Here is a 144,179-nt window from a genome sequence, read left to right as displayed (position 1 = left end):
AGGTAGTGGTTGTAGTTTCCCTGGATTTGCCACAGTTTCACCCTTGTGCTTTTGACATACATCACATTGTGCCACATATTCAGCAATAATTTTTTTCATCCCTCTCCAATAAAAATTTTGCTTCACTCTTTTGTAGGTTCTTAGGAATCCAGAGTGCCCTGCTGAAGGTATGGAGTGCATTTCATGCAGGATGATTGTGATACAAGGGGAGTCAGGTATAAGCACAATACGACCTTTGTAGCGTAGATCCCTCGAATCCCAAGTGTAGTAGGCTATTGCACTTGGATCCTCCTCCAATTTTTTTATAATGTTGCTGATCTCTGGATCCTTCTTCCATTCTTCCCTAATGTCCACGAGGAGACTAGTGGTAGGAAGGGAGATGGCTAAAACCATAGCTTGCTCAGGTAGCCGTGAGAGTGCATCTACAACAACGTTTTCTTTCCCCTTTTTGTAAATAATTTCATAATCAAATCCAAGAAATTTGGTTACCCAATTTTGTTGCTCAGGGGATGACATCTTTTGCTCCAAAAAATACTTGAGGCTTCTATGGTCGGTTTTAATTTAAAATCGCCGGTCGATCAGGTAGGGTCTCCACCTCATTACTGCGTGTACAATGGCGAGCATCTCCTTATCATATACTGACATGTTTTGATGGGAGGGAGATAATGTCTTGCTAGTGTAAGCGAGTGGTCGACCATCTTGCATAAGAACGACTCCAATTCCAACTCCAGATGCGTCGGTCTCAATGATGAATGGTCGGTTGAAATCTGGTAGCGCTAGCACCGGCATCGTTGTCATGGCTACCTTAAGTTTATCGAAGGCAGCAGAGGCTTTGTCCGACCATTGGAAAGCATCTTTTTTCAGTAGAGAAGTGAGTGGTGCACTGATCTTCCCATAGTCCTTAACAAATTTTCGGTAGTAGGCTGTTAATCCAAGGAACCCGTGTAGTAATTTCACGTTTGTAGATTTCGGCCAGCCTTGCATTGTCTCAATTTTCGTTGGGTCTACCGCCACTCCTTCTTCTAATATTATGTGCCCAAGGTACTCTACTTTTTGTTGAGGAAAGCTGCACTTTGGTTGCTTAACAAAAAGAGTATTCTCCCGAAGGATCGTCAAAACAATCCGTAAGTGCTAAAAGTGAGTCTCAAGAGAAGTGCTGTAAATGAGAATTTCATCGAAAAATACCAGCACAAATTTACGAAGAAAGCTCTGAAAAATATCATTCATGAGACTTTGAAAGGTTGAAGGAGCATTAGTCAGTCCAAAAGGCATTACCAAGAATTCATAATGACCATCATGTGTGCGGAATGCAGTTTTTGGAATATCATCTTCACATACCCGAATTTGGTGGTAACCGGATCGGAGGTCCAACTTCGTGAAGACTCGAGCTCCTTTTAATTCATCAAGAAGTTCATCCACCACTGGTATTGGGTACTTGTCCTTAACGGTGATGCCATTTAAAGCTCGGTAGTCGATGCACATCCGCCAAGTTCCCTCCTTCTTGCGTACAAGTAGCACTAGTGAGGAATAGGGGCTGCAACTTGGCCGAATCACCCTTGTTTCAAGCATCTCCTTTACGATCCTTTCAATTTCATCTTTTTGGAGGTGAGGATATCGGTACGGTCGAGTGTTCACTGGTGGCTTGCCCGGAAGGATTGGAATTCGATGGTCATGTTGTCGAGAAGGAGGAAGACCGCATGGTTCAGCAAAAATATCGACAAATTCAGTAAGCAATTAGGCAAGATTTTGATCTTCGATTTCTATTTTCTTCCCCTCTGGTTGCTGCTGGAGGTGCATCAAAAAGCCACCATTTACCTTGTGTAAAACTTTCTCCATTCGTTGGGTCGAAATAGTGGTAACGTTGCTTCCACGCTTCCCGCATAGGATGATCTGTTTGCCCTTACAGTAGAATTTCATAATTAATTTAGAAAAGTTTCAAGAGACATCACCTAGTGTAGTCAGCCATTCTATGTCAAGCATTGCCTCATAGTCATCAAGTGGTAGAAAGAAGAAATCGGTGATAATTTCTTGGTCTTGCAGTAATAGTTTCACCTGCGGGCATCTTTGGTCGCACTTTAGGATTCTGCCGTCGGCCACCTTTTTTTTTTTGATAAGTAAAAGTAAATTGATTTTGTGTAAAGTTTCTACCAATAGCTTTGTCTATACAAGTTATAGACAAAGCTAGGTAACTCATAGAGTACTCATGCGGTAGTTATGACTACATATGCTGTAGACTATAACTCTTAACTATGGCTAACAAATAAAATTTAAAGTCCAGATATGCCAAGATTTCCTGTGGGTATAGCTTTTGACATCACGCCCAAGATCTTTAGCTAATAGCAAAATTGAATTTGATAAAAATATCTTTTTCTCTCTATGTCAAGTGCTCCATTTTGAGATCGTTCTCCATACATGATCTTGAGTCTCTAATAATCTCTGTCAAGAGCTGAGCATTGTTTGTGTTTTGACACTCAAAGATTCTGCTACATCTTTCCTTCCACATCCACCAAATAGCACATCTGAATATAGCCTTTGTCAATTTTGTAAGAGGCCCTTTTCTTGAAAAACATTGCATGAGGTCACCTAATTCTTGATGCAAGTTTGGTTGTGGAATTCTATTGAGTTCGAATCGCTGGAGAATCTCCTTCCATATCCATTTTGTATAATCACAAGCAAAATAGAGATGGTCAACAGTTTCGTCTTGTTACATGCAAAGGGAGCATCGGTTAACATGATGGATACCTCTTCTTTTCATATTGTCTATTGTAGGTAGTTTATTCAGAAGGGCCTGCCATGTACATAAGGAATGTCTCTATGATCCCGGTTGATCCCATGTCCAACTGCTTGGGAGCCACTTGTTATTTCTTTGCCTAATTTGATTCCATGCGGATGTGACACTAAATTTACCATTGTCATGAAGCCAAATAAGTACATCTGAAGGGTTGTGGCACAGTTGGTTAGCGCGTAGGTCTCATAGCTTCTGAGAAGTAAAACATGCTAACTTGCACATCTAGCAAACTTTCATATTTCAAGAAGCAAGGGATGCTTTCTTGAATATCTCAAAACTTCTAGTTTGCATGTTCTAAAAATATAGTAAAATTTGCTATCTTATATGTTGTAGAAATTGCTATCATACTACCTTGCATATCTATGATGATAGCAAAATTGCATGATGATAAAACTAGAAGATTATATTAATTATGCAATGTGTTGAACTTGGATATTTCAAAAACTTGCAACTTGCACATTGCAATAGGAAGCAAGAATCATGAGCTTACACAAGAAAGCTATCATACATTTGCTTTCGAAATTTTTTGCTAGCTTATATGTAGCAAAACTTGCATATCGTAAAAACTGCTAGTTTGTAGTCTAAAGAGAAGCAAATGGTTGCTATATCAAGAAAAGCAAACATGCTAAACTTGCACATCTTTAATTGCTAAATTGCATGATGATAAAATTTGATACTATGTTTATTATGCAATGATTAGAACTCATATCTCAAACATATAGAAAGTGACACTTCTCCTTTTTGTTGATGACAAAGGGGGAGAAGTATGATCATGTTAAGCATGATGAATATTTATAATAACTTGAATTCGACTTGAATTCAAGGTTCTATCAATATGGCATATTGATAGGGGGGAGTTTGTTTAAACACTCGGAGTTAAGGTTAACTCTGTCATCAAGTGGTTGTCATCATAAAAAAGGGGGAGATTATTGAATCTCGTATTTTGATGATGAAACCACTTGATATGTGTTTATGATTTAATCTATGTTTTGAGTGACGCAGGATGCTTCGATCAGGATGAGATAATTAAAGCAGGAAAATCATGTTGTGCCGGAGGAACATGTAAGAAGATTGGACATCGGGCCGGTGGATCGATCGATGTATCGATAGAAGACTTCAGGCCGTGGATTCGAGCATCGGGCTAAGAAGAGCTGGTATTGCACCAAGGATATCGGAGTTGCGGAGTCAACTGGCCGATTGGGCAATAGGCCGCAAGAGAGGACGATGCGTCGAAGAATCGGACAAAGCGTCGTAGGACCAATGACATGCCAGACAACTTAATTATTGCTTTGTATTAATTGTCTCGATCGAAGTTTTGTTTTAAGTATGCAGGATTAACTACGAAAGCTTGAAGACATAAAGCAAGTCTACCGGAGTCAAATTCGATGGGTGTTCGAGAGTTCGAAGATTTGTTGGAGATGCTGCCATAACCAACCGAGAAGGAATCAGGGACTTGTCGAAGTTTTCGAAAGACCGCCAGAGAGATCAACGGAGGTTCGCAGAGATCATTGAGAAGGTTCGGCTACTCGCAGAACTCGCCACAAGACCGAGAGCCTACTGGGAGTCTACTAGAAGAAATCCGATGGTGTATCGGAAGTCTGCCAGAAGTTCACCAAAAAGCTCATTGGAAGGAAACTCAACATTGCCGGTTAAAAACTTGCTTAGGACTATCTCTTAAGCTCATAATTAGCATGTAATTAGGGTTAGGATTAAGGGTTAATCCTATATTCCGGTTAAGGGCCAATTGGGCCCGAATTCGGACTAGTTTGGGCCAAGTTTGGAGCCCAACCAGTGAGCTGAAATAGTGTAGGCGGTGGCACCGCCAAATTAGGTGGTGGCACCGCCCAGAACCCAAGAACTGAGTGGTGGCACCGCCCAGAACCCGAGAGGTCGGGCGGTGGCACCGCTAGTACACTGTCAGTGTCAAACACTGACAGGCGGTGGCACCGCCAGCCTCGGAAACCCAAGAGAATTCAAAATTTGGAGCCCAAATTTGAATCCTCTTGGGGCCTATAAATTCCCCTCAATTCTTAGTAGAAAAAACAACCTTTGAGAAGTTAGAGATTGAGAGAAAGCCTTAGCAAAGTCTTTAGTAAGTTTTGTTTTCAATAGCTTGAGTGTTCACCTCCCTCTTTCTCTTTGAAAATCTGTAAGAGTATGAACCACTTGTAAAAGTTTGTAAGAGGGGTATTTGTCCTTCCCTTTCAAAGTGATTTGCTAGTGAAAGTTGGGAGCCTCATTGAAGAAGGCTTCGCAAGTGGATGTAGGTCATTTTAACCGAACCACTTTAAATTGATGTGTTCCTTGAATGTGTGAGTATTTACTTTTCTGAAACCGTTATTTACATTATAGCAAGCTTTTGGTTTTCATCTACTCAAGAAAGAGAAGCCAGTTCTCTATACTGGTGAGACCAAAAGGAAAAGGAAAGCAGAAAAGTCCCTTAAGAAGGGCAAGGGCAAGGGTAGACCTTGTAAAGCAAAGGTTGCTAAGAAAGACCCAACAAAGGACAAAGGCTAGTGCTTCCACTATGAAAAAGATGGGCACTAGAAGAGGAACTGCAAAGAGTACTTGCAGAGAGGGTGAAACAAAAGCTTGGAGAAGCTTCAGATACATTTATGATCAGTCTCCATTTGTTAGACTCTTATGATAACACATGGGTATTGGATACCAGTAGTGCTTATCATATTTGTAATTTATTGCAGGTTCTGATAAGGCCTAGGAGACTAGCAAGAGGCAAGATGTACCTCAAGATGTGCTTATCATAAGTTGCTGCAACAGCTATTGGCGAGGTCGCCCTACATCTGCCTGGTGGAGCTTAGCATTGGATGTATGTTTTATTTTGTTCCTTCTATTATCAAAAATATTATTTCTATTTTATATTTGATAGTTAGTGGATATAAATTAGTTTTTGAGAATAATTATTATTTAATATTATTAGATGACCTCAAATGTGTGATTGGATCCTAGATTGTTTGTTGAATTAAATATTATTAATCTTGAATTAGGTTCACACCTCCTAAATGAGAATTAAATTTGGGAGGGGCGTGACAAGTCACCCATGGCAGGTTATTACAGGAGATTTGTGGAGAGATTTTCTCGAATTGCTCAACTTCTCACCAAACTCACTAAGAAGAATATGAAATTTGTATGGGGTGATGATTGTGAGCAAAGTTTTCAAGAGTTAAAAAGAAGATTGACATGTGCCCCTATTCTCACTATTCCAAGTGGTAGTGATGAGTTTGTAGTTTATACTGATGCTTCAAGAAAGGGCCTAGGATGTGTTTTGATGCAGGATGGGAGAGTAATTGCGTATGCTTCTAGGTAACTTAAAGGTTATGAATTGAATTATCCAACTCATGATTTGGAATTGGCAGCAATTATTTTTGCTCTAAAGATTTGGAGACATTATTTGTATGGTCGACAGTTTGAAATCTTTACTGATCACAAGAGTTTAAAATATATTTTCACTCAGAAAGAGTTAAACATGAGGCAGCGAAGATGGATAGAACTTCTGAAGGATTATGATTGTGCCATCCGTTATCACCCGGGCAAGGCCAATGTTGTAGCTGATGCACTTAGTAGGAAATCTACAAGTTTTATGGCTAGTCTGGTCGTGAAGCAATGGAAGTTATTAGAAGAAAATTTTGATTTGAAAGCTTTGAGGAAAGAGCAAGACTCGATGATATTGATGGCCTCCATTCAAGTGCAATCTGATCTTATTCAACAAATTAAGGAAGGACAATTACGAGATCCATATTTAATCTACTTGAGGAATGAAGTAGAAAAGGAATTGAAGCCACAATTTCAAGTTTCAAAGGATGGCCTATTGAGATTTGGGGAGAGAGTATGTGTACCAAATGAACCGGATATCAAGAATCAAATCCTAAAGGAAAGTCATACTTCGAAGTACACCATACATCCTGGGAGCACTAAGATGTATAGAGATCTTCAAAGTCATTATTGGTGGGAAGGCATGAAGAAGGAAATTGCAATGTATGTTTCAAAATGTTTGACTTGTTAGCAAATTAAAGTAGAACACCAAAGACCTGGAGGGTTGTTGCAACCTTTAGATATTCCTGAATGGAAATGGGAATGTATTACTATGGATTTTGTTTCAGGACTACCCAGAACCTCTAGAAAGCATGATGCTATTTGGGTTATCATCGATAGGTTAACAAAATCTGCACACTTCCTACCGATTAATATGACTTATTCGCTTGATAGACTTGCAGATTTATATGTTAATGAAATAGTAAGACTTCATGGTATTCCAAAGGAGATCATCTCTGATAGAGACTCCAGATTTCTCTCTAGATTCCGGAGAAGATTACAGGAATCTATGGGTACTAAAGTTAAGTTTAGTACTGCATATCATCCTCAGACTGATGGTCAGTCAGAAAGAACAATTCAAACACTTGAGAATCTGCTTAGAGCCTATGTTATGGATTGGAAAGGTGAATGGGATAAGGATATTTCACTTGTTGAGTTCACTTATATTAATAGTTATCATTCAAGTATTCAGATGGCTCCTTATGAAGCTTTATATGGGCGAAAGTGCATAACACCTGTATGTTGGGAGGAAGTTGGTGACAGAAAGCTGTTAGCACCAGACAAGGTACAAGAAACTACAGAGAAAATTCAAGTAATAAGGAAAAGGTTAAAAACTACTCAGAGTCGTCAAAAGAGTTATGCCGACAATAGAAGACGAGATATTGAGTTTGAAATCAGAGATTTTGTATTCTTAAAAGTCTCCCCTTCCAAAGGCATTATAAGGTTTGGGAAGAAAGGAAAATTAAGCCCAAGATTTATTTGACCTTTTGAGGTTCTTGAGAGGGTTGGTTCTATCGCTTACAGGATTGCCTTGCCACCAGCATTGTGCCATGTCCATGATATATTTCATGTCTCAATGATTAGGAAGTATATATATGACCCTTCTCACATCATTAAGTATGAGCTGGTGGAGATCGATAAAGATTTATCTTATGTGGAAGAGCCTATTCAGATTGTTGATAAGAAAGAAAGAGTCGGAATCGGGTCATCCCACTGGTTCAAGTTATTTGGAGACATCATTCTGGAGAGGAGACAACTTGGGAGCTAGAGGAGGAAATGAAAAAGGTGTACCCCCATCTTTTCATCGATAGAGGTACGATAAATTTAGAGGACTAAATTTTTCTTTTAAGGGGGGGAGAGTGTAACATCCCTCATTTCTGAATTTTCGTATAAATTTCTGGTGATAATGTAAGCATCTATTTTAAATTGATAAAAGAAATAGAGTATGAATCAGAGGTAACTTATTTTTAAGATTTGAGAGATCTGTTCAAAAAAAAAAGAAAGAATCTGAGGACCTATATGTAAACCCTAACGACCTAATCGTGAATATGATAAAAACAAGGACTAAACTGCAAAATGCACAAAATGACAAATCCCACTGCTTAAGCCTCTCTGCCTTCGTTCTTAAGGAAGCAGAGAAGGCAGCTGCATGGATGATCAGGGAAAGAAAGAAAGAAGAAGAAGAAGAAGAAGGAGAAGAAGAAGAAGAAGAAGAAGAAAAAAAAATTTGGGGCTTCAAGGGTTCTTGCCCAAATCCTTTCACTTAGGGTCAAAATTCCCAAAGGCAAGTGTTTCTAACCCCATCCTACAGAAAATTAGTCTCTGTTTTTATGTTATTTCAAAATAAACTGAAGGATTTCTATATAGAAACTGATATGTCTCTCTTTGGACATAGAACCATGGATTCTGAAATTTTTTTCGGTAAACTGACCCCTATACACTGTTTCAGCTATAATTTTTAGTACAAAATGTGTATTCTGGCAGGAACTATTTTGTTTGAAATTATACTTTTATAACTTTCTTTTGACACTGATTTTGTTGATTTTGGACACCGAATACTTACCCAATCATCTGTTTCAAATGAGCCTATAGATGCTACAAAACAGGGGTCAAGATTTCTGACCTTTCGATACTAAAATGCCTATAACTCTCTGTTGAAAATTCTGATTTGTACCAAACTGACTTGTCCGAAACTATACTTGAGGCCTTTCTTTTGACATATAGTTTGAAAATTTTGGAATTCAAATGCCTACCCTAGTATCTGTTGAATCCGACCCTATGTATTCTGCAAAACAGTGCTTGTGTCCTTGACCTTGTGTTACCAAATCAAAGGTAACTCCTTGTGGGAAACCCTGATTCATACGAAACTTGTTTCGACAGAAAACAGATTGATATATCTTTCGACAGTAGTTTTCTTATGGGTATTGGAGCATAATTGATAATCTGAAATATTTGTTCTATGTACCATTGGAATTCTGTCAGAAATCGAGCTTTGGTCGATTTCGCGTATTCTGTTTCGTTCCTTTGGATATTGAATTCATCTAATCTTCTTATTTGAATTGAGCCAAATATGATTGCTTGGAATCCCTATATACTCTGGCTTTCATTTCATTTCAAATCTGAATACATTTGTGAGAGCTTTGTTCCTTGCATCGTATTGTCTCGAAAAGGCACATGTATGTTTTTGTTGTTCCGCGTGTGCTTCCGATATATGCTACTTATTGTTAAACTGTCCTTTTGTACTCTTGTGATTGTGGGACTGTTTGAACCTTTGCCTGAAATGGTAAAGGGTATGTGCTTAGAGCCTGTGATGCTCTGCCGGCCCCTTCTGACTTCACCTAGACGTGGGTGGATGGAGCTCCCAGACGTGGGAGACTTCTGTCTAGTGGTCATTCAGAAATGGATGTATCACGTTCTGTTTGAGGTCCCACTACACCCTCTGTATGTTTGATATGATATACAAAGCTTTGGTTATGTGTTTTTGTACATGCTTTGGATAAGAATGATATGAATGCAACGTCAAAGACGACGTTTGAGCTTCTGTTTGGTATGTGATATTGATAAGCTCCGAAATGTTTCATTCATTGTTGATATGCTTCGAAATGTTCCATACGCCATTGATATGCTCCGAATCATTTCATATGCCATTGATAAGCTCCGATATGTTTCATTTGTTATTGTTTTGCTCCAAAATGTTTCATTCGTTTCTGATATGCTCCAATTACCCTATGCCCCGTATGTTATGAACCAAATATGTATGATTGAAAGGACAATTGTGATTCTTCACCTAATGATATTATGTCTACGAATTCGTATATTCTGCCTCGTATTATGAAACTTTATCTCTTTGGAAATTGTCCTATTTTGATATGGATATGTTAGTCACTTGCTGAGCTCTATATGCTCACCCCGTTTGTTGATAAATTTTTCAGGATAGCGTATCGCTTGCTTAAATGTTAAGATTGGGTTGAGGCAGTGGAAAGTTAGAAGATTTTGGGCATCTAATGAAATGTTGACGATGAATCTAAACCTGTGGATTTTGTGTAAGTTAATGGATCCCTCATGTTTAGGATTTTGGAATGCTAAGTTAAATTCATGTAATGATACGAACTTATGGTAATCGTTGGTTTGGTGACTGCATAGACTTCCCCACTTGTGAAATTATGTTGTGGTTATTATTTTGATGAGTTAAGTTCAGTTTGTTTGAATTGTCGAGTGATGTGTGGGATGTTTATGAACTGCATAGGGTTATGAATTTGTAGACTATAGAGGTGAAATTTTTAATCTGAATGTTTTCTTAGTAACCTCAAATGTGTGTTTGGATCCTGGATTAGTTGTGATGAAAATTTTAAATATTGTCGATATTTTGTGGGGCATGACAAAGGTCCCACAATTGCTTTACCAAACATGCTTTATTCCAATCTCTAGTATTTCTCAGGTTTAGGCCCCCTTCATCTTTCGGTTTGCAGATGCTGTCCCAATTTATCATATGCATTGTCTTATCATTTGTGTCATTCCAGAAGAAGTTTATTAATAACCATTCAATATCTTGAAGAAGTCCAATAGGCAGAAGAAATGCATTAGACCAATATATAGAGTAAGAGTACAACACCGAACGGATGAGTTCAAGTCGTCCTGCTTTTGAAAGAAGCCTATTTTTCAGGAGGAAATTCTATTCTTTATTTTTTGCAGGATAGGCTGACAGTGGGTTTTGTGAATGCCAGTGGATATGAGTGGGAGACCAAGATATGTAACTGGCAGATTTCCCTCGCTAACCCCTAGGGTATGTGCAATAATATTTTTGTCCTCAATGCAAGGGCTCATGTAGACTTTACTTTTCGCATGATTTAACTGAAGGCTAGAAACTATACCAAAATCATTCAGAATAGTAGCCAGATTTCTTACTGAAGTTAAATCATTCTGAAGAAAGATAAGAAGATCATCTACAAAGATTATATGTGATATATGAATAGGGCCAGCATGGGGTACCTTAATACTGCCATCAGAGACCGCATATTCCAACACATAGCCAAGTTCTTTCATTGCAATTGTAAAGAGATATGGAGAGAGTGGATCGCCTTGTCGGATGCCATTCTTGCTCCCAAAAAAACCAATAGGTGAGCCGTTGAAGAGTATTGAAAACTTTGGAGTTTCTAAGCAACATTGAATCCAATTAACCCATTGCTGAGTGAAGTTCATACCGTGGAGCATCTTATAGATAAAGTTCTTATTAACTGAGTCAAAGGCTTTTCGTAGATCAGCTTTAAAACAGATTTTTGTCCCTTTTGCTTTTGAGTGCAAATCCTTGACCAAGTCATTAGCAAGCAGAATATTATGATGTATACTTCTCCCTTTAATGAAAGCAGCCTGATTTGGGCTAATTATCTTGTGTATTACTTTTTGCAATCTATCTGTTAACAGTTTGGAGATGATCTTGTAAATAAAGTTGCATAAAGATATGGGTCGATAGTTCTCTAGTGAATCAGCCCCTACATTCTTGGGAATTAAAGAAATAAAAGTGCAATTCATCTCTCTAAGAATATGACCTGAAGAGAAAAAATATTGGCAAGCTTTAATCACATCATTACCAATAATAGACCATGTAATTTGTAAAATTCAGTAGGAAATCCGTCTGGACCAGGGCTTTTGTGCTTTGGTGACTTAAAGACAACTCTTACTATTTCGTCACCTGTAATTGGGGCATTGAGGATAGAAATGGCACTCGAATAAAGCTTTCTAGTTAGCTCCACATGAATATTATTAGGTTGCCCCGCTTGGTTGAGTAAGGAATAAAAAATTGCTCAGTGTATACTTTAACCTCATCTAAATTCTCAATAAGATTGTTATCTTTATCTCTGCATTTCCTGATGCGGTTAACGGCTCTTCGAGTAGCAATGGAAGCATAAAAAAACTTAGTATTGGAATCACGTAAAGTAAGCCAATGTTGTCGAGACTTCTGTTTTGCAAAACTTTCTTCCTGCTTTAAGGCTTGCATGAAGTTATTTCTAGCTTCTGTCTCTTTTTCGATAAGATTCTCATCATGGGGCTGAAGTTGCAGCTCATGTTGCATTGCTATTAGTTCTTTTCTGCAAAATTGAACTCGGGTGGAAATATTGTCAAAGGTATTTGTATTCCACTCCTTAAGTGCTGCTTTGCAGGCTTTGAGTTTTTGACATAAGATGTAAGGGGGGGATCCATGCACATTAACATTCCAAGCTGATCTGATAACATCAAGGAACTGAGGATGAGTACTCCACATGTTGAAGAATCTAAACGGTTTCTTGCCTTTTGGTGTTGCTTTATCTGCGTGTATGTACATTAAAGAATGATCAGAAAACAATGGAGCATCATACTCAAGAAGTGAATCAGGGTAAACTATTAACCATTCTTGATTAATCAGACATCTATCGAGTCGAGCCATTATTTTTCTATTAGCAGCACCTTGATTACTCCAGGAGAGCCAATTACCCACTGATTTCATGCCAGTCAATGCAGCAGTATCTATGTAATCATTAAAACTCTGAAGCTGACTTTTTGAAAGCTGTCTACCCCCCACTTTTTCATTTGTGTACGGAACAGTATTAAAGTCACCAAGAACAATCCAAGGTACATTAAGACAGCCATCTGCAATGTTAGTTAGATCAGACCACAGTGTATTTCTTTCTTGCATACTGTTTGAAGCACATATACCAGTGAAATTGAATTGACAGCCATTCTTTTTGTCCTCTACCTTACGATGGATGAATTGATCAGTAGCACAAATAAACCAAGCATTAATAGAGTTAGGATGCCATAAGACCCATATTCTACCAAAAGTTTCATTTGAGTTATTCGTAAACAGTTCTGCGTCCGACCATATTAAATTCTTTTGAGCTTGAATGCGCGATTGTTTAATTTTCGTTTCCACTAGAATAACAATATCACATGCGGCAGACTTGATTATTCTGTTGAGCTCCCAACATTTCTCAGTCTTATTAAGTCCATGAACATTCCAGCATGTTATCTTCATCAGTAATAAACAAATGAAAAAGGTGGTAAGGTATTCATCCTACGACTTTAGATGGATTGTACCATCCTTTTTCTTATCCTTTGGTTTTGTATTTTTCTCCCGCACAATATCTTTACCTTTTATAGCTTTATTCATATATTTATCCACTTCATCTACAACTTGCAGATGTTTAAACTTTAAAATACCTTGAATCATATGGTCTTGATTGGCAGGGTTTGTTGAAGCATGATAAGATTGTTGAGGCACAATATCCTGGTTAGTACTTGTTGGAGCAGCTTGGCTAGAGAGGTTTATTAGGGCATGAGTTTGTTGAGATAGAATATCCTTGTTGGCGATGTTTGTTGCGGCTTGAGTTTGTTGAGGAAGAATATCCTTGCTGGCGAGATTTGCTTTGGCCTGAGTTCGTTGAGCTATTGTGGACGGATCCGAAGATATTGGAAGAGTTGAAGTTCCTGACTTATGCTTCTCCTATCCACTAGTACCATGGGAAACTTCTATTGTGGAAGGCTCAGACATTATAGGAAGAGATAAAGTTTTGGATTTGTCTTTCTGTCCGCGGTGCTGACCTTGCGATTCGAAATGCTCAATAGTCTTCGCCACCATTGGTGCTACTGCCATTAGAGAAGACTCGCTTTGTTGCTAAGGCGCTTGACGTGGTCGATAGACCTTTGTGATCGGTTTTGGAGTTTGCTGACAAGCTCCATTTCCATGACCAAAAGATAAGCAATGCTGACATCATTGGGGCTTCCAGGAATATGAGACATGTACCTTCCGAGTGTTCCCGTCAAGATCACGATAGAAAACCTCATTTGAAAGATCTTCGTCGGAAGAAACCCGTACACATGCTCGTGCAAATGCTAATCTCGTCTGAGCTGCTATTGCTTTGTCGATGTAGAGTGGCTGTCCTAGAGTGCTGCATAACTTTTCAATAAAGCGTTGACTCCAAAGATGTAGAGGAAGACCTTGAAAGGATACTAAATCAATGAGTTCTGCAAAATAGTGATTTTGTTTTTGACCTTTGGTTACTAAATCAATGGTAACTCCTTGTTGGAAACCTTAATTCATACAAAACTTATTTCATCAGAAACTAGATTGAAATATCTTTCCAATGATATATTTTTTGAGTAAATTAGAGTATGATTGATAGTTTAAATCATTTGTTCAATGTGCCTCTCGAATTCTGTCAAAAATCGAGCTTTGGTCGATTTCGCATAATCTGTTTTTATTCATTTGGAAATAAATTTCATTCAGTTCCCTTCACCTAATTGAGACTTATATTAATGCTTGAATTCTAGTTTGCTCTTGTCTATAAATTATTTACATTCTTGAAACATATTGTGTAACGTTTATGCTATATCACATTAACTCATATAGGCACATGTATATCCCATTGTTCCACATTTACTTTCGATATATGCCTATTCCAGTTTCATTCCTTTGGATATCAAATTTATCTAACCTTCTTATTTGAATTGAGCTGTATATGATTGCCTGGAATCCGTGTGTGCTCTTGCTTTCAGTTTCTTTCAAATCTGAATACAATTGTGAAAGATTATTGCTTACTTCATATTGACTCGTAAAGGCACATATACGTTTTGTTGTTTAGCGTGTGCTTCCGATATATGCTATTTATTGTTTATACTATCCTTTTGTACTCTAGTGTTTATGGGATATTGTGAACCATTGCCATAAATAGTGAAGGGAGTTATGCATAGAGCTTGTGATGCTCTGCCGGCCCTTATAACTTCACTCAGACGTGGGTGGATGGAGCTCCCAGATGTGGGAGACTTATGTTTGGTGGTCATTCAGAAATGGATGTACCATATTATGTTATGGTCCCACTTTACTTTCTGTATGTTTGATATGATATCCAGAGCTTTAGTTTTTTTTTTTTTTTTTGGTAAGTAAAAGTAAATTGATTATGTGTAAAGTTTCTACAAATAGCTTTATCTATACAAGTCATAGACAAAGCCAAGTAACTTATAGAGTGCGAATGCGATAGTTATGACTACACATGCTGTAGACTATAACTCATAATTATAATCAATATAGAAAATGTTTATCCAGATATATCAAAACTACCTGTGGGTACATAATTTGGCATCATTCCCAAGATCTTTAGCTAATAGCAAAATTAAATTTGATAAAAATATCATTTTCTCTTTGGGTAAAGTGCTCCGTTTTGAGATCTTGCTCCATACAGGATCTTGAGTCTCTAATAATCTCTTTCAATAATTGAGCATTGTTTGTGTGTTGGCATTCAAATATTCTGTTACATCTCTCCTTCCACATTCACCAAATAGCGCATCTGAAAGTAACCTTTGCCAGTTGTGTTAGAGGCCCTTTTCTTGAGAAACATTGCATGAGGTCGCTTAGTTCTTGGTGCAAGTTTGGTTGTGGCAGTCTATTGAGTTCAAATCGCTGGAGAATCTCCTTCCATATCCATTTTGTATAATCACAAGCAAAATAGAGGTGGTCAACAGTTTCTTCTTGTTGCATACAAAGGGAGCATCGGTTAACATGATAGATACCTCTTCTTTTCATATTGTCTATTGTCGGTAGTTTATTGAGAAGAGCCTGCCATGTACATAAGGAATGTCTTTGTGATCCCGGTCGATCCCATGTCCAACTGCTTGGAACCCACTTGTTATTTCTTTGCCTAATTTGATTCCATGCGGATGTGGCACTAAATTTGCCATTGTCATGAGGCCAAATAAGTATATCTGAAGAGTTGTTCCTGATTGGAATAGCTATAATAGTCGGCCAAAGTGATAACATTTCGGGAGAAATAGGATTAGGGAGACACCAAGCACCGTTAGCAATGAACTCAGAAACCTTCCAATCTTTGGGAGCCCCAAGATCTTTTCGTATTCTGTCACCATATAATTGAAATATACTCTTCCCATTTACCCAAGGATCAAACCACATATTTGTACTAGTACCAGAAGAGATTGCATAGGAAATGTGTTTGATTAGTCAATTCCTTGCCTTTAAAATTCCTTTCCAAGCTGCTGAGTGGTATGTTCTTGTTGAAATTTCCCAGATTGATTCCTTTGAAAGATACCTAGCAGAAACCCAATGTGACCATAAGGAACATTTGTTTTGCAAAAGATCCCACAATTGCTGTACCAGACAAGCTTGATTCCAAACTCTAATATTTCTCAAGTTTAGCCCCCCTTCATCTTTCGGTTTGCAAATGCTATCCCAATTTACCATATGCATTGCCTTATCATTTGTGCCATTCCAGAAGAAGTTCATTAATAACCGTTCAATATCATGGAGAAGTCCAACAGGTAGAAGAAATGCATTACACCAATATATAGAGTAGGAGTGCAATACCGAACGGATGAGTTCGAGTCGTCCTGCTTTTGATAGAAACCTATTTTTCCAAGAAGAAATTCTATTCTTTATTTTTTGCAAGATAGGCTGACAATAGGTTTTGTGAATGCCTGTGGATATGAGCGGGAGACCCAAATAAGGAACTGGCAAGCTTCCCTCACTAACCCCCAAAGTTTGCACAATAAAGACCTTATCCACAACGTAAGGGCTCATATATACTTTACTTTTCGAATGATTTAACTGAAGTCCAGAAATCATACCAAAGTCATTCATAATAGTAGCCAGGTTCTTTACTGAAGTTGGTTCATTTTGGAGAAAGATAAGTAAGTCATCTGCAAATGTAATATGTGATATATGAACAGAACCAGCAATGGGTACCTTAATGCTGCCATTTAAGACTGCGTGTTCTAACATACAGCTAAGTCCTTCCATCGCAATAGTAAAAAGATACGGAGATAGTGGATCACCTTGTCGGATGCCATTCGTGCTCCCAAAAAAACCAATAGGTGAGCCATTAAAGAGTATCGAAAACTTTGGAGTTTCCAGGCAAGATTGAATCCAATTAACCCATTGTTGTGGGAAGTTCATATCGAGGAGCATCTTATAGATAAACTTCCTATTAACTGAATCAAAGGCTTTCCGTAAATCAGCTTTAAAACAGATTTTTGTCCCTCTTGCTTTTGAATGCAAATCTTTGACCAAGTCATTAGCAAGCAAAATGTTATGATGTATACTTCTCCCTTTGATGAAAGCAGCTTGATTTGGGCTAATAATCTTGTGTATTACTTTTTGCATTCTATTTGACAATACTTTGGAGATGATCTTGTAAACAAAGTTGCATAATGATATGGGTCGATAGTTCTCTAGTGAATCAGCCCCTGCATTCTTCGGAATTAAAGAAATAAAAGTGCAATTCATCTCTCTAAGAATATGACCTGAAGAGAAGAAATGTTGGCAAGCCTTGATCACATCATTTCCAATAATAGACCAAGCAGTTTGGTAAAATTCAGCTGGAAATCCAACACGTACAATTTCGTCATCTGTAATTGGGGCATTGAGGATTGAAATAGCTTCCGAATCAAGTTTTCTAGTCGGCTCCACATGAATGTTATTAGGTTTCCCAGCTTGATTGAGTAAGGAATAAAAAAATTGCTCTGTGTGTGCTTTAACCTCATCTAAATTCTCAATAAGATTATCATCTTTGTCTCTGCATTTGCTAATACGGTTAACAGCCCTTCGAGTAGCAATTGAAGCATAGAAAAATTTAGTATTGGAATCCCCTAGTGTAAGCCAATTCTGTCGAGACTTCTGCTTTGCAAAACTTTCCTCCTGTTTTAAGGCTTGCATGAAGTTATTTCTGGCTTCTGTCTCTTTGTAGATAATATTTTCATCATTTGGCTGAAGTTGCAGCTCATGTTGCAATGACATTAGTTCATTTCTGCAAAATTGAACTCTTGTGTTAATATTGCCAAAGGTATTTGTATTCCACTCCTTTAGTGCTGCTTTACAGGCTTTGAGCTTTTGACATAAGATGTAAGGGGGGGATCCATGCACATTAACATTCCAAGCAGATCTGATAATATCAAGAAATTGAGGATGAGTACTCCACATGTTAAAGAATCTAAACGGTTTCTTGCCTCTTGGTGTCGATTTTTCTGCGTGTATATACATTAAAGAATGGTCAGAAAACAAAGGAGCACCATACTCAAGAAGTGAATCTGGGTAAACTGTTAACCATTCATGATTAATCAAACACCTATCAAGTCGAACCATTATTTTTCTGTTAGCAGCACCTTGATTACTCCAGGAGAGCCAATTACCCACAGATTTCATATCAAACAATGCTGCAGTGTCAATGTAATCATTAAAACTTTGAAGCTGGCTTTCTGAAAGTTGTCTACCCCCCTCTTTTTCATTTGTGTACCGAACAGTATTAAAGTCTCCAAGAACAATCCAAGGTACATTGAGACAACCATTTACAATATTAGTCAGGTCAGACCAAAGAGTATTTCTTTCTTGCATACTGTTTGAAGCATATATACTAGTGAGATTGAATTGACAGCCATTCTTTTTATCCTCTACCTTAAGATGAATGAATTGATCAGTAGCAGAAATAAACCAAGCATTAATAGAATTAGGATGCCATAAGACCCATATTCTACCAAAAGTTTCATTTGAGTCATTGGTAAACAATTCTGCGTCCGGCCATATTAAATTCTTTTGAGCTTGAACGCGCGATTGTTTAATTTTCGTATCCACTAGAATAACAATATCACATGCGGCAGACTTGATTATTCTGTTGAGCTCCCGACATTTCTCCGGCTTATTAAGTCCGCGAACATTCCAGCATGTTATCTTCATTAGTAATAAACAAATGAAAAGGTAGTAAGGAATACATCCTACGACTTTGGATGGATTGTACCATCCTTTTTCTTATCCTTCGGTTTTGTATTTTCCTCCCGCACAATATCCTTACCTTTTATGGCTTTATTCCTATATTTATCCACTTCATCTATAGCTTGCAGATTTTTAAACTTTAAAGTACCTTGAATCATGTGGTCTTGATTGGCAGGGTTTGTTGAAGCTCGATAAGATTGTTGCAGCACAATATCCTGGATAGTACTTATTAGAGCAGCCTGGCTAGAGAGGTTTGTTGGGGCATGAGTTTGTTGAGACAGAATATCCTTGTTGGCGATGTTTGTTGAGGCCTGAGTTTGTTGAGGAAGAATATCCTTGCTGACGAGATTTGCTTGGACCTGAGTTCGTTGAGCGATTGTAGATGGATCAGATGGTATTGGAAGAGATGAAGTTCCTGACTTATGCTTCTCCTGTCCACTAGTAACATGGGAAACCTCTGTTGTGGAAGGCTCTGACATTATAGGAAGAGATAAAGTTTTAGAATTGTCCTTCTGTCCGCGGTGCTTTCCTTGCGAGTCGGAGTGCTCAATAGTTTTTGCCACCATCGGTGCTACTGCCATTAGAGAAGAATCACTTTGTTGCTGAGGCACTTGACGTGGTCGATAGACCTTTGTGGTTAGTTTTGGGGTTTGTTGACAAGCTCCATTTGCATGACCAAAAGATAAGCAACGCTGACATCGTTGTGGCTTCCAGGAATATGAGATATGTACCTTCCGAGTGTTCCCGTCAAGATCATGATAGAAAACCTCGTTAGGAAGATCTTCATCGGAAGAAACCAGCACACATGCTCGTGCAAATGCTAATCTCGTCTGAGCTGCTGTTGCTTTGTCGATGTAGAGTGGCTGTCCCAGAGTGCTGCATAACTTTGCAATAAAACGTCGACTCCAAAGATGTAGAGGCAGTCCTTGAAAGGATACCCATAATGGAATAGACTGTAGGCTATCTAACTCCAAACGGACATCAGGAGACCAACGTCGTAGAATCATTGGATGACCGCGGATAGTCCAGAATCCTTCGAGGATTCGTTGCAGATCTTCTTCAGAGTATAGCTTGCAAACAAAGAATCCGTTCTCCAGCATATGAAGATCAAATGATGATAATCCCCATCGAGTTTTGATAAATGCTTTAGTTATGTGTTTCTATACATGCTTTGGATAAGAATGATATGAATGCAATGTCAAATTCGACGTTTGAGCTTCTGTTTCGTATTTGTTCTTTGATATTCTCCGAAATGATCAATATGCCATTGATATGTTCCAAAATATCTCATTTGTCATTGATATGCTCTACAACATTGTTACGCCATTGATAAGCTCCGAAATATTTTATTTGTTATTGATATGCTTCAAAATATTTCATATGTTATTAGGATGCTCCGAAATATTCCATATATTGTTGATATGCTCCAGAACATTTCCTATGCTATTGATATGCTCCAATTACTTTATGCTCTATTTGTTTTAGAATCGAATATGTTTCGATTGAAATGACATATATGATTTGTACCTAATGAGATGGTATCCTTGAGAATTCTTGTATTCTGTCTTGCATTATGATACCTTACTTGTTTGAAATTGTTTCCTTTGTTCTGAATATGCTTTGTCACTTGCTGAGTTGTTTTTAGCTCACTCCGTTGATGTCTAAAATTTTCAGGATAGCTTGTCACTTGCTTAAATGAAAAAAAAATTGGGCTGAGGCAGTGGAAAGCTAGAAGATTTTGGGCAGATCTTTATTAGTATATATGTTTTTGTTTTATAAGCACACTCTGCATCTAATGAAATGTTGACGGTGAATCTAAACTTGTGGATCTTATATAAGTTTAAAGGACCTCTCATGTATAGGATTCTGGAATGTTAAGTTTAATTCGTGTAATGATATGAATTTATGGTAAACATTGGTTTGGTGACCGTATAGACTCCCACCCTATGAATTTACGTTGTGGTTATTATTTTGGAGAGTTGGGTTCAGATTTTATGAATCATCGTGCGATGTGTTGTATGTTTATGAACTGCATAGGGTTTATGAATTTGTGGATTATAAAGGTGAAATTTTGATTTGAATGTTTTTTTAGTGACCTTAAATGTGTGTTTGGATCCTGGATTGGTTTGTGATGAAAATTTTAATATTATTGATCTATTTTTTGAGGGGCGTGATAATTCTCTACACTGGTGAGATCAGAAAGAAAAGGAAAGTAGAAAAGTCCCTTAAGAAGGGAAAGGCCAAGGGCAAACTAAGTAAAGCAAAAGTTGTTAAGAAAGACCCAACAAAAGACAAAGACCAGTGCTTCCACTTTGGCAAAGATGGGCACTGGAAGAGGAATTACAAAGAGTACCTTGTAGAGAGGGTGAAATAGAAGTTTAGAGAAGCTTCAGGTATATTCATGATCAGTCGCCTAGTTCTTGGTGCAAGTTTGGTTGCGGCAGTCTATTGAGTTCAAATCGCTGGAGAATCTCCTTACATATCCATTTTGTATAATCACAAGCAAAATAGAGGTGGTCAACAGTTTCTTCTTGTTGCAAACAAAGGGAGCATCGGTTAACATAATAGATACCTCTTCTTTTCATATTGTTTATTGTAGGTAGTTTATTGAGAAGGGCCTGCCATGTACATGAGTGTCTTTGTGATCCCGGTCGATCCCATGTCCAACTGCTTGAGACCCACTTGTTATTTCTTTGCCTAATTTGATTTCATGCGGATGTGGCACTAAATTTGTCATTGTCATGAGGCCAAATAAGTACATCTGAAGAGTTGTTCCTGATTGGAATAGCTATGATAGTCGGCCTTATGCAATGTTTCTCAAGAAAAGGACCTCTTACACAACTGGCAAAGGTTACTATCAGATGCGCTATTTGGTGGATGTGGAAGGAGAGATGTAATAGAATCTTTGAATGTCAACACACAAACAATGCTCAGCTCTTGAAAGAGATTATTAGAGACTCAAGATCCTGTATGGAGCATGATCTCAAAACCGAGCACTTCACCCGAAGAGAAAAAGATATTTTTATCAAATTTAATTTTGTTATTAGCTAAAGATCTTAGGAATGATGCCAAATAATGTACCCACAGGTAGTTATAGTCTACAGCATGTGTAGTCATAACTATCGCATTCGCACTCTATGAGTTACTTGGCTTTGTCTATGACTTGTATAGATAAAGCTATTTGTAGAAACTTTACACATAATCAATTTACTTTTACTTACCAAAAAAAAAATATTCATGATCAGTCTCCATTTGTCAGACTCTTATAATAACACATGAGTATTGGATACCGGTAGTGCTTATCATATATGCAATTCATTGTAGGTTCTAGTAAGGCCTAGGAGACTAGAGAGAGGCGAGATGGACCAAAGATGGGCAATGGAGCAAAAGTTGTTGTAGTAGCTATTGGTGAGGTCGCCCTACATCTGCTTGGTAGAGCTTTTATTACATTAGATGCATGTTATTTTGTTCCTTCTATTATCAAAAATATTATCTCCATTTCATGTTTGATAGTCAATGGATATAAATTAGTTTTTGAGAATAATGGTTGTTCGATATTATTAGATGATGAGATCATCACGAAAGGAACATTGTATAATGATTTATTTATGCTAGACACTACTCCACATATCATGAATGTAAGTGTGTCCAAGAGGAAATAAGATGAGATGAACAGTACATATCTGTGGCATTGTAGGCTAGGTCACATCCATGAAGAAAGGATTCAAAAGTTGCTAAATGATGGATATCTAGATCCATTCGATTATGAGTCATATGCAACTTGCGAGCCTTACCTTCGTGGAAAACTGACAAACTCTCCGTTTAGTGGAACTGGAGAGAGAGCCACTGAACTATTGGAACTCATACATAGTGATGTATGTGGACTCATGTCAACTCATGCCATTGGTGGTTACTCCTACTTCATTACCTTTACCGATGATTTCTCAAGGTATGGATATGTGTACTTAATGAAGTACAAGTCCGAGGCCTTTGAGAAATTCAGAGAGTATAAGAATGAAGTAGAGAACCAGACTGGAAAGAGTATCAAGACTCTTCGATCAGATCGAGAAGGTGAGTACTTAAGTACAAAGTTTACTCAGTTCCTTAAGAACCATGGGATATTATCCCAATGGACACCTCCTTATATATCTCAACTCAATGGTTTGTCTGAAAGGAGAAATCATATGCTATTAGACATGGTATAGTCCATGCTGAGTTTTGCTAACCTACCCATCTCATTATGGGGATATGCCTTGGAGACTGCAGCTTACCTTCTGAACAGAGTTTCAACTAAGTCAGTAGTATCTACACCATATGAGATATGGAAAGGGAAGAAGCCCGATCTTAAGATTGTTAAGATTTGGGGTTGCCCTGCCCACGTTAAAAGAAACAACCCCGATAAATTAGAATCGAGGACAGAGCGGTGAAAGTTTGTGGGATACCCCAAGGAAACTTGTAGGTATTATTTATATCATCTCGAGGACCAAAAGGTCTTTGTAGCTAAGAGACCAGTGTTCCTTAAGAAGGAACACATTCTTGGCGGAGACAATGGGAGGATAATAGAGTTGAGCGAGGTTGGAGAACCTAGCTCAAGCACCACTCTATAGCCCGAGTCTGTTTAGGTACCTAACACACAAGTTCCAACTTTACTAAAGTCCGATAGAATATCTCATACTCCTGAGAGATATATGAGACATATTAGAGGAGAAGATATTAAAGATATTGATCCTCATACCTACGAGGAAGCTATTATGAGTATAGACTCTGAGAAGTGGCAAGAAGCCACGAATTCTAAGATAGATTCTATGTACTCCAATAAGGTTTGGAACCTAGTTGATGCTCCCGAAGGTATTATACCCATCGGTTGCAAGTGGATCTTTAAGAAAAAGATCAGAGTAGATGGAAAGGTAGAGACCTATAAAGCAAAGCTAGTGGCTAAGGGGTATCGTCAAAGGCAATGTGTTAACTATGATGAAACCGTCTCACCCATAGCAATGCTAAAATCCATCCGAATTCTATTGGCTATTGCAGCATACTATGATTATGAGATCTGGCAGATGAATGTGAAAACTATATTCCTCAATAGGAATCTCGAGGAGGAGGTGTATATGATACAACCTGAGAGATTCGTGTCCAAGAACTTCCCAGATAAGGTGTGCAGGTTGCTTAGATCAATTTATGGACTAAAGCAAGCTTCCCGAAGTTGGAATATAAGATTTGATGAGGCAATCAGATCTTATGACTTCGTTAAGAACGAAGATTAGCCTTGTGTGTACATGAAGGTAAGTGGGAGTGCTATCACCTTTTTGGTATTATATGTGGATGACTAGAAAGCAATAAAGTGTATCCTTAAGTACTGGAGAAGGACTAAGGATCTTTTAATAGTATATGAAGATAGTAACCTCATTAAAAACAACATGAATAGACTCTTCTATAATCAATGTTCTTTTGTTAAAAATACGAAAGGCCTTAGAAATAGAAGAATAGCCAAGAAAAATTTCTTCATTAGATTTTGTATCAAACTTTTCTAAGGCATCTTTTTCATTCAAGATAGAACATTTTCAACCAAAAACTTTAAAATATGAAATATTGAGTTTTTTGTTGTTCCACAACTCATAAGGAGTTTTGGAAAGTAATGGTTTTACTATAACCCTATTTATGATATAGCATGTCGTATTTACGGATTCGGCCTAAAAATATTTCGGTAGGCTATGTTCGTTTAACATAGTTCTTATCATTTCTTGTAAGTTTCTATTCTTTCTTTCTACTACTCTATTTTGTTGAAGATTTCTTGGAGTAGAGAAATTATGGTTGTATCCATTGGATTCACAAAATTCTTGGAAATCACGGTTTGAAATTTACCACCATGATCACTTTGAATTGATATAATCATAAAACCCTTTTCATTTTGAATAAGTTTATAAAACATAGAAAAAATACTTAAAGCAATCATTTTTATATGCCAAAAAGTAAGTCCATGTGTATCTACTGTAATCATCCACATTGACAAATGCGTATTTGCTATTGATGTAGCAATTGGTCCGAATAAGTTCATATGGTTCAAATGCAATGGTCTAGAGGTGCTTAATTGGTTCTTTCGTTTGAAACTACTTTTTATTTGTTTTCTTAGTTGACATGCATCACACACATTGTGTTTTACAAACTTAATGTGAGAAATCCCTCTTACAAGTTCTTTGGATGAGATTTGAGAGATTAGTTTTATGCTAGCATGACCTAATCTCCCATGCCAAAGCCAAGTATCATCATTAAAAATGAAAAAATATATTTTATTACAAAGATCATCAATATCGATAGTGTATACATTATTTTATTTTAGAGCAATCATAGATGTGTTTTTATGTGGTTTTTTAATAATGCAACCATTGGATTCAAATCTAATAATGTATCCTTTATCATATATTTGACTAATGCTCAAGAGGTTATGCTTTAAGCCATCAACTAATAATATGTCTTCAATAAAAAAGTTGGATGTATTACTTATGGTTCCTTTGCCAATGATTTTACCCTTGTTGTTGTCTCCGAATGTGACATATCCTTCGTTTAGGCTAGTGAGCTTAGAGAATTAAGATGGATCCTAGGTCATATGCCTTGAGCATCTACTATCAAGCTACCACCTCTTGCTCCTAGCTTGTGATGGTAACCGTTTCTCATCTCTAATAGCCATTAATGAGTAGTTAGCAACTTGCTCGGTGTTGATTGGCTCCTCTTCTTCGGATGCACTTGAGTTATCCCATGTTGCTGTAAAAGTCTTCTTCTTCTTTGGTTGCTTCCTCTTTGCTTGGGGACATTCACTCTTGAAGTGTCCCGACTTCTTACATTCATAGTATATCACTTGTTCTTTCATGAGTTCAATTTTATTTTTAGTATCATTTTTAAATATTTTTTTTTTTATGAATTTTTTGAACTTTCTTGTCAAGAGTGCCAAATCTTCATCAAAGTCTTCATCACTTCAATTTTCTTTCAAGTGGTCTTCTTGAATTCTTAGTGTCATATCCTTCCTATTCTTTGGAAGGTTGTTTTCAAGCTCTTCATGAGCATTACAAGTCATCTCATAGGTCATTAGTGACCCGATTAGTTCTTCAAGAAGAAAGTTATTTAAATCATTGGCCTCTTGAATGGTTATGACTTTAGGGTCCCAATTTTTTGGAAGGGATCTTAAAATTTTATAAACAAGTTCAAAATCCAAGAAACCTTGACCAAGTCCTTTTAGACCATTGACAACATCCGTAAATCAAGTGTATATGTCTCCAATGGTCTCACTTGGTTTCATCTGAAACAACTCATAAGTGTGCACTAAAAGATTAATTTTCGACTCCTTCACTCTACTAGTGCCTTCATGAGTCACTTCGAGTGTGTACCAAATATCAAAAGTCATTTCACAAATAGACACACGATTGAACTCGTTTTTATCTAAAGCACAAAACATGGCATTCATAGCCTTGGCATTTAAAGTGAAAGTCTTATTCTCCAACTCATTCCAATCATTCATTGGAAGAGAAGACTTTTGAAACCCATTTTTTAAATATTCTATAATTTGAAATCCATTAAAATTAGGAAGATCCTCATTCTAGTCTTCCAATATATGCAATCTGTCCCATTGAACATGGACTAACGTGAGATTGAATGACCCTCACGGTTGCCAGCAAATGCCATCTCTCTTGGATTTCAAACTCAATGAGAGTAAATCTTACTCTGATACCAATTGTTAGGATCAAGAGTGCACTAAGAGGGAGAGGTGAATTAGTATAGTAGAAAGCTTTCCCAATTTAAACCCAATTCTGAAAAATATTCATTTCGATTCAATCTATTTTGAAGAGAGATTGAATTTGAAAGCTTTCGTAAAAGTGCAAAGAGAAGATTAAGGAGGTTTGCATTAATGTAAATTGCACAAATGAAAAGCAAACCAGAATTTAGAGTGGCTCGATCATTGTGACCTACATCCACTTTCGGATTCCTCCTCTGTCGAGGTCCCCAACATCCACTAAAGGCCTTCTTTTAATAGGCGAAGACTAACCACCTTTTACAGCGCTTTCTCCTTTTCACGGGCTTAGGAGACAACCTCCTAAGCCCTTTCTTACAAGTCTCACACCTCTCTTGGATGATCTCAACACTTAGAAAGGGAGGAGGACTCTAGCACTTTTACAACTCTTTAACACTTCAAAGACTCAAGATTATGCCAATACTTTTCGCATGATTTAACTGAAGTCCAGAAACCATACCAAAGTCATTCATAATAGTAGCCAGGTTCTTTACTGAAGTTTGATCATTTTGGAGAAAGATAAGTAAATCATCTGCAAATGTTATATGTGATATATGAATAGAGCCAGCGTTGGGTACCTTAATGCTGCCATTTAAGACTGCATGTTCCAACATACAGCTAAGTCCTTCCATCGCAATAGTAAAGAGATACGGAGAGAGTGGATCACCTTGTCGGATGCCATTCGTGCTCCCAAAAAAACCAATAGGTGAGCCATTAAAGAGTATCGAAAACTTTGGAGTTTCTAGGCAAGATTGAATCCAATTAACCCATTGCTGTGGGAAGTTCATATCGAGGAGCATCTTATAGATAAATTTCCTATTAACTGAATCAAAGGCTTTCCGTAAATCAGCTTTAAAACATATTTTTGTTCCTCTTGCTTTTGAATGCAAATCTTTGACCAAGTCATTAGCAAGCAAAATGTTATGATGTATACTTCTCCCTTTGATGAAGACAGCTTGATTTGGGCTAATGATCTTGTGTATTACCTTTTGCATTCTATTTGCCAATACTTTGGAGATGATCTTGTAAATAAAGTTGCATAATGATATGGGTCGATAGTTCTCTAGTGAATCAGCCCCTGCATTCTTCGGAATTAAAGAAATAAAAGTACAATTCATCTCTCTAAGAATATGACTTGAAGAGAAAAAATGTTGGCAAGCCTTGATCACATCATTTCCAATAATAGACCAAGCAGTTTGGTAAAATTCAGCTGGAAATCCATCTGGACCTGGGCTTTTGTGCTTTGGTGACTTAAAGACAACACATACAATTTCGTCGTCTGTAATTGGGGCATTTAGGATTGAAATAGCTTCCGAATCAAGTTTTCTAGTCGGCTCCACATGAATGTTATTAGTTTTCCCAACTTGATTGAGTAAGGAATAAAAAAATTACTCTGTGTGCTTTAACCTCATCTAAATTCTCAATAAGATTATCATCTTTGTCTCTGCATTTGCTGATACGGTTAACAGCCCTTCGAGTAGCAATTGAAGCATAGAAAAATTTAGTATTAGAATATCCTAATGTAAGCCAATGCTGTCGAGACTTCTGCTTTGCAAAACTTTCCTCCTGTTTTAAGGCTTGCATGAAGTTATTTCTAGCTTCTGTCTCTTTGTAGATAATATTCTCATCATTTGGCTGAAGTTGCAGCTCATGTTGCAATGACATTAGTTCCTTCCTGTAAAATTGAACTGTGGTGGTAATATTGCCAAAGGTATTTGTATTCCACTCCTTTAGTGCTGCTTTACAGGCTTTGAGCTTTTGACATAAGATGTAAGGGGGGGATCCATGCACGTTAACATTCCAAGCAGATCTGATAACATCAAGAAATTGAAGCTGAGTACTCCACATGTTAAAGAAATTGGCTTCTGAATTAGAGCCAAAATGTATTAAATCTCTGTTGCCCGGCACATCATTGGTTGGCGCTTCGTCCGATTCTTCGGTGCATCGTCCTCTCTTGCGGCTTGTTGCCCAATCGGTGGTTGACCTCCGCAACCCCGATATCCTTGGTGCAATTTCGCTCTCCTTGGCCCGATGCCCGACGTTCGAAGCATTCAGCCATCCAATATCCTGACATGATCTCTTCCGGCGCAATGTCAATTCCTCCTGCATCAACTGTCTAAACCTGATCGAGTAGACCTGCATCGCTCAAAATGCAGTTTAAATCATAAACACATATCAAGTGGTTTCATCATCAAAATACGAGATTCAACAATCTCCCCCTTTTTGATGATGACAACCACTTGATGACGGATTTAACCTTAACTCCGGGAGCTTAAACAAACTCCCCCTATCAATATGCCATATTGATAGAACCTTGAATTCAAACTGAATTCAAGTCATTGCAATATTCATCATAAATACTTGCAACACATCATCATGAACATATGCATAAACTTATGCATATCATGTCATCAACATACTTCTCCCCCTTTGTCATCAACAAAAAGGAGAAGTACAATTATTCTTTGTGTTTTTAATATAAGTTCAACTCATTGCATGAAAAACATAATATCAAGTTTTATCATCATGCAGTTTTGAAGCTAGAAAATTTAGCAAGTATTGCATCATGCTTAGGACATTCAAGCTATCAAGTTTTAGATATGCAAGTTTTATAGCATACAAGATAGCACTTTTGGTAATGTTCAAGATAGCAAGTTCTACAACATGCAAGCTAGCAAAATGTTTGAAAAAGTGATCAAGTTTTGCAACATACAAGCTAGCAAAAATGTCAAACTAGCAAGAGATAATGTTTTACATGAGGCAAGCAAACAATTTGGCAAATGTTACATTTGCATCTTCTCTTTTGAGAAGTGCAATTTTTGTTTTCATCTTGAATTGTGCAAGCTAGTTAGTTTGCCTCTTTTCATGATGTCCACGCTAGAAATTCTTGCTCCCCTTTGTCATTGTCAAAAAGAAGGGAAGACCCTTATATCAATTTTCATATTATGACAAAGGTAAATATCATTCTTATTTGTGCATCATTATATATTCAAATTAAAACATACACAATTTCAATAACCTTATTTTTCATGCACGATACCGAAAAATAAATCAATCATCATTAATAAGCATATCATACATGATACTCAAACATTAAAATTTTCAAGCATTTATCAACATGTTGATCATGATACCAAACATTCATCATTTAAAGCATTCATGATACACATCATATGCAATACATCACATAAAAAGTATAAGTGTTGCATGCATCATTTTAGCAACAATTCGTAGCATTTCATCATATGACAAGATATCAGCAAGTAAAATTACAATGCTAGTTCTTGATATCTTAATATGATGCAAACATGGCATATGGCAATCATAGCATTTCGATTATCAATTTTCCATATATTTCAATGCAAGCTTCTTTTGATATCTCAACATAATTCAAATTTAAATATGGCACTTATTAATTCATATATTTATCATTCAAATATGGCACTCATAGTATCAATTCATATATTTCTCCCCCTTTGTCATTACCGAAAAGAAGGGAGAAATCGATAGCCAAAAGATTTTAATCATTATACAAGCCAACTTACAAAATCATGTCATGATATCAAGAAAATTCAAGAAGGACATGATTCATTCAATAAATCCTTTTAATAGAGCAAAAGAATTATATAACCAAGGATCATGATTAAAATATATCAATATCATAGATCAAGTCATGATTCGTGATTCATCATAAAGCAAATTAATTTTCAATCATCTCATAAGGCTTTTAAGGAATTTTTGAAACATAGGAGAATGATTAATTTAAGCATGCAATGTTTCAATTAAATTCAAGTCATGAATACCAATACTTTCATATTGTGAGTATCAATTCATGAATACCAAAAGATATTATTTGTAATTCCAATTTTACAAGATCAAGATTATGATTTAAATAAAACTTATTCAAATCAAATCGGTAACTTGAAACTCATAATCAAGTCATCAAAATCAATTTCGAGATTCACAAAATATCATGAAATAATTAATCTTGATCCGATGGGAAAAGCATTTTTGAAGTGATTCTTTTTTATCTAAGCATGCCTTAGTTATTATATGCCAAATCAAGATAAGCATGAAAGTTCAAGACATAAAGGCAAAATCTTATAAAATAGCTAATCAAAAGATTTTAAACATCTATTTTCAAGCTAGAGTAAGTCAAGGATTCAATTATCTTATGTCATGAATTCACATAGGCATCTCAAATTATCAACATCACATTAAAAAGATATTTCAAAAAGACATATCGATAAGTGTTTCATTTGCATCATTTTATTTTTGGAAGATTCTCCTCTTTCGTAAATAAATCTAGGAGAACAAAATGAATTAAGGGAGATATAATATGATTGAAGCATCTAACATGATTCATATTTAAAATGTGTCTCATGTCATAAGTATGAATCAAGCATTTGTGAAATCCGAAATCATCCTCAAAATCACATTCAATAAATTCATACATGACAAGCATAGATTTATTGAAAAATTGATAAGATAGAGGATCGTATTTCATTTTTATAAATTTCTATTCATGTGATTTGCTTCTTATAAGCATTCCTTTACCTTTAATAAAACAAGTGTTAATATTTAAGACGGAAAGGTAAATTTCATAGAACAAATCATCAAGTATGATTGCATGATAACATCCTTTTAATATCTTGATATTCATCATCAAGTATGATTTCAAAAAAATATGTTTAAGAGAAATCATTAAGACCAAATACATGATACACTCATTTATTTTTAAAATATTCATCATGTTTATTTTCATGAGATTCACAAGATTGGTAAACTAAATTCATTAATCTCAATAGGATATAAAATTTATTTCCATTTCAGATAATTGATTTCATGTGAGGGTGTTCAAATCTTTTTGTGAAAACATGTATCATCATTTAAAATCAAAACAAAAGTTTCGTCATAAAACCGTCAAGACCAAACACATCAAAAATAAAACATCATGATATCACATCTATCATCAAAAGACTATCAAAAAATTCATACATAGATGTACATACACTTTGTCATCTTAATATGTCATGAGAATGTCATCTTAATTCATCATAAAAATGATTAAACCAAAAACATGTTAATCCAAAATGAGAGTATCAAATCAATATTCACTTCAAAAACTCATGCATGACATAAAATCATCAAAATACACATGCATGAATTAATCCTAAGTATTATATATAACTATCATCCATAATGTTGCATACATCATTCAACATTTCAAAACATAACATGTATGAAAACTTAGCAATATACTTTTCATGATCAAATTTTTAATTTTTTCAAAGATGCTAAAAAGAAAAATATGATATAATTTTTGAAAAACAATTTTTTTTTTATTTCCTATTCCTACTATCTAAATTAAGAACTCATTAAAAACTTTAAGTAATTTCAAAATAATTCAAGAGAGTTGAGTTACTTACCTTGTAGTTGAAGCTCGTCAAAGCCCTCGTCGTTTCACCTTTGGAAGTTCTTGATTCATCCTTGGTTGCCTTCCTCTTCTTTGGCTTCCGTTCAAGTTTATTGTTTATTTTAGATTTTTGTTTAATGAACTTATTAAGAGTTAGTGTTCGAAGTTCAAGTTCATCATTGTCCTCATCACTTGAGTCATCGCTCAAGTGGTATTTATTTGTCCGGAGTTCCAAATCCTTCCTGTTCTTTGGAAGGTGGTCCAAGTGTTCATTGTGTTCATCATGTGCATTGCGCACCATTTCATATGTCATGAATGAGTCGATAAGTTCTTCAAGTGGAAAAATATTTAAATCTTTTGTTTCTTGTATTGCCGTTACTTTTGATTCCCAAGCTTTAGAAAGTGATCGTAAAACTTTACTAACAAGTTCAAAATTCGAGAAACATTTGCCAAGAGCTTGTAAACCATTGACGACATCCGTAAAACGGGTGTACATATCAACAATGGTTTCGCTTGGCTTCATTCGAAAAAGATCGAAATCATGTATTGAAATGTTAACTTTCGAGTCTTTGACTCTACTAGTTCCCTCGTGCGTGATTTCAAGTGTTCGCCAAATATCAAAAGCCATTTCGCACGTTGAAATCCGATTGAACTCATTTTTGTCCAAAGCACAAAACAAGGCATTCATAGCCTTTGCATTTAAGGCAAAAACCTTCTTCTCTGATTCATTCCATTCGTTCATCGGAAGAGAAGATTTTTGAAATCCGTTTTCGACAATAGTCCAAAGCTCGAAATCCATAGAAATGAGGAAGATCCTCATACGGGTCTTCCAATATGTATAATCCGACCCATTAAACATAGATGGACGTGTGATAGAGTGACCCTCTTGCATGCCGGAGTAAGCCATCTCTCTTGGGTATTAAACCGAATATGAGAGTGAGCCTTGCTCTGATACCAATTGTTAGGATCGGAGGAGCACTAAGAGGGGGGGGGTGAATTAGTGCAGCGGATTAAAACTTCGGTTTTAGAAAATCTTTCGTACGATAAAAGCAACGTATTCGTTTGAAACCATTTCAATTGCGTTGAAAGCGTACGTAATAAGATGAGGGCAGTGAACTTAGCAAAGTAAAGGTTTGCAGAAAGATAAATGCATAAACATAAACGCAAACCGGAGATTACGCCGATTTTAAAGTGGTTCGGTCAAATGACATACATCCACTTGCGAGGCCCCTCTTCGATGAGGCTCCCACCTTCCACTAGCAAATCTCTTGAAAGGGAAGGGTAAATACCCCTCTTACAACTCTTTACAAGCGGTTCACTCTCTTACAAATTTTCAGCAAGAAAGAAGGAGGTGAACACTAGCAAAATGAAAACAAGATTAGCTAGGACTTTTCTAAGACCTTTCTCTCAAACACTTGCTGCTCAAAAAGTTGTATTCTCATCTGAGACTTGAGGGGTATTTATAGGCCTCAAGAGGATTCAAATTTGGGCTCCAAAAATTTGAATTCTCTTATGTTCCCGATGCTAGCGGTGCCACCGCCCAGCGCTCGGGTGCTGGACGGTGCAACCGCCCAGCCCAGGAGGTGTCACCGCCCAGCTCTCGGGTGCTGGGCGGTGCCACCGCCTAGCGGCACCGCCTAGGCCAAATCAGCTCACTGGTTGGGCTCCAAATTTGGCCCAAACCAGTCCGAACTCGGGCCCAATTGGCCCCTACTTGGGTTATAGGATTAATACCTAATCTTAACCCTAATTAACGTGCTAACTACGAATTTAAAGACATTTTCTAAGCTATTACAAAGTCCGTAAGTCAAGACTTCTTCCGGCGAGCTTCCGGCGAACTTCCGACGGTCTTCCGATAAACTCTCGAAAACCATTCTGCGGACTCCCGACAAGCTCCTAGACTTCACGATTTGATCTTGGCGAGTTCCAATGAGCTTCTTCGGCAAGCTCCGATCTTTCTCGGTGAGCTCCGCGAACTTCCAACGAACCTTCCGGCGAGCTTCCGAAAAACCCTTCGGCAAGCTCCCTACTCATTCTCGGCTAGTTCCGGCAACATTCCCGATGAACCTTCGGACTTCCGTCGAACTCTCGAACTCCCAACGAATCCTTCGCGCTTGACTCCGACACTTTGTTTTGCTTTATGTCTTCGTCGTTATCGTAGTTAATCCTGCACACAAAAGCTAAAACTCTACTCCGATCTAGACAATTATTACAACGCGAATTGACATTCTGTTGCCCAGCACGTCATTGGTTGGCGCTTCGTCCGATTCTTCGGTGCATCATCCTCTCTTGCGGCTTGTTGCCCAATCGGCGGTTGACCTCCGCAACCCCGATATCCTTGGCGTAATTTCACTCTCCTTGGCCCGATGCCCGACGTTCGAAGCATTCAGCCATCCAATATCCTGACGTGATCTCTTCCGGCGCAACGTCAATTCCTCCTACGTCAACTGTCTAAACCTGATCGAGTAGACCTGCATCGCTCAAAATGCAGTTTAAATCATAAACACATATCAAGTAGTTTCATCATCAAAATACGAGATTCAACACTTGTAGCGACGAACTCTCGGTGATCTTCCGATTAACTCTCGGTGAGCTCCCAGTACATCGTCTGAATATTCTATTCTGGCTCAACATTTGCTTTATGCCTTACTGTTATCACAGTTAATCCTACGCACTTATCTCAACACATAGATTAGGTCAAACAATTTACCAATTGATTTCATCATCAAAATCTAAGATTCAACAGTAGCCTCAGGGTTAAATGCCACATGGACTCAAGTTTTCAATCCGATGTCGATGATAGCAAGTCGAATTCGGGGTATGTGTACAACTTGAATAGAGGAGCAGTGTACTGGAAGAGTTCCAAGCAAGGTACTACTATTGACTCGACCATAGAGGCGGAGTACATTGCTGCAACAAAGGCAGCAAAAGAGGCTGTCTGGATTAAGAAGTTCTTCATAGATCTAGGATGAAACCTAGACTTATGGACTTATTTAGCTTAGTAAATATTTTAAAATTTATAGTTAGCACATAATTGGGTTAGAATTGGGTCAACTCAATTAGGGGCCAATTGGGCCAATTTGGGCTATGTGGGGCCAAGTGCAAGGCCCAAACAATGACCCAACATTTGGTACCGTCGTGGCACAGTCTTCGAGACTATGTCAGGTGATGGTACCATCCAGTGGCAGTGTTAGGCGGTGGTACCGCCAGTCTTGGCGGTGGTACCACCCAGACACAGTCTTCCAAGCGGTGGTACCGCCCAATGTCAGTGTTGTAGATGGTGGTACCGCCAGGACCCGGGAAACCCAGGATGAGACTCTTTTAGGCTCCAAGTTTGAATTCACTTGAGGCCTATAAATACCCCTCTCATCCTTGGTTAACATACACACAACTGAGAGTAGAAAAGAAAAGAAAATGCTATTGTAATTATGTGTGAGCTCCTCTCAAAACTTAAATGTTAGTCTTGTGTAAGAGAGGAGTGAAGGGGGTTGTAAAGGTTCTCTCCTGAACCTGGCAAAAGGAGAATCAAGTTGTAAGGGTAGTTGATCTCTGCCCACTGAACGAAGATCATTAGTGGATGCCGATAGCCTCGACAGAGGAGGAATCGACGGAGTGGATGTAGGTCATTACGATCGAACTACTATAAAATCTGGTTTGCATCTATGCTTTGCTATTTACATTTATTGCAAACTGCCTTACTTGCTTAACTTTCACATTACACTCTTTTGTTCGCTTTCAAAATTAATATCTTTCCGAAATGGGTTTAATCGAAATGAAAGATTTTGGAATTAATGTTTTTATCTACTGCACTAATTCACCCCTCTCTTTTATTGCCGACTTGTTCCTAACAGTTGGTATCAGAGCCACATTATTTCTCATTTGGTTTAACACCCAAGAGAAGTGACTTTTTTCGGCTTTTAAGAGGGATTTTCTATCGTTCGTCCTCCCAAGTTCAATGGGATAGACTACACTTATTGGAAAATTCGAATGAGAATTTTCTTTCTTTCCTTGGATTTAAATTTATGGAATATTATTAAAAATGGCTTTCAAAAATCTTCTACTCCAATGAACGAATGGAATAATTTGGAGAAGCAAACACTTTCTTTAAATGCTAGAGCTATGAATGCTCTATTTTGCACCTTAGACAAAACTGAATTCAATCGAGTTTCTGTTGAATCTCGGATTTTGATGGTGAAATCAATTGTCATTTGTTATCTAATCCATATGTTGAGATAAGTGTGCAGAATTAACTACGATGGAAGTAAGACATGCAGCAGGAGTTGCGCCGGAGTCAAGATTATGATCACGTTGGGAGTTCGACGGAAGTCTGAACGGTCGTCGGAGGTTCTATAGGAACAAATATGAGAAGTCCAGGAGCTTGCCAAAGAAGCTCATCGGAACTCACCAAGTGGATCGTCGCAAGTCTAGGAGTTTGCCGGAAGTCCGCCGGAGCATCGTCGAAGGTTCGTCGGATGTTCGTCGGAAGTTCGTCGGAAACTCACCGGAAAAAGCGATTGATGCACCGGAGCAAGTTGCAGTAAATGTCTTAAGAAATATTATAGTTAGCATGTAGATTAAGTTAGAAATGGGAGGTGATCCCATTAACTTAATCTGGGGGCAATTGGGCCATTGACAGACCCAAATTGGACTTAATAGATTAGCCCATTTGGACCCAGATTTCCTGGCCGGCGGTGGCACCGCTTGGGTCAGCGGTGGCATCGCCTAGGAGCTCAGTCCCAAGAAAGCTGGGCGGTGCAACTGCCTAGGTCAGGCGGTGCCACCGCCTGACCTAGGCAGTTGCACCGCTTGGGCTCAGTCTCCGAGCGAGACTGGGCAGTGCAACTGCCCTAGTCAGGTGGTGGCACCGCCTAGAGGCTCAGTCTCCGAGCTGCCAGGCGGTTGTATAGTCTAGTCAGGTGGTAGTACCGTCAGGACCATGGAAATCCGAAAAATGACATTCTTGAGCTCCAATTTCAAACCAGTTTGGAGCCTATATATACCCCACCCTTTCCTGCATGAAAGGGCACCGAAAATCCAATCTTACTCTGTGATTTTTAGAGCTCAAAAGTGTTGTAAAGGCTAGAAGTTCTCCCCCCTCTTTTCTTCCAAGTTTTGATCTTTCAAGAAAGGAGAGAAAATTCTGTAAGGGTTGTCTCCAAAGCCCATCAAAAGGAGTGAAACTATAAAAGGGTGGTTGGCCTTCGCCTATTGAAGGAAGGCCTCTAGTGGACGTCGATGACCTCATCGGAGGAGGAAGCCAAAAGTGGATGTAGGTCAAGATTGACCGAACCATTCTAAATCTCAGTTTGCATTTACTTTCTGTTCTCTATCTTAATTGCAAACTGCCTCCATAGCTTTACTTTAACTATACTTCGTCTAATCTAAGTTAAAGCAATTTCTGAATCAGCTTTCATACCAAATCGCTTTTATCGTACGAACGTAATTTTAAATAGTCGAAAGTTTTATGCTGCACTAATTCACCCCCCCCCCCCCCTCTTAGTGCTCTTGATCCTAACAATTGGTATCAGAGCGGGGTTAACTCTCAAATGGATTAAAATCCAAGAAAGATGGCATACGCCAGAAACCAAAAGGGCCACTCTATTACACGTCCACCCATGTTCAATAGGACGGACTACACCTATTGGAAGACCTGAATGAGGATCTTCCTTATTTCAATGGATTTTAAACTTTAGAATCTTGCCAAAAATGGATTTTCAAAGTCTTCTCTTTCAATGATCGATTGGAATGAATTGGAGAAAAAGACTTTTGCTCACAATGCAAAGGCTATGAGTGCCTTATTTTGTGCACTTGATAAAAATGAGTTCAATCATGTTTTGGTTTGTGAAACCGCGTTTGATATTTGGCATACACTCAAAGTGACTCACGAAGGCACAAGTAGAGTGAAAGAGTCAAAACAATCTTTTGATACATTCTTTTGAACTTTTCCGAATGAAACCGAGCGAGACTATTGGCGACATATACACCCATTTCACGGATGTCGTCAATAGTCTAAAAGGACTCGGTAAAAGTTTTTTGGATTTTGAGCTCGTAAATAAGATTCTAAGATCCCTTCCTAAGAGTTGGGACACTAAAGTCACTGCTATTCAAGAGGCTAAAGATTTAAACAACTTCCCCCTTGAAGAACTAATCGAGTCATTAATGACCCATAAAATGACTTGCAAGGCTCATGAAGAGCAAGAAGACATCCTTCCAAAGAATAGGAAGGATATGGCACTTAGAACTTTAGATGACCACTTGAGAGAAAACTGAAGTGATGAGAACTGTGACGATGACTTGGCACTTCTAACAAGAAAATTCAAAAAATTCATTAAGAGAAACAAGTTTAAAAATGACACAAAAAATAAATTTAAACCCAAAAAGGACCAAGTTATTTGCTACGAGTGCAAAAAGCCGGGACACTACAAAAGTGATTGTCCCCAAGCCAAGAAGAGAACATCAAAGAAGAAGGTGCTCAAAGCAACGTGGGATGACGTGAGCGCGTTTGAAGAAGAGGAGTCCAATACCGAGCAAGTTGTTCATTACGCCTTAATGGCCATCGGAGAGGAGAGACACGTTGGGAAATCTTGGGGCGACATCACATGTGCAGCGGAAGAACAAGAAAACAAAATCCCCGATTCCCAAAGAGATGTTTGTCGTCGTGCGAAGATTGGTGCGCAAAATCCGCAAAACTGAAAAATTGCATATATAGTAGATTGTGTTACCTAGGGAGATCGTATATCCCTGTTTCCTTGCAGATCTTTAGGAGAGGGTGAAGGAGGTCAAGCGTCCTCCTCTCTAGTGGTGATCCACACAACAGGGCTGCGACGACGCTCCTCAAAACTCTAGGCCTGCTCTGAGGTGGAGAAGGGAGGGAGAATAGGAGAGGTAAGCAAAGGCTCTAGCCCATGAGGCTCTGAATCCCTCCTATTTATAGAGGTCCCCTATCAAACCCTAATAGATCCTTCCCTAGTGGGTATTGGATCTGCATCCAATAACCCAAGCCTTTTTTATTAGTAGATCTCTATCCAATAATCTCTCATGGGCTTTTATTGGATCGCGTCCATGGGATCCAATAATTCAGGGGCTTATTGGATATCCAATAAGACAAGGGCTCCGTCGGATATCTCACATCCGAACCTCTACTCAACGCAATGCTTACCATGTGTGTGACCCTCTAGGCCCAATATCGAGTTGTCCGTGAGTCATACATATCAGAACTCCTTCTAACTCAGTGAATAATTATCTCTGTAATAATTCACTCGACTCATCGACTACGGACGTACTAGGCCACTACGCCGTAGTCCCCAGATGATATAGGGGAATCCAATCCATTAGACCTATCTGTCCTCAGTTACTATGTACCTATAATCCCTCATCCATCTAATATCCCAAAGACCGTATATTGAGCATGGTGCTGTCATACCCATACGGTTTATACTCGAGTCTCGCTCTAATCGGATTCTCCCGGAGAACTCTTTCTCTCTCAACCCAAATGACCCTAGCTAGGGATTTGTCTGAGCAAGAACACATGGGATATTCCTCTTATGAAGCCGAGAGAGGATGATCCTCTATCGACACTCAATAGCCCTCGTAAGGTCAACTACCACTCCCAATGACCAACTGTACTATATTTGGGACAACTAAACCTATAAGTCTAGTATCAAAGAGAGGAGCACTCATACAGGACATCCTTGGTGTCTCAAGTCTAAGGATCAGATATACCACTAGGACTTCGGAATCGTTGTCTGATAATAAGGCATCATCAACCATCCAGCATTCCGTAAGCGGATCAATCAGTGAACTCATTCTCCAATTAGCACCTGTACTATATCCCTAGTGTCCCTACATGAGCAGCTATGAGACCAGCTGAATCCATCATATGGATGGGTATATAGCACACCAGTCTGTCCGGTTATCACGATGTTCCTCTCAAGTAAACTATGACTAGGATTATTTAGGATATGTGTTTAAAGGTGAATCCATATCATTTTCGTGATCTCATCACGATCGGATTCCCATTGCACAAATCCAAGGGCATCACAATATATATATACATATATGCAATAGTTATAAAGTGATATATGTTAGGATCAAGAGCACTAAGAGGAGGGGGGTGAATTAGTGCAGCGGAAAACCTTATGCGATTAAAATCAAAAACTGCTTTCATTCAATAGAAGTGATTTTGGTAAGAAGGCCGATTCGTAAATCACTTCAACTTTTGACTAGGAGAGATGCAGCAAAGATATGAACGCAGTTTGCAGTTATGATGGAAATCAGAATATAAGCGCAAACTGAAATACGACGTTCGCACGATAAAAGCGATTTCGGAATAAAAGCTAATTCGTAAACCACTTTAACTTGAGATAAGGCGAGATGCAGTTAAAGCAAAGATATAAAGGTAGTTTGCAGTTATAATGGAAATCAGAACGTAAGCGCAAACTGAAATACGACGTTCATATGATAAAACTGATTTGCATTTTAAATCCCGATTCGGAAAGCATTGAACTTTGAAACACGTTCGTAAAAACACAGAAGGCAGTAAGCTATTAAGGAGGTTTGCAGTAAAGATAAGATGCTCAAAGTAAATGCAAACTGAGATTTAGAGTGGTTCGGTCAATCTTGACCTGCTCCACTTTTGGCTTCCTCCACCGACGAGGTCACCGACGTCAACTAGAGGCCTTCCTTCAATAGGCGAAGGCCAACCACCCTTTACAGATTCACTCCTTTTGACAGGCTTAGGAGACAACCCTTACATAATTTTCTCTCCTCTCTTTACAACTCAGAACTTGGAAGAACAGAGGGAGAAGAACTTTTGGCCTTTACAACAATTTTGAGCTCTAAGAATCACAGAAAAGGATCAAGATTTCGGTGTTCATTGCTCTTTTAGTGCTGAATGGGTGGGGTATTTATAGGCCCCAACCCAGTTCAAATTTGGAGCTCAAAACTATCAATTCCCAGGATTCCAGGATCAGGCGGTTGCACCTCCTGACTGGAGCGGTTACACCGCCTGGCAGAGCTCGAAGACTGAGCCTCTTGGCGGTGCCACCTCCTATCAGGGGCGGTTGCATCTCCTGCCAGAGCTCGAAGACCGAGCTCAAGCGATGCAACCTCCTGACCGAGGCGGTTGCACCGCTTGGCAGAGCTCGAAGACTGAGCTCAAGCGGTGCCATCTCCTGTCAAGGGAGGTTGCACCGCCCAGTCTCGCTCGGAGACGGAGCCCCAGGCGGTGCCACCGCCTGGTGGGAGCGGTTGTACCTCCCAGTCTCGCTCGAAGACTGAGCCCAGGCGGTGCAACCTCCTGCCTTGGGCGGTTCAACCGCCTGGCAGAAATCAGGGTCCGAATGGGTTGATCCATTCGGCCCAATTCGGGTTTTTCAAGGGCCCAATTGCCCCAAGATTAAGTTAATGGGATCACCTCCCATTTCCAACTTAATCAAAGTGCTAACTATGATTTTTCCTAAGACATTTACTGAAACTTGCTCCGGTGCGTCAATCGCTTCTTCCAGTGAGCTTCCGGCGAACTTCCATCGATCATCCGATGAACCCTCGGTGATGCTCCTACGGACTTCCGACAAACTCCTGGACTTGCGATGATTCACTTGGCGAGTTCCGACGAGCTTCTTTGGCAAGCTTATGGACTTCTCGGATTTGTTCCCGCAGAACCTCCGACGATTGTCCGAACTTTCGTCGAACTCTCGAACTCCCAACGTGATCATTGTCTTGACTCCGGTGCAACTCCTACTGCATGTCTTTCCTCCATCGTAGTTAATCCTGCACACTTAAAACAAAACTTCGATCGAGACAATTAATCCTAAGCAATTAACCAAGTTGTCCGGCATGTCATTGGTCCCTCGACGCTTCGTCCGATTCTTCGGCGCATCGTTCTCTCCTGTAGCCTATTGCCCAATCAGCCAGTTGACTCCACAACTCCAATATCCTTGGCACAATACCCGCTCTTCTTGGCCCGATGCCCGAGTCCACGGCTCGAAGCCTTCTGTCGATACGTCGACCGATCCACCGGCTCGACGTCCAATCTTTTGACATGTTCCTCCGGCACAACATGATTTTCCTGCTTTAATTGTCTTATCCTGATCGAAGCATCCTGCATTACTCAAAACACAGATTAAATCATAAACATATATCAAGTAGTTTAATCATCAAAATACGAGATTCAACAATCTCCCCCTTTTTGATGATGACAACTACTTGATAACGGAGTTAACCTTAACTCCCGGAGTTTAAACAAACTCCCCCTATCAATATGCCATATTGATAGAAACTCTTGGATTCAAAAGTCCAAGCAACATGTCATCATAAACTTATGCATAAATTTATGCATAACATGTCATGTCATCAACATACTTCTCCCCCTTTATCATCAACAAAATGGAGAAGTACCACAATCAAGTGTTTGTGATATTAGTTCAACTCATTGCATGAAAAACATAATATCAAGTTTTATCATCATGCAAGTTTGCTATTATCAAATATCAACATGTAAAATTGCGATGTAAGCTTTTGATATCATTACGCAAACATTCAAGTGTTTATCAATTGTAGCATTTCATCACATGGCAAGATATCAATAAGTAAAGTTGTGATGCTAGTTCTTGATAATGCAACCTTGACATAGAGCAAATATGGCAATCATAGCATCAATTCATATATTTCTCCCCCTTTGTTGTCAACAAAAAGGAGAACGATATAAGCAAATTTCAAATATAAGTGCGATGCCATAAGCAGGTTCATGTCATTTTTCAACAAAGAGTGATAAGATACCAAATATTCAAACATCTCAAGGAAAACATGACATGGAGATAGCTTTGAAAACTTCTTCCATTTTATTTGTTATTTTCTTTTTACATGAAGGAGGAAAGCTATTTTTGAGCTTACTCGAATGAAGTTAAAATTGATAAGATATTAAAGCACGCTTCATTTTTACAAGTATCAAGATATGTATGTGAATCAAATCCTTGTACGTAAAAATGACTTCCTTTTTCAAGAAGGAATTTATAAGTAGGAATCATTTCATCAAATCCATTTCTCAAAATAAAATATTGTTCACATAATAAGTGTATGAGAGATGTATTTGCTAGTTGATTCCATATGCCAAAAATCAATGATACGAATTAAACTTGATATGACATATGCTTATTAAGTCTGGAAGAGGATAATTCGAAAATCCAATTGTTAAGATACCAATAGTTAAGAGAATCCGAAAATGAAATTAACACTTTCATGCATTCGGACAAGGTTGTGCTATTGATTTTCAAATACAATAATGAGGACAAAACATGCTTATTATCATGGAAATTTTTGTATCCAAAGCACATAATTTTTAACCTATTATTAGGGCATGTAATTGTGTAAAATCATCATGGTAATCGAGTGATTTGATCATTCAATCAAGAAAGTCCGAAAATTAATTTTAACAAGTTCAATCATTCGGACATATTTTTTCCATAGTTTTTCAAATACAATCATGAAGATAAGGCATGCTCATCATTATGGTAGTACAATGGCAAGTTTACAATTTTAAGACACGCAAGCTAGTAATTTTGAGATGTTCAAGAAAGCAACTTTTGCTTCTTAAAATATAAGTTTTGCTAGATGTGCAAATTAACTTTTTGTTTCTACTAGATATCATTCCTTGGTGATGTTCAAGATAGCAATTCCTTTTCTTTTGAGAAGTGTAATTATTTTCTTTCTCCTTTTTTTTTGAATTATATGAGCTAGCAAATTAGCTTTCAAGCATGTTTTGCTCCCCCTTTGTCATTGTCAAAAAGAAGGGAAGACCCTTTACGTTAATTTCTAAATTATGACAAAGGTAAATAGTATTGATGAAAATTCAAGTCTAGAATGTCAAAACAATTATTTTATCATGAATATTTCATCATTGCATGCATCATTATCATCATATATATTTTTAAAACATATAAACTCATTATTATATGATTCCAAATCATCATTCCTATTATTTCAATCATTGTTTCAATCATCTTTATAGCTTATCATGCACAAAATGTCAAACCATCTAACATGATACAAACATTTATTTTCAAAGTATTTATCACTATTTTCATGTATGATAATAAAGTGTTCATGATACCAAACATTAAATCAATATTTTTAAGTATTTATCACTTCATTTTGATCATGATACCAAACATTCATCATTTAGAGCATTCATAGCATTTAACATTTATAATACTTCATTTTAGAAACAACTCATAGCATTTTAAATCATGATTTACATCATATGCAATACATCACATCATAATTAAAAAGCTCAAGTATTGCATGCATCATTCATTGCAAATCATAAATGCTTCATATCATGATGGTATCAATTTTGTCAAATTATATCCTACCATGCATGATCATAACTTTTCATTTGTATACATCAAAATAAATTAATGAATATTTCATGTATTCATATCATCACATAAGGAATATCAAGAAGAATTGGTAATGAGATTTACGAGTTATGTAGACAAATTATGAATATTAAGAGACATATTATGATTCTTTTTAGATAACTCAAATAGCAAAAAGAAAGAATCATTGTAAGTTATTTTGATTTATAAAAAGAATTCTCAAGTTATAATTCCAAGAAATCAAGATTCATTTCAATAAATTTCAATAAGAACACAAAGTAGGTGATCTTGATTCATAAATGATTTCAAGTTATAATTCCAAGAAATCATGATTCATTTCAATAAATTTCAATAAGAACACAAAGTAGGTGATCTTGATTCATAAATGATTTCAAGTTATAAATCATGGGAAATTAAGATCATGATTTCGATAAAACCCATTAAATTCAAATCATCAAAATCTCAACATTACTTTCAAGAGATTCAAAATGGCATATATAATTTTATTAATCTCTTATTGAAATAGTCAATAAGGTAGAGAAAAATAAATTTTCAAGAAAAATACTTTTCTCTTTTTAGTTGTTTTAATTCATATGATTTTATTTCATCTATGCCAAACATGTAGCATGTTTTAAAATCGAAAGTGCAAGTTTTATTATGACAAATATCAATAAGGCACTTTCATTACTGTGAAAATCGCAAGATTCATCATCCATAATTATAAAACCAATAAACACGATTTTTAAAATCTCATGCATAGAATAAAATCATGGTATCAAAACATCATTATATCATCAAGCATGATTTCATATTTTCAGTCAAAATCATTTTGTTTGTTTATCATAAAATATGTATTTGTTGAATCTCGGATTTTGATGATGAAATCAATTGATGGGTTAATTGATCTAATCCATATTATTGAGTTAAGTGTGTAGGATTAACTACGATAACCAGAAAACACAAAGCAAGAATACCGGAGTCAAGATCGATGGACGTTTAAGAGTCCGAAGAATCATCGGAGATGCTACCGGAACCAACCGAGAAGAAATCGGGAACCTATCGGAATTTTCGGAAGTTCGCCGAAGAGATCGTCGGAGGTTCATGGAGATCACCGAGAAGGCTCGGCTACTCGTTAAAGTCATCACAAGATCGGGAGCTTGATGGGAGTCCGTCGGAAGAAGCTCGTCGGAAAGCTCGCCGAAACAAGACTCGACGTTCGCGGTTGAAAGCTTGCTTAGGATGTGTTTTTGTTATGTAGTTCACTTGTAATTAGGATTAGGATTAAGAGATAATCCTATATCCTGGTTAGGGGCCAATTGGGCCCAAAGTCAGATATGGTTTGGGCTTAAATTAAGCCAAACCAGTGAAATCGGAGTGCCAGGCGGTGGCACTGCCCAGCACCCGAGAGCTGGGCGGTGACACCTCCTTGGCTGGGCGGTTGCACCGTCCAGCACCCGAGCGCTGGGCGGTGGCACTGCCTGGCTAGGCGGTGGCACCTCCAGCACCGGGAACCCTAAGAGAATTCAAATTTTGGAGCCCAAAATTTGAATCCTCTTGAGGCCTATAAATACCCCTCAAATCTCAGCTGAGGTTACAACTTTTGAGAAGCATTTTGATTGAGAGAAAAGTCTTAGAAAGTCTTAGCAAGTCTTGTTTTCAATTTGCTAGAGAGTTCTCCTCCTTCTTTCTTATTGAAAATTTGTAAGAGGTTGAGCTACTTGTAAAAGGTTGTAAGAGGGGTGTTTACCCTTCCATTTCAAGAGACTTGCTAGTGGAAGGTGGGAGCCTCATCGAAGAGGGGCCTCGCAAGTGGAGTAGGTCATTTGACCGAACCACTCTAAAAATCGGCGTAATCTCTGGTTTGCATTTTATTATTGCCATTTACATTACTGCAAATCTTCTTACTGCTTTAGTTCCTTATTACCCTTGCTGTGCAACTTTAAGAATACGCTTTCAAGTTAAACTTTTCAAGTTCCGTTCTTATCGTACGAAAGATTTTGATAAAATCAAAGTTTTAATCCGCTGCACTAATTCACCCCCCCCTCTTAGTGTCGCTCCGATCCTAACAAGTGGTATCAGAGCAAGGTTATCTCTCATATTTGGTTTAATACCCAAGAGAGATGGCTTACTCCGGCATGCAAGAGGGCCATTCTATTGCACGACCACCTTTGTTTAATGGGTCGGATTACACATATTGGAAGACTCGCATGAGAATCTTCCTCATTTCTATGGACTTTGAGCTTTGGTCTATTGTCGAGAATGGATTTCAAAAATCTTCTCTTCCGATGAGCGAATAGGATGAATCGGAGAAGAAGGTTTTTGCTTTAAATGCAAAGGCTATGAATGCCTTGTTTTGTGCACTAGACAAAAACGAATTTAATCGTGTTTCAATGTGTGATTCGGCTTTTGATATTTGGAGAACTATTGAGGTCACTCATGAAGGCACTAGCCGAGTGAAAGAGTCCAAAATCAACATCCTTGTGCACTCTTACGAACTTTTCCGAATGAAACCAAGTGAGTCCATCGGAGACATGTACACCCGGTTTACGGATGTCATCAATGGACTCAAAGCTCTTGGTAAAGATTTTACTAACTTTGAACTAGTAACTAAAATCTTAAGATCCCTCCCTAAAAGTTGGGATCCAAAAGTTACGGCCATTCAAGAGGCCAAAGACCTTAAAGCATTCCCTCTTGAAGAACTCATTGGGTCTCTAATGACCTACGAAATGACATGTCAAGCTCATGACGAGCTCGAGAACCCCCTTCCAAAGAATAGGAAGGATATGGCACTCAAATCACAAGAAGACCACTTGAAAGGAACATCAAGTGATGAGGACAGTGACAATGACATTGCACTTTTGACTCAAAAATTTAAAAAATATTTAAGAAAGAACAAATTTAAAAATAATACAAAAAATAAATTTGAACAAAAGGACCAAGTGATTTGCTATGAATGCAAAAAACCGGGACACTATAAGAACGATTGTCCTCAAGCCAAAAAGAGAACATCAAAGAAGAAGGCGTTCAAGGCAACGTGGGATAATTCAAGCGCATCCGAAGAAGAGGAGTCCAACACCGAGCAAGTTGCTCATTACGCGCTAATGGCGTTAGGAGAAGAGGTATGTGATTTATTTAATGAAGATTTATCTTTTGAAGAACTATCTATCGCTTTTCATGAATTATTTGATGAATGTAGAACTGTTAGCAAGAAGTTAAGTATCTTAAAGAAAGAGCATGCTTTGCTACAAGATAAGTTTGATAGTCTTCAAACTCCTCCATGCTCTAAGTGTGAGCACTTAGAAGCAATAAAAAATAAAAATTTTCTTCTTAAACAAGTTTAAGGTTGGTAGCAAAGGATTAGATATGATCCTTGCACACAAGGGTCACATCGCAAATAGAAATGGAATTGGATTTGTAAAAGGATTACATCAAAATCCTACCACTTTCATTTCCTCTTATATGAAATGCAACTTTTGTTACAAATCCGGACATATTGCCTACAAATGCCCATTTAGGAAAATTAGTTCACAAAAATTAATATGGGTTCCTAAAGGAACTATAAAGAATTCAATAATAAATAACAAAGTTAGTGGGTCAATTTTTGAGACACCCAAAATCAAATGGGTACCTAAAAATCATCCTCTTTTGTAGACAAACCCACAAGCTAGGAGCAAGAGATGGTATCTCGATAGTGGATGCTCAAGACATATGACTGGAGATCCATCTCATTTCTCTATGCTCACTAGCAAAGAAGAAGGGTACGTTACCTTCGGAGACAACAACAAGGGCAAAATCATTGGCAAGAGAACTATTGGTAACAAATTTAATTTTTCCATTGATGATGTCTTACTAGTTGATGGATTGAAACATAATCTCTTGAGTATTAGTCAACTATGCGATAAAGGTTACATCGTTAGATTTGAATCAAATATGTGCATTATTGAAAAACCAAATCATAACATGACTATGATTGCTTTAAAACAAAATAATGTCTATACCATCAATCTTGATGAACTAAGTAATGAAATGTGTTTCTCCGCCGTAAATGATGATGGTTGGCTTTGGCATAGGAGATTAGGCCATGCAAGCATGAAAACAATATCTAAGATCTCATCTCAAGAATTAGTACAAGGAATTCCAAATATAAAGTTTATTAAGGACAAAGTATGCGATGCATGTTAACTAGGCAAACAAATAAAAACAAGCTTCAAACCAAAAAATCAAATTAGCACCACTAGACCATTACAATTGATCTATTTGGACTTATTTGGACCAATTGATACAACAAGTCTAGGTGGAAGCAAATATGCTTTTGTGATTGTGGATGACTACTCTAGATACACTTGGACCTATTTCTTAGCTCACAAAAGTGATTGCTTCAAGTGTTTCTCTAAATTTTGTAAACTCACTCAAAACGAAAAAGGCTTCATGATTTCATCAATTCGGAGTGATCACGGTGGTGAATTCCAAAACCGTGACTTTCAAAATTTTTGCGAAAGTAATGGGTACAATCACAACTTCTTAACTCTAAGAAATCCTCGACAAAATGGAGTAGTTGAAAGGAAAAATAGAAACCTACAAGAAATGGCAAGAACTATGTTGAATGAACATAGTTTACCTAAGTACTTTTGGGCCGAAGCCGTAAATATGGCTTGCTACATCATGAATAGAGTCCTAATAAGACCATCCTTATCCAAAACTCCCTATGAATTATGGAATAACAAAAAACCAAACATCTCCTATTTTAAATTTTTTGGTTGTAAATGCTTTATTTTAAATGAAAGGGATGCCTTAGGAAAATTTGATGCTAAATCCGATGAAGGCATCTTTCTTGGTTACTCTTCCGTTTCTAAAGCTTTTCGGGTTTTTAATAAAAGAACTTTAGTAATTGAAGAGTCTATTCATGTAGTTTTTAATGAAGTTTCAAATTTAAAGAAAAATGATTTTGATGATGATCTTGGTTTTGATAATTTGAATTTGAATGAACCCCCTCCTCAAAATAGCAACTTGGATGCACCTTCTTCCGAAATTTCCTTACCTAAGGAATGGAAGTATATAGATGATCATCCAAAGGAACTAATTATAGGGGATACATCTAAAGGGGTTCAAACTCGTTCCTCTTTCAAGAATTTTTGTGCTAATGCCGCCTTCCTTTCTCAAATCGAACCTAAATGCATTGACGAGGCCATAAAAGATGATTTTTGGGTTATTGCAATGCAAGAGGAATTGAATCAATTTGAGAGGAATAAGGTATGAGAGCTTGTTCCTAGACCTAGTGACCATTTAGTCATTGGTACTAAATGGGTCTTTAGAAACAAGCAAGACGAAAATGGTATCGTGGTTAGAAACAAGGCTAGATTAGTGGCCAAAGGTTTCAACCAAGAAGAAGGTATCGATTACGAAGAAACCTTCACTCCCGTGGCTCGATTAGAAGCCATAAGGATGCTCCTTGCCTATGCTAGTAGTAATAATTTTAAACTATTTCAAATGGATGTCAAAAGTGCTTTCTTGAATGGTTTTATTTCCGAAGAAATATATGTCGAACAACCTCCCGGATTTGAAAATTCTCTTCTTCCTAATCATGTATTCAAATTGACTAAAGCTCTCTATGGCTTAAAACAAGCTCCTAGAGCTTGGTATGAAAGGCTTAGTTCCTTTCTTATTTTAAATAATTTTACCAAAGGCAAGGTTGATACTACATTGTTTATTAAACATTTTAAAAATAATTTTCTTATTATGCAAATTTATGTTGACGATATTATTTTTGGCTCTTCGGATGAATCACTATGTGAATCATTTGCCAAATGTATGAGTCATGAATTTGAAATGAGTTTAATGGGTGAATTAACTTTCTTTTTAGTATTACAAATCAAACAACTTAGTGATGGTATATTTCTTAACCAATCCAAATATACATTAGAATTGTTAAAACGATTTAACATGGATAATTCAAAAACAATAAACACCCCTATGAGTACTGCGACTAAGTTAGATATGGATGAAAATAGTGAAAATTTCGATCAAAAAACATATAGGGGAATGATAGGTAGTCTACTCTACCTCACCGCGACTAGACCAGATATTATGTTTAGTGTAGGACTTTGCGCTAGGTTTCAATCTAATCCTAAATTATCTCATCTAAAGAGTGTTAAAAGAATATTTAGGTATCTTAAAGGAACTCCAAATTTAGGATTGTGGTATCCAAAATCTGAAAAATTCGATCTAATAGCTTATGCAGATGTCGATTTTGGCGGATGCAGGATAGATAGAAAAAGTACATCCGGAACATGCCAATTTTTAGGACATGCACTTGTTTCTTGGACTTCCAAGAAACAAAATTCAGTTGCACTATCTACGGCGGAAGCCGAATACATTGCTGCAAGTGCATGTTGTGCACAAGTCATTTGGATGAAAAATAAATTAGAAGACTATGTAATTCACTTTAAAAACATTCCCATAAAATGTGATAATACTAGTGCCATATGTCTTACTAAAAATCTAATTCAGCACTCTAGAACTAAGCACATCGACGTTAGGCATCATTTCATACGCGATCATGTCCTTAACAATGATGTTGTTCTAGAATTCATTGACACAAAGCATCAATTAGCAGATATATTTATAAAAGCTTTGAATGAAGACCAATTTGAATTCATTAGAAGGGAATTAGGTATGTTAAATTGTCCCTAAGAATAAACTTGTTTGAATGGATTTTCCATAAAGTTTTTCATTCTCTCTCCGTTCCTCGGTGACTTGTTAAATTATCTTATCCTATCTTGAGTCAAACACCGCTTCCATCTGATCAAGATTAATGATTTTATAATATTTTGAATCTCAAAATTGATTTTGATGGCTTGATTATGAGTTTCAAGTTGACGAATTGAATTTGAATGGATTTGTATTCGAATTATGATCTTGACTTATTGGAGTTACTACTTAAAATTTTTTTCTTATCCCAATCTCTTCTTTGTACATCTACAATTTTTGTTATTTATAAAAAGAAGAGATTTGATAATATGGATGAATGCTGAATTTTCCTTTAAGATGAACTCTGCGTAAATATTTTAGCATACTTAATTTTGAATGATAAAATCTTTGTATGATAAATTATGTGCTTCAAGTCTCATTCCCTTTTTGTTGATGACAAAGGGGGAGAAAAGTGATGACTTGTATCATTTTAATAGCATGACTTATATGAATTGCAAAAGCTTGTGTGATATGAATGTCTTATATGCTGAAAATAATATCACAAGATTGATTAATCATATTGAAAGTATGCCTTACATCGATATCATGAAATTCATGTTGAAAATCTTTATCTTCTATCGTAGTAAAAATTGTCTCTTATCATGATTTTTATCGAAGTTTCGCATTTACTATTGCTTAATGAGAATAACGATAAGCTCTACGGTTAGAACTTATCAGTTTATGCTTGAATTCAATGGATGAAATTCAAGTGTTTTCATCTTCTCATAATATGGCATATAGATAGGGGGAGTTATGTTTAACTCCGTCATCAATTGATTGTCATCATCAAAAAGGGGGAGATTGTTGAATCTCGGATTTTGATGATGAAATCAATTGATGGGTTAATTGATCTAATCCATATTATTGAGTTAAGTGTGCAGGATTAACTACGATAACCAGAAAACACAAAGCAAGAATACCGGAGTCAAGATCGATGGACGTTTAAGAGTCCGAAGAATCGTCGGAGATACTGTCGGAACCAACCGAGAAGAAATTGGGAACCTATCGGAATTTTCGGAAGTTCGCCGAAGAGATTGTCAGAGGTTCACGGAGATCACCGAGAAGGCTCGGCTACTCGTTAAAGTCATCACAAGATCGGGAGCTTGATGGGAGTCCGTCGGAAGAAGCTCGTCGGAAAGCTCGCCGAAACAAGACTCGACGTTCACGGTTGAAAGCTTGCTTAGGATGTGTTTTTGTTATGTAGTTCACTTGTAATTAGGATTAGGATTAAGAGATAATCCTATATCCTGGTTAGGGGCCAACTGGGCCCAAAGTCAGATATGGTTTGGGCTTAAATTAAGCCAAACCAGTGAAATCGGAGTGCCAGGCGGTGGCACCGCCTGGCTGGGCGGTGGCACCGCCCAGCACCCAAGAGCTGGGCGGTGACACCTCCTTGGCTGGGCGGTTGCACCGTCCAGCACCCGACCGTTGGGCGGTGGCACCGCCTGGCTGGGCGGTGGCACCTCCAGCACCGGGAACCCTAAGAGAATTCAAACTTTGGAGCCCAAAATTTGAATCCTCTTGAGGCCTATAAATACCCCTCAAATCTCAGCTGAGGTTACAACTTTTGAGAAGCATTTTGATTGAGAGAAAAGTCTTAGAAAGTCTTAGCAAGTCTTGTTTTCAATTTGCTAGAGAGTTCTCCTCCTTCTTTCTTATTGAAAATTTGTAAGAGGTTGAGCTGCTTGTAAAAGGTTGTAAGAGGGGTGTTTACCCTTCCATTTCAAGAGACTTGCTAGTGGAAGGTGGGAGCCTCATCGAAGAGGGGCCTCGCAAGTGGAGTAGGTCATTTGACCGAACCACTCTAAAAATCGGTGTAATCTCTGGTTTGCATTTTATTATTGCCATTTACATTACTGCAAATCTTCTTACTGCTTTAGTTCCTTATTACCCTTGCTGTGCAACTTTAAGAATACGCTTTCAAGTTAAACTTTTCAAGTTCCGTTCTTATCGTACGAAAGATTTTGATAAAATCGAAGTTTTAATCCGCTGCACTAATTCACCCCCCCCCCTCTTAGTGCCGCTCCGATCCTAACAGTATTTTTCATGATTATTTTCAGAACTACTAGCATGATCATAAATTTTACATTTTCATCATTTTTTTTGTAATTTTCAAGAAAATTAATTCTACACTAAAAAAGAAAATGTAATATGAAGAGCATCATGTAATTTCGAAATAAATTAAGGGGGTTTTGATTACCTCATCGTTGAATATCGTTAAGGCGTAGTTTGCCACCTCTCCTTTCTTGATTTTCTCCTCGTCTGCGGAGGAGTTCGATTCATCCCACTTTAGGTTCTTCTTCTTTGGCCTCTTCCTTCGTTCAAGTTTATTGTTTATTTTAAACTTGTTTCTTTTAATGAATTTTTTAAATTTTCTTGTTAGAAGTGCCAAGTCATCATCACAGTCCTCATCACTTGAGTTTTCTCTCAAGTGGCTTTCTGAAGTTTTAAGTGCCATATCCTTCCTGTTCTTTGGAAGGATGTCTTCTTGCTCTTCATGAGCTTTACAAGTCATCTCGTAGGTCATTAATGACCCGATTAGTTCTTCAAGAGGGAAGTTGCTTAGATCTTTCGCCTTTTGAATAGTAGTGACTTTAGGATCCCAACTCTTAGGATGGGATCTTAAAATCTTATTTACGAGCTCAAAATCCGAAAAACTTTTTTCGAGTCCTTTTAGACCGTTGACGACATCCGTGAAACGGGTAAACATGTCGCCAATGGTTTCACTCGGTTTCATCCGGAAAAGTTTGAAAGAATATAACAGAAGATTGATTTTTGACTCTTTCATTCTACTTGTGCCTTCGTGAGTCACTTCGAGTGTGTGCCAAATATCAAATGCGGTTTCACAAGTTGAAACACGGTTAAACTCGTTTTTATCAAGTGCACAAAATAAGGCATTCATAGCCTTTGCATTAAGAGCGAAAGCCTTCTTCTTCAATTCATTCCAATCGATCATTGGAAGAGAAGACTTCGAAAATCCATTTTCGACAAGATTCCAAAGTTCAAAATCCATAGAAATAAGAAAGATCCTCATTCGAGTCTTCCATTAGGTGTAGTCCGTCCCACTGAACATGGGTGGACGTGTAATAGAATGGCCCTCTTGGTTTCCGGCGTATGTCATCTCTCTTGGGTTTTAATCCATTAGAGAGTTAACCCTGCTCTGATACCAATTTTTAGGATCAAAAGCACTAAGAGGGGGGGGGGGGGGGGGTGAATTAGTGCAGCGGAAAACCTTATGCGATTAAAATCGAAAACTGCTTTCGTTCGGTAGAAGTGATTTTGGTAAGAAAGCCGATTCGTAAATCACTTCAACTTTTGACTAGGAGAGATGCAGCAAAGATATGAACGCAGTTTGAAGTTATGATGGAAATCAGATTATAAGCGCAAACTGAAATACGACGTTCGTACGATAAAAGTGATTTCGGTATAAAAGCTGATTCGTAAACCACTTTAACTTGAGATAAGGCGAGATGTAGTTAAAGCAAAGATATAAAGGTAGTTTGCAGTTATAATGGAAATCAGAACGTAAGCGTAAACTGAAATACGACGTTCGTATGATAAAACTGATTTGCATTTTAAATCCCGATTCGGAAAGCACTGAACTTTGAAACACGTTCGTAAAAACACAAAAGGCAGTAAGCTATTAAGGAGGTTTGCAGTAAAGATAAGATGCTCAAAGTAAATGCAAACCGAGATTTAGAGTGGTTCGGTCAATCTTGACCTACTCTACTTTTGGCTTCCTCCACCGACGAGGTCACCGACGTCAACTAGAGGCCTTCCTTGAATAGGCGAAGGCCAACCACCCTTTTATAGATTCACTCATTTTGACGGGCTTAGGAGACAACCCTTACAGAATTTTCTCTCCTCTCTTTACAACTCAGAACTTGGAAGAACAGAGGGAGAAGAACTTTTGGCCTTTACAACAATTTTGAGCTCTAAGAATCACAGAAAAGGATCAAGATTTCGGTGTTAGTTCATTGCTCTTTCAGTGCTGAATGGGTGGGATATTTATAGGCCCCAACCCAGTTCAAATTTGGAGCTCAAAACTGTCAATTCCCGGAATTCCGAGATCAGGCGGTTGCACCTCCTGACTGGAGCGGTTGCACCGCCTGGCAGAGCTCGAAGACTGAGCCTCTGGGCGATGCCACCTCCTGTCAGGGGCGGTTGCACCTCCTGCCAGAGCTCAAAGACCGAGCTCAGGCAGTGCAACCTCCTGATTGAGGCGGTTGCATCGCTTGGCAGAGCTCGAAGACTGAGCTCAAGCGGTGCCACCGCTTGTCAGGGGAGGTTGCACCGCCCAGTCTCGCTCGGAGACTGAGCCCCAGGCGGTGCCACCACCTGGCTGGAGCGGTTGCACCTCCCAGTCTCGCTCGGAGACTGAGCCCAGGCGGTGCAACCTCCTGCCTTAGGCGGTTCAACCGCCTGGCAGAAATTAGGGTCCGAATGGGTTGATCCATTCGGCCCAATTCGGGTTTTTCAGGGGCCCAATTGCCCCAATATTAAGTTAATGGGATCACCTCCCATTTCCAACTTAATCAAAGTGCTAACTACGATTTTTCCTAAGACATTTACTGCAACTTGCTCCGGTGCGTCAATCGCTTCTTCCAGCGAGCTTCCGGCGAACTTCCGTCGATCATTCGATAAACCCTCGGTGATGCTCCTGCGGACGTCCGGCAAACTCCTGGACTTGCGACGATTCACTTGGCTAGTTCCGACGAGCTTCTTTGGCAAGCTTATGGACTTCTCGGATTTGTTCCCGCAGAACCTCCAACGACTGTCCAAACTTCCGTCGAACTCTCGAACTCCCAATGTGATCATTGTCTTGACTCCGGCGCAACTCCTACTGCATGTCTTTCTTCCATCGTAGTTAATCCTGCACACTTAAAACAAAACTTCAATCGAGACAATTAATCCTAAGCAATTAACCAAGTTGTCCGACATGTCAATGGTCCCTCGACGCTTCGTCCGATTCTTCGGCGCATCGTTCTCTCCTACAGCCTATTGCCCAATCAACCAGTTGACTCCACAACTCCGATATCCTTGGCACAATACCCGCTCTTCTTGGCCCGATGCTTGAGTCCACGTCCCGAAGCCTTCTGTCGATACGTCGACCGATCCACCGGCCCAACGTCCAATCTTCTGACATGTTCCTCCGGCACAATATGATTTTCCTACTTTATTTGTCTCATCCTGATCGAAGCATCCTGCGTCACTCAAAACGCAGATTAAATCATAAACATATATCAAGTAGTTTCATCATCAAAATACGAGATTCAACAATATATGCCAAAATATAATAAACAAAAAGATTCTGTATCAAGTCACACGTGCCATCACTCACGTGATTGGCTTGCTAGGCACCTATGACTAGCAAGACATACACCATCACAAGCTAGGAGCAAGAGATGGTACTTTGATAGTGCATGCTCAAGGCATATGACCGGAGATCCATCTCAATTCTCTAAGCTCACTAGCATAGACGAAGGCTATGTCACATTCGGAGACAACAAAAAGGGTAAAATTATTAGCAAAGGAACCATAGGTAACAAATCCAACTTCTTTATTGAAGATGTTTTGTTAGTTGATGGTTTAAAATATAACCTCTTGAGCATTAGTTAATTTTGTGATAAAGGATATATCGTCAAATTCGAATCTAATGCTTGCATCATTGAAAAACCACACAAAAACATATCTATTGTTGCATTAAAACAGAATAACGTATACACCATTGACATCAATGATCTTTGCAATAAAATGTATTTCTCGGTTTTGAATGAGGATGCTTGGCTTTGGCATAGGAGATTAGGTCATGCTAGCATGAAACTAATCACTCAAATATCATCCAAAGAACTTGTACGAGGAATTCCTTATATCAAGTTCATCAAAGATAATGTGTGTGATGCTTGTCAATTAGGAAAATAAATTAAGGGTAGTTTCAAATCTAAGAATCAAATACCTCTAGGCCCTTACAATTAATCCATATGGACTTGTTCGGACCAATCTCTACATCAAGCCTAGGATGTAGCAAATACGCCTTCGTCATTGTAGATGACTATAGTAGATACACATTGACTTATTTCTTGAAACCCAAAAATGAATGCTTTAGAGATTTCACCAAGTTTTGTAAACTTGTTCAAAATGAAAAGGGTTTTATGATTTCATCAATTCGAAGTGATCACGATGGTGAGTTTCAAAATCATGATTTTCAAGAATTTTGTTAATCTAATGGATATAACCACAACTTTTCTACTCTAAGAAATCCTCAACAAAATGGAGTAGCAAAAAGAAAGAATAGAAATTTACAAGAAATGGCAAGAACCATGTTGAATGAACATAGCCTACCCAAATATTTTTGGGCCGAAGCCGTAAACACTGCATGCTATATTTTGAATAGAGTTCTAGTAAGACCCTTACTTACCAAAACTCCTTATGAGTTGTGGAACAATAAAAAACCCAATGTTTCATATTTTAAAGTTTTTGGGTGTAAGTGTTTTATCTTGAATGAAAAAGATTCCTTAGGAAAATTTGATGCTATATCCGATGAAGAAATTTTTCTTGGGTATTCTTCGGTTTCTAAAGCTTTTCGTATCTTCAATAAAAGAACTATAATTATAGAAGAATCTATTCATGTTGTTTTCAATGAGATTTTTGAAATCAAGAAAAATTATTTTGATGATGATGTTAATTTCGATTCTTTGAATTTAAATGAAACCCCTTCTCCAACTAGCAACTTGGATGCATCCACTTCCGAAACATTCTTACCGAAGGATTGAAAGCATGTAGATGCTCATCCTAAGGAGCTAATCCTAGTAGACACATCTAAGGGGGTTCAAACGCGTTCTTCTCTTAAAACTTTTTGTGCCAATGCCGCTTTTCTCTCCCAAATTGAACATAAATGTATTAATAAAGCCATGAAAGATGATTCATGGATTATTGCGATGCAAGATGAGTTAAATCAATTTGAGAGAAATGAGGTGTGGAAGCTTGTTCCTAGGCCAAATGATCATTTAGTTATTGGTACTAAATGGGTCTTTAGAAACAAGCAAGATGAATATGGTATCGTGGTTAGAAACAAGGCTAGATTAGTGACCAAAGATTTCAACCAAGAATAAGATATCGATTACGAAGAAACCTTCGCTCCTATGGCTAGATTAGAAGCCATAAGGATGCTCCTTACCTATGCTAGCAATAATAATTTTAAGTTGTTTCAAATGGATGTTAAAAGTGTTTTTCTTAATGGCTTTATTTCTGAAGAAGTTTATGTTGAACAACCTCCCGAATTTGAAAATAATAGCCTCCCTAATAATGTATTTAAATTAACTAAAGCTCTCTATGGTTTAAAACAAGCCCCAAGGGCTTGATATAATAGACTTAGTACTTTTCTCATTGAAAATAACTTCACAAAAGACAAGGTCGATACTACATTGTTTATCAAGAATTTTGAAAATAATTTTCTTATTATTCAGATTTATGTTGATAATATTATCTTCGATTCTACGAATGAAACTCTTTGTGAATCTTTTGCTAAAACCATGAGTCTCGAATTTGAAATGAGTTTGATGGGAGAATTAACCTTTTTCTTAGGCTTACAATTTAAGCAACTAAGCAATGGCATCTTTATTAGTCAAACTAAATATGCTTTAGATATACTGAAAATATTTAATATGGATAGCTCAAAAGCTATTAACACTCCTATGAGCACCTCCACTAAGTTAGAAGTTGATGAAAGTGAAGAAAGCTTCGATCAAAAAACTTTTAGGGATATGATAGGAAGTTTACTTTACCTCACTACAACTAGACCAGAGATCATGTTCAGTGTAGGACTTTATGCTAGGTTTCAATCGAACCCTAAGATATCTCATCTCAATCAGTTAAAAGAATACTTAGATATCTTAAAGGTACCACAGATCTAGGATTATGGTATCCAAAATCCGAGAATTTTGAGTTAATTGCTTATGCTGATGCGGATTTTGCTGGGTGTAGACTAGATAGAAAAAACACTTCAGAACATGTCAATTTTTGGACATTCCCTTGTTTCCTGGTCAGCTAAGAAATAAAACTCGGTTGCACTATCAACAACCGAAGCTGAGTATATTGCAGCTAGTGCATACTGTGCACAAGTTGTGTGGATGAAAAATACCTTAGAAGATTATAAAGTCCATCTTAAAAACATTCCCATTAAATGTGATAACATAAGCGCAATATGTTTAACAAAGAATCCCATTCAACACTCAAGAACAAAACATATTGATATTAAATATCACTTTATATGAGATAATGTCACTAATCATGATGTAATCATAGAGTTCATTGATACTAAGCATCAACTAGTTGATATTTTTACAAAACCTCTAAGTGAAGAACAATTTGATTTCATTAGAAGAGAATTAGGAATATTAATATATCCGAATGCATAAACTTGTTAAGATTATTTTTTGAACTTTTTTTTTATTTAATGATCAAATCACTTAATTGCCATGATGATTTTACACAATTACATGCCTTAATTACATGTTGAAAATTATGTGTTTTGGATATAAAAATTTCTATGATAATAAGCATGTTTTATCTTCATGATTGAATTTGAAAATCTATAGCAAAACCTCATCCGAATGCATGAAAGTGTTAAATTTCATTTTTGGATTTTTTTTATCCTAACAATTGGATTTTCTCGATACATTATTCTCTTCCGGACTTAATAAATATATGTCATATCGAGTCTTGGATTCACATCATTGATTTTTGATACATGGAATCAACTAGCAAATGCATCTCTCATAGACTTATCATGTGAAAAATATCTTTCGAGAAATGGATTGGACGATTCCTTTTATATCTTTTGAGAAATAGTTTTACGTGCAAGGATTTAATTCACACACATATTTTGATTCTTGTAAAAATAAAGCGTGCTTTAATATCTTATCAATTTTAACTTCATTCGAGTAAGCTCACAAATGGCTTTCGTCCATTATGCAAAAAGATAATAACAAATAAAGAGGAAGAAGTAATGCATCTCCATGTCATGTTTTCCTTGAGAAGTTTGTATAATTGGTATCCTATCACTCATTATTGAAAAATGACATAAACCTAGTTAAAACTTGCTAATATCGTTCTCCTTTTTGTTGATGACAAAGGGGGAGAAATATATGAATTGATACTATGAGTGTTATATTTGAATTTAATGCTATATAAATTGATGCTATGAGTGCCATATTTGAATTTGAATTATGTTAAGATATCAAAAGCTTGCATCGAAATATATGATAAATTGGTGATAGAATTACTTGATTGCCATATTTGCACTATGCCATATATCTAGAGCATACATCGCAATTCTACAAATTGATATCTTGTCATGTGATGAAATGCTATGATTGCTAAACACTTGAAACATTTGTATTATGTTAAGATATCAAGAACTTACATCATAGTTTTATATGTTGATATCTTACCATATGATGAATTGCTACGATTGCTATCTTTCACATTTGAAATGTAAAACCTGAAAATGGATGTCAAGCCTTGACATCATTTTCAGAGAAATACATTATTATAAGAATCATGATGGGAGTATTGATAAGGTTAAACGATCTTAACTTATCAATATGTCTCTTGAATTCAAAGGCTTTGAATTCAAGAATGACTTATCTCAAGTATGGCATATAGATAGGGGGAGTTAAGGTTAACTCCGTTATCAATTGATTATCATCATAAAAAAGGGAGAGATTATTAAATCTCAGATTTTGATGATGAAGTCAATTGTCATTTGTTATCTAATCCATATGTTGAGATAAGTGTGCAGGATTAACTACGATGGAAGTAAGACATGCAGTAGGAGTTGTGCTGGAGTCAAGACTATGATCACGTTGGGAGTTCTAGAGTTTGACGGAAGTCCGGACGGTCGTCGGAGGTTCTACGGGAATAAATCCGAGAAGTCCAGGAGCTTGCCAAAGTGGCTCATCGGAACTCGCCAAGTGGATCATCGTAAGTCCGGGAGTTTGCTGGAAGTCCGCCGGAGCATCGCCGAAGGTTCGTCGGATGTTCGTCGGAAGTTCGCCGGAAGCTCGCCGGAAGAAACGATTGACGCACTAGAGTAAGTTGTAGTAAATGTCTTAAGAAATATCGTAGTTAGCGTGTAGATTAAGTTAGGAATGGGATGTGATCCCATTAACTTAATTTGGGGGCAATTAGGCCCTTGATAGACCCAAATTGGGCCAAATGGATCAGCCCATTCGGACCCGGATTTCCTGGCCGGCGGTGGCACCGCCCAGGAGCTCAGTCCCAGGAAAGCTTGGCAGTGCAACTGCCCAGGTCAGGCGGTGGCACCGCTTGAGCTCAATCTCCGAGCGAGATTGGGCAGTGCAACCGCCCCAATCAAGTGGTGGCACCGCCTAGAGGCTCAATCTCCGAGCTGCCAAGCGGTTGTACCGCCCCAGTCAGGTGGTAGTGCTAGTCATAGGTGCCCAGCAAGCCAATCACGTGAGTGATAGCATGTGTGACTTGCTACATAATCTTTTTGCTTATTATATTTTGGCATATATCATTTTATAACTATTGCATATATGCATATATATATTGTGATGTCCTTGGATTTGTGCAATGGGAATCGGATCGTGATGAGATCACGAAAATGAGATCGATTCACCTTTAAACACATATCCTAAATAATCCCGGTCATAGGTTACTCGAGAGGGACATCGTGATAACCGGACAGACTAGTATATTATATACCTGTCCATATGATGGATGCAGCTGGTCTTATAGCTGCTCGTGTAGGGACACTTGGGATATAGTACAGGTGCTCATTGGAGAATGAGTTAACTAATTGATCCGTTTACGGAATGCTGGATGGTTGATGATGCCTTATTGTCAGATAGCGATTCCATAGTCCTAGTGGTATATCTGGTCCTTAGATTTGAGACACCAAGGATGTCCTGTATGAGTAATCCACTCTTTGATACTAGACTTATAGGTTTGGCTGTCCCAGATCTAGTACAACTGGTCATTGGGCGTGGTAATCGACCATACGAGGGCTATTGAGTGTCGATAGAGGATCATTAACTCTCGATGTTATGAGAGGAATATCCCATGTGTTCTTGCTCAGACAAATCCTTGGCCAAGGTCATTTAGGTTGAGAGAGAAAGAGTTCTCCGGGAAAATCCGATTAGAGCGAGACTCGAGTAGAAACCGTGTGGGTTCTGATAACACCATTCTCGATATACGGTCTTTGGGATATTAGATAGATGAGGGACTATATATAATTGTTAGGATCGGAGCGGCACTAAGAGGGGGGGGGGGGGTGAATTAGTGCAGCGGTAAAGTACGATAAACTTTTGACGATTTAAACACTTTCGGAAACTTCATACGATAAAAGCAACGTTTCGTTTGAAACCGTTTCGATTGCGTTTTAACTTGAAGGGATACGTAAGAAGGAGACAAAGAAGTATAGCATTAAAGTGCAAATGGTTTGCAGTAATATAAATGACAATAAGTAAATGCAAACCAGAGATCACGCCGATTTTAAAGTGGTTCGGTCAAATGACCTACATCCACTTGCGAGGCCCCTCTTGGATGAGGCTCCCACCTTCCACTAGCAAATCTCTTGAAGGGGAAGGGTAAATACCCCTCTTGCAACTTTTTATAAGCGGTTCACTCTCTTACAGATTTTCAGCAAGAAAGAAGGAGGTGAACACTAGCAAATTGAAAACAAGACTAGTTAGGACTTTTCTAAGACCTTTTTCTCAATCAATTGCTTCTCAAAAAGTTATGATCTCAGTTGAGATTTGAGGGGTATTTATAGGCCTCAAGAGGATTCAAATTTGGGCTCCAAAATTTGAATTCTCTTTGGGTTCCCGATGCTAGCGGTGCCACCGCCTGTTAGTGGCGGTGCCACCGCTTGTAAGTGTCAGACACTGACAGTGGACTTGCGGTGCCACCGCCCAGCCAAGCGGTGCCACCGCCCAGCTCTCGAGTGCTGGGCGGTGCCACCGCCAGACCCTTCGGTTCACTGGTTGGGCTTCAAATTTAGCCCAAACCAAGTCTAATTTTTGGCCCAATTGGCCCCTAACCAGGGTATAGGATTATCTCTTAATCCTAATCCTAATTACAAGTGAACTACATAACAAAAAAAACATCCTAAGCAAGTTTTCAATTGCGAACGTCGAGTCTTGTTCCGGTGAGCTTTCCGACGAACTTCTTCCGACGGACTCCAAACAAGCTCTCGATCTTGTGATGACTTTAACGAGTAGCCGAGCCTTCTCGGTGATCTCCGTGAACCTCCGACGATCTCTTCGGCGAACTTCTGAAAATTCCGACAGGTTCCCGATTTCTTCTCGGTTGGTTCCGGCAGCATCTCCGACGATTCTTCGGACTCTTAAACGTCCATCGAACTTGACTCCGGTATTCTTAATTTGTGTTTTCTAGTTATCGTAGTTAATCCTGCACACTTAACTCAATAATATAGATTAGATCAATTAACCCATCAATTGATTTTATCATCAAAATCCGAGATTCAATAATCTCCCCCTTTTTGATGATGACAATCAATTGATGACGGAGTTTAAACATAACTCCCCCTATCTATATGCCATATTATGAGAAGATGAAAACACTTGAATTTCATCCATTGAATTCAAGCATAAACTAATAAGTTCTAACCGAAGAACTTATTGTTATTCTCATTAAGCAATAGTAAATACGAAACTTCGATGAAAATCATAAGTCAAATGATATGGGACGATTTTTACTACGACAGGAGATAAAGATTTTCAACATGAATTTCATGATATAGATGTAAGGCATGCTTTCAATATGATCAATCAATCTCGTGATATTCTCAAGGATTTTGCAAGGTATTTTGCAAGGCATATAAGACATTCATACAAGCTTTTGCAATTCATATAAGTCATGCTATTAAAATAGTACAAGTCATCACTTTTCTCCCCCTTTGTCATCAACAAAAATGGAATGAGACTTGAAGCACATAATTTATGATTATAACATTGATCATACAAAAATTTTATCATCCAAAATTAAGTATGCTAAAATATTTACGCAGAGTTCATCATAAAGGAAAATTCAACATTCATCCATTTTATCAAATCTCTTCTTTCTATAAATAACAAAAATTGTAGGTGTACAAGGAAGAGATTGTGATTAAAAAAAAATTTCAAGTAGTAACTCCAATAAGTCAAGATCATAATTTGAATACAAACTCATTCAAATTCAAATTGTCAACTTGAAACTCATAATCAAGCCATCAAAATCAATTTTGAGATTCACAAAATATCATAAAATTATTAATCTTGATCAGATGGGAGCGGTGTTTGACTCAAGATAGGATAAGATAATTTAACATGTCATTTAGAATCGAAAGAGAAGGATTAGATTCACCGAGGAACAGAGAGAGGATGAAAAACTTTACGGAAAATCCATTCAAACAAGTTTATTCTTAGGGACAATTTAACATACCTAATTCCCTTCTAATGAATTCAAATTGATCTTCATTCAAAGCTTTTGTACATATATCTGCTAATTGATGCTTTGTGTCAATGAATTCTAGAACAACATCATTGTTAAGGGCATGATCGCGTATGAAATGATGCCTAACGTCGATGTGCTTAGTTCTAGAGTGCTGAATTGGATTTTTAATAAGACATATGGCACTAGTATTATCACATTTTATGGGAATATTTTTTAAGTGAATTCCATAGTCTTCTAATGTATTTTTCATCCAAACAACTTGTGCACACCATGCACTTGCAGCAATGTACTCGGCTTCCACCGTAGATAGTGCAACTAAATTTTGTTTCTAGGAAGTCCAAGAAACAAGTGCATGTCCTAAAAATTGACATGTTCCGAATGTACTTTTTCTATCTATCCTGCATCCGCCAAAATCGGCATCTGCATAAGCTATTAAATCGAATTTTTCAGATTTTGGATACCACAATCCTAGATTTGGAGTTCCTTTAAGATACCTAAATATTCTTTTAACACTTTTAAGATTAGATAATTTAGGATTTGCCTTGAAACGATACCCATTATGGGTATCGTTTCAAGGGAACACTCGTAAGGTACATGTCTCATATTCTTGGAAGCCACAATGATGCAAGAGTTGCTTATCTTTTGGTCATGCAAATGAGCATGTCAACAAACCCCGAAACCAATTAATAAGATCTACAGGCCACGTCAGATGCCTCAGCAACAAGGTGAACCTCCCCTAATGGTAGTAGAACCGGTGGTGATGCAGACGTGTGAGCATTTCGACTCGCAGGGACAGCGCCATAGACAAGACAAATCAGGAACTTTATCTCTCCCTATTATGTCGGAGCTTTCCACAACAGCCCATGGTACTCATAGATAGGAGAAGCATAAGTTGGAAACTTCATCTCTTACTATATTACCGGATCCATCCACAATAGGAATTCCAATATCCACTCAACATGCCAACCAAGACATTGTGACTCAACAAACTCAAGCACCAACAAACATCACTAGCAAGGATATTCTGCCACAACAAACACAGGCCCCAACAAACCTGGTTAGTAAGGATATTCTGCCTCAACTATCTCATGCATCAATAAATCATACTAACCAGGATATTGTGCCTCAACAATCAGACTACTTGACTCAAGGTATAAAGTTTAAAAATTTGATAGCTGTGGATGAAGTGGATAAATATAGAAATAAAGCCTTAAAAGGTAAAGATATTGTGCGGGAGGAAAATACAAAACCTAAGGATAAGAAAAAGGATGGTACTATCCATTCAAAGTCGTAGAATGAATACCTTACTTTCTTTTTCTGATGAAAATAATTTGCTGGAATGTTCGTGGACTTAATAAGCCTGAAAAATATTGGGAGCTCAACAGAATAATAAAGTCTGCCGCATGTGATATTGCTATTCTCGTAGAAACAAAAATTAAAAAATCGCTCATTCTTGCTCAAAAGAATTTAATATGGCCGGACGCAGAACTGTTTACCAATGACTCTAGTAAAACATTTGGTAGAATATGGGTCTTATGGCATCCTAACTCCATTAATGCTTGGTTTATTTCTGCTACCGATCAATTCATTCATCTTAAGGTGGAGGACAAAATGAATGGCTGTCAATTCAATTTTATTGGTATATATGCTTCAAATAGTATGCAAGAAAGAAATACACTTTGGACCGATCTGACTAACATTGCAAATAACTATCTTAAAATGCCGTGGATTGTTCTTGGTGACTTTAATATTGTTCGATACACAAATAAAAAAGTGGGGGGTAGATAGCATTCTGAAAGTCAGCTTCAAAGATTTAATGATTATATAGACACTGCCGCATTGATTGATATGAAATATGTGGGCAATTGGCTCTCCTGGAGTAATCAAGGCGATGGTAATAGAAAAATAATGGCACGACTAGACAGATGTTTGATTAACCAAGAATGGTTAACAGTTTACCCTGATTCACTTCTTGAGTATGATGCACCATTATTTTCTGATCATTCCTTAATGTATATACACGCAGAGAAAGCAACACCTAGAGGTAAGAAACCATTTAGATTCTTTAACATGTGGAGTACTCATCCTTAGTTCCTTGATATTATCAGATCAGCTTGGAATATTAATATACATGGTTCGCCACTTTACATCTTATGCCAAAAGTTCAAAATTTGCAAAGCGGCACTGAAGGAGTGGAATACAAACACCTTTGGAAATATTACCACTCGGGTTCAAATTTACAGAAAGGAACTAATGGCGATACAATATGAGCTACAACTTCAGCCCCAAGATGAGAATCTTATCTACAAAGAGACAGAAGCCAGAAGTAACTTCATGCAAGCCTTAAAGCAGGAGGAAAGTTTTACAAAGCAAAAGTCTCGACAGCATTGACTAACTCTAGGAGATTCCAATACTAAGTTTTTCTATGCATCCATTGCTACTCGAAGAGCTGTTAATCACATCAGAAAATGCAAAGACAAATATGGTAATCTTATTGAGAATTTAGATAAAGTTAAAGCATACATTGAGCGATATTTTTATTCCTTACTCAATCAAGCGGTGCAACCTAATAACATTCATGTGGAGCCAACTAGAAAGCTTGATTCGGATGACATTTCAATCCTCAATGCCCTAGTTACAGATGATGAAATTGTAAGAGTTGTCTTTAAGTCACCGAAGGATAAAAGCCCTGGTCCAGATGGATTTCTAGCTGAATTTTACCAAACTGCATGGTCTTTTATTGGAAATGATGTGATTAAGGCTTGCCAACATTTTTTTCTCTTCAGGCCGTATTCTTAGAGAGATGAACTGCATTTTTATTTCTTTAATTCCCAAGAATGCAGGGGCTGATTCACTAGAAAACTATCGACCCATATCATTATGCAACTTTATTTACAAGATCATCTCCAAAGTGTTGGCAGATAGAATGCAAAAGGTAATACACAAGATTATTAGTCCAAATCAGGCAGCTTTCATCAAAGGGAGAAGTATACATCATAATATTCTGCTTGCTAATGACTTGATAAAGGACCTGCACTCAAATGCGAGAGGGACAAAAATATGTTTTAAAGCTGATTTACGGAAAGCCTTTGATTCAGTTAATAGGAGTTTTATCTATAAGATGCTCATCGATATGAACTTCCCACAGAAATGGGTAAATTGGATTCAAAGTTGCTTGGAAACTCCAAAGTTTTTGATACTTTTTAATGGCTCACCTATTGGTTTTTTTGGGAGCACGAATGGCATCCGACAAGGTGATCCACTTTATCCATATCTCTTTACTATTGCAATGGAAGGACTTAGCTGTATGTTAGAACAAACAGTCTTGAATGGCGGTATTAAGGTACCAAATGCTGGTTCTATTCACATATCACACATAACATTTGCAGATGATTTACTTATATTTCTCCAAAATGATCCAACTTCAGTGAGGAACCTATCTACTATTCTAAATGACTTTGGTATGGTTTCTAGCCTTCAGTTAAATCATGCGAAAAGTAAAATCTATATGGGTCCTTGCATTGAGGACAAGGACTTTATTACACACACTCTGGGGGTTAATGAGGAAAGTCTGTTAGTTCTTTATCTGAGTCTCCCACTCATATCCACTAGCATTCATAAAACCCACTGTCAGCCTATCCTACAAAAAATAAAGAATAGAAATTCTTCCTGGAAAAATAGGCTTCTATCAAAAGCAGGACGACTTGAACTCATCCGTTCGGTGTTGGACTTATCCAAGATATTGAACGGCTATTAATGAACTTCTTCTGGAATGGTACAAATGATAAGGCAATGCATATGGTAAATTGGGACAACATCTATAAACCGAAAGATGAAAGGGGGCTGAACTTGATAAATATTAGAGATTGGAATAAAGCAAGTTTGGTACAACAATTGTGGGATCTTTTGCAAAATAAATGTTCCTTATGGTCACAATGGGTTTCTGCTAGGTATCTTTCAAAGGAATCAATTTGGAAAATTTCAACAAGAACATATCACTCTATAGCTTGGAAAGGAATTTTAAAGGCAAGGAATTGGCTAATCAAACACATTTCTTATGCAATCTCTTTTGGAACTAGTACTAATATATGGTACGATCCTTAGATAAATGGGAAGAGTATATTTCAATTATATGGTGATAGAATATGAAAAGACCTTGGGGCTCCCAATCCTAATCCTATTTCATTACTAAAGGTACCTGGTGTCTTCCTAATCCTATTTCTCCTGAAATGATATCACTTTGGCCAACTATCAAAGCTATTCCAATCAGGAACAACTCTTCAGATACACTTATTTGGCCTCATGACAATGGTAAATTTAGTGCCACATCCGTTTGGAATCAAATTAGGCAAAAAAATAACAAGTGGATCCCAAGCAGCTGGACATGAGATAAACCGGGATCACAGAGACATTCCCTATGTACATGGCAGGCCCTTCTTAATAAACTACCTACAATAGATAATATTAAGAGAAGAGGTATCTATCGTGTTAACCGATGCTCCCTTTGTTTGCAATAAGAAGAAACTATTGACCACCTCTATTTTGCTTGTGAATATACTAAATAGATATGGAAGGAGATTCTCTAGCGATTTGAACTCAATAGGCTGTCGCAACCAAACTTGAATCAAGAATTAGGCGACCTCATACAAAGTTTCTCAAGAAAAGGACCTCTTACACAATTGGCAAATGTTACTTTCAGATGTGCTATTTGGTGGATATGGAAGGAGAGATATAGTAGAATCTTTGAGTGTCAACACTGTTTCAGCTATAATTTTTAGCACCAAATGTGGATTCAGGCAGGACCTAGTTCATTTGAAATTAGACTCTTATATCTTTCTTTTGACACTGATTTTGTAGATTTTGGACACCAAATACTTACCCAAACATCTGTTTCAAATGAGCCTATAGATGCTGTAGAACAGGGATCAAAATTTCTGACCTTTCGATACTAAAATGCCTATAACTCCCTGTTGGAAATTCTGATTTATACCAAACTGATTTCATTTGAAATTAGAATTGTAAACCTTTCTTTTGTTACATAGATTGAAGAATTTGGAATTCAAATGCCTATTCTGTTATCTGTTGATTCCGCCCTATAGATTTTGCAAAACAGTGATTTAGTTTTTGACCTTTGGTCACTAAATCAATGGTAACTCCTTGTTGGAAACCTTGATTCGTATGAAACTTGTTTCATCAGAAAATAGATTGATATATCTTTCGACAGTAGCTTTCTTAAGGATATTGGAGTATAATTGATAATCTGAAGTATTTGTTCAATGTGCCTCTTGAATTCTGTTAGAAATCGAGCTTTGGTCGATTTCGCGTATTCTGTTTCATTCGTTTGGAAATAGATTCCATTCAGCCCCTTTCGCTCAATTGAGGCTTATATTAGTGCTTGAATTCTGGTTTGATCTTGTCTGTAAATTATTTACATTCTTGAATCCTTTTGTGTAATGTTTATGCTATATCGCATTGACACATATTGGCACATGTATATCCCATTGATCCGCGTTTGCTTTCAATATGTGCCTATTCTAGTTTCATTCCTTTGGATATTGAATTCATCTAACCTTCTTATTTGAATTGAGCTATATATGATTGCTTGGAATCCGTGTATACTCTTGCTTTTATTTCATTCTAAATCTGAACACATTTGTGAGAGATTGTTGCTTGCATCGTATTGACTCGTAAAGGCACATGTACGTTTGTTGTTCCGCGTGTGCTTCCAATATATGCTATTTATTATTCATACTGCCCTTTTATACTCTAGTGTTGCGGGATAATGTGAACCTTTGCCAGAAATGGTAAAGGGAGTTATGCATAGAGCCTGCGATGCTCTGCCGGCCCCCTCTGACTTCACCTAGACGTGGGTGGATGGAGCTCCCAGACGTGGGAGACTTCTGTCTGGTGGTCATTCAGAAATGGATGAATCACATTCTGTCTGTGGTCCCACTACACCTTCTGTATATTTGATATGATATCCAGAGCTTTGGTTATGTGTTTCTGTACATGCTTTGGATAAGAATGATATGAATGCAACGTCAAAGATGACATTTGAGCTTCTGTTTGGTATTTGTTGTTGATATGCTCCGAAATGTTCCAAACGCCATTGATATGCTCCGGAACATTTTATACGCTACTGATATGCTCCGAAACATTTCAGTTGTTATTTATATGCTCCGAAATGTTTCATTCATTGTTGATATGCTTCGAAATGTTCCATATGCCGTTGATATGCTCCGGAACATTTCATATGCCATTGATAAGCTCCGATATGTTTCATTTGTTATTGATATGCTCCGAAATATTCCATATACCGTTGATATTCTCCGGAACATTTAATACGCCACTGATAGGCTCCGAAACATTTCATTTGTTATTTATATGCTCCGAAATGTTTCATTCATTGTTGATATGCTTCGAAATGTTCCATTCGCCATTGATATGCTCCGGAACATTTCATATGCCATTGATAAGCTCTGATATGTTTCATTTGTTATTGATATGCTCCAAAACGTTTCATTCGTTACTGATATGCTCCAATTACTCTATGGCCCATCTGTTATGAACCAAATATGTATGATTGAAATGACAATTGTGATTCTGCACCTAATGATATTACGTCTATGAATTCTTATATTCTGCCTTGCATTTTGAAACTTTATCTCTTTGGAAATTGTCCTCTTTTGACATGGATATGTTAGTCACTTGTTGAGCTTTATATGCTCACCCCGTTGTTGTATAAATTTTTCAGGATAGCTTGTCGCTTGCTTAAATGTTAAGATTGGGCTGAGGCAGTGGAAAGGTTAAAGATTTTGGGCAGATCTTTATTAGAATATATGTTTTTGTTGTATAAGCACACGCTGCATCTAATGAAATGTTGACGATGAATCTAAACTTGTGGATTTTGTATAAGTTTAAAGGACCTCTCATGTTTAAGATTCTGGAATGTTAAGTTTAATTCGTGTAACGATACGAACTTATGGTAAACGTTGGTTTTATGATTGTACAAACTCCCACACTTGTGAATTTATGTTATGGTTATTAGTTTGGTGAGTTGGGTTCAGATTTTATGAATCGTCGAGCGATGTGTTGTATGTTTATGAACTGCACAGGTTTATAAATTTTTATATTATAGAGGTGAAATTTTGATCTGAATGTTTTCTTAGTGACCTCAAATGTTAGTTTGGATCCTGGATTAGTTTGTGATGAAAACTTTAATAATATTATCGATATATTATTTGAGGGGCGTGACATGTATAGACAAAGCTATTTGTAGAAACTTTACACATAATCAATTTACTTTTACTTACCAAAAAAAAAAATTAGGATTTGATTGAAACCTAGCGCAAAGTCCTACACTAAACATAATATCCGGTCTAGTCGCGGTGAGGTAGAGTAGACTACCTATCATTCCCCTATATATTTTTTGATCGAAATTTTCACTATTTTCATCCATATCTAACTTAGTCGCAGCACTTATAGGGGTGTTTATTGCTTTTGAATTATCCATGTTAAATCATTTTAACAATTCTAATTTATATTTAGATTGGTTAAGAAATATACCATCTCTAAGTTGTTTGATTTGTAATCCTAAAAAGAAAGTTAATTCACCCATTAAACTCATTTCAAATTCATTTTTTTTTTGTAAGTAAAAGTAAATTGATTATGTGTAAAGTTTCTACAAATAGCTTTATCTATACAAGTCATAGACAAAGCCAAGTAACTTATAGAGTGCGAATGCGATAGTTATGACTACACATGTTGTAGACTATAACTCATAATTATAATCAATATAGAAAATATTTATCCAGATATATCAAAACTACCTGTGGGTACATAATTTGGCATCATTCCCAAGATCTTTAGCTAATAGCAAAATTAAATTTGATAAAAATATCTTTTTCTCTTTGGGTAAAGTGCTCCGTTTTGAGATCTTGCTCCATACAGGATCTTGAGTCTCTAATAATCTCTTTCAATAATTGAGCATTGTTTGTGTGTTGGCATTCAAATATTCTGTTACATCTCTCCTTCCACATCCACCAAATAGCGCATCTGAAAGTAACCTTTGCTAGTTGTGTTAGAGGCCCTTTTCTTGAGAAACATTGCATGAGGTCGCTTAGTTCTTGGTGCAAGTTTGGTTGCGGCAGTCTATTGAGTTCAAATCGCTGGAGAATCTCCTTCCATATCCATATCCATTTTGTATAATCACAAGCAAAATAGAGGTGGTCAACAGTTTCTTCTTGTTGCATACAAAGGGAGCATCGGTTAACATGATAGATACCTCTTCTTTACATATTGTCTATTGTCGGTAGTTTATTGAGAAGAGCCTGCCATGTACATAAGGAATGTCTTTGTGATCCCGGTCGATCCCATGTCCAACTGCTTGGGACCCACTTGTTATTTCTTTGCCTAATTTGATTCCATGCGGATGTGGCACTAAATTTGCCATTGTCATGAGGCCAAATAAGTAATATCTGAAGAGTTGTTCCTGATTGGAATAGCTATAATAGTCGGCCAAAGTGATAACATTTCGGGAGAAATAGGATTAGGGAGACACCAAGCACCGTTAGCAATGAACTCAGAAACCTTCCAATCTTTGGGAGCCCCAAGATCTTTTCGTATTCTGTCACCATATAATTGAAATATACTCTTCCCATTTACCCAAGGATCAAACCACATATTTGTACTAGTACCAGAAGAGATTGCATAGGAAATGTGTTTGATTAGCCAATTCCTTGCCTTTAAAATTCCTTTCCAAGCTGCTGAGTGGTATGTTCTTGTTGAAATTTCCCAGATTGATTCCTTTGAAAGATACCTAGCAGAAACCCAATGTGACCATAAGGAACATTTGTTTTGCAAAAGATCCCACAATTGTTGTACCAGACAAGCTTGATTCCAATCTCTAATATTTCTCAAGTTTAGCCCCCCTTCATCTTTCGGTTTGCAAATGCTATCCCAATTTACCATATGCATTGCCTTATCATTTGTGCCATTCCAGAAGAAGTTCATTAATAACCGTTCAATATCATGGAGAAGTCCAGCAGGTAGAAGAAATGCATTACACCAATATATAGAGTAGGAGTGCAATACCGAACGGATGAGTTCGAGTCGTCCTGCTTTTGATAGAAATCTATTTTTCCAAGAAGAAATTCTATTCTTTATTTTTTGCAAGATAGGCTGACAATGGGTTTTGTGAATGCCTGTGGATATGAGCGGGAGACCCAAATAAGGAACTGGCAAGCTTCCCTCACTAACCCCCAAAGTTTGCACAATAAAGACCTTATCCACAACGTAAGGGCTCATATATACTTTACTTTTCGCATGATTTAACTGAAGTCCAGAAATCATACCAAAGTCATTCATAATAGTAGCCAGGTTCTTTACTGAAGTTGGTTCATTTTGGAGAAAGATAAGTAAGTCATCTGCAAATGTTATATGTGATATATGAACAGAACCAGCAATGGGTACCTTAATGCTGCCATTTAAGACTGCGTGTTCTAACATACAGCTAAGTCCTTCCATCACAATAGTAAAAAGATACGGAGATAGTGGATCACCTTGTCGGATGCCATTCGTGCTCCCAAAAAAACCAATAGGTGAGCCATTAAAGAGTATCGAAAACTTTGGAGTTTCCAGGCAAGATTGAATCCAATTAACCCATTGCTGTGGGAAGTTCATATCGAGGAGCATCTTATAGATAAACTTCCTATTAACTGAATCAAAGGCTTTCCGTAAATCAGCTTTAAATTTTTTCCGCCACAACTAACCCAGGATCCAAACACACATTTGAGGTCACTAAGAAAAACATTCGGATCAAAAATTTCACTTCTATAATCTATCAATTCATAACCCTGTGCAATTCATAAACATAGCACACATCACTCGATAATTCATACAATCTGAACTCGACTCATCAAAATAAAAAAAAACCACAACATAAATCCACAAGTGGGGAAATCTATGCAGTCACCACAATCATCGATTTACCATAAGTTCATATCATTACATAATTTAATTTAACATTCCAAAACCCTATACATGAGGGATCCTTTATCTTACACAAAATCCACAGGTTTAGATTCATAGTCACATTTCATTAGATGCAAGGTAGCTTATACACAACTACATATATGCTAACAAAAGTTCTGCCCAACGTCTTCTAAACTTTCCGCTGCCTCAGCCCATTCTTAACATTTAAGCAAGAGTTACGCTATCCTGAAAAATTTATCAACAAATGGGGTGAGCATAAAGAGCTCAGCAAGTGACTAACATATCCATATCAAAATAGTACAATTTCCAAAGAGATGCAGTTTTCAAACACGAAGCAGAATATACGATTTCGTATACATAATATCATTAGGAGCAGAATCATAATTGTCCTTTTTAATCATACATATTTGGTTCCTGACAGATGGGGCATAGAGTAATTGGAGCATATCAGAAACAAAGGAAACATATCGGAGCTTATCAATGGCATTTAAAATGTTCCAAATCACATCAACGACATATGGAACATTACGAAGCAAAATCAACAGTGAATGAAGCATTTCAGAGCATATCAAACTCATATGTCATACAGAAGCTCAAACGTCGTCCTTGACGTTGCAATCATATCATAACTATCCAGAGCACGAACAGAAATAACTCACCAAAACTCTGGATGTCATATCAAACATATAGAGGGTGTAGTGGGATCTCAGTCAGAATGTGATTCATCCATTTCTGAATGACCACCTGACAAAAGTCTCCCACGTCTGGGAGCTCCATCCACCCACGTCTAGGTGAAGTCAAAGGGGGCCGGCAGAGCATCGCAGGCTCTAAGCAATATCCCACATAGCGGGACCCCACATAGCGGGCAAATAAGCGCATACCAGAATATCCCACATAGCGGGCAAATCAGCGCATACCCTTTACCATTTCTGGCAAAGGTCCAGACAATCCCACACACCAGAGTACAAGAAGGCAGTTTCAACAAATTGCAGCATATAACGGAAGCACACGCGGAACAACCAAACGCACATGTGCCTTTTCAAAAGCAATGTGATGCAAGGAACAAATCTCTCACAAAAATATTCATTTTAGGGAAAGAATTGAAAGCAAGAGTGTACAGGGATTCTAAGCAATCGTAACCAGCTCAATTCCAATAAGAAGGTTAGGCGAATTCAAGTATCTAAGGGAAATGAAACAGAATACGCGAAATCGACCAAAGCTCGATTTCGGACAGAATTCCAGTGGCACATCCAACAAATATTTCAAAATAACAAATATGCTCCAATACTCATAAGAAGGCTATGGTTGAACCATATATCAGTCTATATTCGGATGGAACAGATTTCATATGAAACAGGGCTCCCAACACAGAGTTACCTCTGATTTGGTAACACAAGGTCAAAATCACAATCACTGGTTTGCAGACTTTATAGGATCGGATTCAACAGACGATAGGATGAGCAATTGAACTCCAAAATGTTCAAACTATATGTCAAAAGAAAGATTTTCAAGTCTAGTTTCAAATAAAATCAGTTTGGTACAAATCAGAATTTTCAACAGGGAGTTATAGGCATTTTAGTAGCGATAGGTCAGAAATCTTGAACTTTATTTTACAGCGTCTATAGGCTCATTTGAAAAAAATGTTTGGGTAAGTATTCGGTGTCCAAAATCTACAAAATCGGTGTCAAAAGAAAGACATAAGAGTCTAATTACAAACAAAATAGTTCCTGCCTGAATTCACATCTTATACTAAAACTTACAGCCGAAGCAGTGTATAGGGGTCAGTTTACCGAAAATATTTCAGAATCCATGGTTTTAGGTCCAAAAAGAGTCATATCAGTTTCAAAACAGAAATCTTCCAATTTATTTTGAATCAACATAAAAATATAGTCTAATACTGCTGTAGGATGGGGTTAGAACACTTGCCTTTGCAAATTTTGACCCGAAGTAACAAGATTAAAGCAAAAACCCTAAAAGCCCCAAATTTTCTTTCTCTTCTCCTTCTTCTTCTTCTTCTTCTTCTTCTTCTTCTTTTCTTTCCCTGATCACCCACGAGCTGCCTCCTCTGCTTCCTTAACAACGAAGGCAGAGAGGCTTAAGCGGTGGAATTTGTCATTTGGTGCATTTTGCAGTTTAGTCCTTGTTTTTATCATATTCACGATTAGGTCCTTAGGGTTTACATATAGGTCCTCAGATTCTTTCCTTTTTTCTTTTTTTTATTTGAACAGATCTCCCAAATCTTAAAAATAAGTTACCTCTGATTCATACTCTATTTCTTTTGTCAATTAAAATAGATGCTTACATTATCACCAAAAATTTATACGAACATTCGGAATTGAGGGGTGTTACACTCTCCCCCCCTTAAAAGAAAAATTTAGTCCTCTAAATTTATCGTACCTCTATTCGATGAAAAGACGAGGATACACCTTTTTCATTTCCTCTTCTAGCTCCCAAGTTGTCTCCGCTCCAGAATGATGTCTCCAAATTACTTGAACCAGTGGAATGACCCGATTCCTTAGGACTTTTTCTTTCTTATCAATAATCTGAATAGGCTCTTCCACATAGGATAAATCTTTATCGATCTCCACTAGCTCATATTTAATGATGTGAGCAGGGTCATACATATACTTTCTAATCATCGAGACATGAAATATATCATGGACATGGCTCAATGCTGGTGGTAAAGCAATCCTGTAAGCGACAGAACCAATCCTCTCAAGAACCTCAAAAGGTCCAATAAATCTTGGGCTTAATTTTCCTTTCTTCCCAAACCTTATAATGCCTTTGGAGGGGGAGACTTTTAAGAATACCAAATCTCCGATTTCAAACTCAATATCTCGCCTTCTATTGTCGGCATAACTCTTTTGACGACTCTGAGCAGCTTTTAACCTTTTCCTTATAACTTGAATTTTCTCGGTAGTTTCTTGTACCTTGTCCGGTGCTAACAATTTTCTGTCACCAACTTCCTCCCAACATATAGGTGTTATGCACCTTCGCCCATATAAAGCTTCATAAGGAGCCATCTGAATACTTGAATGATAACTATTGTTATACGTGAACTCAACAAGTGAAATATTCTTATCCCATTCACCTTTCCAATCCATAACATAGGCTCTAAGCAAATCCTCAAGTGTTTGAATTGTTCTTTCTGACTGACCATCGGTTTGAGGATGATATGCAGTGCTAAACTTAACTTTAGTGCCCATAGATTCCTGTAATCTTCTCCAGAATCTAGAGAGAAATCTGGAGTCTCTATCAGAGATGATCTCCTTTGGAATACCATGAAGTCTTACTATTTCATTAACATATAAATCTGCAAGTCTATCAAGCGAATAAGTCATATTAATCGGAAGGAAATGTGCAGATTTTGTTAACCTATCAATGATAACCCAAATAGCATCATGCTTCCTCGAGGTTCTGGGTAGTCCTGAAACAAAATCCATAGTAATACATTCCCATTTCCATTCAGGTATAACTAAAGGTTGCAGCAACCCTCCAGGTCTTTGGTGTTCTACTTTGATTTGCTGACAAGTCAAACATTTTGAAACATACATTGCAATTTCCTTCTTTATACCTTCCCACCAATAATGACTTTGAAGATCTCTATACATCTTAGTGCTCCCAGGATGTATGGTGTACTTCGAAGTATGACTCTCCTTTAGGATTTGATTCTTGATATCCGGTTCATTTGGTACACATACTCTCTCCCCAAATCTCAATAGGCCATCCTTTGAATCTTGAAATTGTGGCTTCAATTCTTTTTCTACTTCATTCCTCAAGTAGATTAAATATGGATCTCGTAATTGTCCTTTCTTAATTTGTTGAATAAGATCAGATTGCACTTGAATGGAGGCCATCAATATCATCGAGTCTTGCTCTTTCCTCAAAGCTTTCAAATCAGAATTTTCTTCTAATAACTTCCATTGCTTCACGACCAGACTAGCCATAAAACTTGTAGATTTCCTACTAAGTGCATCAGCTACCACATTGGCCTTGCCCGGGTGATAACGGATGGCACAATCGTAATCCTTCAGAAGTTCTACCCATCTTCGCTGCCTCATGTTTAGCTCTTTCTGAGTGAAAATATATTTTAGACTCTTGTGATCAGTAAAGATTTCAAACTGTCGACCATACAAATAATGTCTCCAAATCTTTAGAGCAAAAATGATTGCTGCTAATTCCAAATCATGAGTTGGATAATTCAATTCATAACCCTTAAGTTGCCTAGAAGCATAAGCAATTACTCTCCCTTCCTGCATCAAAACACATCCCAAGCCCTTTCTTGAAGCATCAGTATAAACTACAAATCCCTCACTACCACTTGGAATTGTGAGAATAGGGGCACTAGTCAATCTTCTTTTTAACTCTTGAAAGCTTTGCTCACAATCATCGCCCCATACAAATTTCATATTCTTCTTAGTGAGTTTGGTGAGAGGTTGAGCAATTCGAGAAAATCCCTCCACAAATCTCCTGTAATAACCTGTCATGCCCAAGAAACTTCTAACCTCTGTTACATTTGTTGGTACTTCCCATTCAACTACAGCTTCTATTTTCCTTGGATCAACAGATATACCCTTCCCTGAAATCACATGGCCTAAGAAAGCAACTTCATTCAACCAAAATTCACATTTGCTGAACTTCGCATACAACTTCTTTTCTCTTAGTATGGACAACACATCACTCAAGTGTTCCTCATGCTCCTGGTTACTCTTTGAATACACCAATATGTCATCAATAAATACAATTACACAGATATCCAATAGCGGTTGAAATATCCTATTCATTAGTTCTATAAAAGCTGCAGGGGCATTTGTCAAACCAAACGGCATCACCAAGAATTCATAATGACCATATCGAGTTCTGAAAGCTGTTTTTGAAATATCCTCCTCCTTGATCTTTAGCTGATAGTAACCTGATCTCAGGTCAATCTTAGAGAATACTTGTGCACCCTGCAGTTGATCAAACAAATCATCAATTCTAGGTATGGGATATTTGTTTTTTATGGTCACCTGATTCAACTGTCTATAATCAATACAAAGCCTCAATGTTCCATCCTTCTTCTTAACTAACACCAGAGCACCTCATGATAAGATATTAAGCCAAATAAAATCCTCATTTAATAATCCTTGTAGTTGCTTTTCTAATTCCACTCACTCAAATGATGTCATTCTCTAGAGAGGCTTAGATATTGAGATTATCCCAAGGACCAAATCAAAAGCAAAATCACATTTGGAGGTAATCCAAACAAGTCATCCTGGGATACATTAGGCAAGGAGATAAATAATGTTCAATACTCTCAAAATAAAAGATCGGCTGATCAAATATGCAAAAAGTGATCATTCATTATATACCAATCCATACTGGTATGATAAGAAGATAGTCAATCCATACCAAGTATAATATCATAACTCCAAATCTCTAGGAGAACTAAATCAGCAAAAGTTCAAGTTCTCCAACAAAAATCAGACAAGAGGACCAGATTCAAGTTCGTTATCAAATAATCTCCATTGATTGTACTTACATATATCACATAATACAGTGGTCTAGGTTGAATACCCAAGTGATAGGCAACATGTTACGAATCAAATCGTAGATAGGACCCATGGTCAAACAAATATCTGCATTCTTTCATAAGCATGCATAATACCTTCGATCACTACTTCAGAAGTTTTAGAATCATATTCAGTGATAGCATACACTCTGATATGGGCAGATGATTTATGAGGCAGTGACTCTTTCTTATTGTTCAAAGGGCAGTCTTTTATTTCATGATCCAACTTTCCGCAAGCAAAATAGACTCCAGTCACCTGAAACACAAATTTGTTTCATAATTTAACTTATAATTCACACATGATTGAGTCTTTTGCGGTGACTTCCCATTTCAAATCCAAATGTCTTGACCCTCTTGTTATCACTTTCTGATTCATTTCCAATCACATTCTTATTGGTAAACTTGTCCTTATCATTCTTCTCACTGATCTTCAAAAATTCTTTTCATTGTTCTCATTAATGATCAGCCTCTACTTCCAATATAAGGCAGCAAAAGAAATCTTTCGATCATCAGAACAATTTTGTACATCAAATATCTTCTCTATTTGCAACATCCATTTTTCTACCACCAATGAAATTAGGTCCACCATGCTTCCACTGCGCCACTCTGATTCAATATCCCCGATTACCCTTTCATCCCACTTAATTAATCAAAATCAGATGAAGTAGGAGGACTAAATGTCATCGTCATCCTAGATTCCTAAAATACATCAAAGAAAATTTTCACCAACCACAGTAGTTCACTAGACCTCAATATATTTTGCACATCAACATATCAAATATTCCAGTGATCCTCAAACCATGCTCTGATACCACCTCTGTCACGCCCCTAAAAATATCCATGATATTTAAATTTTTTTCGCCACAACTAACCCAGGATCCAAACACACATTTGAGGTCACTAAGAAAAACATTCGGATCAAAAATTTCACTTCTATAATCTATCAATTCATAACCCTGTGCAATTCATAAACATAGCACACATCACTCGATAATTCATACAATCTGAACTCGACTCATCAAAATAAAAAAAAACCACAACATAAATCCACAAGTGGGGAAATCTATGCAGTCACCACAATCATCGATTTACCATAAGTTCATATCATTACACAATTTAATTTAACATTCCAAAACCCTATACATGAGTGATCCTTTATCTTACACAAAATCCATAGGTTTAGATTCATAGTCACATTTCATTAGATGCAAGGTAGCTTATACACAACTACATATATGCTAACAAAAGTTCTGCCCAACGTCTTCTAAACTTTCCGCTGCCTCAGCCCATTCTTAACATTTAAGCAAGAGTTACGCTATCCTGAAAAATTTATCAACAAATGGGGTGAGCATAAAGAGCTCAGCAAGTGACTAACATATCCATATCAAAATAGTACAATTTCCAAAGAGATGCAGTTTTCAAACACGAAGCAGAATATACGATTTCGTATACATAATATCATTAGGAGCAGAATCATAATTGTCCTTTTTAATCATACATATTTGGTTCCTGACAGATGGGGCATAGAGTAATTGGAGCATATCAGAAACAAAGGAAACATATCGGAGCTTATCAATGGCATTTAAAATGTTCCAAATCACATCAACGACATATGGAACATTACGAAGCAAAATCAACAGTGAATGAAGCATTTCAGAGCATATCAAACTCATATGTCATACAGAAGCTCAAACGTCGTCCTTGACGTTGCAATCATATCATAACTATTCAGAGCACGAACAGAAATAACTCACCAAAACTCTGGATGTCATATCAAACATATAGAGGGTGTAGTGGGATCTCAGTCAGAATGTGATTCATCCATTTCTGAATGACCACCTGACAAAAGTCTCCCACGTCTGGGAGCTCCATCCACCCACGTCTAGGTGAAGTCAAAGGGGGCCGGCAGAGCATCGCAGGCTCTAAGCAATATCCCACATAGCGGGACCCCACATAGCGGGCAAATAAGCGCATACCAGAATATCCCACATAGCGGGACCCCACATAGCGGGCAAATCAGCGCATACCCTTTACCATTTCTGGCAAAGGTCCAGACAATCCCACACACCAGAGTACAAGAAGGCAGTTTCAACAAATTGCAGCATATAACGGAAGCACACGCGGAACAACCAAACGCACATGTGCCTTTTCAAAAGCAATGTGATGCAAGGAACAAATCTCTCACAAAAATATTCATTTTAGGGAAAGAATTGAAAGCAAGAGTGTACAGGGATTCTAAGCAATCGTAACCAGCTCAATTCCAATAAGAAGGTTAGGCGAATTCAAGTATCCAAGGGAAATGAAACAGAATACGCGAAATCGACCAAAGCTCGATTTCGGACAGAATTCCAGTGGCACATCCAACAAATATTTCAAAATAACAAATATGCTCCAATACTCATAAGAAGGCTATGGTTGAACCATATATCAGTCTATATTCGGATGGAACAGATTTCATATGAAACAGGGCTCCCAACACAGAGTTACCTCTGATTTGGTAACACAAGGTCAAAATCACAATCACTGGTTTGCAGACTTTATAGGATCGGATTCAACAGACGATAGGATGAGCAATTGAACTCCAAAATGTTCAAACTATATGTCAAAAGAAAGATTTTCAAGTCTAGTTTCAAATAAAATCAGTTTGGTACAAATCAGAATTTTCAACAGGGAGTTATAGGCATTTTAGTAGCGATAGGTCAGAAATCTTGAACTTTATTTTACAGCGTCTATAGGCTCATTTGAAAAAAATGTTTGGGTAAGTATTCGGTGTCCAAAATCTACAAAATCGGTGTCAAAAGAAAGACATAAGAGTCTAATTACAAACAAAATAGTTCCTGCCGGAATTCACATCTTATACTAAAACTTACAGCCGAAGCAGTGTATAGGGGTCAGTTTACCGAAAATATTTCAGAATCCATGGTTTTAGGTCCAAAAAGAGTCATATCAGTTTCAAAACAGAAATCTTCCAATTTATTTTGAATCAACATAAAAATATAGTCTAATACTGCTGTAGGATGGGGTTAGAACACTTGCCTTTGCAAATTTTGACCCGAAGTAACAAGATTAAAGCAAAAACCCTAAAAGCCCCAAATTTTCTTTCTCTTCTCCTTCTTCTTCTTCTTCTTCTTCTTTTCTTTCCCTGATCACCCACGAGCTGCCTCCTCTGCTTCCTTAACAACGAAGGCAGAGAGGCTTAAGCGGTGGAATTTGTCATTTGGTGCATTTTGCAGTTTAGTCCTTGTTTTTATCATATTCACGATTAGGTCCTTAGGGTTTACATATAGGTCCTCAGATTCTTTCCTTTTTTCTTTTTTTTTTTTGAACAGATCTCCCAAATCTTAAAAATAAGTTACCTCTGATTCATACTCTATTTCTTTTGTCAATTAAAATAGATGCTTACATTATCACCAAAAATTTATACGAACATTCGGAATTGAGGGGTGTTACACAATGTAATCATTAAAACTTTGAAGCTGGCTTTCTGAAAGTTGTCTACCCCCCTCTTTTTCATTTGTGTACCGAACAGTATTAAAGTCTCCAAGAACAATCCAAGGTACATTGAGACAACCATTTACAATATTAGTCAGGTCAGACCAAAGAGTATTTCTTTCTTGCATACTGTTTGAAGCATATATACCAGTGAGATTGAATTGACAGCCATTCTTTTTATCCTCTACCTTAAGATGAATGAATTGATCAGTAGCAGAAATAAACCAAGCATTAATAGAGTTAGGATGCCATAAGACCCATATTCTACCAAAAGTTTCATTTGAGTCATTGGTAAACAATTCTGCATCCGGCCATATTAAATTCTTTTAAGCTTGAACGCACGATTGTTTAATTTTCATTTCCACTAGAGTAACAATATCACATGCGGCAGACTTGATTATTCTGTTGAGCTCCCGACATTTCTCCGGCTTATTAAGTCCGCGAACATTCCAGCATGTTATCTTCATTAGTAATAAACAAATGAAAAGGTAGTAAGGAATACATCCTACGACTTTGGATGGATTGTACCATCCTTTTTCGTATCCTTCGGTTTTGTATTTTCCTCCCGCACAATATCCTTATCTTTTATGGCTTTATTCCTATATTTATCCACTTCATCTACAGCTTGCATATTTTTAAACTTCAAAGTACCTTGAATCATGTGGTCTTGATTGGCAGGGTTTGTTGAAGCTCGATAAGATTATTGCAGCACAATATCCTGGATAGTACTTATTGGAGCAGCCTGGCTAGAGAGGTTTGTTGGGGCATGAGTTTGTTGAGACAGAATATCCTTGTTGGCGATGTTTGTTGAGGCCTGAGTTTGTTGAGGAAGAATATCCTTGCTGACGAGATTTGCTTGGACCTGAGTTCGTTGAGCGATTGTAGATGGATCCGATGGTATTGGAAGAGATGAAGTTCCTGACTTATGCTTCTCCTATCCACTAGTAACATGGGAAACCTCTGTTGTGGAAGGCTCTGACATTATAGGAAGAGATAAAGTTTTAGAATTGTCCTTCTGTCCGCGGTGCTTTCCTTGCGAGTCGGAGTGCTCAATAGTTTTTGCCACCATCGATGCTACTGCCTTTAGAGCACTTTGTTGCTGAGGCACTTGACGTGGTCGATAGGCCTTTGTGGTTAGTTTTGGGGTTTGTTGACAAGCTCCATTTGCATGACCAAAAGATAAGCAACACTGACATCATTGTGGCTTCCAGGAATATGAGACATGTACCTTCCGAGTGTTCCCGTCAAGATCACGATAGAAAACCTCGTTAGGAAGATCTTCATCGGAAGAAACCAGCACACATGCTCGTGCAAATGCTAATCTCGTCTGAGCTGCTGTTGCTTTGTCGATGTAGAGTGGCTGTCCCAGAGTGCTGCATAACTTTGCAATAAAACATCGACTCCAAAGATGTAGAGGCAGTCCTTGAAAGGATACCCATAATGGAATAGACTGTAGGCTATCTAACTCCAAACGGACATCAGGAGACCAACGTCGTAGAATCATTGGATGACCGCGGATAGTCCAGAATCCTTCGAGGATTCGTTGCAGATCTTCTTCAGAGTATAGCTTGCAAACAAAGAATCCGTTCTCCAGCATATGAAGATCAAATGACGATAATCCCCATCGAGTTTTGATAAATGAGGATAGTGGGAAATAAGAAGTTTTGAGACCTACCACATAGCCAACAATCGACATAGACCATGTCTCAATAAGCTCTACTGAATCAGCAGTCTCGTATACAGCAATCTTCTTATCAGCCTGAACTTCTAGAGTAATGAATTCCAAGCTTAGATCTGGACTTCCAACCGAAGCCTTGAAGAGGCTAGTCCAAGGCCGAGGATCGCTGGAAATGAGAGCAGGCTGCCGTGATCTAGAGCGCGACCTACTTCGATGCTGCTTCGTCGAAGGAGTTTCTCTCTGGAAAGGATATGGTGGAAGAGCAACTTGGGGGGTAGCGATAGGGGGCCTTGCCATCGTTTCATCCCTCCCGCCACCGTCGCCAGCCTTAGGGGCCGTCGCTACAGAATCGTCGCCATAGGGAAAAGCCACCGCTGCAGTATATCAGATCGCCGCTACAGTACCGTCGCCCTAGGGAGATCTCGTCTCGTCGCCCTTGGGGAGAAGCTGATGCTGCAGGAGATCCGATCACCACAACAGTCCTAGATCTGGTCACCGCTACAGTATCGCCGCCGCTACAACATCGCCCTAGATCTGGTCGCCGCTACAGTTTCGTCGCCGCAACAGTACCGTCGCCCTAGATCTGGTCACCGCTATAGTGTCGCCGCGCTACAGCGTCACCGTAACAGTACCGTCGCCCTAGATCTGGTCGCCGCCGCTACAGCGTCGCCCTAGATCTGGTCGCCGCTACAGTGTCGCCGCCGCTACAGCGTCGTCGTAACAGTACCGTCGCCCTAGATCTGGTCGCCGTCGCTACAGCGTCGCCCTAGATCTGGTCGCCGCTACAGTTTCGTCGCCGCAACAGTACCGTTCATTTCAAATTCATGACTCATACATTTGGCAAATGATTCACATAGTGATTCATCCGAAGAGCCAAAAATAATATCATCAACATAAATTTGCACAATAAGAAAATTATTTTTAAAATGCTTAATAAACAATGTAGTATCTTTTTTTTGATAAGTAAAAGTAAATTGATTTTGTGTAAAGTTTCTACAAATAACTTTGTCTATACAAGTTATAGACGAAGCTAGGTAACTCATAGAGTACTCATGCGGTAGTTATGACTACACATGCTGTAGACTATAACTCTTAACTATGGCCAACAAATAAAATTTAAAGTCCAGATATGCCAAAATTTCCTGTGGGTATAGCTTTTGACATCATGCCCAAGATCTTTATCTAATAGCAAAATTGAATTTGATAAAAATATCTTTTTCTCTTTGTGTAAGGTGCTACATTTTGAGATCGTTCTCCATACATGATCTTAAGTCTCTAATAATCTCTGTCAAGAGCTGAGCATTGTTTGTGTTTTGACACTCAAAGATTCTACTACATCTTTCCTTCCACATCCACCAAATAGCGCATCTGAATATAACCTTTGTCAATTGTGTAAGAGGCCCTTTTCTTGAAAAACATTGCATGAGGTCACCTAATTCTTGATGCAAGTTTGGTTGCGGCATTCTATTGAGTTCGAATCGCTGGAGAATCTCCTTCCATATCCATTTAGTATAGTCACAAGCAAAATAGAAATGATCAACAGTTTCTTCTTGTTGAATGCAAAGGGAGCATCGGTTAACATGATGAATACCTTTTCTTTTCATATTGTCTATTGTGGGTAGTTTATTCAGAAGGGCCTGCCATGTACATAAGGAATGTCTTTGTGATCCCGGTCGATCCCATGTCCAACTGCTTGAGAGTTAATCACTATATTGCCATATGGGAGGTTAATCACTAGAATTCTTCATGCCTATGACATTTGCATTCCACCCGATGAAGAATCTATTCAAAATGATCGATATAACATAATAAATAAAAACCTGCTGAAAAAACTTAGGTGCACTTTTAGCAATGGCATATGGGTTAGGCAGCCTAGAAGGACGGATCCAATTCCTACACCAATAGAATAACCCGTAACACCAATTCTTATGGGAAGTGAATCTCCTCCTCCTAGTCCCTTTGGAGCAGCACCTTCAGCTCCTGTTTCCTCCTCTGAAGATATCATTATGGCGGAGCTATCTCAGATCAAATCACAGCAAGAACAAATTCAGAATCAACAAGTTGAAATTTTGAAGACACTACGATAGATGAATGAAAAAATAGATATCATGTATCAGCACTGTGGATTACCTCCTAAGGATTAAATTGATGTATCTTTTTATTCTGTTCTGTTTGCTTTTAAAAACAAGCTCATGTTTGTCATCGATTGTACGATAACTGATCTTTCCTTTAGATAACTACTGTCTTAATTTGCATAGATGATGATGTCTTTTGGATAAACTATTTCTGGCAAATTTGAATGATGAACTTTGATAAATGCTAAACCTTTTTCTATGATCATCAATTAGCTGGCTTGTCTCTTTTTGTTGATGACAAAGGGGGAGAAGTGATGACTTACACCAGAACGATAGCATGACTAATATGAATTTATATTGATATCATTGAAAATCTTTATCTTCTGTGTGATATGATTGTCTTATATGACTTGCAAATCTTTGAAAATTTCACAAGATTGATATCATGAAATTTATATTGAAAATCTTTATCTTCTATCGTAGCAAAATTCGTCCCGTATCATTTAACTTATGATTTTCATCGAAGTTTCGTACTTACTATTGTTTAATGAGGATAACGATAAAGTTCTACGATTAAAACTTATCGGGTTATGCTTGAATCCAATGGGATGGAATTCAAGTGTTTTTTATCTTCTCATAATATGGCATATTGATAGGGGGAGTTTAGTTAAACTCCGGTGAGTTAAGGTTAACTCCGTTAGTCATCAATTAGTTGTCATCATCAAAAAGGGGGAGATTGTTGAATCTCGGATTTTGATGATGAAACTAATTGATTGTGTTTAAATGTTTGACTACATTTTGAGTGATACAGGTCTACTCGATCAGGATTAGACAATTAACGCAGGAGGAATTGACGTTGCGTCGGAGGAGATCATGTTAGGATATTGGATGGCAGAAGGCTTCGGGCGTCGGGCATCGGGCCAAGGAGAGCGAAATTGCGCCAAGGATATCGGGGTTGCGGAGGTCAACCGCCGATTGGGCAACAAGCCGCAAGAGAGGACGATGCACCGAAGAATCGGACGAAGCGCCAACCAATGATGTGCCGAGCAATAGAATGTCAATTTGCGTTATAATAATTGTCTAGATCAGAGTAGAGTGTTTGCTTGTGTGTGCAGGATTAACTACGATAACGACAAAGACATAAAGCAAAACAAAGTGCCGGAGTCAAGCGCGAAGGATTCATTGGGAGTTCGAGAGTTCGACGGAAGTCCGAAGGTTCGTCGGGAATGCTGCCGGAACTAACCGAGAATGAGTAGGGAGCTTGCCGAAGGGTTTTTCGGAAGCTCGCCGGAAGGTTCGTTGGAAGTTCGCGAAGCTCGCCGAGAAAGATCGGAGCTTGCCGAAGAAGCTCATCGGAACTCGCCAAGATCAAATCATGAAGTCTAGGAGCTTGCCGGGAGTCCGCAGAATGATTTCCGAGAGTTTATCGGAAGACCGCCGGAAGTTCGCCAGAAGCTCGCCGGAAGAAGTCTTGACTTACAGACTTTGTAATAGCTTAGAAAATGTCTTTAAATTCGTAGTTAGCATGTTAATTAGGGTTAGGATTAGGTGTTAATCCTATAACCTAAGAGAACAACTTTTTGAGCAGCAAGTGTTTGAGAGAAAAGCCTTAGAAAAGTGTTAGCTTGTCTTGTTTTTAATTTGCTAGTGTTCACCTCCTTTCTTGTTGAAAATCTGTAAGAGAGTGAACCGCTTGTAAAAGTTGTAAGAGGGGTATTCACCCTTCACTTTCAAGAGATTTGCTAGTGGAAGGTGGAAGCCTCATCGAAGAGGGGCCTCGCAAGTGGATGTAGGTCACTTGACCGAACCACTTTAAAAACGGCGTAATCTCTGGTTTGCATTTCTTATTGTCATCATTTACATTACTGCAAATCTTCTTACTTGCTTTGTTTCATCATTACCTTTGCTGCGCAACTTTAAGAATACGCTTTCAAGTTAAGCTTTTCAAGTTCCGTTCTTATCGTACGAAAGATTTTACTAAAACCGAAGTTTTAATCCGCTGCACTAATTCACCCCCCCTCTTAGTGCCACTCCGATCCTAACAATTGGTATCAGAGCCACGGTTTTCTACTTTGGTTTAACACCCAAATAGAAATGGCTCTTTATGGCTTTCAAGAGGGTCACTCTCTCATTCGTCCTCCCTTTTTCAATGGGACGGACTACACTTGTTGGAAAACTCGAATGAGAGTTTTCTTACTTTCTTTGGATTTGAATTTATGGGACATAGTCGAAAATGGATTTGAAATGTCTTCTCTCCCAATGAACCATTGGAATGATTTGGAGAAGAAGATGTTTTCTCTAAATGCAAAGGCTATGAATGCCTTATATTGTGCACTTGACAAAAATGAATTTAATCGTGTTTCGATGTGTGACTTGGCTTTTGATATTTGGAGAACTCTAGAGGTCACTCATGAAGGCACTAGCCGAGTGAAAGAGTCCAAAATCAATATTCTTGTGCATTCTTACGAACTTTTTCGGATGAAACCAAGTGAGTCCATCGGAGACATGTACACCCGGTTCACGGATGTCATCAATGGACTCAAAGCTCTTGGTAAAAGTTTTTCTAATTTTGAACTAGTCACTAAAATCTTAAGATCCCTTCCAAAAAGTTGGGATCCAAAAGTTACAGCCATTCAAGAGGCCAAGGACCTTAAAACATTCCCTCTCGAAGAACTTATTGGGTCTCTAATGACCTACGAAATGAACAATGTGACAAAAAAGAAACTCGAGAACAACCTTCCAAATGATAGGAAGGATTTGGAACATAGAACACATGAAGACCACTCGAGCATAAGCTCAAGTGATGGTGAACTTAAACTACTAATGAAACAAAAATTAAAAAGCAAAAAGAATGGAACTACTTGAATCCAATGGGATAACGATAATGAGGATAACGATAAAGTTCTACGATTAGAACTTATCGGGTTATGCTTGAATCCAATGGGATGGAATTCAAGTGTTTTTTATCTTCTCATAATATGGCATATTGATAGGGGGAGTTTAGTTAAACTCCGGGGAGTTAAGGTTAACTCCGTTAGTCATCAATTAGTTGTCATCATCAAAAAGGGGGAGATTGTTGAATCTCGGATTTTGATGATGAAACTAATTGATTGTGTTTAAATGTTTGACTACATTTTGAGTGATACAGGTCTACTCGATCAGGATTAGACAATTAACGCAGGAGGAATTGACGTTGCGTCGGAGGAGATCACGTCAAGATATTGGATGACAGAAGGCTTCGGGCGTCGGGCGTCGGGCATCGGGCCAAGGAGAGCGAAATTACGCCAAGGATATCGGGGTTGCGGAGGTCAACCGCCGATTGGGCAACAAGCCGCAAGAGAGAACGATGCACCGAAGAATCGGATGAAGCGCCAACCAATGACGTGCCGGGCAATAGAATGTCAATTTGCGTTATAATAATTATCTAGATCGGAGTAGAGTGTTTGCTTGTGTGTGCAGGATTAACTACGATAACGACAAAGACATAAAGCAAAACAAAGTGCCGGAGTCAAGCGCGAAGGATTCGTTGGGAGTTCGAGAGTTCGACGGAAGTCCGAAGGTTCGTCGGGAATGCTGCCAGAACTAACCAAGAATGAGTAGGGAGCTTGCCGAAGGGTTTTTCGGAAGCTCGCCGGCAGGTTCGTTGGAAGTTCGCGAAGCTCGCCGAGAAAGATCGGAGCTTGCCGAAGAAGCTCATCGGAACTCGCCAAGATCAAATCGTGAAGTCTAGGAGCTTGCCGGGAGTCCGCAGAATGGTTTCCGAGAGTTTATCGGAAGACCGCCGGAAGTTCGCCAAAAGCTCGCCGGAAGAAGTCTTGACTTACGGACTTTGTAATAGCTTAGAAAATGTCTTTAAATTCGTAGTTAGCATGTTAATTAGGGTTAGGATTAGGTGTTAATCCTATAACCTAAGTAGGGGCCAATTGGACCCGAGTTCGGACTGGTTTGGGCCAAGTTTGGAGCCCAACCAGTGAGCTGATTTAGCCTAGGCGGTGGCACCGCCTGGCTGGGCGGTGAAACCGCCCAGCACCCGAGGGCTGGGCGGTGACACCTCCTTGGCTGGGCGGTTGCATCGTCCAGCACCCGAGCGCTGGGCGGTGGCACCGCCTGGCTGGGCGGTGGAACCTCCAGCACCGGGAACCCTAAGAGAATTCAAATTTTGAAACCCAAAATTTGAATCCTCTTGAGGCCTATAAATACCCCTCAAATCTTAGCTGAGGTTACAACTTTTGAGAAGCATTTTGATTGAGAGAAAAGTCTTAGAAAGTCTTAACAAGTCTTGTTTTCAATTTGCTAGAGAGTTCTCCTCCTTCTTTCTTATTGAAAATTTGTAAGAGGTTGAGCTGCTTGTAAAAGGTTGTAAGAGGGGTGTTTACCCTTCCATTTCAAGAGACTTGATAGTGGAAGGTGGGAGCCTCATCGAAGAGGGGCCTCGCAAGTGGAGTAGGTCATTTGACCGAACCACTCTAAAAATCGGCGTAATCTCTGGTTTGCTCTTTATTATTGTCATTTACATTACTGCAAATCTTCTTACTGCTTTAGTTCCTTATTACTCTTGCTCCGCAACTTCAAAAATACGCCTTCAAGTTAAATTTCTCAAGTTTCGTTCTTAACGTACGAAAGATTTTGTTAAAATCGAAGTTTTAATCCGCTGCACTAATTCACCCCCCCCCCCTCTTAGTGCCGCTCCGATCCTAACAAGTGGTATCAGAGCAAGGTTATCTCTCATATTTGGTTTAATACCCAAGAGAGATGGCTTACGCCGGAATGCAAGAGGGCCATTCTATTGCACGACCACCTTTGTTTAATGGGTCGGATTACACATATTGGAAGACTCGCATGAGAATCTTCCTCATTTCTATGGACTTTGAGCTTTGGTCTATTGTCGAGAATGGATTTCAAAAATCTTCTCTTCCGATGAGCGAATGGAATGAATCGGAGAAGAAGGTTTTTGCTTTAAATGCAAAGGCTATGAATGCCTTGTTTTGTGCACTAGACAAAAACGAATTTAATCTTGTTTCAATGTGTGATTTGGCTTTTGATATTTGGAGAACTCTTGAGGTCACTCATGAATGCACTAGCCGAGTGAAAGTGTCCAAAATCAACATCCTTGTGCACTCTTACGAACTTTTCCGAATGAAACCAAATGAGTCCATCGGAGACATGTACACCCGGTTTACGGATGTCATCAATGGACTCAAAGCTCTTGGTAAAGATTTTACTAACTTTGAACTAGTAACTAAAATTTTAAGATCCCTCCCTAAAAGTTGGGATCCAAAAGTTACAGCCATTCAAGAGGCCAAAGACCTTAAAGCATTCCCTCTTGAAGAACTCATTGGGTCTCTACTGACCTACGAAATGACATGTCAAGCTCATGACAAGCTCGAGAACCCCCTTCCAAAGAACAGGAAGGATATGGCACTCAAATCACAAGAAGACCACTTGAAAAGAACATCAAGTGATGAGGACAGTGACAATGACATTGCACTTTTGACTCAAAAATTTAAAAAATATTTAAGAAAGAACAGATTTAAAAATAATACAAAAAATAAATTTGAACAAAAGAAGGACCAAGTGATTTGCTATGAATGCAAAAAACCGGGACACTATAAGAATGATTGTCCTCAAGCCAAAAAGAGAACATCAAAAAAGAAGGCATTCAAAGCAACGTGGGATGATTCAAGCGCATCCGAAGAAGAGGAGTCCAACACCGAGCAAGTTGCTCATTACGCGCTAATGGCGTTAGGAGAAGAGGTATGTGATTTATTTAATGAAGATTTATCTTTTGAAGAACTATCTATCGCTTTTCATGAATTATTTGATGAATGTAGAACTGTTAGCAAGAAGTTAAGTATCTTAAAGAAAGAGCATGCTTTGCTACAAGATAAGTTTGATAGTCTTCAAACTCCTCCATGCTCTAAGTGTGAGCACTTTTTTTTTTTTGGTAAGTAAAAGTAAATTGATTATGTGTAAAGTTTCTACAAATAGCTTTATCTATACAAGTCATAGACAAAGCCAAGTAACTTATAGAGTGCGAATGCGATAGTTATGACTACACATGCTGTAGACTACAACTTATAATTATAATCAATATAGAAAATATTTATCCAGATATATCAAAACTACCTGTGGGTACATAATTTGGCATCATTCCCAAGATCTTTAGCTAATAGCAAAATTAAATTTGATAAAAATATCTTTTTCTCTTTGGGTAAAGTGCTCCGTTTTGAGATCTTGCTCCATACAGGATCTCGAGTCTCTAATAATCTCTTTCAATAATTGAGCATTGTTTGTGTGTTGGCATTCAAATATTCTGTTACATCTCTCCTTCCACATCCACCAAATAGCGCATCTGAAAGTAACCTTTGCTAGTTGTGTTAGAGGCCCTTTTCTTGAGAAACATTGCATGAGGTCGCTTAGTTCTTGGTGCAAGTTTGGTTGCGGCAGTCTATTGAGTTCAAATCGCTGGAGAATCTCCTTCCATATCCATTTTGTATAATCATAAGCAAAATAGAGGTGGTCAACAGTTTCTTCTTGTTGCATACAAAGGGAGCATCGGTTAACATGATAGATACCTCTTCTTTTCATATTGTCTATTGTCGGTAGTTTATTGAGAAGAGCCTGCCATGTACATAAGGAATGTCTTTGTGATCCCGGTCGATCCCATGTCCAACTGCTTGGGACCCACTTGTTATTTCTTTGCCTAATTTGATTCCATGCGGATGTGGCACTAAATTTGCCATTGTCATGAGGCCAAATAAGTATATCTGAAGAGTTGTTCCTGATTGGAATAGCTATAATAGTCGGCCAAAGTGATAACATTTCGGGAGAAATAGGATTAGGGAGACACCAAGCACCGTTAGCAATGAACTCAGAAACCTTCCAATCTTTGGGAGCCCCAAGATCTTTTCGTATTCTGTCACCATATAATTGAAATATACTCTTCCCATTTACCCAAGGATCAAACCACATATTTGTACTAGTACCAGAAGAGATTGTATAGGAAATGTGTTTGATTAGCCAATTCCTTGCCTTTAAAATTCCTTTCCAAGCTGCTGAGTGGTATGTTCTTGTTGAAATTTCCCAGATTGATTCCTTTGAAAGATACCTAGCAGAAACCCAATGTGACCATAAGGAACATTTGTTTTACAAAAGATCCCACAATTGCTGTACCAGACAAGCTTGATTCCAATCTCTAATATTTCTCAAGTTTAGCCCCCCTTCATCTTTCGGTTTGCAAATGCTATCCCAATTTACCATATGCATTGCCTTATCATTTGTGCTATTCCAGAAGAAGTTCATTAATAACCGTTCAATATCATGGAGAAGTCCAGTAGGTAGAAGAAATGCATTACACCAATATATAGAGTAGGAGTGCAATACCGAACGGATGAGTTCGAGTCGTCCTGCTTTTGATAGAAACCTATTTTTCCAAGAAGAAATTCTATTCTTTATTTTTTGCAAGATAGGCTGACAATGGGTTTTGTGAATGCCTGTGGATATGAGCGGGAGACCCAAATAAGGAACTGGCAAGCTTCCCTCACTAACCCCCAAAGTTTGCACAATAAATACCTTATCCACAACATAAGGGCTCATATATACTTTACTTTTCGCATGATTTAACTGAAGTCCAGAAACCATACCAAAGTCATTCATAATAGTAGCCAGGTTTTTTACTGAAGTTGGTTCATTTTGGAGAAAGATAAGTAAGTCATCTGCAAATGTTATATGTGATATATGAACAGAACCAGCAATGGGTACCTTAATGCTGCCATTTAAGACTACGTGTTCTAACATACAGCTAAGTCCTTCCATCGCAATAGTAAAAAGATACGGAGATAGTGGATCACCTTGTCGGATGCCATTCGTGCTCCCAAAAAAACCAATAGCTTGTGGGTTTGGCAAGCCTTGATCACATCATTTCCAATAATAGACCAAGCAGTTTGGTAAAATTCAGCTGGAAATCCATCTGGACCTGGGCTTTTGTGCTTTGGTGACTTAAAGACAACACGTATAATTTCGTCATCTGTAATTAGGGCATTGAGGATTGAAATAGCTTCCGAATCAAGTTTTCTAGTCGGCTCCACATGAATGTTATTAGGTTTCCCAGCTTGATTGAGTAAGGAATAAAAAAATTGCTCTGTGTGTGCTTTAACCTCATCTAAATTCTCAATAAGATTATCATCTTTGTCTCTGCATTTGCTAATACGGTTAACAGCCCTTCGAGTAGCAATTGAAGCATAGAAAAATTTAGTATTGGAATCCCCTAGTGTAAGCCAATTCTGTCGAGACTTCTGCTTTGCAAAACTTTCCTCCTGTTTTAAGGCTTGCATGAAGTTATTTCTGGCTTCTGTCTCTTTGTAGATAATATTTTCATCATTTGGCTGAAGTTGCAGCTCATGTTGCAATGACATTAGTTCATTTCTGCAAAATTGAACTCTGGTGTTAATATTGCCAAAGGTATTTGTATTCCACTCCTTTAGTGCTGCTTTACAGGCTTTGAGCTTTTGACATAAGATGTAAGGGGGGGATCCATGCACATTAACATTCCAAGCAGATCTGATAATATCAAGAAATTGAGGATGAGTACTCCACATAGAAGCAATAAAAAATGAAAATTTGCTTCTTAAGAAAACCTTAAACAAGTTTAAGGTTGGTAGCAAAGGATTAGATATGATCCTTGCACACAAGGGTCACATCGTAAATAGAAATGGAATTGGATTTGTAAAAGGATTACATCAAAATCCTACCACTTTCATAAAAGGACCTACATTACATGTTTTCTCTTATATGAAATGCAACTTTTGTTGCAAATCCGGACATATTGCCTACAAATGCCCATTTAGGAAAATTAGTTCACAAAAATTAATATGGGTTCCTAAAGGAACTATAAAGAATTCAATCATAAATGACAAAGTTAGTGGGTCAATTTTTGAGGCACCCAAAATCAAATGGGTACCTAAAAATCATCCTTTTTTGTAGACAAACCCACAAGCTAGGAGCAAGAGATGGTATCTCGATAGTGGATGCTCAAGACATATGACTGGAGATCCATCTCATTTCTCTATGCTCACTAGCAAAGAAGAAGGGTACGTTACCTTCGGAGACAATAACAAGGGCAAAATCATTGGCAAGGGAACTATTGGTAACAAATTTAATTTTTCCATTGATGATGTCTTACTAGTTGATGGATTGAAACATAATCTCTTGAGTATTAGTCAACTATGCGATAAAGGTTACATCGTTAGATTTGAATCAAATATGTGCATTATTAAAAAACCAAATCATAACATGACTATGATTGCTTTAAAACAAAATAATGTCTATACCATCAATCTTGATGAACTAAGTAAAGAAATGTGCTTCTCCGCCGTAAATGATGATGCTTGGCTTTGGCATAGGAGATTAGGCCATGCAAGCATGAAAACAATATCTAAGATCTCATCTCAAGAATTAGTACGAGGAATTCCAAATATAAAGTTTATTAAGGACAAAGTATGCGATGCATGTCAACTAGGCAAACAAATAAAAACAAGCTTCAAACCAAAAAATCAAATTAGCACTACTAGACCATTACAATTGATCCATTTGGACTTATTTGGACCAATTGATACAACAAGTCTAGGTGGAAGCAAATATGCTTTTGTGATTGTGGATGACTACTCTAGATACACTTGGACCTATTTCTTAACTCACAAAAGTGATTGCTTCAAGTGTTTCTCTAAATTTTGTAAACTCACTCAAAACGAAAAAGGCTTCATGATTTCATCAAATCGGAGTGATCACGGTGGTGAATTCCAAAACCGTGACTTTCAAAATTTTTGCGAAAGTAATGGGTACAATCACAACTTCTCAACTCGAAGAAATCCTCAACAAAATGGAGTAGTTGAAAGGAAAAATAGAAACCTACAAGAAATGGCAAGAACTATGTTGAATGAACATAGTTTACCTAAGTACTTTTGGGCCGAAGCCGTAAATACGGCTTGCTACATCATGAATAGAGTCCTAATAAGACCATCCTTATCCAAAACTCCCTATGAATTATGGAATAACAAAAAACCAAATATCTCATATTTTAAAGTTTTTGGTTGTAAATGCTTTATTTTAAATGAAAGGGATGCTTTAGGAAAATTTGATGCTAAATCCGATGAAGGCATCTTTCTTGGTTACTCTTCCGTTTCTAAAGCTTTTCGGGTTTTTAATAAAAGAACTTTAGTAATTGAAGAGTCTATTCATGTAGTTTTTAATGAAATTTCCGATTTAAAGAAAAATGATTTTGATGATGATCTTGGTTTTGATAATTTGAATTTAAATGAACCCTCTCCTCAAAATAGCCATTTGAATGCATCTTCTTCCGAAATTTCTTTACCAAAAGAATGGAAGTATATAGATGCTCATCCAAAAGAGCAAATTATAGGAGATACATCAAAAGGGGTTCAAACTCGTTCTTCTTTCAAAAATTTTTGTGCTAACGCCGCTTTCCTTTCTCAAATTGAACCTAAATGCATTGACGAAGCCTTAAAAGATGATTTTTGGATCATTGCAATGCAAGAAGAATTGAACCAATTTGAGAGGAATGAGGTATGGAAGCTTGTTCCTAGACCAAGTGACCACTTAGTCATAGGTACTAAGTGGGTCTTTAGAAACAAGCAAGATGAAAATGGTATCGTGGTTAGAAACAAGGCTAGATTAGTGGCCAAAGGTTTCAACCAAGAAGAAGGTATCGATTACGAAGAAACCTTCGCTCCCGTGGCTCGATTAGAAGCCATAAGGATGCTCCTTGCCTATGCTAGTAGTAATAATTTTAAACTATTTCAAATGGATGTTAAAAGTGCTTTCTTGAATGGTTTTATTTCCGAAGAAGTATTTGTTGAACAACCTCCCGGATTTGAAAATTCTCTTCTTCCTAATCATGTATTCAAATTGACTAAAGCTCTCTATGGCTTAAAACAAGCTCCTAGAGCTTGGTATGAAAGGCTTAGTTCCTTTCTTATTTTAAATAATTTTACCAAAGGCAAGGTTGATACTACATTGTTTATTAAACATTTTGAAAATAATTTTCTTATTGTGCAAATTTATGTTGACGATATTGTGTTTGGCTCTTCGGATGAATCACTATGTGAATCATTTGCCAAATGTATGAGTCTTGAATTTGAAATGAGTTTAATGGGTGAATTAACTTTCTTTTTGGGATTACAAATCAAACAACTTAGTGATGGTATATTTCTTAACCAATCCAAATATACATTAGAATTGTTAAAACGATTTAACATGGATAATTCAAAAGCAATAAATACCCCTATGAGTACTGCGACTAAGTTAGATATGGATGAAAATGGTGAAAGTTTCGATCAAAAAACATATAGGGGAATGATAGGTAGTCTACTCTACCTCATTGCGACTAGACCGGATATTATGTTTAGTGTAGGACTTTGCGCTAGGTTTCAATCTAATCCTAAATTATCTCATCTTAAGAGTGTTAAAAGAATATTTAGGTATCTTAAAGGAACTCCAAATTTAGGATTGTGGTATCCAAAATCTGAAAAATTCGATCTAATAGCTTATGCAGATGCCGATTTTGGCGGATGCAGGATAGATAGAAAAAGTACATCCGGAACATACCAATTTTTAGGACATGCACTTGTTTCTTGGACTTCCAAGAAACAAAATTCAGTTGCACTATCTACGGCGGAAGCCGAATACATTGCTGCAAGTGCATGTTGTGCACAAGTAATTTGGATGAAAAATACATTAGAAGACTATGGAATTCACCTTGAAAATATTCCCATAAAATGCGATAATACTAGTGTCATATGCCTTACTAAAAATCCAATTTAGCACTCTAGAACTAAGCACATCGACGTTAGGCATCATTTCATACGCAATCATGTTCTTAACAATGATGTTGTTCTAGAATTCATTGACACAAAGCATCAATTAGCAGATATATTTACAAAAGCTTTGAATGAAGACCAATTTGAATTCATCCGAAGGGAATTAGGCATGCTAAATTGTCCCTAAAATGAACTTCACAAAAAGGACTCGTTCTTTTCCCTTCGTTTATGAATTTGAATTCTTCCTTCTTCTTCAATTCAAAATGATCCATTAAAGTATAAATTATGATCTTGAGGGAAGAAGCTAAACAAAAGGAAGGAAGAAAATTTTTTTTCTTTCCTCCGCGTGATGCCAGCGGTGGCACCGCCAGATCCGGCGGTTGCACCGACTAGCGCTCGGGCGCCAGGCGGTGACAACGACCAGTTTGGCGGTGACACCGACCGAGTCACCCTTTTAACCCGAGGGGTTAGGGCCGGCGGTGACACTGCCCCCAACCCAAAGAAAGACCTCTCCAAAACACTCTCTCCCATTCCCTCTAACCCTCATTCTAACTCTTAGAAACATTGGAGAAGGATTCTTGGTTGTCCAAGCTTTCCATCTCTCAACATAATCTCCACAAGGTAACACTTGAAATCCCTCCTTTCTTTTCTCTTTCTCTTGCTTATTTTTCACAATTTCATCATCATCTTGTCTAGAAAATGGCTCCAAAGAGATCAAAAGGAATAAGGATTGAAGGAGATTCATATAACCATGACCTTTTTAGATCAAAAGAGGTAGCCCTTAGCTTTCCAAAATTTGAAACACGATGTGTCCATAAGGGAAAATATGTTGATTTGGATGAACTAGAGGACTTAGATCCCATTAAGTGGTTTGCTCAACTAGAAGCTCTACCTCTACTACAAATAGATGAACCAATCTATCCACGGTTAGTGAGATTATTCTATGCCAACCTATATGAAGACAATGATAGCCTAAGCACTTACATTCTAGGAACACCCATTAGAATTTTTGACAGCACCATTTGTGAGCTAATTGGCATAACTGAAAAAGAAAGGGGATGCTATTTTAAAGGTAAATGGGACGTCAAAAAAAATAGGAGCAACCTATTCCGAAGCCGTGAAAACAATTTTTGCAAATCCAAACCTTGACTTCCTACCCAAGAGCTGTGAACACTTAATGCCTTTCAACTCTAAAATTCTTCATCACATTATCACAAGCATCATATTCCCCAAACAATTTCATCTTGACGAAGTAAGTCAATTAGAGATAGGAACCATGTATTGGATTATGACCGGTCAGCATAATTGTTTTGGGTACTTGATTTGCCAACACATGCAGGAAATTTTGACTAAAGATACTATATTGCCATATGGGAGGTTAATCACTAGAATTCTTCATGCCTATGACATTTGCATTCCACCCGATGAAGAATCTATTCAAAATGATCGATATAACATAATAAATAAAAACCTGCTGAAAAAACTTAGGTGCACTTTTAGCAATGGCATATGGGTTAGGCAGCCTAGAAGGACGGATCCAATTCCTACACCAATAGAACAACCCGAAACACCAATTCTTATGGGAAGTGAATCTCCTCCTCCTAGTCCCTTTGGAGCAGCACCTTCAGCTCCTGTTTCCTCCTCTGAAGATATCATTATGGCGGAGCTATCTTAGATCAAATCACAGCAAGAACAAATTCAGAATCAACAAGTTGAAATTTTGAAAACACTACGACAGATAAATGAAAAAATAGATATCATGTATCAGCACTGTGGATTACCTCCTAAGGATTAAATTGATGTATCTTTTTATTCTGTTCTGTTTGCTTTTAAAAACAAGCTCATGTTTGTCATCGATTGTACGATAACTGATCTTTCCTTTAGATAACTACTGTCTTAATCTGCATAGATGATGATGTCTTTTGGATAAACTATTTCTGGCAAATTTGAATGATGAACTTTGATAAATGCTAAACCTTTTTCTATGATCATCAATTAGCTGGCTTGTCTCTTTTTGTTGATGACAAAGGGGGAGAAGTGATGACTTACACCAGAACGATAGCATGACTAATATGAATTTATATTGATATCATTGAAAATCTTTATCTTCTGTGTGATATGAATGTCTTATATGACTTGCAAATCCTTGAAAATATCATAAGATTGATATCATGAAATTTATATTGAAAATCTTTATCTTCTGTCGTAGCAAAATTCGTCCCGTATCATTTAACTTATGATTTTCATCGAAGTTTCGTACTTACTATTGTTTAATGAGGATAACGATAAAGTTCTACGATTAGAACTTATCGGGTTATGCTTGAATCCAATGGGATGGAATTCAAGTGTTTTTTATCTTCTCATAATATGGTATATAGATAGGGGGAGTTATGTTTAACTCCGTCATCAATTGATTGTCATCATCAAAAAGGGGGAGATTATTGAATCTCGGATTTTGATGATATAATCAATTGGTGGGTTAATTGGTCTAATCCATATTATTGAGTTAAGTGTGCAGGATTAACTACGATAACCAGAAAACATAAAGCAAGGATACCGGAGTCGAGCTCGATGGACGTTTAAGAGACCGAAGAATCATCGGAGATGCTGCCGGAACCATCCGAGAAGAAATCGGGAACGTGTCGGAAGTTCGCCGAAGAAATCGTTGGAGGCTCGCGGAGATCACCAAGAAGGCTCAGCTACTCGTTAAAGTCATCACAAAGATTGGGAGCTTGTAGGGAGTCCGTCGGAAGAAGTTCGTCGGAAAGCTCGCTAGAACAAGACTCGACGTTCGCGGTTAAAAAACTTGCTTAGGATGTTTTTTTTGTGTTATGTAGTTCACCTGTAATTAGGATTAGGATTAAGAGATAATCCTATATCCTGGTTAGGGGCCAACTGGGCCCAAAGTCAGATTTGGTTTGGGCTAAAATTAAGCCAAACCAATGAATCGGAAAGCCAGGCGGTGGCACCGCCTGGCTGGGCAGTGACACCTCCTTAGCTGGGCGGTTGCACCGTCCAACACCCGAGCGCTGGGCGGTGGCACCGCTTGGCTGGGCGGTGAAACCTCCAGCACCGGGAACCCTAAGAGAATTCAAATTTTGAAACCCAAAATTTGAATCCTCTTGAGGCCTATAAATACCCCTCAAATCTCAGCTGAGGTCACAACTTTTGAGAAGCATTTTGATTGAGAGAAAAGTCTTAGAAAGTCTTAGCAAGTCTTGTTTTCAATTTGCTAGAGAGTTCTCCTCCTTCTTTCTTATTGAAAATTTGTAAGAGGTTGAGCTGCTTGTAAAAGGTTGTAAGAGGGGTGTTTACCCTTCCATTTTAAGAGACTTGCTAGTGGAAGGTGGGAGCCTCATCGAAGAGGGGCCTCGCAAGTGGAGTAGGTCATTTGACCGAACCACTCTAAAAATCGACGTAATCTCTGGTTTGCTCTTTATTATTGTCATTTACATTACTGCAAATCTTTTACTGCTTTAGTTCCTTATTACTCTTGCTGCGCAACTTCAAGAATACGCCTTCAAGTTAAATTTCTCAAGTTTCTTTCTTAACGTACGAAAGATTTTGTTAAAATCGAAGTTTTAATCCGCTGCACTAATTCACCCCCCCCTCTTAGTGCCGCTCCGATCCTAACACCTGCCATGTACATAAGGAATGTCTTTGTGATCCCGGTCGATCCCATGTCCAACTGCTTGGGAGCCACTTGTTATTTCTTTGCCTAATTTGATTCCATGCGGATGTGGCACTAAATTTACCATTGTCATGAAGCCAAATAAGTACATTTGAAGGGTTGTTCCTGATTGGAATAGCTGTGATAGTCGGCCAAAGTGATAACATTTCAGGAGAAATAGGAGTAGGGAGACACCAGGTACCATTAGCAATGAACTCGAAAACCTTCCAATCTTTGGGAGCCCCAAGGTCTTTTCGTATTCTGTCACCATATAATTGAAATATACTTTTCCCATTCACCCAAGGATCGTACCACATATTAGTATTAGTTCCAATAGAGATTGCATAAAAAATGTGTTTGATTAGCCAATTCCTTGCCTTTCAAATTCCTTTCCAAGCTGTAGAGTGGTATGTTCTTGTTCAAATTTTTTTTTGGTAAGTAAAAGTAAATTGATTATGTGTAAAGTTTCTACAAATAGCTTTATCTATACAAGTCATAGACAAAGCCAAGTAACTTATAGAGTGCGAATGCGATAGTTATGACTACACATGCTATAGACTATAACTCATAATTATAATCAATATAGAAAATGTTTATCCAGATATATCAAAACTACCTGTGGGTACAAAATTTGGCATCATTCCCAAGATCATTAGCTAATAGCAAAATTAAATTTGATAAAAATATCTTTTTCTCTTTGGGTAAAGTGCTCCGTTTTGAGATCTTGCTCCATACAGGATCTTGAGTCTCTAATAATCTCTTTCAATAATTGAGCATTGTTTGTGTGTTGGCATTCAAATATTCTGTTACATCTCTCCTTCCACATCCACCAAATAGCGCATCTGAAAGTAACCTTTGCTAGTTGTGTTAGAGGCCCTTTTCTTTAGAAACATTGCATGAGGTCGCTTAGTTCTTGGTGCAAGTTTGGTTGCGGCAGTCTATTGAGTTCAAATCGCTGGAGAATCTCCTTCCATATCCATTTTGTATAATCACAAGCAAAATAGAGGTGGTCAACAGTTTCTTCTTGTTGCATACAAAGGGAGCATCGGTTAACATGATAGATACCTCTTCTTTTCATATTGTCTATTATCGGTAGTTTATTGAGAAGAGCCTGCCATGTACATAAGGAATGTCTTTGTGATCCCGGTCGATCCCATGTCCAACTGCTTGGGACCCACTTGTTATTTCTTTGCCTAATTTGATTCCATGCGGATGTGGCACTAAATTTGCCATTGTCATGAGGCCAAATAAGTATATCTGAAGAGTTGTTCCTGATTGGAATAGCTATAATAGTCGGCCAAAGTGATAACATTTCGGGAGAAATAGGATTAGGGAGACACCAAGCACCGTTAGCAATGAACTCAGAAACCTTCCAATCTTTGGGAGCCCCAAGATCTTTTCGTATTCTGTCACCATATAATTGAAATATACTCTTCCCATTTACCCAAGGATCAAACCACATATTTGTACTAGTACCAGAAGAGATTGCATAGGAAATGTGTTTGATTAGCCAATTCCTTGCCTTTAAAATTCCTTTCCAAGCTGCTGAGTGGTATGTTCTTGTTGAAATTTCCCAGATTGATTCCTTTGAAAGATACCTAGCAGAAACCCAATGTGACCATAAGGAACATTTGTTTTGCAAAAGATCCCACAATTGCTGTACCAGACAAGCTTGATTCCAATCTCTAATATTTCTCAAGTTTAGCCCCCCTTCATCTTTCGGTTTGCAAATGCTATCCCAATTTACCATATGCATTGCCTTATCATTTGTGCCATTCCAGAAGAAGTTCATTAATAACCGTTCAATATCATGGAGAAGTCCAGCAGGTAGAAGAAATGCATTACACCAATATATAGAGTAGGAGTGCAATACCGAACGGATGAGTTCGAGTCGTCCTGCTTTTGATAGAAACCTATTTTTCCAAGAAGAAATTCTATTCTTTATTTTTTGTAAGATAGGCTGACAATGGGTTTTGTGAATGCCTGTGGATATGAGCGGGAGACCCAAATAAGGAACTGGCAAGCTTCCCTCACTAACCCCCAAAGTTTGCACAATAAAGACCTTATCCACAACGTAAGGGCTCATATATACTTTACTTTTCGCATGATTTAACTGAAGTCCAGAAATCATACCAAAGTCATTCATAATAGTAGCCAGGTTCTTTACTGAAGTTGGTTCATTTTGGAGAAAGATAAGTAAGTCATCTGCAAATATTATATGTGATATATGAACAAAACCAGCAATGGGTACCTTAATGCTGCCATTTAAGACTGCGTGTTCTAACATACAGCTAAGTCCTTCCATCGCAATAGTAAAAAGATACAGAGATAGTGGATCACCTTGTCGGATGCCATTCGTGCTCCCAAAAAAACCAATAGGTGAGCCATTAAAGAGTATCGAAAACTTTGGAGTTTCCAAGCAAGATTGAATCCAATTAACCCATTGCTGTGGGAAGTTCATGTCGAGGAGCATCTTATAGATAAACTTCCTATTAACTGAATCAAAGGCTTTCCGTAAATCAGCTTTAAAACAGATTTTTGTCCCTCTTGCTTTTGAGTGCAAATCTTTGACCAAGTTATTAGCAAGCAAAATGTTATGATGTATACTTCTCCCTTTGATGAAAGTAGCTTGATTTGGGCCAATAATCTTGTGTATTACCTTTTGCATTCTATTTGCCAATACTTTAGAGATGATCTTGTAAACAAAGTTGCATAATGATATGGGTCGATAGTTCTCTAGTGAATCAGCCCCTGCATTCTTCGGAATTAAAGAAATAAAAGTGCAATTCATCTCTCTAAGAATATGACCTAAAGAGAAGAAATGTTGGCAAGCCTTGATCACATCATTTCCAATAATAGACCAAGCAGTTTGGTAAAATTCAGCTGGAAATCCATCTGGAACTGGGCTTTTATGCTTTGGTGACTTAAAGACAACACGTGCAATTTCGTCATCTGTAATTGGGGCATTGAGGATTGAAATAGCTTCCGAATCAAGTTTTCTAGTCGGCTCCACATGAATGTTATTAGGTTTCCCAGCTTGATTGAGTAAGGAATAAAAAAATTGCTCTATGTGTGCTTTAACCTCATCTAAATTCTCAATAAGATTATCATCTTTGTCTCTGCATTTGCTGATACGGTTAACAGCCCTTCGAGTAGCAATTGAAGCATAGAAAAATTTAGTATTGGAATCCCCTAGTGTAAGCCAATTCTGTCGAGACTTCTGCTTTGCAAAACTTTCCTCCTGTTTTAAGGCTTCTGTCTCTTTGTAGATAATATTTTCATCATTTGGCTGAAGTTGCAGCTCATGTTGCAATGACATTAGTTCATTTCTGCAAAATTGAACTCTGGTGTTAATATTGCCAAAGGTATTTGTATTCCACTCCTTTAGTGCTGCTTTACAGGCTTTGAGCTTTTGACATAAGATGTAAGGGGGGGATCCATGCACATTAACATTCCAAGCAGATCTGATAATATCAAGAAATTGAGGATGAGTACTCCACATGTTAAAGAATCTAAACGGTTTCTTGTTGAAATTTTCCAAATCGATTCCTTTGAAAGATACCTAGCAGAAACCCATTGTGACCATAAGCAACATTTGTTTTGCAAAAGGTCCCACAATTGCTTTACCAAACATGCTTTATTCCAATCTCTAGTATTTCTCAGGTTCAGCCCCCCTTCATCTTTCGGTTTGCAGATGTTGTCCTAATTTATCATATGCATTGTCTTTTCATTTGTGCCATTCCAGAAGAAGTTTATTAATAACCGTTCAATATCTTGGAGAAGTCCAATAGGCAGAAGAAATGCATTAGACCAATATATAGAGTAAGAGTACAACACAAGTCGTCCTACTTTTGAAAGAAGCCTATTTTTCCAGGAGGAAATTTTATTCTTTATTTTTTGCAGGATAGGCTGACAGTGGGTTTTGTGAATGCCAGTGGATATAAGTGGGGGACCAAGATATGTAACTAGCAGATTTCCCTCACTAACCCCTAGGGTATGTGTAATAACATTTTTTTCCTCAATGCAAGGGTTCATGTAGAATTTACTTTTCGCATGATTTAACTAAAGGCCAAAAACTATACCAAAATCATTCAGAATAGTAGCCAGGTTTCTTACTGAAGTTAAATCATTCTGAAGAAAGATAAGAAGATCATCTACAAAAATTATATGTGATATATGAATAAGGCCAGCATGGGGTACATTAATATTGCCATCAGAGACCGCAGATTCCAACATATAGCTAAGTCCTTCCATTGTAATAGTAAAGAGATATGGAGAGAGTGGATCGCCTTGTCGGATGCCATTCTTGCTCCCAAAAAAACCAATAGGTGAGCCATTGAAGAGTATTTAAAACTTTCGAGTTTCTAAGCAACATTGAATCCAATTAACCCATTGCTGAGGGAAGTTGATACCATGGAGCATCTTATAGATAAAGTTCCTATTAACTGAGTCAAAGGCTTTTCGTAGATCAGCTTTAAAACAGATTTTTGTCCCTTTTGCTTTTAAGTGCAGATCTTTGACCAAGTCATTAGCAAGTAAAATATTATGATGTATACTTCTTCCTTTGATGAAAGCAGTTTGATTTGGACTAATTATCTTGTGTATTACCTTTTGCAATCTATCTGCTAACAGTTTGGAGATGATATTGTAAATAAAGTTGCATAAAGATATAGGTCGATAGTTCTCTAGTGAATCAGCCCCTGCATTCTTGGGAATTAAAGAAATAAAAGTGCAATTCATCTCTCTAAGAATATGACCTGAAGAGAAAAAATGTTGGCAAGCTTTAATGACATCATTACCAATAATAGACCATGTAATTTGGTAAAATTCAACAGGAAATCCGTCTGGACCAGGGCTTTTGTGCTTTGGTGACTTAAAGACAACTCTTACTATTTCATCATTTGTAATTGGGGCATTGAGGATAGAAATGGCACTCGAATCAAGCTTTCTAGTTGGCTCCACATGAATATTATTAGGTTGCCCCACTTGGTTGAGTAAGGAATAAAAAAATTAGAAAGGGAGAAGAAGAGAAGCAGGGGAAGAGAAGAAGAAGAAGAAAAGAAGAGAAATCATCAGGGCGATCGGTGGTTGCTTCTTCCAGCGGTCGGCGCTCTTCCTTTCGACGTCCTCTTCTTCTTTTCGCCTTCTCCTTGAGGTCTCCTGTCACGCCCCTAAAAATATCCATGATATTTTAAATTTTTTCGCCACAACTAACCCAGGATCCAAACACACATTTGAGGTCACTAAGAAAACATTCAGATCAAAAATTTCACTTCTATAATCTATCAATTCATAACCCTGTGCAATTCATAAACATAGCACACATCACTCGATAATTTATACAATCTGAACTCAACTCATCAAAATAAAAACCACAATGTAAATCCACAAGTGGGGAAATCTATGCAGTCACCACAATCATCGATTTACCATAAGTTCATATCATTACACAAATTTAATTTAACATTCCAAAACCCTATACATGAGGGATCCTTTAACTTACACAAAATCCACAGGTTTAGATTCATAGTCACATTTCATTAGATGCAACGTAGCTTATACACAACTACATATATGCTAACAAAAGTTCTGCTCAACGTCTTCTAAACTTTCCACTGCCTCAGCCCATTCTTAACATTTAAGCAAGCGATACGCTATCCTGAAAAATTTATCAACAAATGGGGTGAGCATAAAGAGCTCAGCAAGTGACTAACATATCCATATCAAAATAGTACAATTTCCAAAGAGATGCAGTTTCAAACACAAAGCAGAATATACGATTTCGTATACATAATATCATTAGGAGCAGAATCATAATTGTCCTTTTTAATCATACATATTTGGTTCCTGACAGATGGGGCATAGAGTAATTGGAGCATATCAGAAACAAAGGAGACATATCGGAGCTTATCAATGGCATATAAAATGTTCCAAATCACATCAACGACATAGGGAACATTACGAAGCAAAATCAGCAGTGAATGAAGCATTTCAGAGCATATCAAACTCATATGACGTACAGAAGCTCAAAAGTCGTCCTTGACGTTGCAATCATATCATAACTATCCAGAGCACGAACAGAAATAACTCACCAAAACTCTGGATGTCATATCAAACATATAGAGGGTGTAGTGGGATCTCAGTCAGAATGTGATTCATCCAAGCAATATCCCACAAAGCGGGACCCCACAAAGCGGGCAAATAAGCGCATACCAGAATATCCCACAAAGCGGGACCCCACAAAGCGGGCAAATCAACGCATACCCTTTACCATTTCTGGCAAAGGTCCAGACAATCCCACACACCAGAGTACAAGAAGGCAGTTTCAACAATAAGTAGCATATAACGGAAGCACACGCGGAACAACCAAACGTACATGTGCCTTTTCAAAAGCAATGTGATGCAAGGAACAAATCTCTCACAAAAGTATTCATTTTAGGAAAGAAATGAAAGCAAGAGTGTACAGGGATTCCAAACAATCATAATCAGCTCAATTCCAATAAGAAGATTAGGCGAATTCAAGTATCCAAAGGAAATGGAACAGAATACGCGAAATCGACCAAAGCTCGATTTCGGACAGAATTCCAGTGGCACATCAAACAAATATTTCAGAATAACAATTATGCTCCAATACCCATAAGAAGGCTATGGTCGAACCATATATCAATCTATATTCGGATGGAACAGATTTCATATGAAACAGGGCTCCCAACACAGAGTTACCTCTGATTTGGTAACACAAGGTCAAAATCACAATCACTGTTTTGCAGAATTTATAAGGTCGGATTCAACAGACGATAGGGTGGGCAATTGAACTCCAAAATTTTCAAACTATATGTCAAAAGAGATAATTTCAAGTCTAGTTTCAAATAAAATCAGTTTGGTACAAACCAGAATTTTCAACAGGGAGTTATAGGCGTTTTAGTATCGAAAGGTCAGAAATCTTGAACTCTGTTTTACAGCGTCTGTAGGCTCTTTTGAAACAAATTTTTGGGTAAGTATTCGGTGTCCAAAATCTACAAAATTGGTGTCAAAAGAAATATATACGAGTCTAATTTCAAACAAAAATAGTTCCTGCCTGAATCCTCATTCTATACTAAAACTTATAGCTGAAACAGTGCTTAGGGGTCAGTTTACCGAAAAAAAACTTTCAGATTCCATGGTTTTATGTCCAAGGAGAGACATATCAGTTTCTAAATAGAAATCTTCCAATTTATTTTGAATCAACATAAAAACAGAGTCTAATACTGCTGTAGGATGGGGTTAGAACACTTGCCTTTGGAAATTTTGACCCGAAATGACAAGATTAAAGCAAGAACCCTAAAAGCCCCAATTTTCTTTCTCTTCTTCTTCTTCTTCTTCTTCTTCTTCTTCTTTCTTTCTTTCTTTCCCTGATCACCCACGAGCTGCCTCCTCTGCTTCCTTAAGAACGAAGGCAGAGAGGCTTAAGCGGTGGAATTTGTCATTTGGTGCATTTTGCAGTTTAGTCCTTGTTTTTATCATATTCACGATTTGGTCCTTAGGGTTTACATATAGGTCCTCAGATTCTTTCTTTTCTCTTTTTTTTTTTTTTTGAACAGATCTCCCAAATCTTACAAATAAGTTACCTCTGATTCATACTCTATTTCTTTTGTCAATTAAAATAGATGCTTACGTTATCACCAGAAATTTATACGAACATTCGGAAATGAGTAGTGTTACACTCTCCCCCCCTTAAAAGAAAAATTTAGTCCTCTAAATTTATCGTACCTCTATTCGATGAAAAGACAAGGATACACCTTTTTCATTTCCTCTTCTAGCTCCCAAGTTGTCTCTTCTCCAGAACGATGTCTCCAATTTACTTGAACCAGTGGGATGACCCGATTCCTTAGGACTTTTTCTTTCTTATCAATAATCTGAATAGGCTCTTCCACATAGGATAAATCTTTATCGAACTCCACCAGCTCATACTTAATGATGTGAGAAGGGTCATACATATACTTTCTAATCATCGAGACATGAAATATATCATGGACATGGCTCAATGCTGGTGGTAAGGCAATCCTGTAAGCGACAGAACCAACCCTCTCAAGAACCTCAAAAGGTCCAATAAATCTTGGGCTTAACTTTCCTTTCTTCCCAAACCTTATAATGCCTTTGGAAGGGGAGACTTTTAAGAATACAAAATCTCCGATTTCAAACTCAATATCTCGTCTCCTATTATCGGCATAACTCTTTTGACGACTTTGAGCAGCTTTTAACCTTTTCCTTATAACTTGAATTTTCTCGGTAGTTTCTTGTACCTGGTCCGGTGCTAACAACTTTCTGTCCCCAACTTCCTCCCAACATATAGGTGTTATGCACTTTCGCCCATATAAAGCTTCATAAGGAGCCATCTGAATACTTGAATGATAATTATTGTTATACGTGAACTCAACAAGTGAAATATTCTTATCCCATTCACCTTTCCAATCCATAACATAGGCTCTAAGCAAATCCTCAAGTGTTTGAATTGTTCTTTCTGACTGACCATCGGTCTGAGGATGATATGCAGTGCTAAACTTAACTTTAGTGCCCATAGATTCCTGTAATCTTCTCCAGAATCTAGAGAGAAATCTGGAGTCTCTATCAGAGATGATCTCCTTTGGAATACCATGAAGTCTTACTATTTCATTAACATATAAATCTGCAAGTCTATCAAGCGAATAAGTCATATTAATCGGAAGGAAATGTGCAGATTTTGTTAACCTATCAATGATAACCCAAATAGCATCATGCTTCCTCGAGGTTCTGGGTAGTCCTGAAACAAAATCCATAGTAATACATTCCCATTTCCATTCAGGTATAACTAAAGGTTGCAGCAACCCTTCAGGTCTTTGGTGTTCTACTTTGATTTGCTGACAAGTCAAACATTTTGAAACATACATTGCAATTTCCTTCTTCATACCTTCCCACCAATAATGACTTTGAAGATCTCTATACATCTTAGTGCTCCCAGGATGTATGGTGTACTTCGAAGTATGACTCTCCTTTAGGATTTGATTCTTGATATCCGGTTCATTTGGTACACATACTCTCTCCCCAAATCTCAATAGGCCATCCTTTGAAACTTGAAATTGTGGCTTCAATTCTTTTTCTACTTCATTCCTCAAGTAGATTAAATATGGATCTCGTAATTGTCCTTTCTTAATTTGTTGAATAAGATTAGATTGCACTTGAATGGAGGCCATCAATATCATCGAGTCTTGCTCTTTCCTCAAAGTTTTCAAATCAGAATTTTCTTCTAATAACTTCCATTGCTTCACGACCAGACTAGCCATAAAACTTGTAGATTTCCTACTAAGTGCATCAGCTACCACATTGGCCTTGCCCGGGTGATAACGGATGGCACAATCGTAATCCTTCAGAAGTTCTATCCATCTTCGCTGCCTCATGTTTAGCTCTTTCTGAGTGAAAATATATTTTAGACTCTTATGATCAGTAAAGATTTCAAACTGTCGACCATACAAATAATGTCTCCAAATCTTTAGAGCAAAAATGATTGCTGCTAATTCCAAATCATGAGTTGGATAATTCAATTCATAACCCTTAAGTTGCCTAGAAGCATAAGCAATTACTCTCCCTTCCTGCATCAAAACACATCCTAAGCCCTTTCTTGAAGCATCAGTATAAACTACAAATCCCTCACTACCACTTGGAATAGTGAGAATAGGGGCACTAGTCAATCTTCTTTTTAACTCTTGAAAGCTTTGCTCACAATCATCGCCCCATACAAATTTCATATTCTTCTTAGTGAGTTTGGTGAGAGGTTGAGCAATTCGAGAAAATCCTTCCACAAATCTCCTATAATAACCTGCCATGCCCAAGAAACTTCTAACCTCTGTTACATTTGTTGGTACTTCCCATTCAACTACAGCTTCTATTTTCCTTGGATCAACAGATATACCCTTCCCTGAAATCACATGGCCTAAGAAAGCAACTTCATTCAACCAAAATTCACATTTGCTGAACTTCGCATACAACTTCTTTTCTCTTAGTATGGACAACACATCACTCAAGTGTTCCTCATGCTCCTGGTTACTCTTTGAATACACCAATATGTCATCAATAAATACAATTACACAGATATCCAAGAGCGGTTGAAATATCCTATTCATTAGTTCCATAAAAGCTGCAGGGGCATTTGTCAAACCAAACGACATCACCAAGAATTCATAATGACCATATCGAGTTCTGAAAGCTGTTTTTGAAATATCCTCCTCCTTGATCTTTAGCTAATAGTAACCTGACCTCAGGTCAATCTTAGAGAATACTTGTGCACCCTGCATTTGATCAGGTAAGTCGTTACTTCAAAAAATACTCGTTTCTTATGGTCACCTGATTCAACTGTCCATAATCAATACAAAATCTCAATATTCCCTCCATCTTTTTAACTAACACCGGAGCACCCCATGATGAAATATTAAGTCAAATAAAATCCTCATTTAATAATTCTTGTAGTTGCTTTTCCAATTCCACTTACTCAAATGATATCTTTCTGTAGAGAGGCTTAGATATTGGGATTGTCCCAAGGACCAAATCAAAAGCAAAATCATATTTGGAGGTAATCCAAACAAGTCATCCTGGGATACATTAGGCAAGGAGATAAATAATGTCCAATACTCTCAAAATAAAAGATCGGCTGATCAAATATGCAAAAAGTGATCATTTGTTATATACTAATCCATACTGGTATGATAAGAAGATAGCCAATCCATACCAAGTATAATATCATAACTCCAAATCTCTAGGAGAACTAAATCAGCAAAAGTTCAAGTTCTCCAACAAAAATCAGACAAGAGGACCAGATTCAAGTTCGTTATCAAAGAATCTCCATTGATTGTACTTACATATATCACATAATACAGTGGTCTAGGTTGAATACCCAAGTGATAGGCAACATGTTACGAATCAAATCGTAGATAGGACCCATGGTCAAACAAATATTTGCATTCTTTCATAAACATGTATAATACCTTTGATCACTAATTCAGAAGTTTTAGAATCATATTCAGTGATAGCATACACTCTGACATGGGCTGATGATTTATGAGGCAGTGACTCTTTCTTATTGTTCAAATGGCGGTCTTTTATTTCATGATCCAACTTTCCGCAAGCAAAATAGACTCCAGTCACCTGAAACACAAATTTGTTTCATAATTTAACTTATAATTCACACATGATTGAGTCTTTTGCGGTGACTTCCCATTTCAAATCCAAATGTCTTGACCCTCTTGTTATCACTTTCTGATTCATTTCCAATCACATTCTTATTGGTAAACTTGTCCTTATCATTCTTCTCACTGATCTCCAAAAATTCTTTTCATTGTTCTCATTAATGATCAGCCTCTACTTCCAATATAAGGCAGCAAAAGAAATCTTTCGATCATCAGAACAATTTTGTACATCAAATATCTTCTCTGTTTGCATCATCCATTTTTCTACCACCAATGAAATTAGGTCCACCATGCTTCCGCTGCGCCACTATGATTCAATATCCCCGATTACCCTTTCATCCCACTTAATTAATCAAAATCAGATGAAGTAGGAGACTAAATGTCATCGTCATCCTAGATTCCTAAAATACATCAAAGAAAATTTTCACCAATCACTGTAGTTCACTAGACCTCAATATATTTTGCACGTCAACATATCAAATATTCCAGTGATCCTCAAACCATGCTCTGATACCACCTCTGTCACGCCCCTAAAAATATCCATGATATTTTAAATTTTTTCGCCACAACTAACCCAGGATCCAAACACACATTTGAGGTCACTAAGAAAACATTCAGATCAAAAATTTCACTTCTATAATCTATCAATTCATAACCCTGTGCAATTCATAAACATAGCACACATCACTCGATAATTTATACAATCTGAACTCAACTCATCAAAATAAAAACCACAATGTAAATCCACAAGTGGGGAAATCTATGCAGTCACCACAATCATCGATTTACCATAAGTTCATATCATTACACGAATTTAATTTAACATTCCAAAACCCTATACATGAGGGATCCTTTAACTTACACAAAATCCACAGGTTTAGATTCATAGTCACATTTCATTAGATGCAACGTAGCTTATACACAACTACATATATGCTAACAAAAGTTCTGCCCAACGTCTTCTAAACTTTCCACTGCCTCAGCCCATTCTTAACATTTAAGCAAGCGATACGCTATCCTGAAAAATTTATCAACAAATGGGGTGAGCATAAAGAGCTCAGCAAGTGACTAACATATCCATATCAAAATAGTACAATTTCCAAAGAGATGCAGTTTCAAACACAAAGCAGAATATACGATTTCGTATACATAATATCATTAGGAGCAGAATCATAATTGTCCTTTTTAATCATACATATTTGGTTCCTGACAGATGGGGCATAGAGTAATTGGAGCATATCAGAAACAAAGGAGACATATCGGAGCTTATCAATGGCATATAAAATGTTCCAAATCACATCAACGACATAGGGAACATTACGAAGCAAAATCAGCAGTGAATGAAGCATTTCAGAGCATATCAAACTCATATGACGTACAGAAGCTCAAAAGTCGTCCTTGACGTTGCAATCATATCATAACTATCCAGAGCACGAACAGAAATAACTCACCAAAACTCTGGATGTCATATCAAACATATAGAGGGTGTAGTGGGATCTCAGTCAGAATGTGATTCATCCAAGCAATATCCCACAAAGCGGGACCCCACAAAGCGGGCAAATAAGCGCATACCAGAATATCCCACAAAGCGGGACCCCACAAAGCGGGCAAATAAGCGCATACCAGAATATCCCACAAAGCGGGCAAATCAACGCATACCCTTTACCATTTCTGGCAAAGGTCCAGACAATCCCACACACCAGAGTACAAGAAGGCAGTTTCAACAATAAGTAGCATATAACGGAAGCACACGCGGAACAACCAAACGTACATGTGCCTTTTCAAAAGCAATGTGATGCAAGGAACAAATCTCTCACAAAAGTATTCATTTTAGGAAAGAAATGAAAGCAAGAGTGTACAGGGATTCCAAACAATCATAATCAGCTCAATTCCAATAAGAAGATTAGGCGAATTCAAGTATCCAAAGGAAATGGAACAGAATACGCGAAATCGACCAAAGCTCGATTTCGGACAGAATTCCAGTGGCACATCAAACAAATATTTCAGAATAACAATTATGCTCCAATACCCATAAGAAGGCTATGGTCGAACCATATATCAATCTATATTCGGATGGAACAGATTTCATATGAAACAGGGCTCCCAACACAGAGTTACCTCTGATTTGGTAACACAAGGTCAAAATCACAATCACTGTTTTGCAGAATTTATAAGGTCGGATTCAACAGACGATAGGGTGGGCAATTGAACTCCAAAATTTTCAAACTATATGTCAAAAGAGATAATTTCAAGTCTAGTTTCAAATAAAATCAGTTTGGTACAAACCAGAATTTTCAACAGGGAGTTATAGGCGTTTTAGTATCGAAAGGTCAGAAATCTTGAACTCTGTTTTACAGCGTCTGTAGGCTCTTTTGAAACAAATTTTTGGGTAAGTATTCGGTGTCCAAAATCTACAAAATCGGTGTCAAAAGAAATATATACGAGTCTAATTTCAAACAAAAATAGTTCCTGCCTGAATCCTCATTCTGTACTAAAACTTATAGCTGAAACAGTGCTTAGGGGTCAGTTTACCGAAAAAAAACTTTCAGATTCCATGGTTTTATGTCCAAGGAGAGACATATCAGTTTCTAAATAGAAATCTTCCAATTTATTTTGAATCAACATAAAAACAGAGTCTAATACTGCTGTAGGATGGGGTTAGAACACTTGCCTTTGGAAATTTTGACCCGAAATGACAAGATTAAAGCAAGAACCCTAAAAGCCCCAATTTTCTTTCTCTTCTTCTTCTTCTTCTTCTTCTTCTTCTTCTTTCTTTCTTTCTTTCCCTGATCACCCACGAGCTGCCTCCTCTGCTTCCTTAAGAACGAAGGCAGAGAGGCTTAAGCGGTGGAATTTGTCATTTGGTGCATTTTGCAGTTTAGTCCTTGTTTTTATCATATTCACGATTTGGTCCTTAGGGTTTACATATAGGTCCTCAGATTCTTTCTTTTCTCTTTTTTTTTTTTTTTGAACAGATCTCCCAAATCTTACAAATAAGTTACCTCTGATTCATACTCTATTTCTTTTGTCAATTAAAATAGATGCTTACGTTATCACCAGAAATTTATACGAACATTCGGAAATGAGTAGTGTTACATCTCCGGTCGACGAAAGCTGTTGGCGATCGGTGGCTGCTTCTTCCAGCGGTCGGCGCTCTTCGCCACTGGACGACGGTGACGGCGAGCTTCGGGTAAAGGGGCGACTTGTAATATCCCTCGCTTTTGAAAATTATTAATAAAGATTTATTTATAAATTGGGGGACCTATATGTAAATATGGAAATTTCAAGGACTAAATTGTTAAGTTGTAAAAAGGAAGAAAATAAAGAAAACTAAAAATTTCGGTTTTATCCCACCGCCTCCCATGCTCTCTCTGTTTCAAGAAACAGAGAGAGCGGTGGGGCGTGGGGAGAAGAAGAAGAGAAGTAGAGGGAGAAGAGAAGAAGAGGGAAAAGAAGAGAGGAAGAAGAGGAAGAAGAGGGAGAAGAGAAGAAAAGAAGAAGTAGAAGAGAGGGAAGATGGAGAGGAGAAAGAAAGGGAGCTGCAGCAGCTAGGGCTGCAGCACCTCTGTTTCCCGCAGGTAGAAACAGAGGAGAGGATGTGTGGGGCGTTGAGGATGAAAAGGGAAGAAGAAGAAGAAGAAGAAGAAGAAGAAGATAGCTGCGGCAAGGCTGCAGCGAGGAGGTGTGTGGCGTTGGGGAGGAAAAGGGAAGAGGAGAAGAAGAGAAGGAGAAGAAGAGGGAAAAGAGAGGGACGGGGGAGAGGAGCGAGAGGTGGCAGCAGCTAGGGCTGCAGCACCTCTATTTCCTGCAGGTGGAAACAGAGGAGAGGTGTGGGGCATTCGAAGAGGAGAAGAAGAAGAAGAGGAAGAGAAGAAGAAGAGGAAGCAGGAGAAGAGGTTGTGATACCTCTGTTTCCTGCAGAGGAAACAGAGGAGAGGGTGTGTGTGACGCCGGGGAAGAAGGGGCTGCAGCTGCGGCGATGGCAGCTGCAGCTGGAAGAGAAGAAGAAGAGGAAGATGAGCAGGGGAGGAGGGAGAGGTTGCGGCCATGGCTGTGGCCACGACTGCAGCAGTTGCAGCGGGGAGAGAAGAAGAAGAAAGGAAGGAGAAGGAAGAGGAGAAGGGAAAGAAGTAGCCGCGGCTGCGGTTGTGGCAGCTGCAGCTATGGCAGGGAAAGAGGAAGAGAAAAAGGAAAGGAAGAAGAAGAGAAAGGGAGGGAGAGGAAGAAGAGAGGAAGAGGAGAAGGGGCTGCGGCTGCGGCGATGGCAGCTGCAGCTGTGGCAGGGAAAGAGGAAGAGGAAGGAAGAGGGGAAGGAGAAGAAGAGAAGGGAAGAAGGGGCTGCGGCTGCGGCAATGGCAGCTGCAGCCGGAAGAGAAGAAGGAGAGGAAGATGAGCAGGGGAGCAAGAAGAGGTTGCGACCGTGGCTGCGGCCGTGACTGCAGCAGTTGCAGCTGGGAAAAAAAGAGAAGGAAAGGAAGGAGAAGAGAAAGGGAAGGAGAGGAAGAAGAGAGGAAGAGGAGAAGGGGTGGCAGCTGCGGCAGTGGCAGCAGCAGCTGGAAGAGAAGGAGAGGAAGTAGAGCAGGAGAGGAAGAAGAGGCTGCGGTTGTGGTGGCTGTGGCCATGGCTGCGACAGCGACTGCGACTGCGGCAGTTGCAGCTGGGAAAGAAAAGAAAGGAAAGGGGGAAAAAGGGGCTGCGGACGGGATTGCGGCCACAGCGGCAGCGACTACGTATGCAGCAGTTATGTCTGCGAGAGAAGGGAGGAAGGAAGTTAGTGCGGTGGAAGGGGCTGCGATTGTGTGAGCGGCAGCGGCGGCGGCTGTGGCAGCTCCGTTTAGGAAAGAAAAAGAAGGAATGAGAGTAAGAAAGAGCAGATGACTGTGCCTCGATGTTCGACATGTGGTGTAGTTGCGAAGAAAGGAAGAAAATGAGAGCACAAAACGAAACAGAGAGAGAACACAGAGGAAAAGTAGAAAAAGGATTCGAGCGTACACCTTCTTCGAATCTTTGGATCAAAACCTTCAAAAGGCAAGTGTTCTAACCTTTTCTATTGCAAGCTTTCTAATCTTTTCTCTTGCAAGTTCCCTGATCGTTCCTCACTACCATTTTTATCTCTACATTTGCTTTGAATATGAGGAACTTTGAATTGTTCTAGCCTTGCATTTGATATATCTCCTGTTTAGACGTAACGATTCGAATCTGTGCAACTTCTGAGATTCTGACCTTTTGATACCGAGCTGCCTATAAGTCTTTGTTGGAAACTCTGATTTGTTCAAAACTGATTTCATTGGAAACTAGACTCGTAGACCTTTCTTTGATATATGGATTGAAAGATTTGGAATCCAAACACCTGTCCAGTTATTTGTTGAATCTGACATTATGAATTCTGCCAACAGAGATTTTGTTCTACAACACTTGCTTACCAAATTATTTGTAACTCTCTCTGTTGGACAGTTCAATTCATATGAAGCCTATCTTATCTGAAAGTATTATCCAATGATTATTTCTGAGTAAATTGGAGCACAATTGATAGTTTGAATCATTTGTTCAATGTGCCTTCTGTATTCTGCCAGAAATCGAGCTTTGGTCGATTTCTCATATTCTGGTTTCATTCCTTTGGAAATTGATATCCTTTAGCTTTCTTATTCAAATGAGCTTTATATTACTGCTTTGAATTCTTGTATACTCTTGTCCTTAAAATTATTGCATTCTTGAAAACTGTTGTGTAACGTTTATGCTATATCGTATTGACTCATATAGGCACATGTATATCCTATTGTTCTGCATTTGCTTTCGATATGTGCCTATTCCAGTTTCATTCCTTTGGACATTGAATTCATCAAATCTTCTTATTGAATTGAGTTATATGTGATTGCTTGGATTCCATATGTGCCCTTGCTTTCAATTCCTTTCAAATCTGAATATACTTGTGAAAGATTATTGCTTACTTCGGATTGACTTGCAAAGGCACATGTACGTTTGTTGTTTCCGCGTGTGCTTCCGATATATGCTACTTATTGTTGAAACTGCCCTTTTGTACTCTAGTGTGTGGGATTGTTTGGACCTTTGCCAGAAATGGTAAAGGATATGCGCTTGTTGCCCGCTATGTGGGTATGTGCTTAGAGCCTGCGATGCTCTGCCGGCCCCCTTTGACTTCACCTAGACGTGGGTGGATGGAGCTCCCAGATGTGGGAGACTTTTGTCAGGTGGTCATTCAGAAATGGATGAATCACATTCTGACTGAGATCCCACTACACCCTCTATATGTTTGATATGACATCCAAAGTTTTGGTGAGTTGTTTTTGTTCATGCTCTGGATAAGAATGATATGATTGCAACGTCAAGGACGACGTTTGAGCTTCTGTACGATATTTGTTATTGATATGCTCTGAAATGTTTCCTCCACTGTTGATATGTTTCGAAATGTTCCATATGTCGTTGATATGCTCCGGAACATTTCATACGCCATTGATATGCTCCAATTACTCTGTGCTCCATTTGCTATGAACTGATATGTTCTGAAATGTCCTATCTACCATTGATATGCTCCAAATTACTCTGTGCTCCATTTGCTATGAGCTGATATGTTCTGAAATGTCCTATCTGCCATTGATATGTTCCAATTACTCTATGCTCCATTCGTTATGGATCAAATATGTTATGAATGACATGATACGTATGATTTGGTATCTATTGAGATGGTATCCTTGAGAATTCTGGTATTCTGCCTTGCATTATGATACCTTACTCGTTTCAAAACTGTTCCTTTTGTTCTGAATATGCTTTGTCACTTGCTGAGCCGTTTTTGGCTCACTCCGTTGTTATATAAATCTTTCAGGTCAGCTTGTCACTCTTCGAGATGTTTGATTTGGGCTGAGGCAGTGGATAGCTATTCAGAATTATGGGCAAGTCTTGTTGGTTGTTATGCTATTGTTGTATAAGCATATTTTGTATGTAATGAATTGTTCTGATGATCGAAATGGATATACTGTGTAAAAGTATTAGAAGATCTCTCTTATTTGAAATTTCGGAATGTTAAGTCTAATTTATGACGATATGAACTTGTGGTGAATAGTTGGAGTTCTGATTGTATAATTTATTTAGCTTGTGGATTTATAAATGTTGTTCATGTTTGTCAAGTTGGCTTGGGTTGTCATAAATGTGAATTATCGAGTGATGTGATATGATTTTAAAATGCACAGGTTTTATGGATGTGAATTTGATTGAATGTTTTTCAGTGTCCTCAAACGTTAGTTTGGATCCTGGATTTGGTTTGTGTTGAAAGAAAATTTTAAAAATCATGGATATTTTGAGGGGCGTGACAGAGGTGGTATCAGAGCATTGTTTGAGGATTACTGAAATATTTGATATGTTGACGTGCAAAATATATTGAGGTCTAATGAACTATAGTGATTGGTGAAAATTTTCTTTGATGCATTTTAGGAATCTGGGATGACGAGGACATTTAGTCCTCCTACTTCATCTGGTTTTGATTAATTAAGGGGAATGAAAGGATTGATCGGGGATATTGAATCAGAGTGGTGCAGCAGAAGCATGGTGAACCTAATTTCAATGGTGGTAGAAAATTGGATGATGCAAACAGAGAAGATATTTGATGTACAAAATTGTTCTAATGATCGAAAAATTTCTTTTGCCACCTTATATTGGAAGTAGAGGCTGATCATTAATGACAACAATGAAAAGAATTTTTTGAGATCAGTGGCAAGAATGATAAGGACAAGTTTACCAATAAAAATATGATTGGAAATGAATTATAAAGTGATAACAAGAGGGTCAAGACATTTGGATTTGAAAAGGGAAGTCACCACCAAAGACTTAATCATGTGTGAATTACAAGTTAAATTATGAAACAAGTTTGTGTTTTCGGGTGATTGGAGTCTATTTTGCTTGTAGAAAGTTGGATCATAAAATAAAAGTTTGCCCTTTGAACAAGAAGAAAGAGTCACTGCCTCCTAAATCATCAGCCCATGTAAGAGTGTATGCTATCACTGAATATGATTCTGAAACTTCTGAATTAGTGGTCAAAGGTATTATGCATATTTATGAAAGAATACAAATATTTGTTCGACCATGGGTCCAATCTACGATTTGATTCGTAATATTTTGCTTATCACTTGGGTATTCAACCTAGACCACTACATTATGTGCTATAAGTAAATACGATCATTGGAGATTCTTTGATAACGAAGTTGAATCTGGTCCTCTTGTCTGATTCTTATTGGAGAACTTAAACTTTTACTGATTTAGTTCTCCTAGAGATTTGGAGTTTTGATATTATACTTGGTATGGATTGGCTATCTTTCTATCATACCAGTATGGATTGGTATATAACAAATGATCACTTTTTGCATATTTGATCAGCCGATCTTTTATTTTGAGAGTATTGGACATTTTTTATCTCCTTACCTAATGTATCCCAGGATGACTTGTTTGGATTACCTCCAAATGTGATTTTGCTTTTGATTTGGTCCTTGGGATAATCTCAATATCTAAGCCTCTCTAGAGAATGACATCATTTGAGTGAGTGGAATTAGAAAAGCAACTACAAGGATTATTAAATGAGGATTTTATTTGGCTTAATATCTTATCATGAGGTGCTCTGGTGTTAGTTAAAAAGATGGATGGAACATTGAGGCTTTGTATTGATTATGGATAGTTGAATCAGGTGACCATCAAAAATGAGTATTTTCTGAAGTAACGACTTGCTTGATTAACTGTAGGGTGCGCAAGTATTTTTAGAAATTGATTGAAGGTCGGATTACCGTCTATTGAGGATCAAGGAGGAGAATATTTCGGTCACTCGTGGATAATTATGTAATTGTATTTATTGATGAAACTATTTAAGAGTAGGAGGAGGAAATAAAGATATCATAATCCTCGTCTTTTCATCGATTGAGCTATGATCAATTTAGAGGACTAAATTTTCTTTTAAGGAGGGGAGAGTGTAATATCCCTCGCTTTTGAAAATTATTAATAAAGATTTATTTATAAATCGGGGGACCTATATGTAAATATGGAAATTTCAAGGACTAAACTGTTAAATTGTAAAAAGGAAGAAAATAAAGAAAACCGAAAATTTTGGTTTTATCCCACTGCCTCCCACGCTCTCTCTGTTTCTTCGAGAAACAAATAGAAGCGGTGGGGCGTGGGGAGAAGAAGAAGAGAAGTAGAGGGAGAAGAGAAGAAGAGGGAAAAGAAGAGAGGAAGAAGAGGAAGAAGAGGGAGAAGAGAAGAAAAGAAAGAGGGAGAAGAGAAGAAAAGAAGAAGTAGAAGAGAGGGAAGATGGAGAGGAGAAAGAGAGGCAGCTGCAGCAGCTAGGGCTGCAGCACCTCTGTTTCTCGCAGGTGGAAACAGAGGAGAGGATGTGTGGGGCGTTGAGGATGAAAAGGGAAGAAGAAGAAGAAGAAGAAGAAGAAGAAGAAGAAGAAGATAGCTGCGGCAAGGCTGCAGCGAGGAGGTGTGTGGCGTTGGGGAGGAAAAGGGAAGAGGAGAAGAAGAGAAGGAGAAGAAGAGGGAAAAGAGAGGGACGGGGGAGAGGAGCGAGAGGTGGCAGCAGCTAGGGCTGCAGCACCTCTATTTCCTGCAGGTGGAAACAGAGGAGAGGTGTGGGGCGTTCAAAGAGGAGAAGAAGAAGAAGAGGAAGAGAAGAAGAAGAGGAAGCAGGAGAAGAGGTTGTGATACCTCTGTTTCCTGCAGAGGAAACAGATGAGAGGGTGTGTGTGACGCCGGGGAAGAAGGGGCTGCAGCTGTGACGATGGCAGCTGCAGCTGGAAGAGAAGAAGAAGAGGAAGATGAGCAGGGGAGGAGGGAGAGGTTGCGGCCGTGGCTGCGGCCGTGACTGCAGCAGTTGCAGCGGGGAGAGAAGAAGAAGAAAGGAAGGAGAAGGAAGAGGAGAAGGGAAAGAAGTAGCTGCGGCTGCGGTTGTGGCAGCTGCAGCTATGGCAGGGAAAGAGGAAGAGAAAAAGGAAAGGAAGAAGAAGAGAAAGGGAAGGAGAGGAAGAAGAGAGGAAGAGGAGAAGGGGCTGCGGCTGCGGCGATGGCAGCTGCAGCTGTGGCAGGGAAAGAGGAAGAGGAAAGAAGAGGGGAAGGAGAAGAAGAGAAGGGAAGAAGGGGCTGCGGCTGCGGCGATGGCAGCTGCAGCCGGAAGAGAAGAAGGAGAGGAAGATGAGCAGGGGAGCAAGAAGAGGTTGCGGCCGTGGCTGCGGCCGCGACTGCAGCAGTTGCAGCTGGGAAAAAAAGAGAAGGAAAGGAAGGAGAAGAGAAAGGGAAGGAGAGGAAGAAGAGAGGAAGAGGAGAAGGGGTGGCAGCTGCGGCAGTGGCAGCAGCAGCTGGAAGAGAAGGAGAGGAAGTAGAGCAGGAGAGGAAGAAGAGGCTGCGGTTGTGGTGGCTGCGGCCATGGCTGCGACTGCGACTGCGGCAGTTGCAGTTGGGAAAGAAAAGAAAGGAAAGGGGGAAAAAGGGGCTGCGGATGGGATTGCGGCCGCAGCGGCAGCGACTGCGTATGCAGCAGTTATGTCTGCGAGAGAAGGGAGGAAGGAAGTTAGTGCGGTGGAAGGGGCTGCGATTGTGGCAGCGGCAGCGGCGGCGGCTGTGGCAGCTCCGTTTAGGAAAGAAAAAGAAGGAATGAGAGTAAGAAAGAGCAGGTGACTGTGCCTCGATGTTCGACATGTGGTGTAGTTGCGAAGAAAGAAAGAAAATGAGAGCACAAAACGAAACAGAGAGAGAACACAGAGGAAAAGTAGAAAAAGGATTCGAGCGTACACCTTCTTCGAATCTTTGGATCAAAACCTTCAAAAGGCAAGTGTTCTAACCTTTTCTATTGCAAGCTTTCTAATCTTTTCTCTTGCAAGTTCCCTGATCGTTCCTCACTGCCATTTTTATCTCTACATTTTTTTTGGTAAGTAAAAGTAAATTGATTATGTGTAAAGTTTCTACAAATAGCTTTATCTATACAAGTCATAGACAAAGCCAAGTAACTTATAGAGTGCGAATGCGATAGTTATGACTACACATGCTGTAGACTATAACTCATAATTATAATCAATATAGAAAATGTTTATCCAGATATATCAAAACTACCTGTGGGTACATAATTTGGCATCATTCCCAAGATCTTTAGCTAATAGCAAAATTAAATTTGATAAAAATATCTTTTTCTCTTTGGGTAAAGTGCTCCGTTTTGAGATCTTGCTCCATACAGGATCTTGAGTCTCTAATAATCTCTTTCAATAATTGAGCATTGTTTGTGCTCCGTTTTTATCTCTACATTTGCTTTGAATATGAGGAACTTTGAATTGTTCTAGCCTTGCAATTGATATATCTCCTATTTAAACGTAACGATTCGAATCTGTGCAACTTCTGAGATTCTGACCTTTTGATACCGAGCTGCCTATAAGTCTTTGTTGGAAACTCTGATTTGTTCAAAACTGATTTCATTGGAAACTAGACTCGTAGACCTTTCTTTGATATATGGATTGAAAGATTTGGAATCCAAACACCTGTCCAGTTATCTGTTGAATCTGACAATATGAATTCTGCCAATAGAGATTTTGTTCTACGATACTTGCTTACCAAATTATTTGTAACTCTCTCTGTTGGACAGTTCAATTCATATGAAGCCTGTCTTATCTGAAAGTATTATCCAATGATTATTTCTGAGAAAATTGGAGCACGATTGATAGTTTGAATCATTTGTTCAATGTGCCTTCTGTATTCTGCCAGAAATCGAGCTTTGGTCGATTTCTCATATTCTGGTTTCATTCCTTTGGAAATTGATATCCTTTAGCTTTCTCATTCAATTGAGCTTTATATTACTGCTTTGAATTCTTGTATACTCTTGTCCTTAAAATTATTGCATTCTTGAAAACTGTTGTGTAACATTTATGCTATATCGTATTGACTCATATAGGCACATGTATATCCTATTGTTCTGCATTTGCTTTCGATATGTGCCTATTCCAGTTTCATTCCTTTGGACATTGAATTCATCAAATCTTCTTATTGAATTGAGTTATATGTGATTGCTTGGATTCCATATGTGCCCTTGCTTTCAATTCCTTTCAAATCTGAATATACTTGTGAAAGATTATTGCTTACTTCGGATTGACTTGTAAAGGCACATGTACGTTTGTTGTTTCCGTGTGTGCTTCTGATATATGCTACTTATTGTTGAAACTGCCCTTTTGTACTCTGGTGTGTGGGATTGTTTGGACCTTTGCCAGAAATGGTAAAGGATATGCGCTTGTTGCCCGCTATGTGGGATCCCGCTATGTGGGATATGCGCTTGTTGCCCGCTATGTGGGTATGTGCTTAGAGCCTGCGATGCTCTGCCGGCCCCCTTTGACTTCACCTAGACGTGGGTGGATGGAGCTCCCAGACGTGGGAGACTTTTGTCAGGTGGTCATTCAGAAATGGATGAATCACATTCTGACTGAGATCCCACTACACCCTCTATATGTTTGATATGACATCCAGAGTTTTGGTGAGTTGTTTCTGTTCATGCTCTGGATAAGAATGATATGATTGCAACGTTAAGGACGACGTTTGAGCTTCTGTACGATATTTGTTATTGATATGCTCTGAAATGTTTCCTCCACTATTGATATGTTTCGAAATGTTCCATATGTCGTTGATATTCTCCGGAACATTTCATACGCCATTGATATGCTCCAATTACTCTGTGCTCCATTTGCTATGAACTGATATGTTCTGAAATGTCCTATCTACCATTGATATGCTCCAAATTACTCTGTGCTCCATTTGCTATGAGTTGATATGTTCTGAAATGTCCTATCTGCCATTGATATGTTCTAATTACTCTATGCTCCATTCGTTATGTATCAAATATGTTATGAATGACATGATACGTATGATTTGGTATCTATTGAGATGGTATCCTTGAGAATTCTGGTATTCTGCCTTGCATTATGATACCTTACTCGTTTCAAAACTGTTCCTTTTGTTCTGAATATGCTTTGTCACTTGCTGAGCCGTTTTTGGCTCACTCCGTTGTTATATAAATCTTTCAGGTTAGCTTGTCACTCTTCGAGATGTTTGATTTGGGCTGAGGCAGTGGATAGCTATTCAGAATTATGGGCAAGTCTTGTTGGTTGTTATGCTATTGTTGTATAAGCATATTTTGTATGTAATGAATTGTTCTGATGATCGAAATGGATATACTGTGTAAAAGTGTTAGAAGATCTCTCTTATTTGGAATTTCGGAATGTTAAGTCTAATTTATGACGTTATGAACTTGTGGTGAATAGTTGGAGTTCTGATTGTATAATTTATTTAGCTTGTAGATTTATAAATGTTGTTTATGTTTGTCAAGTTGGCTTGGGTTGTCATAAATGTGAATTATCGAGTGATGTGATATATGATTTTAAAATGCACAGGTTTTATGGATGTGAATTTGATTGAATGGTTTTCAGTGTCCTCAAACGTTAGTTTGGATCCTGGATTGATCTGTGATGAAAATTGTTTTAAAAATCATGGAGACCTGCGAGATCGACCGGAGGAGGGAGGTCGCACTCTCTGCTCTCCTTCTTCCTCTTACACGAATAAGAAGAGGGGTTGTCTCTTCCTTCTTCTGCAAGAAGGGAAGAGATCTGCATTCAGAACGAACTGAACAGGGAGGAAAGAAGAAACATCAAGAAAACATCAATTCCGCTATCTGGTCTCCTTCTTCTTCTTTGCAGAAGGGAACGGAACCCTATCCTCTCTGCGGCCGGCGTTCTTCTTCCATTGTGAAACAGAGGAGGGCGAAGACGAGGAAAGGGGCTGAGGTTTCTGCTCTCAAGGAGCGATTGACCAGCTGTGCTGTCAAGGAAAGAAAGCGGTTCTGCTCTCCTTCTTTCAGCGAGATCGAAGAAGGTGGGAGATCTGCTCTATTTCTCTTGCACGAACAGAGGAGGGGTCTCCTTCTTACTCTTCTAATCGGGAAAAAGGAGCCCGAACAGTGGAGATCTGCTCTCCTTCTTCCATCCGAGAAGGGAGAAGAGAGGGTCTCTGCACCGCCCCCTGCTTCTCATCGGGGGAAAGGGGCTCGGTGGCTGATTCCTTCCAGCGGAGGCGAGGCTGCGACCAGAGAGATCGGGGATGCTCTGCTCCTTCAAGATCGAAAACTTTCTTCCTCTTCTTATCGTAGAAAAGGGGCTCGGAAACATATTGGGGCAGATCGGATCTTGAAACTGAAAAAATAAAGAACGGGAACAGAGAGGGAGAATTTCTGTTCTTCGCAGAAAGGAACGGAACAGAGGACAATCGTCGAGAAATTTCTGTTCTTCTTTCCTCTCTGCGGTTGGTAGCAACAGGAAGGCTGAAATCGAACCTTTCTCTCCTGCTCTGCTCGGTGAAACAGAGTTCCTTACGGGGGGTGGCAATTGCAGAAAGGAGAGCTCCCTAAAAAAAAAAAAAACAAAAATGCGTCGGGACATGGCAACGATGGTCCCTGGGTCTGGTGACGGTGGAGAGAGGGTAGATTCAACGGCGAGACTCCCTTCTCAAGTTGCTCGTCCAGTTTCTTTGACGAAGCAGCATCAAAGTAGGTCGCGCTCTAGATCGTGGCCTCCTGCTCTTATTTCCAATGAACCTCGGCCATGGACTAGCCTCTTCAAGGCTCCAATTGGAATCCCGGACCTCAGTTTGGAATTCTTTGCTCCAGAAGTTCAAGCTGAAAAGAAGATTGCTGTGTATGAGATAGATGATTCCGCGGAGTTAATTGAGACATGGTCTATGGCGATTGTTGGCTATGTGGTAGGTCTCAAAACATCCTTTTTCCCACTATCGTCATTTATAAAAACTAGATGTGGAACATCGGCATTTGACCTCCATATGCTGGAGAACGGTTTCTTTGTTTGCAAGCTATACTCTGAAGAAGATTTGCAACGGGTCCTTGAAGGGTTCTGGACTATTCGTGGCCATCCAATGATTCTACGACGCTGGTCCCCTGATGTCCGTTTGGAGTTAGACAGTCTACAGTCTATTCCCTTATGGGTATCGTTTCAAGGTCTCCCTCTACATCTTTGGAGTCGACGTTTTATTGCAAAGTTATGCAGCACTTTGGGACAGCCACTCTATATTGATAAAGCAACAGCTGCGCAGACGAGATTAACATTTGCCCGAGCATGTGTACTGGTTTCCTCTGATGAAGATCTCCCTAATGAGGTTTTTTATCGCGATCTTGAAGGGAACACTTGTAAGGTACATGTCTCATATTCTTGGAAGCCACAACGATGCAAGAGTTGCTTATCTTTTGGTCATGCAAATGGAGCCTGTCAACAAACCCCGAAACCAATAAATAAGATCTACAGGCCACGTCAAATGCCTCAACAACAAGGCGAACCTCCCCTAATGGTAGTAGAACCGGTGGTGACGCAGACGAGTGAGCATTTCGACTCCTAGGGACAGCGTCATACGCCATAGACAAGACAAATCAGGAACTTTGTCTCTCCCTATTATGTCGGAGCTTTCCACAATAGCCCATGGTACTCATGGACAGGAGAAGCAGAAGTTGGAAACTTCATCTCTTACTATATTACTGGATTCATCCACAACAAGAATTCCAATATCCACTCAACATGCTAACCAAGACATTGTGACTCAACAAACTCAAGCACCAACAAACATCGCCAGCAAGGATATTCTGCCACAACAAACACAGGCCCCAACAAACCTTGTTAGTAAGGATATGCCTCAACTATCTCATGCCTCAATAAATCATACTAACCAGGATATTGCGCCTCAACAATCAGACTACTTGACTCAAGGTATAAAGTTTAAAAATTTGATAGCTGTGGATGAAGTGGATAAATATAGAAATAAAGCCTTAAAAGGTAAAGATATTGTGCGGGAGGAAAATGCAAAACCTAAGGATAAGAAAAAGGATGGTACTATCCATTCAAAGTCGTAGAATGAATACCTTACTTTCTTTTTCTGATGAAGATAATTTGCTGGAATGTTCGTGGACTTAATAAGCCTGAAAAATGTCGGGAGCTCAACAGAATAATAAAGTCTGCCGCATGTGATATTGCTATTCTCGTGGAAACAAAAATTAAAAAATCGCTCGTTCTTGCTCAAAAGAATTTAATATGGCCGAACGCAGAACTGTTTACCAATGACTCTAGTAAAATATTTGGTAGAATATGGGTCTTATGGCATCCTAACTCCATTAATGCTTAGTTTATTTCTGCTACCGATCAATTCATTCATCTTAAGGTGGAGGACAAAAAGAATGGTTGTCAATTCAATTTTATTGGTATATATGCTTCAAATAGTATACAAGAAAGAAATATACTTTGGACAGATCTGACTAACATTGCAAATAACTGTATTAATTTGCCGTGGATTGTTCTTGGTGACTTTAATACTGTTCGATACACAAATGAAAAAGTGGGGGGTAGACATCATTCTGAAAGTCAGCTTCAAAGATTTAATGATTATATAGACACTGCCGCATTGATTGATATGAAATCTGTGGGCAATTGGCTCTCCTGGAGTAATCAAGGCGATGGTAACAGAAAAATAATGGCTCGACTAGACAGGTGTTTGATTAACCAAGAATGGTTAACAGTTTACCCTGATTCACTTCTTGAGTATAATGCACCATTGTTTTCTGATCATTCCTTAATGTATATACACGCAGAGAAAGCAACACCTAGAGGCAAGAAACCATTTAGATTCTTTAACATGTGGAGTACTCATCCTCAGTTCCTTGATATTATCAGATCGGCTTGGAATATTAATATACATGGTTCGTCACTTTACATCTTATACCAAAAGCTCAAAGTTTGCAAAGCGGCACTGAAGGAGTGGAATACAAACACCTTTGGAAATATTACCACTTGGGTTCAAATTTACAGAAAGGAACTAATGGCGATACAATATGAGCTACAACTTCAACCCCAAGATGAGAATCTTATCTACAAAGAGATAGAAGCCAGAAGTAACTTCATGCAAGCCTTAAAGCAGGAGGAAAGTTTTGCAAAGCAGAAGTCTCGACAGCATTGGCTAACTCTAGGAGATTCCAATACTAAGTTTTTCTATGCATCCATTGCTACTCGAAGGGCCGTTAATCGCATCAGAAAAATCAAAGACAAATATGGTAATCTTATTGAGAATTTAGATGAAGTTAAAGCATACACTGAGTGATTTTTTTATTCCTTACTCAATCAAGCGGTGCAACCTAATAACATTCATGTGGAGCCAACTAGAAAGCTTGATTCAGATGACATTTCAATCCTCAGTGCCCTAGTTACAGATGATGAAATTGCAAGAGTTGTCTTTAAGTCACCGAAGGATTGTTATTAGGTTGAATTTCGAGTTGAATTTTACCAAACTGCATGGTCTATTATTGGAAATGATATGATTAAGGCTTGCCAACATTTTTTCTCTTCAGGCCATATTCTTAGAGAGATGAACTGCACTTTTATTTCTTTAATTCCCAAGAATGTAGGGGCTGATTCACTAGAAAACTATCGACTCATATTATTATGCAACTTTATTTACAAGATCATCTCCACAGTGTTGGCAGATAGAATGCAAAAGGTAATACACAAGATCATTAGTCCAAATCAGGTAGCTTTCATCAAAGGGAGAAGTATACATCATAATATTCTGCTTGCCAATGACTTGATAAAGGACCTGCACTCAAATGCGAGAGGGACGAAAATATGTTTTAAAGCTGATTTACGGAAAGCCTTTGATTCAGTTAATAGGAATTTTATCTATAAGATGCTCATCGATATGAACTTCCCATAGAAATGGGTAAATTGGATTCAAAGTTGCTTGGAAACTCCAAAGTTTTCGATACTCTTTAATGGCTCACCTATTGGTTTTTTTAGGAGCACGAATGGCATCCGACAAGGTGATCCACTTTCTCCATATCTCTTTACTATTGCAATGGAAGGACTTAGCTGTATGTTGGAACAGACAGTCTTGAATGGCGGTATTAAGGTACCAAATGCTGGTTCTATTCACATATCACACATAACATTTGCAGATGATTTACTTATATTTCTCCAGAATGATCCAACTTCAGTGAGGAACCTAGCTACTATTCTAAATGACTTTGGTATGGTTTCTGGCCTTCAGTTAAATCATGCAAAAAGTAAAGTCTATATGGGTCCTTGCATTGAGGACAAGGACTTTATTACACACACTCTGGGGGTTAATGAGGGAAGTCTGCTAGTTCCTTATCTGGGTCTCCCACTCATATCCACTAGCATTCATAAAACCCACTGTCAGCCTATCCTGTAAAAAATAAAGAATAGAATTTCTTCCTGGAAAAATAGGCTTCTATCAAAAGCAGGACGACTTGAACTCATCTGTTCGGTGTTGTACTCTTACTCTATATATTGGTCTAATGTTTTTCTTCTGCCTGTTGGACTTATCCAAGATATTGAATGGCTATTATTGAACCTCTTCTGGAATGGTACAAATGATAAGGCAATGCATATGGTAAATTGGGACAACATCTGTAAACCAAAAGATGAAGGGGGGCTGAACTTGAGAAATATTAGAGAGTGGAATAAAGCATGTTTGGTACAACAATTGTGGGACCATTTGCAAAACAAATGTTCCTTATGGTCACAATGGGTTTCTGCTAGATATCTTTCGAAGGAATCGATTTGGGAAATTTCAACAAGAACATACCACTCTGCAGCTTGGAAAGGAATTTTAAAGGCAAGGAATTGGATAATCAAACACATTTCTTATGCAATCTCTACTGGAACTAATACTAATATGTGGTACGATCATTGGGTGAATGGGAAAAGTATATTTCAATTATATGGTGACAGAATACAAAAAGATATTGGGGCTCCCAAAGATTGGAAGGTTTCCGAGTTCATTGCTAATGGTACCTGGTGTCTCCCTACTCCTATTTCTCCTGAAATGTTATCACTTTGGCCGACTATCACAGCTATTCCAATCAGAAACAACCCTTTAGATGTACTTATTTGGCTTCATGACAATGGTAAATTTAGTGCCACATCCGCATGGAATCAAATTAGGCAAAGAAATAACAAGTGGCTCCCAAGCAGTTAGACATGGGATCGACCGGGATCACAGAGACATTCCTTATGTACATGGCAGGCCCTTCTGAATAAACTACCTACAATAGATAATATTAAGAGAAGAGGTATCTATCATGTTAACCGATGCTCCCTTTGTTTGCAACAAGAAGAAACTATTGACCACCTCTATTTTTCTTGTGAATATACTAAATGGATATGGAAGGAGATTCTCCAGCGATTTGAACTCAATAGGCTGCCGCAACCAAACTTGCATCAAGAATTAGGCGACCTCATACAAAGTTTCTTAAGAAAAGGACCTCTTACACAATTGGCAAAGGTTACTTTCAGATGTGCTATTTGGTGGATGTGGAAGGAGAGATGTAGCAGAATCTTTGAGTGTCAACACACAAACAATGCTCAGCTCTTGACAGAGATTATTAGAGACTCAAGATCATGCATGGAGCATAATCTCAAAATATAGCACTTTACACGAAGAGAAAGTGATATTTTTGTCAAATTCAATTTTACTATTAGCTAAAGATCTTGGCAATGATGTTAAATGCTGTAACCACTGGTAGTCTTGGCACATCTTAACATGCTCGCTACAGTTAGGAGTTAAAGTCTACAACATGTGTAGTCATAACTACCACATGTGTACTCAATGAGTTACTTGACTTTGTCTATGACTTGTATAGACAAAGCTATTTGTAGTAACTTTACACATAATCAATTTACTTTTACTTACCAAAAAAAAAAAAGAAATAAAAAATTTGCTCAGTGTATGCTTTAACCTCATCTAAATTCTCAATAAGATTGTTATCTTTGTCTGTGCATTTCCTGATGCGGTTAACGGCTCTTCGAGTAGCAATGGAAGCATAAAAAAACTTAGTATTGGAATCCCCTAAAGTAAGCCAATGCTGTCGAGACTTCTGTTTTGCAAAACTTTCCTCCTGCTTTAAGGCTTGCATGAAGTTATTTCTAGCTTCTATCTCTTTTTCGATAAGATTCTCATCATGGGGCTGAAGTTGCAGCTAATGTTGCATTGCTATTAGTTCCTTTCTGCAAAATTGAACTCGGGTGGTAATATTGCCAAAGGTATTTGTATTTCACTGCTTAAGTGTTGCTTTGCAGGCTTTGAGTTTTTGACATAAGATGTAAGGGGGGGTGTTAGAACCCTTGCAGATTCTAAACTTGAGGTTGATCTCTTTAGGGGATCGGCCTCCTTGGAACTCTATAGGGGTTCCTCCCTCCAAGGTGCTGCTCAAAGGCTGCAGAAAAGATTCATCTATTGCTTAAGAAAAGAGAAGGAATACATGACTATTTATAGGGCTTCTAAACCCTAACTCCTAATAGGACTCCTACTTATGACTCTTACTTCTAACCAACTCCTAATAGGACTCCTACTCAAGACTCCTATTCCCTTACAACTCCTAATTATTCTCTAAGAAAAAACCTCTTACATGAATGCCCCTCTCAATTAGGACTCTCCTAGCTAGAGTCCTAACAGAATGTCCCTCTCAATTAGGACTCTCCTAGCTAAAGTCCTAATAGTTTTACATGAATGTCCCTCTCAATTAGGACTCTCCAAGCTAGAGTCCTAACAGGGGGATCCATGCATATTAACATTCCAAGCTGATCTAATAACATCAAGGAACTAAGGACGAGTACTCCACATGTTGAAGAATCTAAACGGTTTCTTGCCTTTTGGTGTTGCTTTATCTGCGTGTATGTACATTAAAGAATGATCAGAAAACAATGGAGCATCATACTCAAGAAGTGAATCAGGGTAAACTATTAACCATTCTTGATTAATCAGATATCTATCGAGTCGAGACATTATTTTTTATTAGCAGCACCTTGATTACTCTAGGAGAGCCAATTACCCACTGATTTCATGCCAGTCAATGCAGTAGTATCTATGTAATCATTAAACCTCTGAAGCTGACTTTCTGAAAGCTGTCTACCCCCCACTTTTTCATTTGTGTACCGAACAGTATTAAAGTCACCAAGAACAATCCAAGGTACATTAAGACAGTCATCTGCAATGTTAGTTAGATCAGACCACAGTGTATTTCTTTCTTGCATACTGTTTGAAGCATATATACCAGTGAAATTGAATTGACAGCCATTCTTTTTGTCCTCTACCTTAAGATGAATGAATTGATCAGTAGCAGAAATAAACCAAGCATTAATAGAGTTAGGATGCATAAGACTCATATTCTACCAAAAGTTTCATTTGAATCATTGGTAAATAGTTCTATGTCCGGCCATATTAAATTATTTTGAGCTTGAACGCACGATTGTTTAATTTTTGTTTCCACTAGAATAACAATATCACATGCGGCAGACTTGATTATTCTGTTGAGCTCCCAATATTTCTCAAGCTTATTAAGTTCACGAACATTCCAGTATGTTATCTTCATCAGTAATAAACAAATAAAAAAGGTGATAAGGTATTCATCCTACGACTTTGGATGGACTATACCATCCTTTTTCTTATCCTTTGGTTTTGTATTTTCCTCCCGCATAATATCCTTACCTTTTATAGCTTTATTCCTATATTTATCCACTTCATCTATAATTTGCAGATGTTTAAACTTTAAAATACCTTGAATCATGTGGTCTTGATTGGCAGGGTTTGTTGAAGCATGATAAGATTGTTGCTGTAAAATATCTTGGTTAGTACTTGTTGGAGCAACCTGGCTAGAGAGGTTTGTTGGGGCATGAGTTTGTTGAGATAGAATATCCTTGTTGGCGATGTTTGTTGCGGCCTGAGTTTGTTGAGGAAGAATATCCTTGCTGGTGAGATTTGTTTGGGCCTGAGTTCGTTGAGCTATTGTGGATGGATCCGAAGATATTGGAAGAGTTCCTGACTTATGCTTCTCCTGTCCACTAGTACCATGGGAAACTTCTGTTGTGGAAGGCTCAAACATTATAGGAAGAGGTAAAGTTTTGGATTTGTCCTTCTGTCCTCGGTGCTGTCCTTGCGAGTCGGAATGCTCAATAGTCTTCGCCACCATCGGTGCTACTGCTATTAGAGAAGACTCGCTTTGTTGCTGAGGCGCTTGACGTGGTCGATAGACCTTTGTGATCGGTTTTGGAGTTTGCTGACAAGCTCCATTTGTATGACCAAAAGATAAGTAATGTTGACATCGTTGTGGCTTCCAAGAATATGAGACATGTACCTTCCGAGTGTTCCCATCAAGATCACGATAGAAAACCTCATTTGGAAGATCTTCGTCGGAAGAAACCAGTACACATGCTCGTGCAAATGCTAATCTCGTCTGAGCTGCTGTTGCTTTGTCGATGTAGACTGGCTGTCCCAGAGTGCTGCATAACTTTGCAATAAAACGTCAACTCCAAAGATGTAGAGGAAGACCTTGAAAGGATACCCATAATGGAATAGACTATAGGCTATCTAACTCCAAACGGACATCAGGAGACCAGCGTCGTAGAATCATTGGATGGCCGCGAATAGTCCAGAATCCTTCAAGGACCCGTTGCAAATCTTCTTCAGAGTATAGCTTGCAAACAAAGAATCAGTTCTCCAACATATGAAGACCATGTCTCAATAAGTTCTGTTGAATCAGCAGTCTCGTATACAGCAATCTTCTTATCAGCATGAACTTCTGGAGTAAAGAATTCCAAGCTTAGATCCGGACTTCCGACCGGAGCCTTGAAGAGGCTAGTCTAAGGCCGAGGGTCATTGGAAATGAGAGCAGGCTGCCGCGATCTAGAACGCGACCTACTTCGATGTTGCTTCGTCGAAGGAGTTTCTCTCTAGAGAGGATATGGTCGAGGAGCAGATTGAGGGGTAACGGTAGGGAGTCTTGCCATCGTATCAACCCTCCCGCCACCATCGCCAGCCCTAGGGGCTGTCGCTACCATTTTTGATCCCTCTTCTGGTCGCCGCTATAGAATCGTCGCCATAGGGAAAAGCCACCACCGCAGTATATCAGATCGTCGCTGCAGTACCGTCGCCCTAGGGAGATCTGGTCGCCGCTATAGTATTGTCGCCCTTGGGGAGAAGCCGACGCTACAGGAGATCCGATCAGCACTACAGTAAGGGAGATCAGATCGCTGCTACAGTACCGTCGCCCGTGGGGGAAAGCCAACGTTGCAGGAGTCAGATCGCCCTAGGGAGATCTCGTCGCCACTATAGTGTTGTCGCCGCTATAGTACCGTCGCCCTTGGGAGATATGATTGCCTCTACAGTGTCGTCGCCCTTCGCCCGTGGGATAAACAATGTAGTATCAACCTTGCCTTTGGTAAAATTATTTAAAATAAGAAAGAAACTAAGCCTTTCATACCAAGCTCTAGGAGCTTGTTTCAAGCCATAGAGAGCCTTAGTCAATTTGAATACATGATTAGGAAGAAGAGAATTTTCAAATCCAGGAGGTTGTTCGACATATACTTCTTCGGAAATAAAACCATTCAAGAAGACACTTTTGACATCCATTTGAAATAGTTTAAAAGAGCCACGGGAGCAAAGGTTTCTTCGTAATTGATACCTTCTTCTTGGTTGAAACCTTTGGCCACTAATCTATCCTTGTTTCTAACCACGATACCATTTTCGTCTTACTTGTTTCTAAAGACCAATTTAGTACTAATGACTAAATGGTCACTAGGTCTAGGAACAAGCTTCCATACATTATTCCTCTCAAATTGATGCAATTCCTCTTGCATTGCAATAACCCAAAAATCATCTTTTATAGCCTCGTCAATGCATTTAGGTTCGATTTGAGAAAGGAAGGCGGCGTTAGCACAAAAATTCTTGAAAGAGGAACGAGTTTGAACCCCTTTTGATGTATCTCCTATAATTAGCTCCTTGGATGAGCATCTATATACTTCCATTCCTTGGGTAAGGAAATTTCGGAAGAAGGTACATCCAAGTTGCTATTTTAAGGAGGGGGTCCATTTAAATTCAAATTATCAAAACCAAGATCATCATCAAAATCATTTTTCTTTAAATTAGAAATTTCATTAAAAACTACATGAATAGACTCTTCTATTACTAAGATTCTTTTGTTAAAAACCCGAAAAGCCTTTGAAACAGAAGAGTAACCAAGAAAGATGCCTTCATCGGATTTAGCATCAAATTTTCCTAAGGCATCCCTTTCATTCAAAATAAAGCATTTACAACCGAAAACTTTAAAATAGAAAATATTTAGTTTTTTGTTATTCCATAATTCATAGGGAGTTTTTGATAGGGATAGTCTTATTAGGACCCTATTCATGATGTAGCAAGCCATATTTACGGCTTCGGCCCAAAAATACTTAGGTAGACTATGTTCATTTAACATCGTTCTTGCCATTTCTTGTAGGTTTCTATTTTTTCTTTCAACTACTCTATTTTGTTGGGGATTCCTCGGAGTGGAGAAGTTATGATTGTATCCATTAACTTAACAAAAATTTTGAAAGTCATGGTTTTAAAATTCACCACCGTGATCATTCCGAATTGATGAAATAATGAAACCTTTTTTGTTTTGAGTGAGTTTACAAAATTTAGAGAAACACTTGAAGCAATCACTTTTGTGAGCTAAGAAATAGGTCCAAGTGTATCTAGTATAGTCATCCACAATTACAAACACATATTTGCTTCCTCCTAGACTTGTCGTGTCAATTGGTCCAAATAAGTTCAAATGAATCAATTGTAATGGTCTAGTGGTGCTAATTTGAGTTTTTGGTTTGAAACTAGTTTTTATTTGTTTACCTAGTTGACATGCATCGCATACTTTGTCCTTAATAAACTTTATATTTGGAATTCCTTGTACTAATTCTCTAGATGAGATCGTAGATATTAGTTTCATGCTTGCATGGCCTATGTAATATCCCATTAGTTCCACATCGGAAGTGGGGAATGTGTGTGATTAGCTTATAGGGCCTGATGAGTGTACTACGTAAACGCCCGCTCGAGCATTTTGGTCCGCCATTGAGGACCAAATAGAGTTATCGGACAGTTAGCTCATCAGACCCGGGTCGTGACATTTGGTATCAGAGCCAACCTAGCATTAGGGCAGGGTGAGAGGGCTGCAGTAGGAAAGGGCTACCCGTGGATAGAGTCAGAGAACTCATCACGGCGTGGAGCCACTACTGAGTTAAACCTCACATGCACTATGCTAGGGTTCGATCTGGGATATGTCGGGCCTTGACGAGGACGTCAAGCTAATTAAGTTGGGGATAGTGTAATATCCCATTAGTCCCACATCGGAAGTGGGGAATGTGTGTGATTAGCTTATAGGGCCCGATGAGTATACTACGTTAACGCAGAGTGATACTCTGTCACGCCCCTCAAAATAACGACAATATTAAAATTTTCATCACAACTAATCCAGGATCCAAACACACATTTGAGGTCACTAAGAAAACGTTCAGATCAAAATTTCACCTCTATAGTCTACAAATTTATAAACTCTGCACAATCACTCGATAATTCATACAACCTGAACTCAACTCATCAAAATAATAACCACAACATAGTCACCAAACCAACGTTTACCATAAGTTCATATCATTACATGAATTTAACTTAACATTCCAAAATCCTATACATGAAGGGTCCTTTAACTTACACAAAATCCATGGGTTTAGATTCATCGTCAACATTTCATTAGATACAGAGTGGCTTATACAACAAATACAAGCATATCAAAAACAAATACTATACAGAAGCTCAAACGTCGTCCTTGATGTTGCAATCATATCATTCTTATCCAAAGCGTACATAAACACATAACCAAAGCTCTGGATATCATATCAAACATATAGAAGGTGTAGTGGGATCTCAGTCAGAATGTGATTCATCCATTTCTGAATGACCACCTAACAGAAGTCGGAGCTCCATCCACCCACGTCTAGGTGAAGCCAGAGGGGGCCGGCCGAGCATCGCAGGCTCTAAGCACATACCCTTTACCATTTCTAGCAAAGGTCCAGAATAACACCCTTTACCATTTCTGGCCAAGGTCCAGACAATCCCACAACACCAGAGTACAAGAGGACAGTTTTATCAATAAGTAGCATATATCGGAAGCACACGCGGAACAACAAAACGTACATGTGCCTTTTCGAGACAATACGATGCAAGGAACAAATCTCTCACAAATGTATTCAGATTTGGAATGAAAGGAAAGTAAGAGTATACAGGGATTCCAAGCAATCATATTTAGCTCAATTCAAATAAGAAGGTTGGATGAATTCCATATCCAAGGAAATGAAATAGAATACGCGAAATCGACCAGAGCTCGATTTCTGACAGAATTCTAGTGGCACATAGAACAAATACTTCAGATTATCAATTATGCTCCAATACCCATAAGAAAACTACTGTCGAAAGATATATCAATCTGTTTTCTATCGAAACAAGTTTCGTACGAATCATGATTTCCAACAAGGAGTTACCTTTGATTTGGTAACACAAGGTCAAGGACACAATCACTGTTTTGACAAAGCAATCTGTATGAATTTTGTAGAAAGTGGGGAAGGAGAGGGCAATGGTGATGGGGGAACTTTCGGACAATCGCGGCAGCAATGGAGGAAGTTGCGAACGACAACAGTAGTGGCGAAGGAAAGTTTCGGATGATAGTAACAGTGACAGAGGAAGCTGCGAATGGCAGCAGCAAGGATAGAGAAGGCTTCGGATGGTGATAGTGATGACGGCGAAAGCTATGGACGGTGACATCGTGGGCGGAGGAAGATGCGGTCCTCTCCCTCGATGGTGGAAAGAGCTGCACACGAAAGCAGTTGAGGGAACTACACACGAAAGCTAGACCTTCGGACCCATCTGTCGGCGGCAAAGGAAGCGATAGTGGTGAAGGCAGTAGTTGCGCAAGAATTAGGGTTTATGGCTTGGGGTTATCGGTGAGGGGGTTGGGCGACAGGGTTTGTGTGCATAGAATTTGTGACATTATATAACTTAGTTGGTTCAATCGAACCACCTAAGCTATTGTTCAACCAAACTAGACTTCATAGTCTGGTTCAGTTGCTTCGTTTCAGTTGGATGCTCGCCCGAGGCGCCCGACGCTTGGGTTCAGGCGAGCGCCTAGGCGGCACTTCACTAAAGCACGTCGCTTGGTTGAGGCTTGAGGCGCTCGGGCCTTGCCTCGCCTTGCCTCACCCGAGCGCCTATGTAAACCCCTAGTTCTTCCACATCATCTTCCTCTTGAACGTCATCTCCAGGATTCTCAACATCTTCCTCTTCATGCAACCATATGATTCAATCTTTCGGGGTTTTTTTCTTATTCATATATTCCTCTAGCTCAAGTTTCACCGATGGAAGGTATTAACTAGTTTAGTTGGTAAAAACTTTGATTGTTCATTGCAAGGTCTTGGGCTCAAATCCCGTATTCGCCACTCACCCTTTGCTAAAAAAGAAGTTTCACCAATGTAGGACACTTTGTGCATGTAGATGCTTTTATGAAATATGCTGCCTTTAGTTGTCTTATCGCAAAACATGTTATGACTTTATGATCCTTTGGATCCATTAAATAATTATACTTTTATGCAGTATCCTTTCTTGAGTTTCTTATCGATGATTCATCTCAGATAGGAGGGGAGTAGGTTGCTATCGAAGGAGGGAGAGGGGGCTGTTGTCATAGATTGGGGGGTAGGGAGGAGGAGAAGATGGAGGTGGAGGGAGAGGGGGCTGTTCGGTTATGGGGAGGGGGGTTGCTATCGGTTGGGAGGAGAGCACGAAGGAGGAAAAGGCGAAGGAGGAGACAGGGTTGTCGAGGTATGACAAATTCAAGATCCTAAATCTATAGTGACAATCCATATTGCCAAGAAGTAGCAATGACAAATCAATCCTTCAAAATTTTCATAGGCTATTTTAACAGAAAAAAATAAGCATACAAGGAGGGAGGGGGATATTGGGGTATGTCGAGGGGGTTGCCCTGGGTTAGGAGGGGAGTAGGGAGCTATCAGAGGAGGCAGAGTGGGCTGTTGGGGTATGTGGGGGGGGGGGGTTTCCCTCGTATAGGAGAGGAGAGTAGGGAGCTATCAAAGGAGGAGAGAGGGGGCTGTCGGGGTATGGGGAGGGGTTCGCCCCCTGTTTGGGAGGGCAATAGGGTTCTATTGATGCCCGTAATTAGTGTTCTCTCATCCATGAAAGTGATGTTCTTTAACAAAACTATTGCATTGCTAAACAAGTGATGTTTTTTTACCAAAACTAATGCATTGAATGGAACTTCTAGTTTCGAACCATTGGTAAACTTAATTTGTATCAGCACAGACTTCAAAGGTGCTTTGCAATTAATTTGATTGTGTTCATCTTCTATTGCTCACCTTTTAGAGACTTCTGAATCATGGATTATCTAAATCACATTAAATATGGAGGGTGGTCATTGCTATTTGTTTATACTTGGTCAGTTTTTGTCAGCTATTAAAGACATGGATTTTACCTGACCTTCATTTTCTTCTTTCATGGCTGAGTAGTCGCAACTTGTAGTAACCAAGGTCAAGTAAAGAGATGCATGCTGGCCTCCTTGTCATTTCTCCTCCATGTACATGCAATTTTGTCTGGAATTCTTCTTTTTGGTTTGATGTAATCAAATATTTGCATGCATCTAAAAATGCAGCACAGAAAGTCTGTACCATTTTAGCTCTTTTGACTGCTTGAGGCCTGATGTTTAATGCTTTGCAGGTTGTATTGGAAATGTATTGGAAAATCAAGTATGTCAGCCGATTGCAGTATCTATGGGATGACATTAAGAAAGCAGAAGTGGAAATTCCAGAGTTTGTGCACAAGCATGATGATCTTCTTGAACATAGGCCACTGACTGACTATGGTATAGAGCCTGATCCTTTTCATCTGACTGAGGTACCGGCTATGGAATACTCGCTTGGGAGGTATGAAAACAAATGGTCTTCTCAGACCTACATGTGATGCTTTTGCTGGAAGCCTACCTAGTCTTCTGTACATAGGATACCTGTTGTATTCTGTCGCATGGGAAGCCCGATGCAATGGATTTTTCGACAGTTGCATAGGAAACATGTATGTCGAGTGTTCACACCGAAACTTATTTATCTTGTTTCAGATCAAGAGATTCCCTAAGTTTATTTGAAGTAGAATGTGCTATGAAACCTTTAATTTTTATTCCCCACGACGACCTGCATCTGATTAGAATCCCAGTCAAGCCTTGTATCTTTTTTTTGTCTGTCCAGAGAGAGATTTGTGCAGTAGTGTACTTTTTATACAGCTAGATTTTCTTAAAACACAATAATGGATTTGATGCTGGTAGGCCTTCTATATGGTCTTCAGCCATACACAGGTTTTTTATGTGGGTTAAGGGAGAAAAAGAAAAGATATGCCCAACTGGGGAAGAAAGATTGAAATTATTTCCGAGACAGGTGCCATAGATCCAAGTTAATGTGAGCATTGCCCATCCATTGGATTATTAACTCATCCTCACTTTTAGTCGTTTTTCAGCATGTGACATGGCTTTTGCTGTAGAATCTGGGGAGCCATGCAGAGGCTTCAGCAGGTAAATGAATCTTTATTTTGATGAGGGTTCTCTTGTTATTCTCGTTATAGTAATATCTTAAATGTTGGGTCGAAGGGTACAATAGGCTTCTTGCATCTACATCGGTGCTTAGAATAGTTTTTTCGGAAAGGTACAGATTCATATATTTTGACTGATTGAGTAATATGATTTTATTATCAGTTTCAAGAAATAATTGAAATCCTTGTAATGAGTTTTTCCCTTTTCGGCTGACTTCCGTTTGACTAATTTGCATTAACTAAAGAGCTTTGTTCAACCATGGCATTTCATGTCATATTGGGTATCCCCCACACCCACTTTCTAGGTTGGATTGATAACCCCCTCTCTATTTGACCTCTTTTTTTTTATACATATTTATAAGAAAGTGTCCAAAAAGGGTAAATGAAACTTAACAGTGTTTGGAACATAAGGAGTTGGAGATTAAATCGTGCTGTCATAGAAGGTCGTATGATAGGAGATGCGTTTGATCATTAGATTCCTCTTTTTTTTTTTTTAA

The sequence above is a fragment of the Musa acuminata genome, chromosome BXJ3-2, assembly GCF_036884655.1.
Source record: "Musa acuminata AAA Group cultivar baxijiao chromosome BXJ3-2, Cavendish_Baxijiao_AAA, whole genome shotgun sequence".
Taxonomy (NCBI): Eukaryota; Viridiplantae; Streptophyta; class Magnoliopsida; order Zingiberales; family Musaceae; genus Musa; species Musa acuminata.
The sequence above is the reverse complement of the archived record's forward strand: the minus strand, read 5'-3'. Positions refer to the sequence as shown.